The sequence below is a fragment of the Staurois parvus genome, unplaced genomic scaffold, assembly GCF_062004578.1.
Source record: "Staurois parvus isolate SC_StPar_1 unplaced genomic scaffold, SC_StPar_1.0 ptg000299l, whole genome shotgun sequence".
NCBI classification, from domain to species: Eukaryota; Metazoa; Chordata; class Amphibia; order Anura; family Ranidae; genus Staurois; species Staurois parvus.
The window spans coordinates 21,097,693-21,241,871 of NW_028318095.1; the positions used below are offsets into that span (position 1 = coordinate 21,097,693).

The following is a 144,179-nucleotide window of genomic DNA, read 5'->3' on the forward strand; positions in this document are numbered from 1 at the left end:
CCCTGTTCAGACTGCTTGGATCACAAGGAGTAGGCCTCAAAGAATCCTGAGAGAGAGAGAGACTGTTGCCTAGTGTCATGATAGACGGACTGTTCCAGACCTGCTGCCAGGGCTGTGCCTTAGAGGAAGCCCCACTGTGCTAAAGCTGTTGCTATCTTTTGTGCAGCAAACTCTACATTACTTCAGTAACTGCTTCAAGATAGTGTCCTCATTCAAGTTGTTTAGTTCTGGGCATCCAAAAGCTTTACCCAATCCCTATTCCAGTTCAATAAAATAGCAAAAAAGAACACTATCTGCCTGATTACTGTCTGAAGACTAAGTGGGATTTAACGCACTTAATTGAACATACCCTATGCCTGGCTGCTTGCTACATTTAGGTTCAGAACCTGTGTTTACCAGCAGAACTAATCAATAGGTCTGCACTACATTTTTTTTATCCAAAAGAAGCTGTAGTAAAGGTTCTAATTGTTCCTTTACAGGTTCAATTTCTCAGGGGAAACAATTACCGTACTTTTATTTAAATAAACATTACAGCCCAAATGTTATTAACACTACTGTGTAAAGCTAGAGGCTTGTAGAACTACATGCTGTGTATTAATGACTGGCAGCTATGGAGGGCTCACTGTGAACTGATTAAAGGTCCAAAGGGCCCCTTTACCAGCTCACCTAACAAGGGAACCAATTACAATACATTGAATAAACATTATGGTAATAATTGATCAAAAGAACAAGGTGCATTTAACTAAAAAGCCAGCGGCTTTGAAATCTGCTTGATTATTCGCCACTACAGAGGCACAATATTTTTCTGTGAAAGTTTTCAGTTATGCTTTGTAAAATCGTCCTTTACTCTAGGTTCACACCTAAGCGTTTTCTGCTGCGTTTTGCAGAAATGCAGTACAGTCCATTTAATGTGATTTCTTATGGGACAGGTTCACATCTCTGCATTTTCATCCGGTGTGTTTTTTGGAAAGGGTCAGTGACTTTTTTTAACACAAAACGTTGTGTTTTTGGTTCTATAGAATTCAATCGGAATGCTGAGGAAAGCATGTATTGCATTTTTGCTGCATTTTGCATTTAAAATCTGCCTAGCAAAAAAATCCTCAAAATGCATCACAAATGCCGCAAAAATGCATAGCGCAATGCAGAAATGCATCAAAGTCAACCTGCATAGGTGTGAACCTAGACTTAACCTAGGTTCACATTTTAGCATTTTTTAAGGGCATTTTCCAGTTTGCAGAAATGTACTACGGTCCATTTAATATGATTATCTATGGATCTAGTTCACATTTGTGCTTTCTGAGCCGGTGTGTTTTTTGACAGGGTCAGGGAATTTCTTCCCACAGCAGATTGCATTTTTTGTGCAATAGACTTCAATGGAACTGCACCAAAAACGCAAGTGTTGTGCTTTTGTACGATAGATATTATATTATTATTATACAGGATTTATATAGCGCCAACACTTTGCGCAGCGCTTTACAAAATGAAAGTAGACATTACAGTTAGAATCCAATTTGGTATAAAAGGAAACAGAGGGCCCTGCTCGTTAGAGCTTACAATCTAGGAGGAAGGGTTGAGTGATACAAAAGGTAATAGCTGTGGGGGGATGAGCTGATGGAGGAAATAAAAGGCAGTTTACTAGTTAGAAGCAGGATAGACTTCTTTAAAGAGAAAGGTTTCCAGGGATCGTCTAAAGGTGGATAGATTAGGAGACAGCTGGACAGATTGGGGTAGGGAGTTCCATAGGATGAGAGAAGCTTGGGAGAAGTCCTGGAGGCGAGCATGGGAGGAGGTGACACGGGAACTAGGGAGCAGAAGGTCTTGGGGGATCGAAGAGAGCAGTTTGGTTGATATTTTGAGACCAGGTTGGTGATGTAGCTGGGGGCAGAGTTGTGGATGGCTTTGTAAGTTGTTGTTAGTATTTTGAATTTTATCCGTTGGTGGAAGTGGAAGCCAGTGGAGGGATTGGCAGAGAGGGGTAGCAGACACTGAACGGTTAGTAAGGTGGATGAGCCTGGCAGCAGTATTCATGATGGACTAGAGGGGAGGATAGCCTATGTAAAGGTAAGCCAATGAGGAGTCAATAATTCTGTTTGATGCGACTTTACACTTTCTGACACTCAAATAGCATCAAAGTTGTATCAAGGTAATGCAGGAACCATGTGTCCAAAGTCCCATTTTTTTTGTCTACTAGAACATTTTGACAGTTCTGTTCATGTGCAACCTTGATGCGACTAAACATTCTCTGGCACTCAAGTAGCATCACAAATGCACCCATCCAAAGTCACATTAAAGTTTCATCAAACTCACACTCAATACTCTCCTATCGGCAGAAAAAAACCGGCAAAGCGCATCAAAAACGTGGAAAAATGCAAAACACAAAACAAAATGCATTGGAAAAATGCATTAATCACAACACGCAGAGAAGTGAACCTAGCCTTAATCAGTATATTTACATATAATGTCAGCAGTAGCATCTGCAAAGCCATAAACACATGGAGTTAAAGTAAAACAAATGTAATATAATTATCAAAATTAGAAGTTTTATACATTTTTGGGAAACCAATGAAATTTCTGCAGAAAAAAAATCATGCAGAAGCTATTTGAAACCAGCAACTGCATCATACTCTGCCAATAACAAAAAATAAGTTTTGAAAAGGCTTTCCCTGTTGTTTAGTGTCCATAATATACTGAAAAGACATTCATTTGGACTATTGATTCAATTAAATAGCTTTAAATAAGCAGCTGGCATACAAAAAGCTGAAAAATGATGCAACAGAAGTGAAAGGCGTGCAGAGTAATCCAGTGCTGCTTTATTGATGTGTCAGCGGTCAGAATGAACCTTGGTAACAAGACAGCAATGCTGAACATTTGGTGTGTGAGAATCCCTCCTTCTGGTGGAGCTTGCCTGAGGATCTGAGGCCTCCTTCTCCCTTCATACACATTCACAGCGAGGACGCACATAAACATGGCTCTATCCAGCAGCAGAGTCTATGAATGCATTGTGATAGGAGCAGGAATCCAGGGATCTTTTACTGCCTATCACCTAGCTAAAAACCAGAAGAGGACTCTGCTTTTGGAACAGGTACCAGGGGGGCGATTGGGCAATAAACAGTATTTTGTTATTTTCTTCTTACCATGTATGCAATGATATATTCTTAGCTCACAGTGTGTACAGAGATGCATGTGTAGGTTAAAGGAAAGGTAACAAACCTTAAAAATGGCTATTGATTTATAAAAGGTAAACCAAGAGAAATAGTGACCTTTCCTCAGTGTTTCATGTTTGCTCAGAATGTTGAACTTTGGAAGATCAGTACAATCCATTGCACATGTTCTCCTCCGTATTTATATAGTCTCAATACTGTATTTAATATGATATGTAGCCGCTAATTTAAGGGAATAAGGCCCCGTTTACATCTTGCGATTTGGGATCACGAGCAGGATCGCCATGATTCTGCCCACAATCCCAAATCACGTGGCGATCACTGCACAACACACAACGTGAGTTTGGATGATATTATCTCTCAATGGCTCCCCAACCATGATGCGATTCTGCTGCAAATGTCGTGCGACAGGATCGTGCAGCAGTCGTAATATATCACACTTTTCAAAATCCCGGGAAGAATGTTGCCTGAAAAGGGGCAGATCCTTTTTTGTGGGCGACAGACTGCATAGGGTAGCCTATTCAAGTGAATGGGCTGCCCTATGCGATGCCCAAAATTGCGTAGCGGAAAGCGATACACATACTGCTCACATCTGTCCTTCTTTTTAAGGGTTTGCCTAGGGTTGCCACACTTGTGCGGTGTGGCATATCGCATATGATTCACACAAAAACTGCCCCGCATTCCTGTGCAAATCACATGCAAATTCTGTGCGGTGCGATTTGAGCCATACACTGTGTATGGCTCAAATCGCACCGCATCCGCACCAAAAAGTTGCAGGAGCCTTTTTTGGTCCGCAGTAGAATATTCAGACCCATGCGATCCAGTTCTGCACATCACACCGTGTTTTGCGGACTGATTTCGGAGAGTTGTTAACATACACACCCGCAATGGTTCACAGGAAAGGGGTGCGATTGTGATGCGGTACGGAATTCTCACAGAGACCGCTGAGAATTCCACACTGTATCAGTGTGAACCCAGTCTAAAACCAAACACATAATAATTACACAGGTTCTGCGACTGATTAACCACATGCCGCCCAGCCACTGTAGAAATACGGCGGCAGGGCGGCACGGCTGGGCAAAACCACGTTTTAAAACGTGTGTTTTTAAAACAGGTAGGGGGCGCGCCGCCGCCCTACCTTTCCCGCCGATCACGGGCGCGGATGTCAGTCGCCGGGTCACAGCCGGTCGTTACTGGCTGTCAGGGATCCCGGGTCCTCGGCAGTGCGCGCATGCGCAGATGGCTGATCCGTCCCAGCCGGCGAGCACAGAGTCCTCGGCGATCGCAGCGGCGGCCGCGCATGCGCACTAGCGATCGCGGCCGCACCAATGGGAGAACAGGGCGCTCTATTTAAAACTGCCCTGTGCATCTCCAAGTTGCCGCAAGGTCTTGTTCCTGTTCCTGTAAGTACGCTTCCTTGTTGCCAAACTCTGCCTGTACTGATTGATGCTGACCCTCTCCTGCTCTGACCCCGGCTCGTTCCTGACCATCCTGCTGCCTGACCCTCTGTACCACGCTGCCCGCTACCTGCTGAACCTGGCTTGTGACCCCGACCATTCTCCGCTTGCTCCCCCTGTACCACGCTGCCTGCACGATACCGACCCGGCTAGTCTGACCTCGCTGCCCCCTAGCAGTCACCCATCCATCCCGCTCGGATCGGGATCTGTCATCCGTCCAGCCCGCTCGGATTGGGATCTGTCATCCCATCCTTCCGCTCGGATCGGACCTGTCATCCCCTTCACAGCAGGCTCATCCCGGGCACATACCCTCAGCAGGACCCCTCTGGCACCTCTGAGGGTACCCAGGGGCGCGACCTGGTTCCAGTCTTGCACCAAGTCCATCCCCACCATCAGGGGCCCTGGTGAAAAGGCAGACTGGGACTTAGACTCCGCGTCCTGGGGAACCCCGTGCTGTGGACCACTAGAGATCCCGTTGGGCGGAGCCTGACACTGGCTATGTCCCGGCGATTAGCGGCAATCAGTGACAGAGAGCACAGCTGCAGTAGCTGTGCTTTCTGTCAGTTCCCTGACAGCTCCTGACACGCTGATCAGGACAGAAGAGTTTATTTGTCCTGATCAGCGGTGTTCACTGCAGTACACACCCCCGCCCCCTAGTAAAACACTCCCCTCAAACAGTTAACCCTTTCACTGAATAATAAAGTTAACCCCTTCCTCCCCAGTGCCATTAGTACAGTGTCAGTGGGTTTTTTTTTGCACTGATCACTGTATTGGTGTCACTGGGGATGTCAATGACCCCAAGTCAGTTCCCCCCCAGTGTCAGAATGTCTGCCGCAGTCCCGCCATAAGTCGGTGTTTGCCGCCATAAGTCACTGATCGCCGCCATAAGTCGCTGATCGCCACCATTATTAGTATAAAAAAAAATTTAAAATCCCAGTATCTTTCCCACCATTTGTAAACACTATAACTTTCACGTAAACCAATAATTTACACGTATTGGGTTTTTTGTAGCAAAGACATGTCGCAGAATGCATTTTGGCAGAAATTTATGACTAAATTTGATTTTAAAACATGTTTTATAGCAAAAAGTCCAAAATATTGTTTTTTTTCCTCAAAATTTTTTTTTATAGCGCAAAAAATAAAAAACGCACAAGCGATCAAATACCACCGAAAGAAAGCTCAATTTGTGGGAAAAAAAAGGATGTAAATTTCATTTATGTACCGTATTGCATGACCGCGCAAATGTTCGTTAAACTAGCGCAGCGCTGTATAGCAAAAAAATGGCCTAAATTGCAGTATCTATACCAGCAATGGGCAAACTACGGCCCGCGGGCCGTATATGGCCCGGCGGACCTTTTAATCCGGCCCGCGGAGCTAGGCTCCCGCTAGGCTCCTCTCACAGTCCGCCCTGAAGACTGGTGTAGCATGAAAATCTGTCTCCTATGAGGATCTGTCCCCCTCGACGTATCTGCGCATGTGCCGGAGATCGCCGATCGGCTGCTAATGCCTGAAACTGGCACATGCGCAGATACGTCGAGGGGGACAGATCCTCATAGGAGACAGATTTTCATGCTACACCGGAACGGCGCGGGAACACGGCGAGAGGAACGCGCGGAGCAAAGGTAAGTGAATTGACACAGGGGGGACTTAATATGGGGGATGAATTAATATGGGGGATGAATTACTATGGGGGGATGAATTACTATGGGGGATGAATTACTATATGGGGGATGAATTACTATATGGGGGATTAATTACTATATGGGGGATGAATTACTATAGGGGGGATGAATTACTATGGGGGATGAATTACTATATGGGGGATTAATTACTATGGGGGATGAATTACTATATGGGGGATTAATTACTAACGGCGCGGGAACACGGCGAGAGGAACGCGCGGAGCAAAGGTAAGTGAATTGACACAGGGGGGACTTAATATGGGGGATGAATTAATATGGGGGATGAATTACTATAGGGGGGATGAATTACTATGGGGGATGAATTACTATATGGGGGATGAATTACTATATGGGGGATGAATTACTATAGGGGGGATGAATTACTATGGGGGATGAATTACTATATGGGGGATTAATTACTATGGGGGATGAATTACTATGGGGGACGAATTACTATATGGGGGACAAATTACTATATGGGGGACGAATTACTATATGGGGGACGAATTACTATGGGGGACGAATTACTATGGGGGACGAATTACTATATGGGGGAAGAATTACTATGGGGGATGAATTACTATGGGGGATGAATTACTATATGGGGGATGAATTACTATGGGGGATGAATTACTATATGGGGGATGAATTACTATGGGGGATGAATTACTATATGGGGGATGAATTACTATATGGGGGATGAATTACTATGGGGGATGAATTACTATGGGGGATGAATTACTATATGGGGGATGAATTACTATGGGGGATGAATTACTATGGGGGATGAATTACTATGGGGGATGAATTACTATATGGGGGATGAATTACTATGGGGGATGAATTACTATGGGGGATGAATTACTATATGGGGGATGAATTACTATATGGGGGATGAATTACTATGGGGGATGAATTACTATATGGGGGATGAATTACTATGGGGGATGAATTACTATGGGGGATGAATTACTATATGGGGGATTAATTACTATGCTTACTATGGGGGAATATTACTATACTTACTATGGATGACACATACACATCATTCATCTACTCTTGGTCCGGCCCCCGGGTCCAATATATGAACCCATTGCGGCCCTCAAGTCAAAAAGTTTGCCCACCCCTGATCTATACCATAGTTTGTAGATGCTATAACTTCCACACAAAGCAATCAATATACACTTATTGGGATTTTTGTAGCAGAATACATTTTGGCCTAAATTTATAACCACCGCGCAATTATCAGTTGAATTAGTGCAGCGCCGAGTAGCAAAAAGAGGCCTGGTCATTAAGGGGGGTAAATCCTCAGGAGGGCAAGTGGTTAAGGTGGTAATTAAACTCACGTAGTGCCTTGTCTGCATTAAATTAGCCTAAGAACCTGTGTAATTATTATGTATTCTGATTTAATGGGATGAGGTGGCAACCCTAGGTAAGGGATGGTTGTAAAGTTTAGATTAGGGGGACTAGGAAGGCAGGATGAGTGTATTTGAATTACGTTAATCAACTAATTATACCCTATTCTACTTAGTAGCGTGTAATCAGAAACGTCTTACCCAGGGGCGGACTGACAACTCATGAGGCCCCCGGGCAATAGGGGATCATGGGGCCCCTGTGTCCTTGCCCAAACTCAAAAAAGCCTATGAAAAAGGTACCAGTGGAATCTCATGGGGCCCCCTACTGACCCCGGGCACTCGGGCAGTGCCCAAGTTTCCAAATGGTCAGTCCGCCCCTGGCCTTACCCAATGATTGTATTGAATGATTTTATGCAGTCAGTCCCAAGCACAAAGTATCATATACTGTACCATGGCCTTGCTGATTTTTTATTATTATTATTATTATACAGGATTTATATAGCGCCAAGACTTTGCGCAGCGCTTTACAAAATGAAGGGACACATTACAGTTCCAATACAGTTTGGTACAAGAGGAAACAGTGGGCCCTGCTCGTTAGAGCTTACAATCTAGGAGGAAGGGTTGAGTGATTCAAAAGGTAATAGCTGTGGGGGGATGAGCTGATGGAGGAAATAAATGGCAGTTTACTAGTTAGAAGTAGGATAGGCTTCTTTAACCGCTTCCAAACCACCCTATAGCAGAAATACTGCCACAGGGCAGCACAGGTGCACAAAATCACGTATATGTATATGTGATTTTGCATTTCCAAGTAGGGGAAGCATGCAAGCCACGCGTGCCCTACCCGTGCTGCTATTTGCAGCCGTGGCTGTCAATCACTGGGTCCCGGCTGGTGATTACCTGCCAGCGCCCAGTGATTACCGAGAATCTCCGTGGGGGAGGAGAACTGTTTTGTTTACTAACAGTTCTCCTCCCTGTCAGCTCAGGCACACTGCTTTGGATGGCTGTCCAAAGCAGTGTGCTTACAGTGAAGTACACAGACACCTCCCCCTAGTAAAACACTCCCTGCACACAGTTAACTCTTTGATCACCCCTCATGTTAACCCCTTCCTGCCCAGTGCCATTAGTACAGTGTCAGTGCTTGTTTTAGCACTGATCATTGTATTGGTGTCACTGGGGATGTCAGTGACACCAATTCAGTTCCCCCCAGTATTAGAATGTCAGCCGCAGTCCCACAGTCCTGCTATAAGTCGCTGATCGCCGCCATTACTAGTAGAAATTTTAAAAAAATTCCAGTATCTATACTGCCATTTTTAAACACTATAACTTTCACGTAAAACAATTCATTTACATGTATTGGGATTTTTTTAGCAAAGACATGTAGCAGAATACATTTTGGCTTAAATTTATGCTGAAATTTGATTTTTAAATTTTTTTTACTGGACATGTCTAATAACAAAAAGTCAAAAATATAGTTTTTTTCTCAAAATTTTTTCTTTAAATTGTTTTACTAGACATGTTTAATAGTGAAGTCAAAAATACTGTATTGTCTTTTTCTCAAAATTGTCGGTCTTTTCTTTTTATAGCACAAAAAATTAGAAATGCACAGATGATCAAATTCCACCAAAAGAAAGCTCTATTCATGGGAAAAAGGCTGTAATTTCATTTGGCTGCAGAGTTGCAGGACCACGTAATCGTCAATTAAAATAGCGAAGCGCTGTAACGCAAAAAATGGCCTGGTCAGGAAGGGGGGGGGGGGGTAAATCCTCAGGAGGGCAAGTGGTTAAAGAGAAAGGTTTTCAGGGATTACCTAAAGGTGGATAGATTAAGAGATAGCCTGACAGATTGGAGTAGGGAGTTCCGTAGGATGGGAGAAGATCAGGAGAAGTCCTGGAGGCGAGCATGAGAGGAGGTGACATGGGAACTAGAGAGCAGAAGGTATTGGGAGGATCGAAGAGAGCAGTTTGGTTGATATTTTGAGACCAGGTTGGTGATGTAGCTACGAGCAGAGTTGTAGATGGCTTTGTAAGTTGTTGTTAGTATTTTGAAATTTATTCATTGGGCGAGTGGGAGCCAGTGGAGGGATTGGCAGAGAGGGGTAGCAGACACTGAACGGTTAGTAAGGTGGATGAGCCTGGCAGCAGCATTCACAATGGACTGGAGGGGGGATACCCTATGTAATGGTAAGCCAATGAGGAGGGAGGTGCAGTAGTCGAGGTGAGAGATAACCAGGGAGTGAATTAGGACCTTTGTGGTGTCATTGGTTAAAAAGGGGCGTATTCTGGAGATGTTGCGGAGGTTGAAGCAGCATGATTTGGACAGGGATTGGATGTGGGCCTAAAAGGATAGTTCAGAATCCAGGGTTACCCCTAGCACCCTGAAATGCGGGGATGGGTTGATAGTGATTTAGTTATGGAGATTGGTCTTTGAGTCAATTCAGGCAGTAAAATATAATGCAATTCCAGTGCAATACAGTCACATTATTAGCCTGTTATACATTTACTGACAGAGCTAGACTCCATATTTTATATATGTGTATACTGTATACACACACCCTTAGATGCCTTTTAACAGCGCCTTTACTATTGTTATTAATGGTTGAGACCTCACAGTTCTCAGCAGTTCTCAGGTAATTAATGAATATTCTTTAGAATCTGGTTTGACTCTGCAGTGTATTACTGAATTTCAACTTCACCAGGACAGGTGCCTCCCTTTTTCCTTCCCTTTCTATTCTGATGACAGCTCCAGATTGTAAATCTGACCCACAAGCACACAGACAGCAATTAAAACCTAGGGGATCCTATTTTTCCTCACACAAACCAAAATGTAAATAAAAGTTTTAATGCTAGTAACCATTACCAACTATGAGTCGATGAATCTGCTACTGTGGCATTGAACCATGTTGTTTTCCTATTGAAATTGAGCATTTTTATTTGTATTGCATCTAATACTGCATCTGGTAGGCACCTTTGACTTTTCATTAGATGTGAAGCTATATTACAGGGTGAACAAAGTAGAAACTGTACAGCTGTAATAAGTGGTCAGTAATGAACATCCCACCTTATTCTGAAAAATATTTCTGTTTCATATAATGAACATAATTTCTGTCTTTCATTTTAACAGCTTTTTTTTTTTCATTTTTATGGTTTTAAATATTATGTTTCTTTTTTTAACTTGATGTAACAAAGGCATAGAATGCCTTCAGATTTATATTTCCAGCAGATTAATTAGAATAATGCTTGAAGAGAATATAAGTATAAATGAGTAATAATTCTTCAAGGTTAATCTCAGTTAATACACAAAAACGCGTAATATTCCTTGAAGAAAAGATGCACCATGAGATAAAAAAAACAAAATCACTCCTACTCACACTGTCAGCCATTGCACCACTACATAGTATACACTCATCGGCCACTTTATTAGGTACACCTGTTCAATTGCTTGGTAACACAAACTGCTAATCAGCCAATCACATGGCAGCAACTCAATGCATTTAGACATCTAGACATGGTGAAGAAAACCTGCTGAAGTTCAAACCGAGCATTGGAATGGGAGAATGGGGAAGAAAGGGGATTTAAGTGACTTTGAACATGGCATGGTAGTTGGTGCCAGATGGGCTGGTCTGAGTACTCCTGGGCTGATCTACTGGGCTTTTCATGCACAACTATGTCTAGGGTTTACATAGAATGGTCAGAAAAGGAGAAAATATCCAGTGAGCGGCAGATGTTTGGATGAAAATGCCTTGTTGATGTCAGAGGTCAGAGGAGAATGGGCAGACTGGTTCAAGATGATAGAAAAACAACAGTAACTCATGTCAACATGGACCAGTATCTCTGAGGAATATTTCCAACGCTTTGTTGAATCTATGCCATGAAGAATTAAGGCAGTTTTAAAGGCAAAAGGGGGTCCAGCCTGATACTAATAAGGTGTACCTAATGCAGCAGCTGAAAGCTTTTGCTGTGGAATGGGGTAGTCCAGCTTTCTCTCTAAGATGCCTCCAGGCTCTGACTGTGGGAAGCAGAGGGTGAGAGGACACTCCAGTCTCTCTGCAGCAAAGATGCATTGCAGTTACGGGGGTCTGTGTTGAATGGCAAGGGTATCCCTCTCTCTCGTCCTGGGCCTCCACTCAGTTCCTCCAGTTTGGCCTTTCAGTTGTCAGTCAGTGCCAAAAGATGTGTACTATCTGAGCCCCATAGTGCCAGATGAGATGAGAGAGATGTTTTCCCAAGAAGTTGGTAAAAATAATCTCACCCCTCCCATGGCTCCTCAGTGCTTCTTGGAAGTTATAGTGTATATAGTCTATCAGTCCTATTGCATGGCAGCAGTCCCGAACTACAACTCCCATGATTCTCAGTGCTCTGTATAGGAATCCATTGGTTTGTTTGACTATGGCTCTCCCCCTGCTGGCTGGAGGGCATAATACAGCATGACATTAAAGTGCATGACAGTAGAGTGGAGTAACGGGCATTGTTTCCTTCTCCATGTTGTTGCAGCATAGCATCTGGCTATAGCTGTCTACTTGCACATGCACTGGGGCGAAGGTATCAACTTTCATTTTGCATTCTGAACACTATACATTTACTGTGCTTTATGAATGAAAATCAGTACTTAGGGAAACTAGGCTTCAACAGCCCCAGCCAGGCCAAGCAATAATAAATTGCATTTAAAGAATTTCTAAGGCAATTTTTTTTTTTTTTTTGGAGTTGAGCAGGACATTATAAAAAAAGCCCTACCGAGTGGGTAAATCTCTGCCATGGTTACATACACAGTAATAAAAACCTGACAGGGGTTCTACCTATTTTTTACTATATTTAAAATTAACATATGAATATATAACATTTTTGTATGTTTTGATTGTTAATAAGACTGTATTATTATGACTTAACTGAAGATCAGGCAACATTTTAGGAGACATTATTACAGAAATGTAGGTAATCGCAAAGAGTTTACAATTTGTTTCTGGGAAAAGTATAAAAGTAATGTATAAAAATGCTTCAATCAGCCAAGCCCTAAAAGTAAAAAAAAATCCTTAATGCCCTAATGGCCTACCTACTAAAATTTTCATTTACAATATCTAGCTCTGTTAGCCCTCTTGATTCTAAGTGATTACTTTCAAATTTACCAAAATGTCTCTCATAGAGCTTAAATATGGTTATAAATAATTCCACACTTCATAATATGTATGCTTTTAGTTCTATTCACCTGTCAGATGATAATGCACATAGGTTTTCTTTGACTATACAAAGGAAGTATTGGCAAAAGAAATACATATCCACAGTAGGCAATGAAAGGGATTATATGCAGGGAGATGGAATAAGTCCTACGTCCTTTTATTTATTGTTCATTCTGAATACTCACCTTTGTAGCCAACTATTTCTCCATAGGGTTCAATAAAACATGTGTCATGTGAGTTGTGTGCTATTCGCTGAGCACAGCACAATGCTTCGTGTAAATGTATAACTGGTACAATTAAAGTATTCATGTATACAATGTGCAGAAATGAAATAGACTAACACAGTTCATTAAAGGTATGTCCTGGATCCACAAACGCCTGGAAAAGTATTCACTAGGATTTTTCTGGTTTTCTCTCCTATATTTGTATGACCCGATGACACTGATAGGTCTTATTGCTGTCTCTGTCCTCAGTTTACCTACTGATTTCTTTCCTTTATCCATCAGAAGTCTGCAAACCTCTAAACAAAGGGAGCTGATCCATAACTCATCCCATCAATCTCTAGAAGCATTGAAAAACATCTGGGAATTTCACATTCAAACAATACAAGGAGGGTATTAATAGGATTGCACTTTAATTTTCATATACATAACCTTGAACTTTGCTTAGCAGGGAGTTCCATGTTGATAGAGTTTGAAGATTCAGATGCTAAAGAGCATAAAATATAAAACTATGATTTAATATTCTTATACATTGTACACAGTAGTACATGCTGAGAAATAATGAGATTGAAACATAATGAGATAAATTTGCCAGTTGTGAAACTGCCTTCTGCCAAGTATCAAGTTTCTTTTGAGATGTGGAGACATATGGTCACCACGGATGTGAGCACTTACTATATTTGGAAGGAGTGAACATGCATATGGAATATTTCAATTATTCTGGGGGAAAAAAAATGTATATTTTCTTCTAAAGTGAAAATAAATGCATCCCTTTCCACTTGTCTTTCAGTTTCCCCTTCCACACTCCAGAGGAAGCTCTCATGGACAAACAAGACTTATCCGCAGAGCCTACGCAGAAGACTTCTATACCAACATGATGGAAGAGAGTTATCAGCTGTGGGCAGACCTGGAGAGGGAATCAGGCATCAAACTATATAGGTCAGAGCTTCTCAAACTTTCATTACTTGTGCAACACTGTTTCAACCTTTGCTGTGGTCAAGCACTAACATCAGTTGCTGTTCTAAGTTCAGAGCCAGGATGAAAAATTTGCCACCTATGTTTTGTTGAATCTTTCAGCTGTACCTCCCTCCTGTTCGCGTTTGGTCTTTGGTCCACCCCTCTTTGTCATGCTTTCCTTCAAATGACTGCTATGCAATTTTTTGATGTTAGGTGCTAGGGTAAGAACCCTAATCAGAATGTTGCTCTAACCACCATGAATTACATTTCTGCTCATGAATGAACCCACCATTTTTTCTCAAGTGCTTCCTAGGTATCACTATGTTGAGTATATTCCACTGCAGTAACAGGAACACTCAAGGGAGTATTATTATTTGAACTGCAAAGTGTAACCTTTCATGTGTTCTCCCTGTATCACATTTATTTTCTATGACACTGTGCTATCCGCAATGTGGATGTGTACCACTATTAATATGAATCCCACACTTAGGAAAATACTGGAATATGTAAGGTTTTTATATTTGTAGCACAGAAATGGTAGGTTTAAAACACAAAAGCATTGTTCTTTGGCTGAGCCTAAAGTACTTGCCTGCTCTACAGTAGATAATGGATAATAGATCTGTTACATGGTTATGCTGTACATTTTACCCTGAGCCTGTTATATTATTATGAAATAATCATTATAAATTAGAAAGGTGAAGTGAGAAATGTGACACAATATTTCCCCAATATCAGTATTAAACATTATAATTAAGCATAGGTATTACGTTTGCTTATATAAAAATAGAACAATACAATGCAACAAGAGTTGAGTGTTTTCACACACCCCGGGAATGCCATCATAACTTCAAATCAATGTAAAAAGAAAAAATATACATGGATTGGGATTTTTCAGGCATACAGACTGTTAATTCATAAAAATACAAAATGTATTGTCACATATTATAACACATCTAATAAAAATGACAAATGTTAAAATGACAAGTGATCATAGCAACAACTTGGGTATAGTATTCTCACATCTCGGAACATTTCAAGACACTCTCTTCTTCATGGAAACAGAGCAGGTACAGAAGAACCCAAGAGATCACTGAACTTTGATGATAAAAACACATTTCACTACCATTCAGCAAGTCCAGGGATATCTTGCTTGACAGGATCACAGGCGCCATTCTTAACAGATATTGAAGCTTTTCAAACATTAAAAGGTCATAGGCCAGGGTAAGATATGGAAGCCCTAAATTGTGCAGCAAATTTCAAGGATTAATGCCCCTAGATTATAATGCTGCCTCTGTCAGATACCAAGAAGGAGGAGCAGCAGTGAAGGCAGCACTGTTGTTTAATGTTTTCTTCATAATTCACAGCGGTCTCAACCACTTAATTGCTGACTGCATCTAATCAAAGGTCCAGGGATGATGCAGACATTCTCAGAATTGAGAACTCAATAGAACATTGCGGGGTTTATTTACTAAAGCTGGAAAGTCCAAAATCAGACTCCCTTCTGCATAGAAACCAATCAGCTTCCAGGTTTCATTGCCAAAGCTTCATTGAACAAGCTGAGGTTAGAAGCTGATTGGTTTCTAGGCAGAAGGGAGTCTGATTTTGGACTCTCCAGCTTTAGTAAATAAACCCCTGAGTGTCCAGGCTGGGCCACTAACCAGACTTTGCACAGTATGATTTCATGATCAGCCTTCACAGCAGAAAGAGGTTTTGTAATCAGTTCCTGACTCCTCTTCTCGCCTACTTAGGTGCTCTGGCACTGTAAAGGAGCTGCACAATGTTTCTGCAGTTGGACATCAGCTGCCAAATGTCTAATCTTCACTGCAAATAATATCCGGTTTTGCACCTCAAAGTTTACAACATAAAAAGCTTGCATTGTGCCTCAAAGTTTGCGGTCTGCTCCAGAATTCTTGAACTATAAAGGGTAATACAGTGAATTGGCATATGGACCTCAGCTGCCAAATTGCTGCCAAAATGTTTGCTGAGGAGTAAATCCTGAATTGTGACTCAAAGTTTGTGGCCTATGCAGGGAACATTCTAGGTTGCACTTCACAGTTTGCTCCAGCACTGTAAATATGCCACACAATGTTTCGTCAGATAGACCTTACCTGTTAAAGATGTTGTGAAGGTTGAATGGTTTTTTCCTTAATGCATCCTATGCATGAAGGTAAAAAACCTTCTGTGTGCTGCTCCCCTCAATACTTACCTGAGCTAGCTCTCGATCTGGCAATGTGTACGGGAGCCTTGGGTGTCCCAGGTCTCTCTCTTCTCACTGGCTGAGACACAGCAGCGGGATCCATTGGCTGTCAATAACAACCAGTGAGCCAATAAGGAGAGAACGGGGAGCCGGGCCAAGTTGTGGCTCTATGTGTCTTTAAGGGAGCGATCATGCACCAGTACAACCATAACAAGCAGATTGCTATAGGGGCACTGGTCAAGGGAGAGGAGCCAGGAGCACCAGTAGAGGACATAAGAAGAGGATCTGCACTGAAGAAACCTCAAGGTACCCTGGTTGGGAAAGGCAGCTCTAAGGTAATAATAATAATGTGTATATGAAGACAAATCCTGCCGAATTTCTACCTTTTATATTGCAGCCTAATCCAGCTGCTTACATACTGTCCAGCCACTCAACAATATGTGTTGCTTTTATCTCTGATGTTTATTTCAAGATAAAACCTCTTCTCTCATACTAATATTGCAGCCTAACCAAACTTCTTACTTATCGTTCAACCACTGAATGATATTTGTGGCTATTGTCGCTATGATAATAAACTTATTGTTTTTGCAAGATAAAATCTACCCTGTTTATTTCTATTTGCTACCTATCCATACACATATCTAAGTTAATATATCTCAAATATTTAGGGAATAATTGGAGTTACAGGTGTGGGAGGAAGTTTAGGTAATATGGGGTTACTGCTTTAAAGTGTTTTGTACACTTTGTTTTTAAATTTAACCACTTGCCCTCCAGAGGATGTGTCCCCCTTCCTGACAAGGTAATGCCATGCGTGCCCCCTACCCAGATACAAAATCACATATATATATATATATATATATATTTATATATATATATGTGTGATTTCGCACAGCCCTGCTGCCCTGTAGCAGTACTTCTGCTAAGGGCGGTCCAGAAGTGGGTAATAAAGACAATGCGGTGTAGTGCTGTAAACAATAAGCTCACACACTATATTAGCAAATTGTTTTGCCACTGAGCATTTTGTACAACATTTTCACGATTGTGGTGCCAGGGATGCACAATGGTAAGAAGAACCAGTTTTGGGAAGACAGCTTTGGACTCCAGGCACTGCTAAGTACCTGATTTTTAAGTCCTCAGCTACAGTATTTGCAACTGCTTATTTTTAATTTAAGGAAAAGTTTCCTTTTAAGATTGTGTTAGATGAGTGATTATCCTTAGAGCATTTCAAACCAACAGCCAATAGCCATCAAAATGATTTCAGAATTAATGTCACACAAGGGCTAGCACACTCTACAAACATAGATGTCACAGGAGCAATATTAATTTTCTGTAAATGCTGTTAGCCATATTGGTAAAATGTAGTGTATTAAAGCTGGTATGACAGTAATTCTATAACTTCATTGATTACTTTTTGCTCGTAAAATGAAGTGTTAACATGCTTGGCTGTTTTTAAAACACTGACAGGCAAATCTTCCAAGTACTACCCTAAAGCAAGAATATCCTCTTATTGTGTTTCAATAATGCCAGTATTTACAGTATCTCACAGAAGTGAGTACACCCCTCACTTTTTTGTAAATATTTTATTATATCTTTTCACGTGACAACACTGAAGAAATGACACTTTGCTACAATGTAAAGTAGTGAGTGTACAGCTTGTATAACAGTGTAAATTTGCTGTCACCTCAAAATAATTCAACACACAGCCATTAATGTCTAAAACGCTGGCAATAAAATGAGTACACCCCTAAGTGAAAATGTCCAAATTGGGCCCAAAGTGTCAATATTTTGTATGGACACCTTTATTTTCCAGCACTGCCTTAACCCTCTTAAGCATTGAGTTCACCAGAGCTTCACAGGTTGCCACTGGAGTCCTCTTCCACTCATCCATGACAACATCACGGAGCTGATGGATGTTAGAGACCTTGCGCTCCTCCACCTTCCATTTGAGAATGCCCCACAGATGCTCAATAGGGTTTAGGTCTGGAGACATGCTTGACCAGTTCATCACCTTTACCCTCAGCTTCTTTATCAAGGCAGTGGTCATCTTGGAGGTGTGTTTGGGGTCGTTATCACGTTGGAATACTGCCCTGCGGCCCAGTCTCTGAAGGGAGGGGACCATGCTGTGAGGGCTCCAGGTATGACCAGAGGTGTGTGGGCTAACACAGGGAAACGCAGGCTCAAGTATGGTTTAAACAATATAATTTATTAGAGGCTATACAAAAAAATAAATGGACAATATAAACAAAACCAAGCCTCCAACTGATAACGGAAAGTACAAGCACACAGACAAGAGTAGTCAGGGCTGGTGAGGTGGAGTGGTCAGGCAGGCCTGGTCAGGAACCATCGGGCAGGCAAAATACAAAGGAGCAGGCAGAAGAGTGGTCAGGAATAGCCGAGGTCGGTGCAGGCAGAGTTCTATCAATGTCAGGAGTCAGGCACAGGGATCAGGAAGGCAGGCAGATGACAGGATCAGGTTCAGGCACAGGGGCTCATGGGAACAATACACCAAGGCACTGATTGCAGGCCTGGTCCTGCTTAAATACACCTCCTGCAATCAGCCTCAGGTGATGGCTTGACTGCAGCAGTGAGATTCTGGCTGCTGAGAGCACCCTCTGGCCAGCACTGGTACTGCAGCCCACAAGGCAGGTGAGTCCCACCACCAGTGGCGAGTCCATTCCTGACACATGCTCTACTTCAGTATGTCATAGTACAGCTTGGCATTCATGGTTCCCTCAATGAACTGTAGCTCCCCTGTGCCAGCAGCACTCATGCAGCCCCAGACCATGACACTCCCACCACCATGCTTAACTGTAGGAAAGACACACTTGTCTTTATACTCATCATCTGGTTGCCGCCACACACGCTTGACACCATCTGAACTAAATAAGTTTATCTTGGTCTCATCAGACCACAGGATATGGTTCCAGTAATCCATGTCCTTAGTCTGTTTGTCTTCAGCAAACTGTTTGCGGGCTTTCTTGAGCATCATCTTTAGAAGAGGCTTCCTTCTGGGATGACAGCCATGCAGACCAATTTGATGCAGTGTGCAGAGTATGGTCTGAGCACTGACAGGCTGACCCCCCACCCCTTCAACCTCTGCAGCAATGCTGGCAGCACTAATACATCTATTTCCCAAACACAACCTCTGGATATGACGCTGAGCACGTGCACTCAACTGCTTTGGTTGATCATGGCAAGGCCTATTTGGAGTGGAACCTGTCCTGTTAAACCACCGTATGGTCTTGGCCACCATGCTGCAGCTCAGTTTCTGGGTCTTGGCAATCTTCTTATAGCCTAGGCCATCTTTATATAGAGCAACAATTCTTTTTTTCAGATCCTCAGAGAGTTCTTTGTTATGAGGTGCCATGTTGAACTTGCAGTGACCAGTATGAGAGAGTGAGAGCAATAACACCAAATTTAACACAGCTGCTCCCCATTCACACCTGAGACCTTGTAACACTAACAAGTCACATGACACCAGGGAGGGAAAATGGCTAATTGGGACCAATTTGGACATTTTCACTTAGGGGTGTACTCACTTTTGTTGCCAGTGGTTTAGACATTAATGGCTGTGTGTTGAGTTATTTTGAGGGGACAGCAAATTTACACTGTTATACAAACTGTACACTCACTACTTTACATTGTAGCAAAGTGTCATTTCTTCAGTGTTGTCACATGAAAAGATATAATAAAATATTTACAAAAATGTGAGGGGTGTACTCACTTCTTTGAGATACTGTACATAGTCTTGCCGTATTGAACATACATATTGGTGTGCTCATCATTACTAAATCTATGCACAGTGTAAAAATCATTATTATAGACTACAAAACAAAATACAATGCTTGCAAATTACTTCCTGTCTTACCTCATTAAAGTAGCATAGACAATGGGGTTTTTATATAGAAAGGCTACAGTTTGTCTCCTAAATACGTAAACTTCATACTTCTCCAGGGCAATTTGTCCCATTATACTGTATGTAGGAAGAACAATTTGTACTAATAGGCAGTAATGGCGGTAAAGGGACATTAGGATGCAAAAGGATCAGGCTGGTTGTTTGAGGGTGTTAACAAGTTCAAATAATGTTTTTGTTATTTCTAAGAACAAAGCAGAACTAGACATTTTTGGTCTTTATAGGAATATTGACCAGCTTCTCTCCAACCAAAAACAGAGGAAGTCTACATATCTTCATTGTGGTCCATTTCATGCAATGCTGAGCTAGGCTGAACATACTGCTGATTAGGATAAACGTGTACACATTCTATCATTGCTGATAGGATGGACCATTGCAGTGGAAGTTGATCCTGATAAGGTTGCCTACAATTAACCTTGAGTAAATTAATGGTGCTGCTCTAGGCAATGCAGAAGCCCCCTGAATACACCAGCAATGAACGGGCTCCAATACAGCATTGGAAGTCTACCCAAAGCTCACTTACTATTGACAAGCTAAAACAAGAAGTAAAGAAGTACAACAGTACCTGTTTAAAAAAAAAAGGAAGACGTATAATGGGCAGAGTCAATTCCAACTGGTTTTGTACATAAAGCACTTTGTCAGCAGGTTCCTTAATAGGATCCTCTACTTTCATATCTCCTCCAAGATTAAGTTATACAAGGGAGTCTTTTGTCCTAAAGTGCTTTAATCAGGAGACAGGAGTCCATTCATGTTTTGGTTCAAAAAGCAGGTTTCTAAATGTATTATTTGGACATATCTCAAAGAACTCTGTAGCTGTTCTTTACCCTGCACCAGCTGAACTCAGGAGGGATTTTGTGTATGTCTTTTGCTGCTGATTGGTGCATAGGCTAGCCATGTGCATAGGCTATCCCATGGCGGCAATCTTGTGGTGGCAATGTAATTGTGAATTTGAGACCACCTTACCACTTCCCATAACAGTGATGCGGTATGCTATACAGGTGCTTCTACTATTACTTAGGTGTGTGCCATTTGATCACTGTTTGTTTTTTGTTAATGTCAGTCCTTAACCACTTGAGCTCCTGAGGATTTACCCCCCTTAATGACCAGGCCTCTTTTTGCTACTTGGCGCTGCACTAATTCAACTGATAATTGCGCGGTCATGCAATGCTACACCCAAACAAAATTTACGTCCTTTTTTTCACACAAATAGAGCTTTCTTTCAGTGTAATTTGATCACCTGTTTTTATTTTTCACGCTATAAACAAAAAAACGCCAAAAATTTTGAAGAAAAACAATATTTTTTATTTTCAGCTATAAAAAATATATAGTAAACTCAAAGTTGGTTATAAATTTAGGCCAAAATGTATTCTGCTACATGTTTTTGGTAAAAAAAATCCCAATAAGTGTATATTGATTGCTTTGTGTGGAAGTTATAGCGTCTACAAACTATGGTATACATACTGCAATTTACGCCATTTTTCTGCTATACAGCACTGCGCTAGTTTAACGGACAATTGCGCGGTCATGCAATATGGTACATAAATGAAATTTACATCCTTTTTTTTCCCACAAATTGAGATTTCTTTCGGTGGTATTTGATCGCCTGTGCGGTTTTTATTTTTTGCGCTTTAAAAAAAAAAGGCTGACAATTTTGAGGAAAAAAAAAACAATATTTTGGACTTTTTGCTATAAAACATGTCCAGTAAAAAAAAATGCAAAAATCAAATTTAGTCATAAATTTCTGCCAAAATGCATTCTGCGACATGTCTTTGCTAAAAAAAACCCAATACGTGTAAATTAATTGGTTTACGTGAAAGTTATAGCGTTTACAAATGGCGGGAAAGATACTGGGATTTTTAGGGGTTTTTTTATACTAATAATGGCGGTGATCAGCGAATTATGGCGGCGATCAGGGACTTATGGCAGCAACCAGCGACTTATGGCGGGACTGCGGCGGACATTCTGACATTGGGGGGTACTGACTTGGGGTCACATGACATCCCCAAAAACACTAATACAGTGATCAGTGCAAAAAAAAAAAAACTGACACTGTACTAATGGCAATGGGGAGGAAAGGGTTAACTTTATTTAGCAGGGAAGGGTTATAGGAGTGAGGGGAGTGTTTTACTAGGGGGCAGGGGTGTGTACTGGGCGGGACAAGGCTGATCGAGAAAGGGAAACTATTCTTTCTCGATCAGCTCATCCTCGACCTGACAGAGAGGTGACAGACAGCACAGCTACTGCAGCTGTGCTCTCTGTCACCGTATACCGCCGATCGCCAGGACATAGCCGCTAATGAGCGGCTGTGACCCGGCAACTGACATCTGTGGCGGTGATCCACAGGACAAATAGGGTGGCAGCACGCCTCGCGCGCCCCCTATTTGTTTACAAAACGCACGTTTTAAAACATGGTTTTGCCTGTGAGTGCCGCCCTGCCGCCGTATATGTACAGTTACTGGGCGGCATGCGGTTAAAGCAGAACTACACCCATCAATTCAACCATTTCCCTAAAGAGAGAAAGTAGTAAATGTTTAATAAATCCTTAATGGAACATAACAATGTTGTTTTCTGCTGTGTTCTAACCACTTCCTACTGGCGGGTGGGCTTTAACACCGAGCAGCCATATATATGCGCTCCTATTTAAACACTTTCCTGTGCTGGGAGCACACTCCTTGCATGCTCCTAGCACAGTAACCAATGGGTACCAGAAAGCTTGCAATTCACACTTGAAATCGGAAGCTTTTCGATCATGTGACCGGTGTGAATGCCAATCACAGTGGATGTGAGTGAATCACATGATTGCAATGCCCGCCTCTGCCTCTTGGTATTTATAACCTGTTAGAGGGCACTAAGGCGGCGGCAGGAAGGAGTTAATTTATATTTTGCTTAGTAGCACATTTCTGAATAGAATAAATACAAATTGTTCCCTGATTGGATTAGGTGGAGAGCACATTCACAATGCTTCAGGCCAGCCACTCAGCATGGAACCTGGAAGCAAGTTGAGATCACTGAAGCAGAGTCTACTTCAGTGATTTCCAGCTTCCAGGTAAATATTATACTGTATCCAAGTTGGACCAATGTAACTGTGTAAAAATATACCATGACTGGAATTCTTTATTAAGTAATTAAAACAAATAATGTTTCCTTTATCTTGTACAGATCTGTCTCTGGGAAAAGAGAGCCCATTTATGAAACATAACCTGCTGGGTATACCTTTAGTTGAGGGTTTGGAAACCTATTTTGAAGAAATACATATTTAAAATTATATGAACTAAACACGTACCATTTAAAGCTTTCACTTGTCTATGCACATTCACAGTAAAGCTAGCTGTTTTTTTAGGCTGTACTAAAATCTGTGAGAAGGCAGTTGATGAGATGGATGAATTGGGTAGAATTTTGGCAACAGCCTTGCCCTCTGTTGAGTATGTGTAGACTTCATTACACATATTGAGGTAGCATTCGAGAGACCATTAATGGATCAAACTATACAATGTGTATTGCTACTTGTGTCCACAAGCCACAACTAAGCCAAACTGAGCATACAAAGCTTAAGTATTATATATGAGTAAATAATAAATGGGTATATTGGAGCAAGATCTGCTCTATCTCTGCCAGCAACTGAATTCAGAGTGTAAGCCTGGGAGGTTAATATTGCGGGCTTGGGGTGGTGCTGATCTGTTATGGTATTAAAGAAAAGTTTAGAGTTGTATATAGCTTAAGCTGTTTAAGTCTCTGAATCTACTGGTCATTGGACATGTCCTGTAGTTTTCACTTCATGGTAACTTCTGAGTGTGTATTTTTTTCATACTCTTCTAAATTCAAGTTGCCCAAGTGAGGTTCTCCCCTTGGTGACAATCTATCCCCTTGCTAGCTACTGCAGACCATCAGGTGTCCCGCCCCTTGAAAAGTGCAGCTTCAAGGATGCTTAAGTATTTGCAATAGTTTGGCCTTTATCACAGTGATGCAGTTCGCCTATCTATCAAAAGCACCATTGTTATAGAGTATAGATTTTTATTATTATAACGGAAGGACAAAACCCCTAAAATTGTCACATTAAAATAGCTGTATACCTTTTTTATGATAAAACAGAGTTCCAGTTTCTTATATTCTATAATTCTCTATTTTCTTACTTTCTATAATAAAACATTTCCACATCACTCTGGACCCTATTTTTTTAAGTGTATCTCCAGGGATGTATAACACATTTATAATCACCTGTGAAATAATTATTTGTAGCTGCTGAGGATTTCATATGAAGAACAGTGGAGCCTTGCAGTCTATCATTAGGTATTAATTATTCTAATTCTGTCATGCTCTCACATCCAAATTAACTCCTTTTTTAAATTAATTACCCCAGTTCATTTCCACAGTTCTAATAGAAATCACATACTCCTTTGTGTAAATGGTACATAACCCTTCTATCAATACCTCACTCTGTTGCTCAGGCAGTCTCACAGCAGTTTTATCATCTGACTCTATTGAAACTCTGAAAGAGGGCACAAAGCTGTCCTACTGTGCCAATGATTACGGCACAACCCTGACCTTCAACAGCGCTCTCTATACCCATGGCAGTTTGAACAATTGCTGGCAAGAGCTCATAACATTGTCACTCACCTGACTCAAAGCTGATAGAAAATCGTATTGGTGTATTCCCGTTATCTAGTCCTTGAAAAGTTATTGTACAAATTGATTTTAATTTCTTTAGCTCATTCCAATTAAACATTGAGTTCCTGAAAACTCTCCTGGCTTCTGACTTGGGGAAAAATATTGATGGCTTCACCACAAGGCATTTTAAAATGAGTTGTAATAAAATGAGCCATGATCAATGTTACTTGGTAATTGGCAACCTGTGATACCATCAGCCCACTCAGTCATGAACAAGTGAAGATTTTGCAATGTATTGACTGTGGACATAGAAATAGGAAAAGCTAATGACAGTACAGGCATACCAAACTACAACTCAGCTGTTCCCCTTTCTGTGAGAAATCCTTTTACTGTCTGTGTGCCATGACACTGACAAAGACTGTGGCATGACCCAGCAATGCAGGTATTCACTATGCTAATTTTGAAGCCCCCATTCATACCTGAGCAAGTTGTTATGCGTTTCCTGATGCTCAACAATGTTCTCATCTGAGCATCATGCTGCACAAAAAATTACACTTGAACCCCACCCCGCAAAAAAAACCTTCAAAATAACCTGAAACTGTTCACACTTAAGTGTAAATGAGGGCTAAAACAGAACTTCACCTAAAATGGTAAGTTCTGCTCATACTCCATCTCCCCCCTCCTCTCTCACCATTGAATTTTTTAATTTTTTGGGGGGAGTGGGTACCTATTTCTATCTATTTCCCTCCTCGACAAAAAGAGTGGAAGTTCAGCCCCACTCCCAGCCAGCAACTTCTTGGGACACGTCAAACATCCCAGGAGGCTGAAAGCACAGCTCACGCATGTGCAGTGGGAAGCTGGCTGTGAAAAAGCAGGAAGTTAAAGCTGGCATCCCACAAGCAAGATGGTGGTTCCAGGGACCTGAAGACCAAAGAAGAACTTGCCCAGGTGATGACAACCCCAGACTTTTAGACTAGTAAGTGTTTGTTTATTAAACGTCAGCAGCTACAGATACTAAACTATACGCGAAGATCATAGCGACAAGATTGAAGGATCTGATGCCTGAATGGGTTCATTTGGATCAGGCGGGCTCTATACCAGGAAGAGAAGGGAGGGATAATGGTCTGAGATCCTGGATTCTTGTATAAAGAGCTAAAAGAAAAAAAAATACCGTCAATACTCCTGTTGATTAATTATGAAAAGGCCTTGATAGGGTTAATTGGGGATTTATGTTTGATACCTTAGAAATTTTGGGAATAGGGCCTAAAATGCTGACTTGGATAAAAGGATCATATAAATTTCCATCAGCGGCGGTTAAGGTAAATGGATCCCTTTCTCAGTTTTTTAGAATGTATAATGGTTTTATTGTTTGTTTTGTCCCTGGAACTGCTCTTGGAGAGGGTAAGGAAATGTATTGATATAAAGGGGATAAAACTAGGAGAAATAGAGCATAAAGTAGCCGCTTATGCAGATGACATGTTATTTTATATCGCTAATCCCAGAATAACTTTGCCCTATTTAAAGAAAGTATTAAAGCAATATGGGGAGATATCAAACTTGAAAATAAACCCTGTAAAATCAGAAATGTTAAATATTAACCTATCAATATCAGAGAAGACTGGCTTACAAAAGGAATTCCCATTCACTTGGAAGATAAGTGAAATAAGTTATCTTGGAGTAAAACCTACCCCCTCTTTAAAAAGTCTATATCAGGCAAATTATATTCCGTTAATAAATGAAATTAAGGAAGAGTTGTGAAGACTATTAAAAGGAGGAGCCTCGTGGATTGGACGAATAAATCTGGTTAAGATGGTGATACTTCCAAGAATTTTGTATAAATTCCATTAGCTTCCACTCTCCCTTCCAGGGTCCTTTTTTGGGATAATTAAAAAAATGATTACTAAATTTATTTGGGCAAATAAGAAACCAAGAATTAGTTATGAGGTTTTGAGCAGAGCAAAAGGAAATGGAGGCTTGTGATTACCTAATGTGAGGATGTATTACACAGCAGTAATTTTATCACGGGTGGTGGATTGGACATTTAATGCACAGAGGAAGAGATGGGTAAATATGGAAGGGGTATTAAGTAAATCTCTGTTAGAGAAGAGTATATGGATACCACATAGGTTTCGCACATTGGATGTAGATATTAATTCACTGACTAGGATAGTATTGGTCACATGGGATAGAATACACAGTTCAAAAAAATGGAAGTTTAATTCACTGATATTCCCATTAGTGGGAATGGAGTACTTCCCCCCAGTGGGAATTGGATAAAGGATAAGAATGCACGTTTGAAAGATATTTTAAAGGATGGGAAAGTGCACACTTTTCAAAATTTAAAAAAGAATAAAGATTTATTTGTTATATTGGGTCATTGGCAGTATTACCAACTAAACCATTTTGTTGTGAGCCTTCCACAACCGTTGAGGACATCTGAAATTATGTATCCATTTGAAAAACTATTAAATGAATATATGACTCCAAAACATGTTACCTCGAGGATATATAAGATATTTATGGACATGGAAGGAATAGATGCCCCAGGGTTTCTGGGAAAGTGGGAGAAGGAACTGGGAGTAGAAATTAACCCACAGCAAAGGAATATTGTTTTCAAATTACCACATAAGGCAATAAATATGCGTACAGTGGAAATGACTTACAAATGTATAGCTAGATGTTATATAACACCAAAGGTAGCACATAAGCAGCAAGTAGAAATTTCCCCCTTGTGCTGGAGAGGATGCGGAGAAGGAGGCACAATGGCACACATATGCTGGAGTTGCCTGAAAATACAAAACTATTAGACAGAAATAACCCAACTTATTCAGGAAATATGCGAGATAACCGATCAGAGAGACCCATGGAAGTGCCTATTCTATTATTTTGAGCCCTCATTGGAACTACATAAAAAGAAAGCATTATACCATTTAATCAGCGCGGCAAAGGGCTTAATTCCCAAGTAATGGCAGGAGATCGATGCACCAAAAAATGGAGACTGGAGAGATAGAGGGTATCTTTAGAATGGAGGAATTGTACCATATGGAAGAGGATAAAATGGAAAAATGTAGGAAAATATGGTGCAGTTGGACAAAATTCAAAACCTCGGAAATATATACAGAATTGATTAGAGCAAAAGGGGAAGCCTAGAAACTTTGAGAGTTACTATGGTAAATGCCTGTTAGAGAAGAATTTGATGGCGACAGATAGGTATGAGAGAAAAATTAGACAGGGAGCAAGAATGTGGATGGGGGTTGAGTAGAGGGGGAGGGAGAGGAAGGGGGGAGGGATAGGGAAATGTTTGGGGTTATTGGAGAATATATGAAATATTTTTATAACTGATGTTTTTTAAATTTTGTATAATAATCAAATAAAAATGTAAATATAAAAAGTCAGCAGCTAGAGTATTTGTATATGCTAAATTTTTTGAGAAATTACTGTAGTTCCTCCTCAAAGTAGTAGTAAACTCTGCAGAAAAAAACAGGGCTTCAATCTTTACCTGGTCTTCCATCTGAGTTCACGGGCTCTGGCCATTTGAATGGCCGAGCGGTGATGATGTCACTCCTGTACATGAACACTGGAGTCACAGCTGCAGCAAAGAGCTCTGAAGGAACATGCTGTCCCTTCAGTGAGGATGCCCCAGTGACATCACCAGCTGCAAAAACAGTGAATATTTTCTAAACTGTGCACATTTAGGAGATACTCCTTGTAAACATGTGTAGAACAAAAAAAATTGTTTTGTTTCGGATTGATTCCTTAAGTCACTAATTTGGTTTTGTTGCATTTGTAATTAAATCTGTTTCTTTTAGTTTTCAACTGGATTAAAATTTTTTCCACTGGATTTGAAGTATTTGAATCAAAAATCTTAAATCCATTCAAATTCATTGTGAAGAATAGCTGGTTTTTAACCAATTCAATACCGGGCAATTTTACACCTTCCTGCCCAGGCCAGTTTTCAGGTTTCAGCGCTCTCACACTTTGAATGACAATTGCGCGGTCATACAACATTGTACCCAAACTAAAATTTTATCATTTTCTTCACACAACTAGAGCTTTCTTTTGGTGGTATTTAATCACCACTGGGGTTTTTATTTTTTGCTAAATTAACAAAAAAAACAAAAATTTTGAAAAAAAAAAGTTTTTCTTTGTTTCTGTTATAAAAGTTTGCAAATAAATAATTGTTCTTCATAAATTTAGGCCAAGATGTATTCTGCTACATGTCTTTGGTGAAAATAATCCAAATTAGGATGTATTTTTTAGTTTGTAGGAAAGTTATAGAGTTCACAAACTATGGTATAGATCTGAATATTGATCAATCCTGAAGTACTGACAGCCAATCTAATTTCTTGAGGTCCAAGAATGTCAGAACAGTACAGATAAACCTCAAATGACCCCGTTTTGCAAAGTAGACAGTCCAACATACTTCATAAGAGGCATGGCGAGTTTTTAAAGTTGTATTTTGTTTGTCATAATTTTTCGGGAAAAAAAAATTAGTTTCCCTATTTGTTTTTACATATTGTCACCAGTGCAGTACAGTGTCATCATATAACTGGCATGGCGGTGATCAGGGACACTAACTGGTGACAGTATGAAAAAAAAAATTCTATATATTTTTATTATTTTTTATTACATTTCTCTTATTTTTTTTAAGATTTTTTTCATATTTCACTATGACCAAAGTAGTGCAATGTTACCATAGTAACACTGTACTACTTTGGGGAAGTAATCAGTATTTTTTTTTTTTTTTACACAATTTGCTTATAGCAAAGAATTACTTTGCTATAGGCAAGCATTTACCTGAATGACATCGATTCATTCAAGGTTTTTTCTTTTTTTGTGCTTAGCTGTGATTTGGCCACAGCTAATCACATGACATGTGCATGTGATTAGCTGTGACCATTCACAGCTAGGCAGTAGTATACAATGGATGGCATGAATGAAGCCATCCATTGTATACAACTGTCATGTGACCTGCTGTGATTGGTCACAGCAGGTCACATGGTACTGGCAATGGGGCCGATACTCAGATCTGTCATCGGCCGTGTCTGAGGTACACGGCTGATGACAGATCGCGCCGCTGCTCCGCTCTGCAGGAGCGCAATCTGCGCATGTGCAGGAGGACGCCATATGGCGTCCACCCGGAACGCTGATGACATTTGCCGCCCGCCATTCAGTCATAGGGCGGACAGCAAATGGTCAAGGAGTGGGGTGGCCTACTGGCTGCCGCATCCTTAACAACCATGACTCATCTGCTGTCACCAGTCAAGGTGTTTTGGGGGGAATCCCCCCTGCCCCAAAGCACCTCTCCATGTTAAGTGCATGTGGCCTGGTATGGTTCAGGAAAGAGGTGCTTGCTCGTCCCCCCCTTTCTTGATCTGTAGGGCTGCATGCTCGGATAAGGGTCTGGCATGAATTTGGGGGGGGACCCCACATCGTTTTTATTTTTGGCTTTGGGTTTGCGATAAAATCCATACCAGACCCAAAAGGCCTTATAGGGATGCCATTATTTTTACTTTTTGTTTTTATTCTTTTGTTACCATTCTTCTGTCAGCAGAGAATCTCGCTGACAACAGATAAGTCATAGCTGTTAAGGACGCAGCAGCAGGCCGGCCACCCCGCTCCTTAACAACCATCTGTTATCGAATGAATTCAAATCATTTATCGAATTTAGGTTTGGAACTAAATGAACAGTAAACATCTAATTCCTTGTACCTACAGGTAAGCTTTATTATAAGCTTACCTTAAGGTACAAGTGTCCAAGCAGTGTTTACTACCACTTTAAACAAAGTGCTAGTAAAAAAACACAGTAATTACCTGCCCTCTACCTACTGCAGAATCTTCTGCATCTGAAACTTCTGGGTGTAACAGATGCCTGGTATGCCATTGAGTGCTGTGGTTCTATCCATCCACCCCTACATCACTTCTTTAGTGTACTCCTGTAGTGACTCGAAGGCCAGCAGAAGGAACCAGATTGGGTGACAGCAGATAAACCAAAGTTCGGCAGCATAGATAGAGGGAAAGTTAAGCAGTCCATAGATAAGTCAGTTTTTTGTTCAACCAGCAAGTTAACCAGTTCCTGACCACGTTATAGCCAACAGATGGTAGCATAGATAGTGTGGTACAGTGTGGTTGGTTAGTTCTGGGAGGGCGGCCGTGGATTTCCTCCCAGGACCATAGCCCCTCCGCACCCCCTGGGCCTTGCATCGTGCATGAGCTGGGATCGCTGTGTCGTTCAGAAAAGGGCCAATCAGAGCCACCTTTTACCATATGATCAGCCGTGTCCAATCACAGCTGATCACATGTAAATGGAAATGCTGGTTATCGGCAGTTCTTTCCTCACGCTGACAGTGAGCGAGGAGAGGAGAGCTGGTAAGCAGCATTTCTCAGAGAGGGACATCTACATTGATCATCAAGGCACTGATCATCAGTGCCCTGATGATCACTGGAGCCCCATCAGTGCCCATCAGTGCTTTGTATTAGTGCCAATCAGTGCTTATCAGTGCTTTGTGTCAGTGTCCATCAGTACTGGCTATCAGTACCCATCAATGCTGGCTGTCAGTGCCTCCTCAGTGTTGGCTGTCAGTGCCCATCAGTGCTGGCTCTCAGTGCCTGTCAGTGCCCATCAGTACCGCCTATCAGTGCCACACATTAGAGCCAAACAGTGCCTGTGACAATCACGGTGTCAGACCCCAGCCCTTCTCACCAAACTCATGACCGAAGGACTAGCCAATCTAAAGCCGCGCTGACACGTGCGTAACAATGCCATGCCCAGCTGCACCCTGCACACAGATTTTCCAGCTAATGGACCACAATCTGTGTATCTGCGGCCTGAGAGCGATTGTTACTGGGTCAGGTTAATTACGCAATTAACCCTTCACACTGTCACCACCTCCTTTCAGCAGTGTCCATCTTTGTGTGCATGATTGCTACAGTGCCGCCTATCAATGCCCATCAGTGCCGCCTATCAGGGCCGCATATTGTTGCAGCCTCATCAGTGCCTCCTCATCATTGCCCATCAGTGCAGCCTATCAGTGCAGTCTCATCAGCACACATCAGTAAAGGAGAAAAATCACTTATTTACAAAACTTTATAACAGAAACTAAGAATAACCTTTATTTTGTCAACATTTTTTGTCTTTTTTTTGTTTGTTTAGCAAAAAATAAAAACCCCAGTGGTGATTAAATACAACCAAAACAAAGCTCTATTTGTCTCAAAAAAAAGATAAAAATTTAGTTTGGGTACAGTGTTGCATGACCGCGCAATTGTCACTCAATGTGCAACAGCACTGAAAGCTGAAAATTGGCCTGGGCAGGAAGGGGTTAAAAGTACCCAGTAGGCAAGTGGTTAAATGAAGAAAAGTGACCTGATTCACCCATCCACACATTTTGAGGTGGATAGGGAAATCACTCTAGCTGAGCTATTATGTTCTGACGGTGGGTAGATTTCTCTGTCATCAGAACACACTGATCAGACCTGCCAGCTACAGCTGGCAGTGCTGATCAAGTGGCAATTTTCCAATAGGGTGGTTGTACAGAAGTTGATCAGTAGAGGTGCTCACACATGGATCAAAATTTGGCTGGTCCCTGCTGAACCAGCTGAATTTTGATGTATGTATGGCCGGCTTTAAGTTCTTTTACAGGCACTTCTTTGTTTTTATTTATTTGCTACAGTCACTTTAAAAGCAAATTGATTCCTAATCATGAAATATAAAATAGATTGTCATCGCTTCAAAATGTTATTTTTTTCCAGATATTATCTTTTGAGTGTATGTGTTCATTGATATTCTTTTCAAAAAATGCTGGCCACTAGAGGCATTATTCCATTAAAATATGAGCGATCACAAATACTCAGTAAAGAGTTCTTATCCTTACTGACAATAACCTTTAGCAAGCATCCAGTTTACTCTGCTGAAACCACACAAGTACAATGTAAATTTTGTTGGCTTATTTTGGGTTACTGCATTTAAAGTTGTATTAAACACAAAAACAATCATTTTATATATTGCAGCTTACTTATGCTTAAAGCGGCAATAACAACTTGCTCTCCAGAAGATTTACCCCTCTTCCTGACCAGGCCACTTTTCGCTATTCAGCACTGCGCTATTTCAACTGGTAACTGCGGGGTCATGCAATACTGTACTCAAACTAAATCTATGTCCTTTTTTCACACAAATAGAGTTTTCTTTTGGTGGTATTTCATCACCACTGGGTTTTTTTTTTTGTAATATGAATGAAAAAAGACCCCAAAATTTGGGAAAAAAAATATTTTCTACTTTCGGTTACAAAAAATATTCAATAAACTCAAAGTTAGTCATGAATTTAGGCCAAATGTATTCTGCTACATGTCTTTGGTAAAGAAAAAAATCTCAATACATGTATATTATTTGGTTTGTGTGAAAGTTATAGAGTCTACAAACGATGGTATATATGCTGGAATTTACGCAGCTTTTCACATTTCTTGAGGTGCTAAAATGCCAGGGCTGTACAAAGACCCAAGCAATTGACCCCTTTTTGGAAATTAGACACCCTAAGGAATTTGCTGAGAGGCATGTTGAGTCCATGGAAGATTTTATTTTTTGCCACAAAGTTTGGAAAAATTAAAAATAAATTTTATACAGTTGTGACTTAAATTATATATTGCTCATGTATGCCATAGTTATATATGGAAAAACACCCCAAAACACATTCTGCTACTTCTCCCGAGTATGGGGATAACACATGTGAGAGACTTTTTGACAGCCTATCCACATACAGGCCCCCAAATCCAATGACCACTTTCAGGCTTTCAAAGGGCATATTTGCTCATATCACTTCCTCACTATCTATCACAGTTTCAGAGGCCCTAAAATCCCAGGATAGTACAAACACCCCCCTCCCCCTTTTTGGAAAGTAGACAATCCAAGGAATTTGATAAGAGGCATGGTGTCAGGGCTCCCGGGTATGACCAGAGGTATGTGACTGACGCAGGGAAACGCAGACTTCAGATATGTTATAAACAATGTAATTTATTAACACTAACAATACAAACATAAACGCAGTGCAATACTAAAACATAACACAGTGCAAACAAACCAACCAACCACCCACAGATAACAGTACATACAATGCAAGCGTCGTCAGGCAGGCCGGGTCAATATCAGTCGGGCAGGTAGGTACAGGGGGAGCAAGCGGAGAATGGTCGGGGTCACAGGCCAGGTTCAGCAGGTAGCGGGCAGCGTGGTACAGAGGGTCAGGCAGAGGAGAATGGTCAGACAAGCCAGGGATCAGAGCAGGGTCAGCAGAGAATCAGACAGGAACAGAGAGCAGGAACAGGATACAGGGCCCAAGAGAAACACAACACCAAGGCCGAGTCTGCAGGTCTGAATGTCCATTAAATACACCAGTATAATTAGTTCCAGGTGTTTGACTGGCTGCAAGGTTGAGTCTCTGATTGCTGGGAGCACCCGCTGGCCAGCCCTGGTACTGCAGCTCATAAGGCAGCTGAGTCCCACTATTGCTGGCCAGTCCATTCCTGACAGTACCCCCCCTCAAGGAGCGGCCTCAGGACGCTCCAAACAGTCCTAGCTGGGCAAAATGTTCCACCGCCCGGGTCTGGTAACTGGCGGGATATCAAAGACTGGCACATCGGGCAGGACTCCGGGCAGCGGCACACCGGGCAGAGGCACATCGGGCAGGACTCCGGGCAGAGGCACATTGGGCTGGACTCCGGGCAGAGGCACATCGGGCTGGACTCCGGGCAGAGGCACTCCGGGCAGCGGCACACCGGGCAGAGGCACTCCGGGCAGAGGCACACCGGGCAGAGGCACATCGGGCCGGACTCCGGGCAGAGGCACATCGGGCCGGACTCCGGGCAGAGGCACATCGGGCCGGACTCCGGGCAGAGGCACATCGGGCCGGACTCCGGGCAGAGGCACATCGGGCCGGACTCCGGGCAGAGGCACATCGGGCCGGACTCCGGGCAGAGGCGCATCGGGCCGGACTCTGGGCAGAGGCACATCGGATTACCAGGCGAAGCAGCAGGCAGCGGGCCACCAGGTGGAGCAGCAGGCACCGGGCCACCAGGCGGAGCAGCAGGCAGCAGGCCCCCAGGCGGAGCAGCAGGCAGCGGGCCCCCGGGCGGAGCAGCAGGCACCGGGCCCCCGGGCGGGGCGACCGGCATCGGGTCCCCAGGCGGGGCAACCGGCATCGGGCCCCCAGGCAGAGCGGCCGGCATCGGGCCCCCAGGCGGAGCGGCGGGCGTCGGGCCCCCAGGAGGGGCGACAGGCATCGGGCCCCCAGGGCAGGGCGACAGGCGTCGGGCCCCCAGGCGGGGCGACAGGCATCGGGCCCCCAGGCGGGGCGACAGGCATCGGGCCCCCAGGCGGAGCGGCGGGCGCCGGACCCCCAGGCGGAGCGACAGGTTTCGGGCCCTCAGGCGGAGCGGCGGGCGCCGGACCCCCAGGCGGAGCGACAGGTCTCGGGCCCTCAGGCGGAGCGGCGGGCGCCGGACCCCCAGGCGGAGCGACAGGTCTCGGGCCCTCAGGCGGAGCGGCGGGCGCCGGACCCCCAGGCGGAGCGACAGGTCTCGGGCCCTCAGGCGGAGCGGCGGGCGCCGGACCCCCAAGTGGAGCGACAGGTCTCGGGCCCTCAGGCGGAGCGACAGGTCTCAGGCCCCCAGGCGGGGCGGCGGGCGCCGAACCCCCAGGCGGAGCGACAGGTCTCGGGCCCCCAGGCGAAGCGGCGGGCACCGAGTCACCAGGCACGACAGTGGGCTCCGAGTCAACTGGCATGACCGCTGGCACTGGGTCAGACATTGGATCGTCTGGCTGGACAGCGGGCATCGGGTCACCAGGCATCAGGTCATTTGGCTCGACAGCGGGCACCGCGTCATCTGGCAAGGCAGTGGGCTCCGAGTCAACTGGTATGACCGCGGGCACTGGGTCAGACATTGGATCGTCTGACTGGACAGCGGGCATCGGGTCACCAGGCATCAAGTCATTTGGCTCAACAGCGAGCACCGCGTCATCTGGCAAGGCAGTGGGCTCCGAGTCAACTGGCATGACCGCGAGCACTGGGGCAGACATTGAATCGTCTGGCTGGACAGCGGGCATCGGGTCACCAGGCATCAGGTCATTTGGCTCGACAGCGGGCACCGCGTCATCTGGCAAGGCAGTGGGCTCCGAGTCAACAGGCACGACAGTGGGCACCGGGTCATCAGGTACCGGATTGTCTGGCTCGACAGCGGGCATCGGGTCACCAGGTATGACAGCGGGCACTGGGTCACCAGGCATCAGGTCATTTGGCTCGACAGCGGGCACCGCGTCATCTGGCAAGGCAGTGGGCTCCGAGTCAACTGGTATGACCGCGGGCACTGGGTCAGACATTGGATCGTCTGACTGGACAGCGGGCATCGGGTCACCAGGCATCAGGTCATTTGGCTTGCCAGCTGGCACCGCGTCATCTGGCAAGGCAGTGGGCACCGGGTCACCAGGCATTGGATCGTCTGGCTCGACAGCGGGCATCGGGTCACCAGGTATGACAGCGGGCCCTGGGTCACCAGGCATCAGGTCATTTGGCTCGCCAGCGGGCACCGCGTCATCTGGCAAGGCAGTGGGCACCGAGTCACCAGGTACGACAGCGGGCTCTGAGTCAATTGGCACGACAGCGGGCACCGGATCAGGTACCGGATCATCTGGATCAACAGCGGGCATCGAGTCAACTGGCCTAATAGGATCGTCAGGCTGGATCAGTTCATCATGCTGGGTAGAGGCATCAGGCTGAATGCCGGCGTCCGGCTGAGTAGAGGCTTCAGGCCGAGTAGAGGCTTCAGGCCGAGTAGAGGCTTCAGGCCGAGTAGAGGCATCAGGCCGAGTAGAGGCATCAGGCCGAATAGAGGCATCAGGCCGAGTAGAGGCTTCAGGCCGAGTAGAGGCATCAGGCCGAGTAGAGGCTTCAGGCCGAGTAGAGGCATCAGGCCGAGTAGAGGCATCAGGCCGAGTAGAGGCTTCAGGCCGAGTAGAGGCATCAGGCCGAATAGAGGCTTCAGGCCGAGTAGAGGCTTCAGGCCGAGTAGAGGCTTCAGGCTGAAGAGAGGCATCAGGCTGCGTACAGGCATCAGGCCGAGTAGAGGTATCAGGCCGAGTAGAGGCTTCAGGCCGAGTAGAGGCATCAGGCCGAGTAGAGGCATCAGGCCGAGTAGAGGCTTCAGGCCGAATAGAGGCTTCAGGCCAAGTAGAGGCTTCAGGCCGAGTAGAGGCTTCAGGCTGAAGAGAGGCATCAGGCTGCGTACAGGCATCAGGCTGCGTACAGGCATCAGGCTGAGTAGAGGCTTCAGGCTGAGTAGAGGCATCAGGCCGCGTACAGGCATCAGGCCGAGCAGAGGCATCAGGCCGAGCAGAGGCATCAGGCCGAGCAGAGGCATCAGGCCGAGTAGAGGCTTCAGGCCGAGTACAGGCATCAGGCCGAGTAGAGGCTTCAGGCCGAGTACAGGCATCAGGCCGAGTACAGGCATCAGGCCGAGTAGAGGATTCAGGCTGAGTAGAGGCTTCAGGCTGAACCACGGAAGGCAGGTTCACCGGTTTGGATACTGGCAGGATGGTATTGGTTGGAAAGAATTTTCGCTTTTTTCTGGTTTTAACTACTGGAGCACTGCAAGTAAACGCAGGTCTGCAAACGAATGGAGCAGCTGGAGACAGAGAAGAACTGGAAGATGGAACAGGAGAGGGAGCAGTTGCTACAGAGGGCTTTTTTACAGGGTTAAAGGCAGGATAGGTGCAGCGAGTGGGAACAGGGTACTGACATGCGGTAGATAGCAGGGCAGGAGGAGCTGTTGGGAATGCAGGAATAGAGTTTTGAGGAAATAGATTAGAAGCAGGACTGGGTTTTGCAAGCTGACTGAGGCTGGGTGCAACAAGTCTGTCCATGTCTGCAGTATGGGTTGAACAAAGCTCAGCTTACACAAAGCCTGTCTGACCAAAGACTGCACTGCGTTTATACAATCTCTTAGTGTCTGTGGTGAACATGTGGAATAACGCTCCAGAAAGTAACCCACATCATCCTCTAATAACCACACCAGGGACTCTACCTGGTCTGCACTAAATGGTGGCAAAAATTCATCCCTGCATTCGGGGGTACCAGATGAAACCAACTCAGCACAAACCTCAATCAAAGGCTGCACCTCAGAGAACTCTGTGCCCTGATCTACTAGAACATGAGCGAGCCGTATATATTCTAGCAGTTCATCCCGGGTATACTCCTTCAGAGTTTGATAAGCATTCCCTGTCATCAAACACTAGCAGATATAAATACACAACCTCATCCAGATCCATCCTTCCCATCAACAAGCCAAGATGGCTTCCCTGTGCAGCCACTTCTGGTCAGGATTGGCCTTGGTGTAATGTCAGGGCTCCCGGGTATGACCAGAGGTATGTGACTGACGCAGGGAAACGCAGACTTCAGATATGTTATAAACAATGTAATTTATTAACACTAACAATACAAACATAAACGCAGTGCAATACTAAAACATAACACAGTGCAAACAAACCAACCAACCACCCACAGATAACAGTACATACAATGCAAGCGTCGTCAGGCAGGCCGGGTCAATATCAGTCGGGCAGGTAGGTACAGGGGGAGCAAGCGGAGAATGGTCGGGGTCACAGGCCAGGTTCAGCAGGTAGCGGGCAGCATGGTACAGAGGGTCAGGCAGAGGAGAATGGTCAGACAAGCCAGGGATCAGAGCAGGGTCAGCAGAGAATCAGACAGGAACAGAGAGCAGGAACAGGATACAGGGCCCAAGAGAAACACAACACCAAGGCCGAGTCTGCAGGTCTGAATGTCCCTTAAATACACCAGTATAATTAGTTCCAGGTGTTTGACTGGCTGCAAGGTTGAGTCTCTGATTGCTGGGAGCACCCGCTGGCCAGCCCTGGTACTGCAGCTCATAAGGCAGCTGAGTCCCACTATTGCTGGCCAGTCCATTCCTGACACATGGTGAGTATTTTGCAGATATCATTTTTGTCACATGGTTTTGAAAAAGAAGAAAAAAAATATATTTTTGTATTCTGAAAAAACATTTTTGGATTTTTGAATCCCAAAACATTATATATTTTTTTAAACAATGGCCCTAGAGAATACAATGGTGGGTGTTGCAATTTTTTATGTCACACAGCATTTGCGCAGCGATTTTTCAAATGTTACTTTTATGTAAAAAATACACTTTTTTTAATCTTAATGCACAAAAACACAATATATTGCCCAATTGTTTGATAAAATATAAAAGATAATGTTACGCTGAATAAATAGATACCAAACATGACTTGCTTTAAAATTGCATATGCCTACGCAACGGCGACAAATTACGTACATTTTTATTATCGATAGGTGACACTTTAAAAGCCTTTACAGGTCACCACTTTATATTTACACAGGGGGTCTAGTGCTAGAATTACTGCCCTCAATCTGATATTTGCGGTGGTACCTCACATGCATGGTGAAATCTCTGTTTACATACCGACACGGAACCGATGCTAGGGTTCACCTTTGCGTATGAGCATGGTAAGAGGGGCGGGGGTGATTTTTTTTTTATCACTTTTATTGTTATCAGTTCAGTATAATAGTGATCTGTGATTGGCTAGAGCTGGTCACATAGCACAGCGTGCTGTTATTGGCCCCATGTATCATGTGAGATCTGTTGGCCAATCACAGCTCTCCTGGAAGAGAAGCAGAGCTGTTATGAATCATATTGATTCATAACAGCTTTGCTAACATTGTGATCATGTGATCGCATAGTGAGCACAGGGTCCCGTTTAGTGGGATCTTCATTCCGCTGTGTCCGGTGAACACAGCGGTCATGGGTGGGGAGCACTGTGTGCCCCCCCTGTGTTAGTACAGCCAGAGCGACGTAACCATACGTCGCTTTGCCTGTATCTGCTACCCCTGCATAGTACATTAAACACCAAACCAAAAATGTAACATATTGCAACTTAACAATCATTTGATGTGATAGCTGCATTAGTTTTCTCTTTTAGGCTTTTTTTCCCCTCTGTCTTCTTGTCTGGTGATTTGGCCAGTTACACCTTTCCTACCTTAGGGTCCCTGCACTCTGGATGAAAGAGCAAAAGAAACACCTTTGGGCAGCAGCATTTTAATCCTTGGGAAGGGAAGTGTTAAGTGTCTTTTGTTAGGGCTTTTGTGAACAGATGGGATTTCCCATCCAGTAATCTAATCAAAGTAATTGGGAACAGAACAACTGCAACCAGCATATAACAATAACCATAAGTATATAGATGCACAGCAGTATAGAAATAATACAAGCTTTATATAAGAAAAGATTATTAATAGTACATACTGTACATCCAAAGTACAAACGGGTATTATCAGAAAGGGCTCAGCAAGATTTCTGGTGAATTTGTGCACATACACCTGGGTATATATAGTTATTAATAGAGATACATCCAGGTGAATGTTTCAGCAAAGTTCAGTTGCAGGGGCCCCTGAAGATGATCTCGCTGCAGCATCCATCTATGTGTTGAAGAACAAAAGACAAGACCAGCGGTGATGGGGAGATCCACTAGCTGCTGTCCAACCAGCCTGGAACGCAGCTTCTCACATGCAGAAACTGTGGTGTTATAGTGGAACTCAGAGTCAGTCTGTCCACTCTGTATGTTTGACCCTTCCTAGTAGTTTCTAATCTGACATGCAACTGGACCTCTAATCGAATTGGATGCCTAACTTGGCTCTAGCCTATCCTTGTTATTAAGCCATAAGCTAAAAGTAGCTATAGAATTGCAGACTAGAAGGGCCAAGGTTAACTAAAACAACAGAAGCTGCGTATAACTACAATAACAGGAGCTGCATATAAACTCTATTGCCATAAATAGGATCACCTACTATCATACTAGAAGATGACAACTACACACATACAGTAACACAGACCTAGCTATCTAGCGTTGTGCATGGGAGATAATAACAATAGGATAGAGACTTGTCTGTCACTAGGATTCAAATCAAGAAGTTATGGTAAGCTACAGTTAAACAGAAAGAAGACAGGAACAATTATTTAATAGTTTCTTCTTCTGGTCTGGATAAACTACAGTACAGCAGTAATGCCGCTACTGTATGTGAACATGTGGTGTCATCTCCTCTCTCTTTCTCTCCACTTCTGCTTTCTGGGGTTTCTCATCCAGCCTCTCAGAGGCAGGAAGTGCTAACACATAATTATACATAGCATTATAATATTAGCAGATAAAGGTAGAGGACAGCAGATCCCTGCAAAAGCATATTTGAGGACTGGTAAGCTGCAATATATAACATTTCTATTCTTTGGTTTAGATACATTTAACATGGATTTTATTTCATTAGTTGCTTGAGGTGATTGTAGCCGTATTAGTGCATTTGCGACAGGAACAATTGAATACTGTCCGTGATACTTTTTTTATTTGCACTAACATACAATTTTGAGGACAAGCTTTCGGGGAATGTCCCCTTCTTCAGGTCTAAGCAGTACTGAAACAAAGATTTAGCAGAATGTTGGAAGAGATGTAGGGGATGGGAAGAAAAAAAAAAAACAGAGATAAGATACAGCAAAAGCAAAGTCTGGAGGGGGGAGACAACACTAGCAGAGGCAGTCATGCTTGACCTGATAGTCATAAAACTGTTGGATAATGATTGAGGAATCCCATGTCCAAATTCAGGCCATTATCTCTTGTGTCAAATAGAATTATCATTCTTAGTTCAAAAGTTTTTCTTTCCTGAATGGATTTGAAATTCCCTTTAAGAACTAAAACATTGAGGTATTCCATAATGTGGTCTGGTTGTGCGAAATGGTGTCCCACAGGTGTGCAAAGGTCATCTTCTTTATGTTCCTTGATGGTATGTCTGTGCAGATTCATCCTTGTTTGCAACTTCTGTCCTGTTTCGCCAACATAAGATCCTTTGCTACACTTTCTGCACTGGATAAGGTACACAACATTACTAGAGGTGCAGCTGTATGAGCCGGAGATATTGAAGATCCCTTTTGAACGTCTGACACTTTTTGATGGATTGATTTGGTTGCACAGTTTGCAGTGTTTCTTATTGCAGGGTTTGCTTCCATTATTTGTGACATCATAATCAGAAGGAAGTTTTCTACTGATTAGTTTATTTCTGAGGTTGGGGGGTTGTCTGAAGGCCAGTATTGGTGGTTGCTGGAATATTTCTTTCAGAGTTCCATCCTCTGTTATGATGGGTTGTAAATCTTTGATTATTTTTCTTATTCCTTCTAGTGCTGGGTTGTATGTGGTTACTAGAGGTACACGGTTGTTTGTTTTTTTCTCCTTGTACTGAAGTAGATTTTCCCTTCGGGTTCTCAAGGCTGTGTTTATGCTGGTGTTGATAGTTTTGTCCTTATAACCTTTCTTATGGAAGGCGTCTGCTAGTGTCCCGAGATGTTTATCTCTGTCTCTTGGGTCAGAACATATTCGGTGGTATCTAATGGCCTGACTGTGTATGATGGCATGTTTCGTGTGTTGGGGGTGGAAGCTAGAACTGTGGAGGTAGTTGCATCTCTCAGTGGGTTTCCTGTATATTGAGGTGTGAAGTGTATCATCCCTGATGTATACTGTGGTGTCTAGGAAGTTGACGTATGTGTTTGAGTATTCAATTTTTAGTTTGATTGATGGATGAAAAGTGTTGATCAATGAGTAAAATTGTTTTAGGTTTTCTTCACCTTCTGTCCATATGATGAAAATATCATCAATATAGGGCTAGTATCTGTATGGTTTTTATTCCATGCTGTTCAGGAATTTTTCCTCCAGGTCAGCTATAAATAAATTGGCATATTGGGGTGCCATTTTACTTCCCATCGCAGTACCCATACATTGAAGATAGATGTCTTTATTGAAGGTAAAGTAGTTGTGTGTAAATATGAATTCAATGAGCTGTGTAACATCCTCAGCAGTGTATTTGTGGTTTGGTGAGGATGATAAGGATCTGTGACATGCAGCTAATCCATCCTTGTGAGGGATAATACTATACAGGGATACTACATCCATAGTCACTAGAAGTGTATGCTGTTACACAGTTAATATTTATGTTAATGTACATGAGAATTCATATAGTTTATTTTTTTGTACCATTTCCTATGGACATTTCTATAGTTAGTTATGCTGCCATCCAGTGGCCTTATTTGGTAATGCATTTGTTTTATATTACCTCCCTGAGATCTATGACACAATGTCTTTGTATATGAAGCTCCTCCCTTCTTCTTGAGTTCAGCACTTCCTGTGTCATGGAGGCAGCTAACAGTCCACATGTAACAGGGACACATGTATTCTGCATAGTACGCTACAGAAAGTATCATCTTTTGACCTCATAATACTGGAAACCATTCATTCTGCTGTATCCTGTTGTCACATGTACAGAATAAAGCAACTTCTGGATGAACACGGTATTGGTGAGTTCAGCTATCTGATAAGGATTGTCCACAGTGATTATATCTGCTTATGCAGGCTAGGCATAGAGGTCTCACAAGGGATAAATCGCTATCACAACAATCTGAGTCAGAATAATGTGTATTAGATGGTAATTGCTGTATGTTGTTGATCTTGTTCAGAAAGTCAGTTGTGTCTTGCAGGAAACTAGCAGTATTCTTGACTAATGGTTTTAAAACTTTTTCTACAAAGCCTGAGATTTGTTCAGTGAGTGTATTCATACCTGTTATGATGGCTCTGCCTGGATTTCCTGGCTTGTGGATTTTGGGCAGCATGTAGAAGTACTTCAGTACTGCTTAGACCTGAAGAAGGGGACATTCCCTGAAAGCTTGTCCTCAAAATTGTATGTTAGTGCAAATAAAAAAAGTATCACGGACAGTACTCAATTGTTCCTATTGCATTAGTTGGAATGACACAGGTTTTATTCCTTCATTTATTCTTCTATGCTGTCTGAGAGCCGATCAATTTTAGGCTCCCATCATTCTATAGTAAGCAAGCCACTATTTACAGTATTTGATCTTTTAAAATGGTAATGGTAAATCTCATGTTAAACATTTGTATACTTCTTAATAAGTGGAATGTTGATGTGTTTTCCATGTGGCTCTTGTGATACGGATTTCATATTTAAATACCTCTTGCATTGCTGATGGAAGCCTTGAGGCTCAGCTATGCAGTATGGTCAATTTCCATATTTTTATTACAATATATGTTTCTCAGTGGGGCATTGAGCAGAAAAGCTAAAATAGCTTTTGGCTCCAGCAGCTGTAGTGTGTTCATAATTAACAAGTTGTACACCTTTGGATTGCAACTCTTTAAAAACATGTGTAAGATGCACAGATACATATACCTGTATGTAGATCTGTTCACATTGAATTTGGACTAAGAAAATTTTATTCTTCCAGCATGGACATGAATATTTAATACATAGTGTTTCCATACAGCTGAAGAACTATTCCATTATTAAAAATATAAGGTTATTCGTTACCAGCCTGGCAGATCCCAAGAGATTTTGACTCACAGTTGTATCATAAATACGGGCATTATGCTGGGATTCACTTTAAATGAACTTTAATGTTTTGGTTCCCTAAAGGACTGTCAACAGTTCAAGCACCTTAAAAATGTGAATTATGGGCAAGAAAGAAAAGATGGCAGAAAGTTTAGCACAACTCAGAGCAGTCTTGATTTTAGAATACTTTTGCCAAAAGTACTTTTGGATGGCAGCGTAGTGTTCCTGTCAATGAAAGCCCTTGTTCGGGCAGTCCCTGCTCAGCATGGCTGTATATAGGCTGTATATTGCACTGATCCTATGTTTTTAATGTTTTTCTTATGTCTTTTAAACTGTCATCTCATGTATACAATTCCTTCTGCCAGTGTTAGACTAGTATCTCCCGGTCAAAAACAGCTTCTCGCTGCTCTGTGACAGATTCTTCCTGTGTTTCCCCACCCCCAGACCTGTCCATCATCCTCCATTGCTCTACATAAGGCTCTCCCACTCCTTTGCTCCTCCTTGCCCGATGAAAGAGCGCGTCGACAGATGCTGGTCCCACGCATGCTCTGAAATGCTTCACACACTGATCATGTCATGCAACGAACGTGACCAACCCCAGGCATCTTGGAGGCCCTGTCAGGCTTCACCACCCATGCTTCACCTGACATAGCACCATCTGCTGGTGGACCTAGGCTATCTCCTCTCTGGATCAGTCACCTTACATCTGGCTACAGACGTTGTACATCACCTCCCTATGAGCCTGTTTTTAAAATCCAAGATGTGAGTTGCTACTTACCTTCTTATTGAATATAATCGCAGTATACACTTAGAGGCGCTGTGTTCTTTGTTTCTTCCCCTGCTAGGCATGACAACTGTCTTCAAGTTGTTCTCCTGTGTTGCCGTATTCACCCTTGTAACAGCCATGGCTAACCACATTGCACACACATGGCTCAATATTGTCACTATCAGAAGCTAGTCAAAAACAGTGATGTGCTGCTGACACTGGAGTGAATGTATATTGACAGAAAGTGGCTGAAAAATGGGCTGGAGATGATCAGCAGGGAGCAGGAGCTTTGCTGATTGGAGAGCTCTATGTTTGACTCAGCAGGGGGGGGTGTTAGACCTCTGCAGGGAGACCACAGCTTTCACACAGAGGACAGGGATCCTTCTCTACAGTATGCAGGCAGTGGACATGTTTTTTACTTAGTTTGTGGTTGCTTTCTAAAGAAAACAGTTTGTAAGATTATTATTATTATTATTATTATACAGGATTTATATAATGCCAACAGTTTACACAGCACTTTACAACATAAGGGTAGACAGTACAATTACAATACAAATTAATACAGCAGGATTCAGAGGGCCCTGCTCATTAGAGATTACAATCTAAGAGGGAGGATTGGGAGATACAAAAGGTAATAACTGTGGGAGATGGGCTTATGGACAAAATACATGTACAGTTGTTAGGTTGGGGCAGGATAGGCCTCTCTGATGAGATCAGTTTTCAGGGTTTGTATAAAAGTGGACAGAGATGAAGACAGTCTGACACACTGGAGAATCGAGTTCCAGAGGGTGGGAGCAGCTCTGGAGAAGTCCTGGAGGCGAGCATGGGAGGAGGTGACAATATGGGAGGAAATATTATGAGCTCAGTTTTGGATAGATTAAATTTCAGGAAGTGGTGTGACATCCAGGCTGATATGTCTGTTAGTAGATTAGTGATGCATGAGGAGATGGATTGAGCTGAGGGATAGAGAGATAGATTTGGGTGTCATCAGCATAGAAATGGTGTTAAAAGCCATAGGAGGCAATCAACTGACTCAGAGAGCCGATGTAGATTGAGACTAGGAGGGGTCCTAGAACAGAGCCTTGGGGAACCCCAACTAAGAAAGGAAGAGGAGAAGAGGAAGTAGAATTGTAAATGACACTGAAGGTGCTGTGGGATAAGTAGGATGAGAACCAACAAATATCACAGTCCACTGTGTCAAAGGCAGCAGAGAGGTCCAGGAGTAGGAGTACAGAATAATGTCTATTGCTTTTAGCTGTTAGTAGATCATTTATACATTTGAGGAGAGCTTTTTCCGTGGAGTGCTGAGAGCAAATCCATACTGAAGGCGATCAAGAAGGTTATTCTTAGTGAGGTGATTGCTCATCTGGTTGTAGACCAGGCGTTCATGGAATATGGAGGAAAAGGGGAGTAAGGAGATGGGTCGCAGGTTGTTAAGTGAGTTGGGGAAGATGCTGGAAGACAGGGATAGATTGAAGATGTGAGTTAAAGAGTGTATGGTAGAGCCAGAGGGTGACCGTAGCATCTGCGAGCAGGGTCCAGGGGGCACGTAGTTAGAAAAAAGTTTAGCAACCTCGTCTATAGTAGTGGGGTTGAATGCGGGAAGTAGTAATTGTCCCTGTGGATGTGGACTATTAAGTAGGGGAGGTATCTACACATAGATCTCCTCACAAATTGTATTGATTTTCTTTTTGAAGTGATTGGCGATCTCCTGGGCAGTGAGTGAGTTAGTGGGTGGAGGCAGTGGAGGATAAAGAAGAGAGTTGAAGGTACAGAAGAGTTGACAGGGACTGGATAAGAAGGTGTAATGAGAGTAATGAAATAGGTCTGCTTGGCAGTGTGGAAGCAGGAATAGTATTTCTGAAGGGCAGATTTACTGTATATGGGTTGAAGTCTTTCTGAGACTTAGTCTTACGCCACAGTTGTTGAAGAGCTTGGTTGCGAAAGGGAAGCAGTGTCAGAATAATAAAGCTAGGTTTTGGTAATGGCAATATCACGTACCTTGTGAAGGAGGCCAATGGAGAGAGGGCTTCCCTTGCGGCTAAGTTCCGGACTCCCCTGAGAGTGGGACAGTGGGAGTCTGGCCCAAAGTTGCACAGGTCGCCTGTAGGAGTGCTGGTTGGTGGTCCACTCAGAAGCACAGCTGGTGCACGGAGATAGGTCTGCAGACAGGAGGTGCCTGTGCGTGGTATGCAAGCCCTTCTGGGATTTGGATGTTTACTGGATAGTCGGTTCAAGCCAAGGTCAGGTACCAGGTGGGAATCAGAACAGACGCAGTCAGATGGGATAACCAAGGTCATTCACAGAGGAGCGAGAGAGAGAGAGAGTATCCGTAAGCCAAACCAAGGTCAGATTAGGGGTAAATCAGAGTAGACAGGTCCAGGAGCAAGCCGAGTCGGTAACAGGAAATCACAAGTCAGAATCACAGGAAACAGGAACAGGGCACAGGGAGCTAGAGATCATCCAGCAACCAGAGGAAGAGATGAGCCTCCTTATAAAGGCCGTCTGGCACCGGACTGAGGCTGATGTGTACCTCTGCGGCCATGTAGAGTACTGGCAGAAATGCCAGATCTTCCAGAACTTCTGCCGTGGACAGGGCCCTGACAGGCAAGTAGGTTACCCACCTGCCCTCCTAAGGATTTACCCCCCTTCCTGACCTGGCCAATTTTTGCGTTACAGTGTTTTTCCCACAAATTGAGCTTTCCTTCGGTGGTATTTGATCACCTGTGTGTTTTGTATTTTTTGTGCTATAAAAAAAAAGACCAACAATTTTGAGAAAAAAACAATACTTTGGACATTTTGCTATTAAACATGTCTAGTAAAAAAATAAAAAAAATAAAATTTCATCATAAATTTAGGCCAAAATGTATTCTGCTACATGTCTTTGCTAAAAATAAATCCCGATATGTGTAAATTAATTGGTTTACGTGAAAGCATATAGCATTTACAAATGGCGGTATAGATACTGGGATTTTTAAAAAATTTTTTACTAGTAATCAGCAACTTATAGCAGGACTGCGGCGGACATTCTAAGATTGGGGGGAACTGTACTAATGGTACTGGGAAGGAAGGGGTTAACATGAGAGGCGATCAAAGGGTTAACTGTGTACTGTTTTACTTGTGTCTCTGTCGGTGTGCTTCACTGTAAGCACACTGCTTTGGATGACTGTGCTGTGCCATCCAAAGCAGTGTGCATGAGCGGAAACTGTTTTGTTCACAAACAGTTTTCCTCCCCGTCGGAGATGCTTGGCAATCACCAGGCGCCAGTGAGTAATCACCGGCCGGGACCCGGTGACTGACAGCCGCAGCCACGAATGGCAGTGCGGGTAGGTCGCGTGCGCCCCCCCACCTGATAAGGTGGAAAAAGTTCTGAAATTATTTTTCTTTGTCTCATTTTTTTACATCACAGAAAATTGACATTTTAACCACTTGCCCTCCAGAGGATTTACTCCACTTCCTGACCAAGCTATGTTTTGCATTACAGTGCTGCGTTACTTTAATTGACAATTGCGCGGTCATGCAACGCTGCACCCAAATTAATTTTTTTCCCACAAATTGATATTTCTTTTGGTGGCATTTGATCACCTGTGTGTTTTTTACTTTTTGCGCTATAAGCAAAAAAAAAACAATTTTGAAAAAAAAACAATACTTTGGACATTTTGGACATTTTGCTATTAAACATGTCCAGTAAAAAAAGTAAAAAAAAATTGCCATAAATGTAGACCAAAATGTAAATAATAAATACAGGTGAAACTCAAAAATTAGAATATCGTGCAAAAGTTCATTTATTTCAGTAATGCAACTTAAAAGGTGAAACTAATATATGAGATAGACTCATTACATGCAAAGCAAGATAGTTCGAGCCGTGATTTGTCATAATTGTGATGATTATGGCTTACAGCTCATGAAAACCCCAAATCAACGATCTCAGAAAATTAGAATATTAAATGCAATCAATAAAACAAGGATTGTACATAGAACAATATCGGACCTCTGAAAAGTATAAGCATGCATCTGTACTCAGTACTTGGTTTGGGCCCCTTTTGCAGCAATTACTGCCTCAGTGCGGCGTGGCATGGAAGCTATCAGCATGTGGCACTGCTGAGGTGTTATGGAAGACCAGGATGCATCAATAGCGGCCTTCAGCTCTTCTGCATTGTTCAGTCTCATATCTCTCATCTTTCTCTTGGCAATGCCCCATAGATTCTCTATGGGGTTCAGGTCAGGTGAGTTTGCTGGCCAATCAAGCACAGTAATCCCACAGTCATTGAACCAGGTTTTGGTGCTTTTGGCAGTGTGGGCAGGTGCCAAGTCCTTCTGGAAAATGAAGTCAGCATCCCCATAAAGCTCGTCTGCGGAAAGAAGCATGAAGTACTCCAAAATCTCCTGGTAGTCGGCTGCGTTGACCCTGGACTTAATGAAGCACAGTGGACCAACACCAGCAGATGACATGGCTCCCCAAATCAACACAGACTGTGGAAACTTCACACTGGACTTCAAGCATCTTGCAGTGTGTGCCTCTCCATTCTTCCTCCATACTCTGTGTCCTTGGTTTCCAAATGAGATGCAAAAGTTGCTTTCATCAGAAAAGAGGACTTTGGACCACAGAGCAACAGACCAGGTCTGTTTTTCTTTAGCTCAGGTAAGACGCTTCTGATGTTGTTTGTTGTGCAGGAGCGGCTTGACAAGAGGAATATGACATTTGAAGCCCATGTCCAGGATCCATCTGTGTGTGGTGGCTCTTGATGCACTGACTCCAGCCTCAGTCCACTCCTTGTGAAAGTCCCCAACACTTTTGAATGGCCTTTTCCTGAAAATCCTCTCCAGACTGCAGTCATCCCTGCTGCTTGTGCACATTTTTCTTCCACACTTTTCCCTTCCACATAACTTTCTATTAATGTGCTTTGATACAGCACTTTGGGAACATCCAACTTCTTTTGCAATTATCTTTTGAGGCTTTCCCTCCTTATGGAGGGTGTCAATGATGGTTTTCTGTACAACTGTCAGGTCAGCAATCTTTCCCATGATTGTGATTCCTACTGAACCAGACTGAGAGACCAGGTGTTATGGCTTAATTAGCTGATTAGAGTGGGACACTTTGAGCCTAGAATATTGCACTGTTTCACAATATTCTAATTTTCTGAGATTGTGGATTTGGGGTTTTCATGAGCTGTAAGCCATAATCATCACAATTATGACAAATCATGGCTTGAACTATCTTGCTTTGCATGTAATGAGTCTATCTCATATATTAGTTTCACCTTTTAAGTTGCATTACTGAAATAAATGAACTTTTGCACGATATTCTAATTTTTCAAGTTTCACCTGTAATGTCTTTGCTAAAAAAAAAATCCCAATACGTGTAATTTAATTGGTTTACGTGAAAGTTATAGCGTTTACAAATGATGGTATACAGTAGATACTGGGATTTATTTTTCTCCTACTAGTAATTGCGATTAGCGGCTTTTAGCAGGACTGCGGCGGGCATTCTGATACTGGGGGGAACTGACTTGGTATCACTGACATCCCTAGTGACACCAATACAGTGATCAGTGATAAAAAAAAACAGCACTGACACTGTACTAAAGACACTGGGCAGGAAGGGGTTAATGTGAGGGCTATCAAAGGGTTAACTGTGTGTAGCGAGTGTTTTACTAGGGGGCAGGGGGTGTGTGCTTCACTGTAAGCACACTGATTGGGATGGTTGTGCTGTGCACAGCCATCCTGAGCAGTGTGCCTGAGCTGACGGGGAGGAAGACTGTTTGTAAACAAATGATGACAGCCTCTGACTGCTGTCACAGGCAGTCAGACAATGAGGAAAAATAGGGGGTGGGGCCAAGCCACTGCTCCACGTGTGAATGGACACACGGAGCAGCGGGAGCCCCCATAGCAAGCTGCTTGCTGTGGGTGCACCTGACAGGAGGAACCAAGAGAGCCTTTGGGGACCCCAAGAAGAGGATCCAGGCTGCTCTTTGCAAAACTACTACACAGAGCAGATAAGTATAATATGTTTGTTATTTTACAAAAAAAGGAAATGTATCTTACCAGTAGGTACACCAAACTGAAATATCAGCACATCCCACTGCTTTTATAAGGCCAGGTCACAGCTGAGATGGCTGTAGCCACTTCTAATCCACAGAATATTGGTAATACAATAAAGTTGCTTAATCTGAATAAGAGTTGAGTTGGGTGAAGCCAGCTTTAACTTATTATGCACATTTTATTAAGTAATCAGTAAACTGTCCATGTGGTAGGATGTTCTTGAGCGTGTTAATCATTCTAGCTGGCCTGCTATGAGAGAATCATGGTGTCATTTGTAAATTATTAATAATGCTCTTGTGCTATATTAGCTGCCAAAGACTGAATGCCAGACAAACAATTAAATACACACACACATATATATATATATATATATATATATATATATATATATATATATATATATCTGAAAGCTGTTTTACTTGGCAAAAGATTTGTATTTCTTTCCATCCAGTCTTGACATTTAAACAGCTTTGTCTCAGATGAATGCCCTGTCTAGCAGATCCTCTTCCTACCCCCCCCCCCTTCACTTATAACTGTACACAGTGAAACGAGATGCAGCAGACCCATAAGCTTATCTCTCTTCCAGTGTCTGCCACTCTGATCTCTTCTTCTTTCAGCATGCTTCTTGCACTGGAGCACAACTGACTGGCTCATTGTGCTGCTTCTCCTCCTCCTGTGTGAGCTCTGATGTACAGACTGTATGGTAGACTGCAAGAGGTTGATCTCAAGTCAGAGTCAGGTATTTACCTTGCTTGTGTTTCAAAATACATTTAAAGGAGAAGTATATCCAAAGCTCTTATGGCTGTATTTCTCCTGTGGATCACAGGAGTGCAGTTCATTCTGCACTTCTGTGACCCGTTTTCAGCCAATAGCAGGCTGAAGCCCACTGTCGGTTGATGTCACTCAGCCGGTCCAGGCTGGGGAAATATTCTGACTCTATAGTTGTGATCCACCGCAGAGTCTGGAGCAGCACCTGGCTCGGCCTCTCAGTGAGCCACAAAGAGCCTGAGCAAGCCGCTCCCTCCATAGAGCACCGAGGGGGGGCATAGCAGAGCAGAGAGCAGTGACTGACAGTCCCGCTCTCTGCTCAGAATGGCTGAATTCAGCAATCAGTGGTCATGTGATCGCTGAGTTCTCATCCTTAGAGCCGGCAGGGGACAGATGCAGCATCGGACCGATGCTGCATCCACCTAGGTAGGAATGATTTAAAAGAAAAAATGACCATACTTTTTTTCAAAGTATATCTAAAGGCAAAATAGTTTTTTATAGATTTGGACAGAGTGAGGAGGATCTCACTGTCAGGTTTTTATTTCTGTTTTGTCCCTATTAGTGGGATTCACTGTTTCTAATTGTCTTGATGACCAATGTTTTGGAGAATAAAAGTTATAGATCCAAATCTTTGAGTTGCCTCCTGAACAAGAATCAAAGGGAAATCTTCCTAATGAGACACAGATGGCAAAAAAATGGACAGCAGTTTTACCTGTTTCGATGTAGCGGGTGCTCCCTATACTGCTGTGAAATCCCCTGTAGGATCTGTATGAATCCCTAGCTCCACGGTCTACAGCCCAAGTTTACCAGAACCTGAATCTCCAAACATCCTAACAAATATGAGATGCTACATTGAAACTTTGATAGGCTACAGAGTGGGCTGGCAGTACCTAAAATGACATGGACTCAGAAGCTGGTGAGAGCATGCATTTGTGCCAAATATCATTTGCACAAGAATTTTAGGTGGAATGGTGAGGTTTACAGAGTGCCTTTTTTATTTTAAGAGGAAGTATTTATATGGAATATGGATGGGTAAATATTAGAAAAAAATTCAGGGCTTCAGTAGTTTAGCCAATACTTAGTCACAACTAATGGCTGGCTAGGTCCATAGCTTACATAGACTAGGATACTTCATCCTTAGAAAGGAGGTCCCCAAGTGTGAACATACTGTTGTGGCTCATACATGCCACTTTCTGTTATTTTGTAACCCAAAAAGTGTGTTTTTTTTAAAGGACATAACCATTTTTAATGGTTTGGAAACCCAAAAAGGTTGGTTGGTTGACTGTTTTTTTGGTTTCTCATACACAGATGCATCCCACTGGTGCTAACGTTGCTGATTGTTGATATTTTATAAGTAGCACTGTGGAGGAGGATGCAGAGCATGAAAAGCAGATTGCTGTATAGCTTTGTACAGTAATGATACAACACCACAAATTAAAACACTGGTAGATTAATTGGCTTGTGACTACAGTGTCCCTTGTGTGTGCAGATCTTCTATGCCTGCGGAACAAAAATTGAACTGGGGAAAATTGATTTGAATGAATAAACATACTTTGTACAGTTCTGCATAAGTTGTTTAAGCTTTATAGAAAAAAAAATGTAAAAAGCTTTGTAATAATGATGTATAATACTGCATGACCACTTCCTTTCATACAAAAGAATGTTGTCCTCTCTTGTTTCTTGACAGTTAACCTATAGTTCAGGGGGGCTCAATCTTTTGAAGAGCGAGGGCCACTTAAATGATTTGGTAACCAGTGAGAGGGGCCACAGTGAAATGAAATGGTTCATGAAATGAAAGTGAAATAAAATGGTTCAGAATTTAAAATTTTTTCTTTTGAATAGCATAATGAGCATTTTTATCCTGCAGTAGCTAAATGCCAGCAAGGAGAGGAGGAGAAGTTGGATTTCAGCTGTTGCAGAAAGAAAATGGAGAAGATCGGTTTCTTTATATGCAGCTCCCGGAAATCCTCCTGTCCAAATGTAAAACAGAATGTGACAGGGAGGCCACAATAAGCCATATTGTGGAGTGTATGAACTTTTTGCACTATAATTCCCAGGAGACACTAGGGCAGGCAGAAGTGGTAGAGCTGCTTTTCTGAGACTGTCCAGCTAGGTTCCTCCTTTTGGCGCAGAGGGAACCGATGATGTCCCATCTGATGCATACTGACCAGACTGCTGAGAGGACAGACCAGTGGAGACATCTGAGGTAGCGCAGCACAGACCACAGGGATTGCATCTGCACCGGTGTCTTAGGGAGACCAGAGCATCCTCTCACCGTCTACTTCTCACTGCTGAATCTCTGGAGGCATTGTTTGGAGGGACTGAGGAGGCCTCCCTTTCTATAGAGAGAGATGACAGCTGCACCATAGGGATTGGTAAGAGGACACTGCTCATTGTTAACGCTACTAGCAAGGACTGAGTTATTGGAGGCAGGACACTGAGTATACCACATCTATATAACACCTATACTGCACCTTTGCTGCATTTTTATTGCACCTATACTGCATGCTGTTTTATTGAAACTGTCATTAAGTGCACCAATGCTTCCTAAAGGGACCCCTGGTAGCTGACAAAAGAACAGCATGAAGAACTGCCCCTCCCATAAAACCATTCTTCAAGTCCCCTTCCTGTATTACTAATCACCCTATATGCTAATATGCGTTATTACCATTGGAAAACTATTTCTATGCTTACTTATTTGCCAACCATATCATGTGACAATTTATTAAGTATGGCTTTTCTAATGGTTCTGTGCCTGTGTCTTTCATATTTTTATGTTGAAAGAAACAGGCAAAAAAGGGCAGAAAATAATTACAAATATTCAGCAGCTGTAAACTGACGAGGGAGGCACTTTCGTCTCTTTAACTCCCTACAAACCACAAGGGGCTCATCCAAGACCTGATAGTTGAATTACCCCCCGCCTTAAGCCACAGTTCAGTTCTCAACACAAAAAATAGAACATATCAGCAGCTGTAGAGTAGGCCTGTAGCGCATATACAGATGAAGTAGGGTCACAAGCCAGCTAATCTGTGAAAACAGGGATCTGTACCCTACAGTCGCCTGGACCCCAGATGTTAGCAGCCCAAATCTGATCCCTGTGTCCAGCCTTTTTGATGACCATGCGGTCCTTATAAATGAAAGCCCCTTGCTCCAATCACCCTTTATATTTTGGAACCTCTCCCAAAACTGTGGAAACTGGGGGCAGAAACTCCCAGATATGATTGTCACACCTCTACTGATGGTTCTGTTCAACTTCTTCCATAACATGTTTGGGCACATAGGGGTATTTGTACCCCTACTTCAATGCCACTTTTTTCTGAATCACCCGCTGGGCGCAAGATTGGGGTGACTTCCTGATCAGCTCCTTGTAAGCTAAGTTTTGTGCAGTGCCCTGCACTCAGGAGCAAGGGGGCGACAGGTCAGTTTGATACTCTCTGTAGGGGTCTTCCAAGCATAACCTCCTGGCCCCTTCCAACAACTGGGTGACTGCTTCTCTTTCCTCTGATGACTCAAGGTCAGTGGCAGTTTCTAGGACCATCTTTGACTCAGCCAGGTTCCTTGCTTTTAGTTTAGATGCATCTTGCGAACCCGTCTCTGACCTCCTCCTATACAGACTTGTATTCAGCCCCATATTTAGGTGAACTTGTTGCACTAGGATATTTGAAGTACTAGAGTAAAGGTTTTTATAATATTTTTCAGATGTTTTTTAATCATTGTGTATATGTTGTTTTATATCATATACATGTAATATTGATGGGTCTGCAATAGCTCTGCAGATTTACATTTATTATCAGTCAATACCTAGGAAGATATTGGGTATTCAGCTGCTGAAGGGGTTAATATTAGACCATAAGCACAGGAAGAATATTGCTGTTCCTTCAGATTGTATATTGTAGGTTCCTGCAGTCTCCCCCTGATATGTTTTATCCCTCAGACCTTTAACCATTTTGTTGCCCCTCTCTGGGTTCAATCTATCCTATTAATATCCTTTCATAACTGAGGTATCCAGAACTGGATACAGTATTCTAAATGAGGTCTAATTAAAGATATATGTAGACAGGGGTACTGAATTAAAATTCACAAAGGTCCGGTCAGTAGCATTTCTTTTTCTGCTGAGGTCCGATTTTTATTTTAGTTCTCTGACTCAGGTTCCTATCACAGCCCCCCCCCTCCTTCACAGCACAGCCCCCCATGGCACAGCTCCCTCCTCTAACATCATCACAATCTCCCCCAGATCACAGCTTCTCCCTCTTACCTCTCATATCACAGCCTCCCCACAGTACAGTTCCCCCTCTCATATCACAGACCCCCCATATCACAGCTCTCCCCTCTGACATAACAGACCCCCATATCAGTAGGAAAGGAGTCCACTAAGGTTGCCACTGTAACTCTATGGCCTGAGACTATGTACCAAAGTGCCAGTAACCTGTGACTGGAGTTGCCCAGGTGCGGAGCCAGCAGCTGAGGACAAAGGTTAAGGTGTGCTTTATTGCATGGATTGGTGAGAGTCCGCTGCTGCAATTGATTTACTGCTGCTAGCAGAGAATGAGACTATAGAGAGACTGTCCATCTGCTTAATGGCTTCAATCACTGTACGCAGAGCAAAAAAGAGACTGTACTTACATGCACCACCTTGAACACTGGGCCCCACCATTGAAGAACTACCTACCAACTATCTGCTTCAGAGACCTTGCCCTAACCACACATAGCTAGAGGTACCTCTCTAGGAACATTCAGAGGTATATAGTATAGTTATGCATATAGATTGCACTTTGAGTTAATTAATGGCCACTGTTTGCAGGAGAGTTACTGTAGGATTAATCATTATTGTTAATACTGCTTGCCACTGATACTGTTTTTGCTGATGATGATTATTGTTGGGTTAACTGCTCAGTTGGTACAGTGTACTAATCTAAGACTCCATAGTCTAGTGATTGCATTGTTTAGCTCACTGTGAACAAGCTGATTTTTTTCCTCCCCACCTGCTCATTTATGTATATATTACTGTTTACCCTTATCTGTGATAATATGCAGTATTTACTTTACTTCAATTGACCAGTCTGGTGTTTATTACTTGGTGCTATAGGTTAGTGTTATGCAGAGTGCTTTTTGTGATAATTTTCACTCAACAAGGTGTGTAAGAGGGTCTGCGGTGGTACCCAGAGGGTAAGCCAAAGAACAGACAACCCAGTATCCCAAGCAGCTCCTGCAAGGGTAGCGCTACACCAGGATCCACCAAAATGTTCTCTTCATTTAGGCCAGAATGTGCAGAGGATACTTTAGAAATGTGGTATGTTTGTTTTTCTTCATTGAAAAGGCCTCGCTCACACTCTTTCGTACTCCTACCAAGCCTAATAGTTGTCAGTCATCACAAGCAATTACTAAAGCATGGCCACCCATAATCTCTTTTTGTTTCTCCATGCACATTTTCTGTAAATACATATATTTAATAGTCAATAAGCACAAAAAAAGACATTAATTTCAAATATTTCCTTCCACATGAGCAGCACAGGCTCTAAGCACTTTACTTTGTGTATGGTAAGGAGGCTTAGTGCAGGGGAAATGTTAAATCTGTTCATTTAAATGGAGCGCATATCTTCTGCAGCGACAGAGAGGAACTTCAGTGAATGCAGAGCAGAGAAAGAACAGAGCAAGATTAGGGCACGTAGCTCCTGTATGAATAAAATATATTCCTCTAAATCCTGTCAGAAACACAAATGTGTTCCAGTGTTTCCAATATTTTATAGTCACAATTATTTAGGTTGAAAATTGATAAACGCCCATCAGGTTAAAGCAGTTTTCCTCAGAGTTCCATGGAATGCTAAGGTTCTTCTAGCATTTGCAAACGGTTCCTTAAACAATGAGCAATTTTTGCATCTCAGATAACAATTAACCAGTAATCTAAGGGGGCCTTTCTCCACTAACCACCAATATGGAGGAGCATTCCACTGACCACCAATGTAAGGCTTGCCGTATATGATCCATTTAAAAAAAAAAAAACTGATTCCCTCATCCACATGAGAGGTTGATGGAAGAATGCTCCCTGCTGTGCTATTCTATTCTGACAGTGGGGACTGTCAGAATAACTTGATCAAGCTCTGTAGCCAATTAAATGCAGTTGCTTATCAAATTAAAGTTTTCCAACAGTTCCATTGATTGTTCTTTTGAGCGGAACAGCCATAGATGGATTAAAATGCATCTGGTCCCCGCTGCACTGATTTAATTTCAATCCGTCTATGGAACACTTTGGGTCCCTTTGCTGACCACCAATATAAGAGGACACTTTCATATCTCAATGTAAACATACATTATTCAACTAACCACCAATGTGAGGAAAAACTATGATTGTCACTGTTTGTTTCTTTTCTTTTAATTTCATTTTTATTACTGAAAATTATTTTGTCATATAGAGCAGCCTGGGATTACAAATATGCTAAGTATGCCCCATTCCTTATTCCTTTATATGTTCTTATATCTCAACTTGAAGTAAAGTAAAGTAACATGAGCTGAGTAATTATTAGCTAATATTCCTGAGACTTAAAATATATTTCAAGAGCGTTTAGGAGGGCGAGATTAAATCCTTCACAAATTCACGTTTAGTTTTGGACAGATGTTAGGTGTCTATTGCTCTGTGTGCCCCCACTGGGGATGTTTTTATTCCATTCCTGTTCCTGGGGATCCTCAAAACCTCAGCGATCTAATGATAACCTGCAGGCAGCTGAGCACAAGTTGAAACATATATAAACCCCTAATACCTTTTTAACCTAGTGATTCTGCCACACCTACTCTCTGTCCCGGGGTGACAACGTTCACTTACTGTACTGCACCTATGGAGAAGCAGAAATGTAACCGTAGGTTTTTCAATTTTGATTTGTTCTACAGAATTAGTTAGCATTGTCTCCAGTTTTAACTGTGGACTACAGAACACCTCCCCGTGTTATGGAGCTGAGGAAAGGAAATGTGTTCTGTATTTTGAAGATAGAACTGGGAATAATGTCATCTAATAACAGCACAGCACACATAGAGAGAACAGAAACTTAGAAGGTCACTGGATTTTTGACTGGATCAACAGCTACACTTAACAAACCAAAAGGGACACTTTAAATAATCTCCAGACTCAGTAGGATAACTATTGCAACTAATACAATAAAGGTATGCTCTTTAAATTTGCAGAGAATGATATTAAAAAATATATATTTTCTCAATGAGCAATCAGTGGAAAAAACTAATGTTAACAGAATCCAAATTAAAAGGTATGCGCTAATAACAAACGTATACAAAAGTGTATATCATCATCCAAAAAACATTAGCGTTTTAAATAAATTATAGTGTCCAAACATAAATTAGTGTCCAAAAAAATATATATATCTTCAGTGACTTGAACCAATTGTGAGAAATCCACCACCAAAGGAGATTAAATGAACTCACCAGAGCTAATGGCTGGTCAGATAATAAACCAGCAACAGCGCTTGTGCTCTGGGAGCAATGAACCCGATGTCCAAATAGATATGGTGATGTTTCAGATACTTCCAGATAATAATAATCACAGCCAAACAACTTTGCAGCCCAAGCTCTTATGATGAACTTCTCCACTCTCTCATACCTCCATGAGAGCATGCAGTACACTCAGGGACAAAAAAGAGAACATAATGGTGCAATACGTTTTTTTTCATTTATCTCTTTAATAAAAAAGGTATAAGGAAACTCACAAACAAGGTGTCCAACAGACACCAGCTTCAATCGCAAAAAAGGGTTGAGATACAGTTAACGCTCACCGCAGATCTCTCCCATACAGCACAGACCAGCAAGGCTCTCTAACGTCCACATCAAGTAGGCTACGCCCAACCGGTTTCGTCACACCGACGTCATCAAGGGGCGGACCTTGTTTGTGAGTTTCCTTATACCTTTTTTATTAAAGAGATACATTAAAAAAAACGTATTGCACCATTATGTTCTCTTTTTTGTCCCTGAATGTACTGCATGCTCTCATGGAGGTATGAGAGAGTGGAGAAGTTCATCATAAGAGCTTGGGCTGCAAAGTTGTTTGGCTGTGATTATTATTATCTGGAAGTATCTGAAACATCACCATATCTATTTGGACATCGGGTTCATTGCTCCCAGAGCACAAGCGCTGTTGCTGGTTTATTATCTGACCAGCCATTAGCTCTGGTGAGTTCATTTAATCTCCTTTGGTGGTGGATTTCTCACAATTGGTTCAAGTCACTGAAGATATATATTTTTTTTTGGACACTAATTTATGTTTGGACACTATAATTTATTTAAAACACTAATGTTTTTTGGATGATGATATACACTTTTGTATAAGTTTGTTATTAGCGCCTACCTTTTAATTTGGATTATTGTTGCCAAAATTTATTTTGGGTGGGATATGCTGCTGACACTTTGGTGTTTTTTGTAAGTGGCGCTTTTTTCTTTTTTAATTTGGTAATGTTAACAGAATGCCTATGCTCCAAAGATACCAAGTTTAAATAGTGATGTAAAATGCAGGTGTGTGTAACAACCAATGAGATCAGAGGCGTAACTAGAACCTTCAGGGCTCCGGTGCAAGAAACCATAAAGGGCCCCCCTGACCCTCGGCCTGGGCCTTTACCATTGATCCCACGGTCCTTTACTCTCATCATGGGTTCCTTTACTATGGTTCTGCAGTGGGCCCCTTTCACATGTTCTGCAGTGGGCCCCCTTTCTGCCATCTTGGGCCCCCCCCCTACAGTGGCAGAATGCCAGGACCCGACCGCAAGTGCAACCTTTGTGACTCTGGTAGTTTCGCCACTGGTGTTATTAATTTTGTTTTTTTTTTTTACTATTTTTTAATTATCTTTTAATCTTTTTTAAGAGCCCCATTTTGGGGGGGTATGGTGAAATATCAGGGTCTAAACAGACCTCTGATGTTTCACCTTTGAGACAGAGAAAGGAGAGTGAGGATACAGCCCTCACTCTCCATCTCTGCAGCCTCAGCTGCACAGAATGAATGGATAGGAATAGCTCTGTACAGGGCTTCCTGTTCATTCACAAACTGAAGCATAGTAAACAGAGTTTACTATGCGTTAGTTATGAAAGAACAGAGTCAGTGATAGGTACCGGTCAATTACTCTATTCTTTAAGACAAGTAAGGGGCCAGTACAGGGCCATCTTTAATATTGATTGGACCCTGGGCAAACATTTTTTGGGGACCCCATAGCCCCCCCCCAGTAAATAGCAGATAGACTCAAAATCAGTTTACTGCAGCAGATTAGGCAGCAATTGGTTACCAGAGGTTACAGCATATCATTACTACTCACTGATTCCTAGAGGTTAAAGCACGCATTAGGGCTCACTGATCAGTTGCTAGAGCTTACAACACATCATTTCTGCTTGCTGATTGGTTGTTAGAGGTTACTGCCATCATTACTGCTCACTGATTAATTGCTAGAGGGTACTGCACATCCTTACCACTCACCAATTGGTTCTTAGAGGTTACTGCACATCATTATCACTCACTGATTGGTTGCTAGAGGTTACTGCACATTATTACTGCTCACTGATTGATTGCTATAGGTTACAGCACACAATCTCCTCCCTTTCTGCACACCACAGACTATGGAGTGGACAAGACCCAACAATAGAAAGAACATTCTAAAACTTGTTATTAGCAATCAGCATAGCAGAGAATACACAACTATGAAGGTTGACTGAGTGCAGGTAGGAACAGAACCCAATGTGAGCAGCATCTCCGAGGATGGGCTGCCAGGGTACATAAAGAGTGCAGGGTTGAAGGGAGTACTACATACAAACTGCAGGGTTGAGGGGTGCCCTTTGTACAAAGTGAAGGGTTGAGGGTTGCGTTGTGTACAGAGTTCAGGGTTGCGCTGTGTATGGAGTTTAGGTTTGCGCTGTGTATGCAGTCCAGGATTGAGGGGTGTGCTATGTATGCAGCGCAGGGTTGAGGGGTGCGCTATGTACAAAGTTCAGGATTGAGGGGTGCGCTATGCATGAAGTGGAGGGTTGAGGGGTGCATTATGTACGGAGTGCAGCATGGAGGGGTGCACTATATATGGAGTTCAGGGTTACACTGTGTATGGAGTGAAGGATTGAGGGGTGCACAGAGTACGGAGTACAGGGTTGAAGGGTGCGCTATGTACGACATGCAGGGTTGAGGGGTGCACTATGTATGGAGTGCAGGGTTGAGGGGTGCACTATATGGAGTGCAGGGTTGAGGGGTGCACTGTGTACGGAGCTCGGGTTACACTGTGTATGGAGTGCAGGATTGAGGGGTGCGTTATGTACATCCAAGTACAAAGCTCCCTTCCTAACAGATTGAATTTCAGAGCTCACTCACCAAAAACACACACACAGAGACACACAGATGCACACAGACACACACGTACATACACACACATATACACAGACAAACACACTCAGACATACACACACACACACAGACATACACACACACTCTCAGATACATACACACACACACATACTCAGACACATATACACACACATATATATATATATACACACACTCAGAGACACACACACACACTCAGACACATACACACATACATAGACACACACACTCAAACACATACACAGACACTCAGACACACACACACTCAAACACGTACACACACACATCCAGACACATACATACATACACACACACACTCAGACACATACACACACTAAAACACATACACACACACTCAGACACACACACACACACACACACACACTCAGACACATACATACATACATACACACACACTCAGACACATACATACATACATACACACACACTCAGACACATACACACACTAAAACACATACACACACACTCAGGCACACACACACACACACACTCAGACACATACATACATACACACACACTCAGACACATACACACACACACTCAGACACATACACACATACATACACACACACTCAGACACATACACACACTAAAACACATACACTCAGACACACACACTCTCAGATACACAGACACGCACGCACAATTTCACAGTGGGGCTGCAGAGGAATACTTACAGTGTGTCCATGCAGGCTGCCAGTGAGGAGGAGCTTCTGCCTGTGTGGAGTCCCCGCCCCTCCCCCCTCTGTTCTCCTATACAGATCAATGTGTAGAGCAGGGAGGGTTCTGAGTGGCCGCCGGGAGAGCTCTGTACAAGCTGTCACTTATAAATACAGAAGTGAGCAGTGCAGGAGGTGGCGGAAGGCTGAAAAAAAAAACCTAGATGGGCAGCGTGGGCTCAGGGGGCAGCTGCTTTGGGCCCCACAACAATAACTGGGCCCCTTTTGCACCGCGGTAAAGACAGCCCTTGGCCAGTAAATTACACCCCTCCTACCATGGTGTACAGGGGAGCCAAACAGGGTCCCTGGAGTATGGAGCTGGGTCGCAATTGCAACCCCCTGTATGTACACCCCTAAATCAGATCCCTTTTTTATTTCACCATTGCAATGCACACCATGAAAGGTGAAGGGTGTGCACTTATTCTTCCTTTCTCCAGGTTTCATGACTCAGCCCCTCGTAGGCTATCATGGGTAAGATACGGGGTCCACATTTGGAAGAGAGCAGATATATTACACTGGGTGGCTGGAGACAGAATGAAATTCTGGGAAGTTTATAATTATCCTCACATACAGTATGTAACACAATGGGGATGGACTATTGATGATCAGACGTTTGGGCTTTTATGTATTATTGTACTTTTTACATATTTTTTGTTTATTTTGTTTGCGCTACATCGTTGTTGTATTTTGACTATCATCGGTAAGGCCCAGCTCACACAGGTGTTAGCCCTAGTCTGAGGAGCTTTTTGCAAAGCATTTCTGCATTTAATGATTTTGATGATTCAAAAAAGCTGTTATTATACTTTTTATATTTATTCTTTACACATTGCTCTTCAGACTACAGTATACAAACTAATGATTGTGATCTGGGCCAACAGTCACATTTTCATCAGAATTTGATCCCTTTTGGCCAACATAAGAGAATGAGACTCATGAGAATCAAGCCAAGTCCGAAGACCACTGAACCCCAAATTTGTGTAGCACCTTCCTAGTTAGGTGCTAGGATGTATATAGTTGGGTTAAGCATAGATGTGTTTCTCTGCTTACCAAAGAGTCTGTCGGGTAAGTTCAGTGTGTATTCTGCCTAACAAAGTGCTGTGATTGATTAGTTAGGTCTGCTTATGCTGTTCTGGTGCTGTTGGAGTTTGTCTGAATTCTGCCCACCATCAAGAATCTATGAGAGCCTTCCAGAACATGGGTATGGGCTAGGCAAATGTACAGAATGAATATGGATACAGCCCTGCACAATTGCAGAGGAGGGTTGTCCCATTGAATGCTGGGAGTGTTGTTTATATTTTGGGAGCACATGTGTTCTGTACCAGGAGTAGATTGCACTAAGCAAGGTTGGAGGCAGGCTGTCTCGTCAACCTGTGGGACTGGGTCAACCTGAGGGCCTGGTTCTTCTGTAAGCTGACTGACGGGAGCTGTCTCCCAAAGATCTGTCTGGTATCACTGAAGAGAGTGTCAGGGAGCAAGGAGCCAGACACACAAGGAGGTGCAATTAAAGATAGGTTTATTTACACAGAAACAAGGCAAGAGTCTATGCAAGTCCGACAGCAACAGCGGATGACTTAGTAGGACAGAAGTTCCCCTGCTGAGGTCGTCTTCCAGGATAATCAAGTCGAGAACCAGCGGGAATCGTAGCCAAAGCTGGGGTCAGAAGCCAGGAAGAATGGTCGCCAGAGCCAGGGTCAGAGGCCAGGAAGAATGGTCGCCAGAGCCGGGGTCAGAAGCCAGGAAGAATGGTCGCCAGAGCAGGGGTCAGAAGCCAGGAGGAGTCTTAGCCAAAGCCGAGTCGGTATCCAGGAGAGCAAAGAGTTAACTAAACAGGAGCTTGCTTCTGTGCAACAGACAGGACACGAATGCAATGGACAGCTGCAAACAGCAGACTTAAATGAGATAAGCCGTCACCTCCTGGGGGGAGCCACAGAGGGCTGAAAGCATAAAGGATCCCACAATGCTTTGCAGACCTAAGATGGATGCCAGCACATGGAGCAGCACAAGCCCCAGGAAAGATAGGACCTTGATAGAGAGTCTCTTGGAAGATTGAAAGGAGCAACCATTCTGTCCTTGGACTTGTGAGTACAGACTCTGAGAGATCTTGGGGACGCTATGTAATTGCTACCCCTCTGGTGCTTGATAGTCAGTTAGGTCTAAAAAGGAAAGGGAACACTGACTTGTGTTCTGAAGAGCTTGTCCAATTGTTGCATCTGCAAAGAACTTTGCTCAGCTACTTTACCATTGGGCTGTCACAGTCTGTCGTAACTGACTTATACCTGAGGAGCTCAGCCCTGCAACTACTGCTACTGCAAAAAGGGACTTTGCTCACTCCTAAAACTTCTTGCTGCTATATGTTACAAGAGAAGTCTGCTATCTACTGTCAGCCAAGACTTCATAAGTGTTCAACTAAGAGATCTGCCAGACGTCCTCATTGTGAATAGTTCTGATTTTGGAGTATCCTACTACAATTCCCTATCCATATCCCCAGTTCTACAATATACTCCAAATCAAAACATCCTGTAGACTGGTTATTGAAGACAACAAGCAGAAGAGTGTGTGAGTGTATTTGGCTGTGGAAATACACTGTGCCTGGCTGTGAGGCGAAGCAAGGGGAGCCCGTGTAAAACATACAAATGGCTCCTTCAGGGGTAGCGCTACATTTGCAAATATGAGAAGGAAGCCTTTACTGTCTATTACAAACAGTCACATTCCCCCAATTCATGTACCAGAAACCTAAAGAGGAATGATTTGTTGAAGTGGACATCACAGGCATGTCCATACAGGAGATGTAATGGAATATTCTTGTATCCTTCAATAAATACAACTCCACAAATCTGTTTGACCTCCTATGCCCCCCACACACCCCAGCCTTTCCATTAGCTCTCATTATTTTCATTATGCTATAGGCTATGTCTCCAGTTCTCATGTACTGTACCTAATAGCTATTTCTGCTATCTTCGGATGTATTCCACTATTAAAATGAAAATCACTACGTACCCTGCACGTTCTTTGTCTCTTGTGTGCACATTGCTATTTCTGGCTGAGACTCCCCGTCAAGGGCAATTTCACCTCTATGATAAAATTGTTTGGAAAAAAAATCCCCCAGACCCCACCTTACATATTTCATTTCCAAGCTGCCAGTCACCAGTCTCTGTATGTACTAATGTAGCCCCCCACTCTTCTTCTAAGCAGGGCTGATGCTGTGCTTCTTCCACTGTGTTTCATCTAACAATACATCTATTTTAAGCCACTTCATGGACATCACAGAATGCTGCAGAAAATGTCTCTAGAGATCACACTGAGCAATTTCCCAGGAAAGACAAACCATTAACTCTTTACCAACCATCAGTTTTTTTATATGGCTCCCTTAGGAATGGAAACAAATAAGAAATATTATAGAATCCATGAACATTACATCACATGGGCTAATGCTTTTCGCCTCCATATTATTTGAGAGATGACCCTCAAAATATGTCCATGTAAAATACACGTGGCAACACGTGGCCTTACTGAGATTCTCATTATATTAAAAGATCGTGAATGAATCTTTTCTTTAAATGAACACATAGTAATTTTTCTTGTACACATAATAATTTCATAATTTTATTTTCTTGTATTGCTTCTTATTACATATGCCAACAACAGACATAGGTGGTCTCCATGGCACCAACAGGATGCTTGCGGGAACCCATTTTTGAACCTTGGTCAAAATCTGAACACATTTTTCAAAAAAGCAAAGAAAACAACTTAGGTATACGTTCACACATGAATACTTTGGGAAGCAAACACTGTTGCTTTACCACACATCATATAATTCTGTTCGTAGAGGTTGGTTTATCATAGCTGTTTTTAGTTGGTTTCCTCTTTTACACCATGACACCATCAATCACTTCACCACTGTTGGGTTTATTCAATAAGGACAAAAGCAAAGTGCAGTAGTAATTCCTAACAGCTTTTCAGAATTCATCTTTTAGTGGTGTTAAACCCAAAACCAAAAATGTATTATGTTGGAGCTTACGGATCATTAGATGTGGTGGCTGCATTCATTTTCTTTTCTTTTTTCCCTCTGTTTTCACCTGGCGATCTGGCCAGTAAGACCTCCTCTGTATTAGTAAGACACAACTCTGGATGAATGAGCACAGGAGGCACAGCAACATTGTAAGTCTGGGGGGAGGAAAATGTTAAAGGTATTAGCTGATTAAACACAGTAAACAAACTAAAGCCAAACTCCAGTTCACACTTTATAATCAGCCACAGCAGTTTTTCCTTTTAGACAAAGATTTTTTTTGTTATAAATAAATAAAAGCAGATCATTGTAGTCACCCCTGTCAGTGTTAAATGGTTTGTCTCATCCATGTAAACTGATTCATTCTGTTGAAGAGCTTGAGCTTCTGAAAAACAACAGACTTTTTGGCTGGACTGTCAGATGAAAATAGAAGAAAGCCTAAAAAGGTAAATTAATACAGCAATCACTTCTAAGTGCTGATTCACACATGTGCAATGTGTATTGAAGTTCAGGTTTCACAGCTAATCGATACAGTAGTTGTTCAGCAGTACAGGTCAGGTTTACAATAGGTTCAGGACAGGTTTAGATCAGGTTCAGGTCAGGATTTTATCCTGTTCACAATTGATGACATGTGCAGTTTAGAAACTATTCCCATAGAAGTCAATAGCCTGTAATCCACACTTGAACCAGACTGCACTGCTCAGAAATCGGACATGACTCTTTTTTCAATCTTCACTGCATCCACACTGCCAGTGCACCGGACATATGTGAAAAGGCACCATAGGAAGCAATGTTTTTTCACATTTCATGCCAATTGGATGTGGTTCAAACCACATCCAATCTGCATAAATGTGAACAGGCACCAAGAATTGATAAGCTGCAAAATAATACAAGTTGGCATTTGGGTTGAATAGTGCTTTAAGTATATAGTGAGTGTTCTTTACTAGGGATGCACTGATACCATTTTTTTACAGCAAGTACGAGTACCAATACTTTTTTTTTGTACTCGCCGATACCAATTACCAATACCTGCCAGCAACTGTTCTGTTTACACTTCAGCTGTCATCAGGAGAAACCCTCTGACAGTTGCATGAGTGATCAGTTGTTAAGGACATGGTGGCCCCACTCCCTAACCACTACGGCTCTTACTCCTGTTCACCACTTATGGACCAGAGCAAATTTTACATTTCTGCTATGCAGGGCCAGTGCTAGACCATTTTGCGCCCCCCCCCAAAAAAAAATAAATAAATAAACATTTTTAAGAACAGTTGATTAAATTAACAAAACATGAAACTGCTCAATTTTTTTTTAACTTGCAAAAATAAGTGCCATAAGATACCATCAGCACCAATATTAAAGACAAAATATATATTAACCAAATATAAATTAACTGTATTAACCAATCAGAGAAACAAAAAAAATAAAGAGAGACAGAGTTAAAAAAAACTCTGTAGCGTTTAGCAGCCACCAGGAGGTTTGCAGTAAGGGACTGAGTCTGAGAGGAACACTGGAAGGAGTGGCAGCTCAGCTGCTACACTGGACCAGACAATGGGCATCTTCCTCTTTTCTTTCTCCCCCCCCTCTGCTGCCCCTTCCCTCAGCTGAAGGATCATTTATGACGTGGTGGCATCCCACACATTCAATCAGCATTTGCTCCCCTCACTTCAACCATTGTCTGCCCCTCTCTTCCTCTTGTTACCTCTATGACTCACCATCCTCCTAGACTTGGTTCGCCTCCTGCCAGGGTGCGGAGTCCAGGCTGTGGCTCTCAGTGAGGATAGGTGGCCTCCCAGCACTACACAGCTTCCCTCTCATACACATCGAGCCTGATCATCCTACTCACATAGGGTTAACCCTGCAACCAGAGCACACCCCCTCCTATTGATTGGCTCCGGCTGTGTAGAAGGTGGAGCCAGTGCTGGACATGCCCCATTCAGTCACTAGGCAGCTCCCTGGAGGATCGTGTGTGACAGTGTGTGTACCGGAGAGGTACACACCAATCCTGTACATTGGGACACGCCTCCAAATCATTGGATTCAGGTGTTCGAATCACCTCCATGGCCACAGTTGTATAAAATCAAGCACCTAGCCATGCAGACTTCTTCTATAAACATTTGTGAAAGAATGGCTCGCTCTCAGGAGCTCAGTGAAATCAAGCGTGGTCCCGTGATAGGTTGCCACCTGTGCAATAAGTCCATTCGTGACATTTCCTTGCTGTTAAATATTCCATATTATTACTGTTATTATTCCATAAATATTACTGTTAGTGATATTGTATTAAAGTGGAAGCAAATGAGAACAACAGTAACTCAGCCACAAAGTGGTAGGCCACGTAAAATGACAGAGCAGGGTCAGCGCAAGCTGAAGCGCACAGTGCGCATTAGTCCCCAACTGTCTGCAGAGTCAATAGTTAAAGACCTCCAAACTTTGTGTGGCCTTCAGATTAGCACAACAGTGTGTAGAGAGCTTCATAGAATGGGTTTCCATGGCTAAGTAGTTGCATCCAAGCCTTACATCACCAAGTGCAATGCAAAGCGTCAAATGCCGTGGTGTAAAGCACGCCACCACTGGACTCTAGAGCAGTGGAGACGTGTTCTCTGGAGTGACGAATCGCGCTTCTCTGTATGGAAATCTAATGGACATGTCTGGGTTTGGCAGTTGCCAGGAGAACAGTACTTGCCTGACTGCATTGTGCCAAGTGTAATGGTTGGTGGTAGGGGGAATTTATGTATGTGTGTATAAATATATATATATATATATATATATATATATATATATATATATATGTACTAAATGGTCATGTGTGTGGACAGACTGTGAGACAATTGTGCAGAATAAAGATACTATAATTCCGTCATCATTCCCTGTGTATGAGGAGAGAGGGACTCTGCAGAGAAATGAAGAATTCATACAAGAGGTCCATAGACCACACAGAGAGAGTGTGCCAGCCTGTGCACCCTAGGTGGCTGCCTAGTTTGCCTAGGGATAGCACCAGCCCTGCTGCTATGGACCTGTTTATTCCTGTCATTACTTAGGATATATTGTTTGTTAAAATGTTACTAAACTCACAACAGTAAAATCAGTCTGTATATGCAGTAAAGCATGTTCGTTATACTCACTGTGGAACCTAAGGGGTTAATCCTCTGCATTATGAAAAAAGGTCATTTGATCCTGACTTCTCTGATCCTCCTCTTGTTCAAATGTCCACGTCTTATCTCCTAATAAGACAGACTGAACCATAGCCATTCTGCACATGATCAGTTTGGTGTGTATTGCTAGAGAGGTTGTTGCACATTTTATTCTGTAATTTGTCCTGTTTAAAATGACACAAAAATTATGATTATGAAGCATTGAAAAGTTATTTGCAAATTAAATAAATTTTGTTCTTTAAATGTTGTGCTTTATTTAAATGTGAAACGTGTAAATACATGTCAGTGGTGTAACAATATTACCAAACAAAGCAAACCAAAAAAAAAAAGTTTTAATTATTAATAGTTTATAAAATAAAAAAAATCAGCCGGACAATAATAATTAAATGGAGCAGGAGAGTAAGGAGGTAATTAGGGCTGATTAGAGTAAATGAAGGGTTAATAAGGGGTTAAATAGAGGAACATTTAATAACTTTAGATTGTACACCTCTTGAAGGTTAGGGACTGATGTGACAATATATATACAGCGCTGAGCAAATCCTTTGGCGCTATATAAACTCGATGTAATAATAATAATAATATATGTTAAGCGCTGCGTAAATTGACGGCGCTATATAAGTATCTGTAATAAATAAATAAAAATAAATTTAATTATAAAAAAAAGTGACAGTGTGCCTTTAACTGACTTCTGCAGATTAAAGTTCATCCCTTTGCTTTGATCTGTAGATGAATAAACAGAAACATACAAAATGAAACAATGCTTCTTTTTATCTTTCTGTTTTTGACTAAGCAAAGTTGTTGATAAACATTGTCAGGCTGCTGTTGATTTTCCAGTTCCAGTTGCCTGGACTTGTTTACACTTTAGCTGTCAGCATGGGAACCCCACTGACAGCTGAATGAGTCATTGGTTGTTAGGATGCAACAGCCCCGCTCCTTAACATCCGGTAAATGCCTTTTTTTTTTACAGTTCAGCTGTCAGCGGTGCAATCCCCCTGACAGCTGAAAGGACGAAACTTGAAGGTACCAGTTACGGGTATCAGAGCATTTGCACAAGTACTAATACTCGTGCAAGTACTTAGTATCGGCTCCGGTACCGCTATCAGTATCGGTGCAACCCTACTTTTACTCTGCATTAAATTACCGAATCATGGCAGGAAAGTAGAGTGCGTACTTTGACTGCAAGTAGAGGAGCTATTGATTTTGGTTGCCCTGCTCCTTTTAATACTCTTTTTCAATCACTTGGATGGTGTAATCTCCCTCACTGACTGACACCTGTGCTCACTGTTAGTTTTTTGACCAGTGGTCGGTTAACCCCCGTTCTCACTGATGCAACTTGTCATGCAATTTAAAAGCAGAAAGTCCAAGTGCTAAAAGCCCAGATAGTTGAAAGCCACTTGTCCTCGGCTGCTAGTGCCACACTGAATGAAGTGATGAAGACGTGATAAAGCGCATGCATATGAAATGCGTTGTCGTGGCAACAAGCATAGCTTTTCATCCAGCCTGGTACGGTGGCTGATTTACTCTTCCTCCCGGGACCTGTGACGTCAGTTCCGGAGTGCCACGGTCCCTGGTCGGGACAGCTGCACGATTGTTATCACCCTGTTTCACCATTCATCCCGGTACACGGGCTCAGGTGAGTGGATATTCCATCAAAGCCAGGTACTGGATCCACCACTGTCTTTGGAGGATTTCTTTGCTTTTAATTATTTACTTACAGAATAAATCTACACCCCTTTTGAAGTACTTTGCAAGGTCATTATTGACTATAAGCCTAAGTTTCCTAAGCACTGGTCTTTTTGGAATCAGTTGTCATGCAATTTGACTATTCAAATCGCATGCAATGATCGGCAATGGAACTGTTATAATCCTCGTCAGAGTCGCACCAATTAGAAAAGTAGTTCCTGCACTACTTTTCCCAATTTGGGGTGTGACTTGCATAGACGTCTGTGTATGAAATCACACAGATGTCTATGAGGTTGCACCCAAAGTCACACTGCCATCCGACTTTGAAATCGTGCAACTTCAAGTGAAGTCACACAATTTCAAAGTCGGATCCAGTGTGAACCAAGGCTATAGTTCCTGATTGTGTTTATTATCATCACAGGCTGGAGGTTTGTTTACAAACAAACATCTCCAGCCTGTAGAAGGCCACCCTACAGTATGTGTAGTTGCACAAAGGCAGAAGCACATTCATAGAAAAAATAATTACAGCTTTAAAACATAGTTTTAAAAAAAATAAAACTGACATTCCATTTTTAAGATAGGATAGGATGCTTTATTTATCAGTGTGCTAAAACACAGCAAAATATTAGTCTGATGGTACTGTGCACTGAACAGCAGCATACAATCATAATAAAGAATTCAAATAAAAACACTGTATTCTAAAACCAACAATCAGTACATCTCTTCACAGTTCTCCATAGATAACAAGTTTTTGGTTTTTTTTTTTCATTTAGCCAGCAGGTTGAACAAAATAAAAGCAAGCAGATTTCTCCATCCACGCGAATCAGGTGAATGCAGGAATCAGCCCCACTGATACATTGTATTCTCACAGCTGGACTCGGTGTTGTCAGAACATACTGATCAGCAGCTGCAGACAACAAAGTTGTTAATTTAATAGAATTCAATATGGCCACCCACTGATTTGAAATTTAGCTGGTCCCTGCTAATCAAGCCGCCTTTCAATCCATGTATGGCTATTACATTAAAAGTCCCACTTAAAGTTAACCTTTTATCCATTTGTCAGTTTATAATAAAAACATGAACATTGTATTTCCTAAAACAGTGTACTGAATAAAAGCTTTCTATGTCCTTAGACATTAATGTCAAAATTATTCAGGTAGGCAAATTTGGAATACTGAAGCTACTAAATGTGGCCTGGACATCTAAGCTTTAATAACCTTTAGCCATTAAAGGAGTAAGGAAATTGGAATTATGTTTAGCACTACTATAACTGTATTTAAAGTCAGTTACAATAACATTCTAAAATTATGTCCACAGGAAAACAGGACTTCTGGTCATTGCCCCATCTGGCAATGAAGAGTTTGAATTGATATGCAAAAATATGGAGCAAAACAAAATATCCTGGGAAAAGTTCACCAAGGAACAGCTAATGGCTAAATATCCTGAATTTATTCTGAATCCCGGAGAGGTTGCTTGTTGCGACAATAATGGCGGAGTGCTGTGCGCAGACAAGGCCCTGAGAGCTGTACAGGTACTATGTCCTTCCCCAATTGTGCAGAAATATCAATTAGTTACTTGAAATAGCTCTGCATGTATAGATAATTATACCCATTTTTACAGTTTCATAAACAAAGCTTTTCATGTTTCCATTTGGGTACAAGCTTGGAAGTTTCTGATAATTAGATTAGATAATGATTAAAATGTATTTACTCACTAGAAAAAAAAATCTAATTTCTGTGTAGACATGTCTTCATTCTACAGAGAGCCTGCATCCAAAGTGTGAAATTGCTTTGTTCATAAATAGTTCTTTGTTTTTACGGTGGAAGAAACACCATAACTCTTTAGGGGCTGCAGGAAACAGTGTGCTTCTTCAGCCAGCAAAAATATGGAGCTGTTTAAGCATGTTTACATTTTAATTGGTTTATATCCAAGCCTCCATGCAAATAATAGGTGATGCTCAACACAATTTCACTGAAGTATACACTACCAATTATCAGTAATTTAATCAAAGTGGAGCTTCACCCATTTTTATCTTTCAGATACGTAAGTAAGAAACTCTCTGTTGTACTGTCGCCTGCATCCCTATTACAGAGATTTTTCCTTATTTCTTGTACTGGTGGCAAGTGGTACAAAAATATGACAGAAGCCCTAACCCAGCTGGTGCCACCCCAACTGTTGCCAGAGTTCCCTCCATCCAAGTTTCAGGTGCAGGTTTTGACTTTCTCATGTTGGAAACCTGCACAGGGCTCAGTAAACAATTCCCAGCTCTTATGTGACAGCTTTTAACCAATTGGTCACCAAATTTTGGAAAGTCAGAGGGAAAAAGTAAGTCTTTAAAAGACTCACATTGTCTCTTAAAAAATACCTTGGGGTGTTTACTCTCCAATGTGTAGTCATTTTATCGGTGTTTCTACTGTCCTGGTGCTCCAGGGCCTCCAAAAATGTGATAGGTAGTCAGGAAATTAGATGTGTAATTTATGCCCGATAGAAAGCCTGGTAGTGCCCCTCAGATTTTGGGTCCCTCTGTGTGGCTAGGCTCTCCAACACCAAGATAAGCAAATACCAGGCATTTTTTAGGAATACTAATGCCACCAAAGTGATGTTATTAAAATAATCAAATAAACCATACCAATTTATATATGAATAGTAAATGCAGAGTAACAAAGTCATGTATACCTATTCATGAATACTTACTATGGTTGTTCAGGACTAAAAGTATAACGTAGCAAATGAGGCTGTTAGTTTTAATTTTGTTTTAGACAAGTTACGGCTCTAAAAAAAAATGGGAATACATAGGTGCCTTTATTGATTAATTACTCAATGAATGGTTGTCCACATTAGATTACATCTTTACTGCTTCCATGACAGAACTTAAATATGCTCTGTCTTTAACATAGGATGTCCTAAATGTTAAAGTGATTCCAAAGGCAAAAGGTTTTTTAGTCAATGCATTCTTTGCATTAAGGTGAAAAAAAAATCAATTCCCCCCAGCACTCCATTAAACACTTACCTGACTCCATTCTCGATTCAGCACTGTGCCTGTCTGTTGCAGCTTTTCTCTCCTCTTCCTGGGCACACTACAGGCTCTGATAGTAGTGGGAGCAATTGGCAACTGCTGCTGTCAGTCAAAACTAGTGAGGAGAGAGCAGGTAAGTACAATCTTGCTTCTTATTTTAGGAAAAAAACCTGTTGACAAGTACTTTAAGTCCTTCTAATACTGATATTTTTATAATATGTAGTACTAAAATATCTTTCTATCTCAGTAGATCACAATCACCAAGCCACAGATTCTGCATTCTCCTTTTATTGTATGAGTATAAACTTTTTCTTAATTGTTGGGGCATGGATGATTTTTGAAGAATTTACTGGGCCCTAGTCTAACTGAGGTTGAGAACCACTGGTATAGAAGCCATATAAAAACAAAAATAATAACAAAACATAAAGTTAATCTTCATACACCTATTTTTTAATTTAAGACATCAGGACAGAAAAATGTACATTGCATGCAAACACTGTGATCACACCTACACTGGTAATCATGGATTTAAGTTGGATTGACTAACAATGTCACATTTATGCCTGCAATAGACACTCACCAGCCAACCTTTTTTTGGAAACTTTGTATTCCAGTGTTTCTCTTTTGTTTTTTCACAGGAGCAATTTCAGCGAATGGGTGGGGTGATCCAAGATGCGCAAAAGGTAAAGCATATTCAGCCTGGGCAAGTGGTTAGAGTGACAACTACCTCTGAGATCTATGAAGCTAAAAATATAGTGATTACAGCAGGGCCATGGGCCCAGAAGGTCCTGTCTCCCCTTGGACTTGAGCTACCATTAAAGGTAAGAATTGCTTATAGGACAATAATTGGCAGTGGTTAATAACTATTTGTAAATGCAGATGAGGAACCGCATCCAGTTCTCATGACATGTGAAATAACATTGCTTCCTATGGTGCCTGTTCACATATGTACGGTGCACGACCAGTGCGGATTCAGTGTGGATTGAAAAAGTGTCCTGTCCAATTTCTGAGCAATGCGGTCCAATTCAGGTGCAGATTACAGACTATTGACTTCTATTTGAACCGTTTCTAAACTGCACATGTGTGAACAGGATAAAATTCTGACCTGATCCTGTCCTGAACCTGATGTAAACCTGACCTGAACTCCTGTACAACTTCTGTGTTAGTTAGCTGTGAAACTTGAGCTTCAATCCGCAATGCACATGTGTGAATCAGCTCTAAAAGAAATTACTGAAAACAATCAACAGTCACTAGTGTCAAATCCCGAGGAAAACAACATATGATCCAAAGGACCTTCAAACTCTGTTATTGAGATCTGTTACCTTAGCTTCCTAGAGCCGAAAGCCTGCGATAGTCAGGCAATATGCTGAAAAGATACCAGTGGGTGTCATAATGCTGGCGGGCAATTTTATAAGCCAGTGAATAATCAACGTATCCATTATTCACTCCTTCAGTGCTCTTTATTTCAATCGCTGCACTTACTACATTCACTACTTATAATAGATTGATCACCCAAGATTTTTGTTTGTATTGGCCTGCATTGCTACTGCTGGAAATTTGCAGGGGAAAATGGGGCAGAATGGTTAATGAATGCAGGTATAATGTATACATAACTGTCACTATAGTTAAACTATTAATACATTAATGAAATGTTCTCCCGAAGCCAGCAGGCAGTGGAATTTTGTCCTTCCTTTCTATTTAATATACTAGATGATTCTTTGAAAGAGAAATGCAGTTAAAAGATTTCTGGAATTGTCATCCTCCCTAGGGCGATATATATCATTGCAATGTTAGAATCTCCTCCACTAACAAACAGCTCATATTTCTCGCCAAGTCCTTTTTCAGCAGCCCTGAATTTCTTTCTAACTAACCATACAGAACCCAAGTGGTGTGTGCCTGTCAATTTCCATCTACCTTTAGGGATTACTTTTCCCTTTCTATGAACATTCTTGATATAAAAACAACAGGGTCATTTATCTAAAGCTGTGCTGGATGACGCTTTAGCAACCAGTAAAATACTGTGGACATGCTGCAGTTAGAAAGTTTTGCTGTGACAGTTGATTTCATACAGTGCAATATGGTCCTATCACACTATAAAAGCTGTTCTTCCACTTTTCCACTAGCCATTGTCATTATGTCATGCATTCATCCTCTCCCCTGGTAAATAACCTGCCTTATAACAATTTAATGTCTTTTGTCTTTTGCAAACCAATATATTGGACACATACTAATGGGTATATACGGTGTAGGACAGTGAATGCAGACTATGGCACATGAATCCAACACAACAAACACTTTACTCCTGCGCTAGGAAAGGACTCAGTAGACCCAATAGGAATGTTCTGGAATTTTCTGGAATATGCACTGCTTGCTGCCCTCAACAGACCGGGGTGGTCCAAATACACTGGATACAAATGGAGAAACAGAAAAAGGGCGCATCGACCTAGTGCATTATCGTTTAAAATAATTTATTAAAGAAACAAAAATAGGCATCATACTCACAATGGACATAATAACACAGGCATGTCAAACTGAACAAGACATATGATCCAAACAACATCTGAGTCCATACGATGGAACCCTGGATGACCAACTGGCTAACATGTTTCGAGGACATAACCTCTTCCTCAGAGCCAATGTTGGCTCTGAGGAAGAGGTTATGTCCTCGAAATGCGTTAGCCAGTTGGTCATCCAGGGTTCCATCGTATGGACTCAGATGTTGTTTGGATCATATGTCTTGTTGTGTCGGTGCGCCCTTTTTCTGTTTCTCCATTTGTATCTATGGCACATGAATGTATGAGCTAAGGGGATTAGACAGATGAAAGATTACATCTGATTAATAAATATAGATTGCTGCACAAAAGTGATCCTTGCACAAGGGGGCACATGATTGAACTCCATCATAGTAATGCCCTTCTTCCGACCCATATACAGTATATTTTGCAATGGATCCCTTTTCTGCGCACACTATGGCATGATTGGAATTGGTGTGAGGTTATATAAGGGGATGGAGTTTCCAAATCATCAGGAAAGGAGCATATGCGTGGGAACAGTTTAAGTATAAACTATTATCAATGCCAGGACAAGGTCTTTTGCATCCAAAGCAAAGATGCCAAATATACAGTGGCTAAGCCAGCACAAGGTGCCAAAATGACAGCTGCTGTCCACAGACCCTAAGGCTACAGCTGAACGGGATGGAACTGGGGGTCCTGTGACGTAGTTAAACCAGTGGTGTTTAGCCGCAACAGGCATGGTTAAAAAGAATCAGAATTTCATTAACACTATGATTAACAAAATATTTGCTTCCATCTTAGAACTAAGGTAGCCCATAGCTCATCAACAGATCAAACTTTATCTTATGATTTTTCCTTTTTATAAAGAACAAAAGTTATATTTCTGGTACAAAAAATGTTTTATAGTACCACAAAAACTAAGTGTACTGTAAACAAAATGTTTAAGAGTAAGGAGATGAAGAAGTTAACAAATGATTTATTGATAACCAAGAGTTAATAACTGATAAATTTCATTTTTTTTTTACTTTTTCTTCCTTTTAAATACAACGTACACATAACACTCATTTTATGACTTATGAATTAGAGGTAAGTCTCAGCTCCACTGATTACACTGGTAGAGCTATTTTGACAGCCTGGTCCTGTAAAGTACAAGAGATGGCCCAAGAGATGAAGAGGCAAAAAAGGCTCTGGCCCCAGTTTAGCCTCCTCCAAGGGTTGTTTGTTTCTAAAACTGCTTCAGGGCTATTTTATGTGGATGTACTGTACATTATATAAATGTGACAAGATATCTCAAAATATTCTAGACTGTAATTCAGATATTTGAGTGTTATTTTCTGTATCTTATCATGCTTTTCTTAAAGCCCAAGTGAGGCGCATACCCTTGTTGCTTTTTTAGAGACGCTTTTTTTTTTGCTTGATGTTTTTTACCATGGAATTCCATGAAATACTTTTTCTTCTTTAAATGAAAATGCTGTCCCTGCTCTCACACTCCAGAACTCTGTGTTTGTATAAATGAGGGACTACAGCCTCCAACACAATTATCCTCACATAGTGGCTGGGGACAGTGAGGGAAAGTGTTTGTTAGATTATGTAGTGTACTGGGTAGCATGGTACTCTAGTAATTGCATCATGCTTTTTGCTGGGTTGTGTTGCTTTCCTCTGGATCAACTGTGGGTATAGAATTATAAATTTTTTTTTTAATGGTTGAACTGGATGGACTTTTGTCTTTTTTCAGCCAGACTAACTATGTAACTACCTATTGGATTGCACAGTCATTAAGACACACATCACAACTACTATAAGAAAAAAGTAGAGGTAAGGCTAATGAAAATTGAGGCTGTTAGTAAATCTTCTATCTAACTGACTTCAATTGGATTTTAAATATGATCTTGTTAAACATATGTAAGACAAGGTAAAATGATACATTTTATTTCACTTTTTGGCAATTAAAAAAAATATATATAGTATTTTACTAACTTGTCTTTGTGGCCCTGTTAAGCTGTTAAGCATCCTGGAAATTCTAGGTTCACATCTGTGCAGGTTTGAATGGGCTGCTGTGCCTGCGTTTCCTACAAAAAAGGTGCTTGCATCTTTTTCAAAACACAGCCATGGGGAAATCACATGGTGCTTTTGCACCATGCGATTTCTCTGCGATTTCCACACCTGCAAACATGTTGCCGGTTGAGATGTGTGGGGGTGCCATTAAGAATGAATGGCAGCTTCATGCTTCTTTAAGAGCAGCGCAGTTTGGCTGCTGGTGGTTTTGGGTGCGGGAACAGCTGCGATTCCAGCACCTCCAACCAGCCGCTTAAGTGTGATTGTAGCTTTATTAGCATAGCACAGCAGTCTGCACCAGCTTCTATTTTAGCACATACATATCCAGTAAACATTAACCTAGCTGGCTTTCTTCAATATTGAATTGACATAACAAATTGTTTTACTCTTTGTGAGCTTCCAGCATATATGTGAAGGACGTGCCCTGCTGGCATCTGTGTTTGCTGTGACTAGCGAGTCTGACTAGTAATACTTGCTAACCGTTGACCTTTGGTAACTATCAGTTTCAAGCTCCAACACTCCAGCAAATACGCCTCTTCACAAGAGATAATAAAAAAAGTCGGAGTTCAATAATGAATTGTGAAATTATTGTTGACCTCTTAATTGTAAAGCAGAATCTTCAAACTCTGGTTTGGAAGTTTTCATAGAATGCTTCTGAATGTATTTGTGCTACATAATGCATTTTGTCTTCTAGTCCATAGCAAATCTCTGTTCTTTGCAAAGACGTGTCAATGGGATACAAATGGAATGGGTCTTTTGGGTAAATAGGAGAGAGTTTAGTAAATTCAATGTAAAATCTGGACAAATGAGCTTTTGGATCATGTGTATTTTACAGTGTCGCTGAGCTCCATTGTGGCAACATTAGAGTACTGTACCACGTTAATCATCAAATACTGCAGAAAGTGTGCAGTTTAACCACATCCCCACCACCCTATAGGAGATAAACGTGATTTTGCATTTCCGGTGATTACCTGCCGGCACCTAGTGATTATCAAGGATCTTTGACGGGGAGGAGGGCTGCTTTGTTTACTAACAGCCCTCCTGCCTGTCGGCCCGGGCACACTGCTCTGGATGGCTGTGCACAGCACATCCATCCAGAGCAGTGTCCTTACAGTGAAGCACCAACACACCACCCCCCCAGTAAAACACTCCCAGCACACAGTTAACCCTTTGATCGCCCCTCATGTTAACCCCTTCCTGCCCAGTGCCATTAGTACAGTGTCAGTGCTTTTTTTTAGCACTGATCACTGTATTGGTGTCACTGGGAATGTCAGTGACACCAAGTCATTTCCCCCCAGTGTCAGAATGCCTGCTATAAGTTGCTGATCATGCCATTATTAGTAAAGAACAATAAATTCCAGTATCTATACCGCCATTTGTAAACGCTATAACTTTCACATAAACCAATGGATTTACACGTATTGGGATTTATTTTTAGCAAAGACATGTAGCAGAATACATTTTGGTGTTAGTTTATAATAAAATTAGATTTTTAAATTTTTTTACTGGACATGTTTCATAGCAAAAAGTAAAAAATATAGTTTTTTTTTCTCACAATTGTCAGCCTTTTTTTTTATAGTGCAAAAAATAAAAAAAACACAGGATATCAAATACCACCAAAAGAAAGCTCAATTTGTGAAAAAAAAGGATGTAAAGTTAATTTGGACGCAACATTGCATGACCGCGCAATTGTCAGTTAAAGTAACTCAGCGCAGTAACACAAAAACTGGCCTGGTCAGAAAGGGGGGAAAATCCCCTGGAGGGTACGTGGTTAAATTATACATTTAGGTGTCCGTTTATGACACAGAGAATAGCTGCGATTCAACAGATCTCAGCTATTCTCTGGTCATTCACAGTTTATGACACTCAGGAGATTATGTCAGCCCTTCTCTGGAGATCTGTGTTCTCCCTCCAGATTCTCCAGCCCAGAGCTGGAGAATCAGAGGGACCGAAAACTAAGCAGAGATAATTTACCTCGGCTTAGTAAACTGATCTTTTACTGTAATCTCGCGAGATTATAGTAAAATGAGCCGTTTTCCAAAGTTTGTAGACCGTTCTTCAGCGTTTGGAGACCGTTCTCCCTTCATTTGGAGAACTGCTTCATAAACTGCATTCACAGGAGAACTGTGTTCTCCAAGAATGCCGGAGAACTGAGCAGCGATCTATTACCGCTGGTTCATAAATGGACACCACAATTGGCTATCTTAAGGAAGAAGGAAAGTATATCTACTAAGTAAATGTTTCCTGCCCTCTGCATTTATGACTGCCACACACCATTTGTAATAGCAAGCAGAGTAAATACCTTCTTAGTTTTTTACCCTAGCGGTCACATAACTGCACAGCTTCAGGTCCTCATCAGTGCCTCTTAATCAGTGCCCATCAGTGCTGCCTCATCAGCGCATATCAATGAAAAAGGAAATATTACTTATTTGCAAAGTTTTAAAACAGAAACTCAGAAAAACTTTTTTTCCCCAAAATTTTCTGTCTTTTTTCATTTCTCTATCTGTTTATTAAAATGATAAAAATTTAATTTGGGTACAGTGTTGCGTGACCGCGCAATTGTCATTCAAAATGTGACAGCACTGGAAGATCAAAACTGTCCTCAGCAAGAAGGGGATGAAAGTGCCCAGTATTGAAGTGGTTAAAATTTGCAAATTTCCTTGATGTCTTCTTCAGACTGTACATGCATAAAGTCTGAAGACACGATCTTATACATCCCAAAAGTTTGCATCTTTAAAAACTTAAGGTACCCAATGAAGGGTATGACTTAGTGATATTAGGAGTCTTGTTTTTTTTTGGGGGGGGGGCGGGGGTTTAATAACAAACATGTTATACTTACCTGCTCTGTGCAATATTTTTGCACAGAGCAGCCCAGATCCTCCTCTTCTCAGGTCCCCTGCCAGTGCTCCTGGCCCCTACCTCCTGTTGGGTGCCCTCACAGCAAGCAATTTGGTGTGTTAATAAACCCTGCTAATGCTGCTAACCTCAGCACATACCTTGTTTAACACGGGCCTTCCATGCCCAGCCTGCCATTGCTTAAGTTCCACATTCTCTCCCTTTGTTTCTTGTTTTATGGTGGCTCCACTGTCTTGCAGAGCTCCATGGAGCCACTCTTGCATGTACACTACAGGCTGGAACTACAGCCATATATCTACTCAGTGCTCCAGAAGCCCTAACCCTACTTCTACTCTAGTATAAAATAATAACTGTGGCTCTTGAGGCAGTATCTAGGAGGTGTTGGGGATGATAAGACATGTAGTCCAAAAGAGAAAGATAAAGCGACGTGCTCATTGTGCGTTTCCTAAATTGATGTTCGAGGAAGTGCTACTGAGCAATGCAGAGCCAGCGACTATAGTAACTTATGGTAGGGATTGCACAAGCAGAGATAGTAGTATATTTGTTTAGCTCTGCATTGCTGGATTATTTATATCTCTGTAAGTGCTTTAACGCATAGATTAAGAAAATGCTTTATTGAGGAGTGCTTATTTGCTTGAAAATAGTAGAATCAAGTAAAAAAAAAGTGTTTAAAAAAGACTTTAATTATACCTTAAACTCTACATTTTTCATCTTTGGTTTCTCTTTTACTTGTTTTAGCAATATTTTGTGTCCAAATGTACAGTAAATAACCCCTATGACTAATACTAAAATATAAAACTATTCAGTTAGAGTGTGTGTGGGTTGCAGTATAATTACATTGCAGATTCTTGGATTTATGGACAATTAGCGATGATTATAAAGTTGCTTGACATTTAACATTGGGAATAGAGGCCATTGTGCGCCGTCTCAGTAGCAGGCATAAGGCGTAGACATAATGCTTGTTATAGTAATTAGATAATCACTTTGTGAGCAATGCTGATATTATGCTAATGTTTGTGTAGATGAGGGCACTCAGAGACAAATACAAACATATTGCTGCTCAGTTTATCTCACCCTATGAACAATGCTTCAAGTAGTTCCATCTGCAGAACCTCATACATATGCTAGTAGACTGGCAATGCAAGTCAGTGGTGATGTACACAGTAAACAGAATTTAATTCATATTTAAACAGAATTGTTCCTGCCATGAGGGAAGGTGAGGACAGTTTTTAGGTGTCAACGGGCAGCATATTGAGCGCCTTTGTAAAATGTGAAGAAATTTCCATATAGTGCCTCCTACACAAAACATAACTCCAAAGTGGCGAGGAAGGAAACCTATTAACTGAATTTATTTAAAGGAAGCAAACACCGATAAAGTACACAAACTGACATAGGTAAACTCACATTTGATAATGCTGATTGCCTGGCTGTCATGTTGAGCCAAAGGATTTAAAGTGGTTGTAAAGGCTCAAGGTGATATAGAATGCATGAAGGTAAAAAACTTTCTGTGTGCAGCAGCCCCCCCCCCCTCAGCCTCCCAATACTTACCTGATCCAGCATTGTGCACAAGACCCTTGGCTCTCCATGGACTCTCCCTCCTCATTGGCTGAGACAGCAGCCAAAGTCATTGGCTCCATCTGATGTCAATTACAGCCTGTGAGCAAATATGAGGAGAGAAAGGGAGCGGGGCAAAGCCACCACTCTGTGAATGAACATGCAAAGCAGTGGCTCGGGAGTGAGCCTGCTTGGGCTCCCCCATAGCAAGCTGCTTGCTGTGTGGGCTCTCGGAAGGAGGGAGGGGCCAGGATTCCTGGTGGTGTACATGTAAGTAATTTTGCCTACTCAGGCTAAGGGGGCAGCGGAATGTGGTTCCCAGTACTCAGGGCTCAGTGATCATGTGATCACAATGTCAACAAATCTGTTATAAATTAATTTATTCATAACAGCTGTGTTGACTGTGCTGTGCTTGACGCACAGGTATCACATGGTACATGGGCCAATCCCAGCATCCTGTACCATGTGATTAGCTGTAGACAATCGTAGATCACTAGTGATCACAGCTGTCATGAATGGTTAACCCATTCATGACAGTTGAAAACTTTGTTGTTACAATGATCTTCATTGTAACAGCAAACAAAGTCTAAGAAAAAAAAATTCCTGATCATCCCACCAGAGTAGTAGTGTTACCATGGTGACACTAAAAAAATCTGATGACAGTGAATGTTAAAAAAATAGTAAACCATTATAATAAATGTTTAAAAATAAACTCAAAGTATTTTAAAGAAATTGAATAAAACATTTACATATTTTTTCTTTTTGTTTGGGGGAATTTGTACTATTCTGGAATTTTAGGGCCCCAAGATATGAGATAGGTCATTAGTACATCAGGATTAAATATATATACCATAGTTTCTCATATACACGTATTGGGATTTTTTTTTTTACCAAAGACATGTAGCAGAATACATTTTGACCTAAATTTATGACAAAATATGATGTTATTGGATACGTTTTATGAAACAAATTAGAAAATATATTTTTTTTAGATATTCAGTCTTTCATTTATATTGCAACAAATTAAAAAAAAACAGAGGTAATCAAATACCACCAAAAGAAAGCTCTATTTGTTTGGAAAAAAAAAGATAACAATTTAATTTGCGTCTAGTACAGTATGTGCAACTGCCAGTTAAGGTAGCTGAATAGCAAAAAAAATGCCCTGGTTATGAAGAAGTTAAAACCTTCTGGAGCTCAAGTAGTTAATATGACTTTAATACTTCTTGATTCATATCCCTAGAAAAAACATAACCATGAGAAGCTCTGATTCTTCCTCAACTACCTGCATGCTTGTCCCAGGTCAGTGATGCACAGTACTTAGGCTAGAGTCTGGCAGGCAGCTCGCAGTTTTGGGAAAGTTACAATGGCAGCCTCCGTATTTCTGTTAGTGTTGGTATCCTTTAGTAGAGAAGCTCAAAATTAAATGTATTATTCTATTAATATTACACTCACAAAGAAAAATTCTCAAACATTTAAAGTGGTTGTAAAGGCTCAAGGTGTTTTACCTTTATACATTCTAAGTATGAAGGTAAAAACCTTCTGTGTGCAGCATCCCCCCCATCCCCCTCAAGGGAGGAATTCTATCCTCTCTGTAATTCTATTCCGACAGTGGGACTCCTCCACTGTCAGAATACACTGATCAGTGGTTGAAGCTGATTGGCTGTAGGCACTGATTGACAATAGTTTTCCATCAGTCCCATTTAGCAGAAGTCAATTGTTCAACTTCTGTCAAGAGGGAAACAGCCATAGATGGATCGAAATTGGCCTAGTCCCTGCTGAAACGACCACATTTCAATCAATTTATGGACAGCCTAAAGCGGAACTTCATTCTCTCAATCTACATGAACTATTTTCTAATCCTTATGCTGCTAACATTAGTAAATAGGTAAGAAAGTATATTGTATTTGATTGTTTTAAAAAAAAATTTTCACATTTCTTCAGTTACTTCTTGGTTCCCAGGCCTAGGCAAATGATGTCATACATCCCAGGAGTCTTCATGAGGGGAGGAGGGTTTTCTCAAAGCACACCCTCCTGCCCAGGGGCGGACTGACCATTTGGAAACTCGGGCAGTGCCCAAGGGCCCGGGGTCAGTAGGGGGTCCATGAGATGCCCCTGGTACCTTTTTCATAGGCTTTTTTTAGTTTGGGCAAGGACACAAGGGCCCCATGATCCCCTATTGCCCGGGGGCTCCATGAGTTGTCAGTCTGCCCCTGCTCCTGCCTGCATGCCTGAGCTTAGGGCAGATGGATTCCAGAAAGTAAATGCTGCATCTGCCCTTACTTAAGATGGCTGCGTCCAGAAATGCTACGGGTGTTTTCAAAGTGATTTTTAAGCAGAATAAAGCATGGAGACATAGATGGATGGAAGAGTTTTCTTTGCATAATAAAAATGAATTAAATAGCTTTTTTTATTGTGGTGCCCAGATGCAGTGTAGATCAGCTTTAACCAGTTCCCGACTGTGCTATAGTCAAAAGACGGCTACAGCACGGTCAGCTGGTTCTGGGAGGGTGTCCATGGACGTTCTCCCAGAACCACATCCCCCCCGCACCCCCTGGGGAGCACACTGCGTGAGATCTGTGATCACTGAGTTCTTTGGACACAGCTGATCACATGACTAAGGAACAGGCCAATCACAGCCACTTTTGCCATGTGACCAGCTGTGTCCAATCACAGCTGATCACCAGGTAAATAGGAAATTCCAGTCATCGGCAGTCTTCTCCTCATGCTGACAGTGTGTGAGGAGAGGAGAGCCGGTAAGCGGCATTTCGCAGGTGGACATCTACACTGATCATCAGGGCACTGATCATCAGTGTCCTGGTGATCAGTGTAGCCCCATCAGTGCAGCCAATAGTGCCCACCAGTGCCCACCTGTGCTGGCAATCAGTGTCCATCAGTTGAATCAGTACCCATCAGTGCTGCCTATCAGTGCCCATCAGTGCCGCCCATCAGTGCCACCTAATAGTGCCCATAAGTGCCACCTATCAATGCCCATCAGTGCCGCCTAACAGTGCCCATCAGTGCCGCCTAACAGTGCCCATCACTGATGCCCATCAGTGCTGACTAACAGTGCCCATCAGTGCCGACTAACAGTGCAGCCTCATCAGTGCCCATCAGTGCAGCCTATCAGTGCCCATCAGTGAAGGAGAAAAATTACTTATTTACAAAACTTTATTACAAAAACTAAGAAAAACTTTTTTTTCTTCAAAATTTTTGGTTTGTTTTAGTTTGTTTAGCAACAAATAAAAACCCCAGTGGTGATCAAATACCACCAAAAGAAAAATCTATTTGTGTAAAATAAATGATAACAATTTAGTTTGGGTACAGTGTTGCATGACCGCGCAATTGTCATTCAAATTATGAGAGCGCTGAAAATTGAAAATTGGTCTGGGCAGGAATGGGGTAAAAGTGCCCAGTAGGCAAGTGGTTAAGTTGGCCTTGTGTATGTGTCTACTGTATATAATGTGAAGATACAAAAATATACAAGAGGCGTTCAAGTCAAACTGGGACTTTTGCATGCATATAATAAAAGAAAAAGTTTCAAGCAGTGTAAACTGCATTTTTTTTCTCCCCTGCTACATTTATAGACTCATCCCAGCATTTAACTAATGCCTGGAAAGCTTTTGTATAGAAAGATTTGTCAGTACGCCTGAATCATCCCAGGACAGCCTGCTTCACTTCGTCATTATTGTGTTCACTGTTCCCACAGAAAGATTAGTCTCTTGTGCAATTTCACGACAGGTTATGTGTTGATTATCCAGGATCAGTCTTTCCAAGCACTGAATGTTCACAGGAATGACTGCTGTGGGTTGGGAACCACCATGGTCAGGATTTTCACTGACGGGCGTACGACCATCTTTAGAACGTTTATGCCGTTCAAATGTCCTAATGTAGTTGAGCGTCTCATCGCCATACTGTGCTTGAAGTCTTCTGTAGATATCTGCGGGTTTTACGCCTTTCTTCACAAGAAACATCATCACCACCTACTGTTCCATGCACGCACTAACACTGTTGTCTGCCATCTTGATTAACAGTCTCTGGACTGGCCCACGACATGTGTTCCGCCTACCAGTAATAGGACACACTTGCCACATACTGCTGCGTGCAGTACGTCCATGCTAGCATGCCTTCTTATACCTGTAAAATGAAAAGTCCCGGTTTGACTTGAACGCCCCTCGTAATAGAAAATAGAAAAAAGTGATTTATAGTCTATGAGCGATTTCAGCTAGTGGTGCTTCTTGCAGTCTCCGTGTTTCTGTTTTGAGCTGATTAACTGATTTTATGTATTAACACCCTGCATACACTGAGGACAAGCACTGTATACAGAATATTAAGTGGGGTAAAAGTAGGGGAATTTACTACATTTATAAAAGTCATTCATGTCAAGTCTGGTTGCATTACGCCTTTTACATTAAAACTATTGCGGAATAATTTGCCTTACATCTCACTTACCGTAATTTAAGATGAGTGAAATGAAAAAAGCACATTTTATGGAATTTTCACACATGACTGATTTTCAATACATCTCCTGCATTATCTATTTAAAAGTCTGCCTGGTAGGACAAATGCTGTGAAACATTTGAAGTCTTGCAAGTTGTACGATGTCCTACTGCAGTGACTTCTCAATTTTTACCAAGCACACAAAACAATACTTCACAGAGGAACATACTGAAAATCTAATGATTTTGTACATAATTTAGTATGGTGAGAAGTAAAAAAAAATATAAACAGTATATTTTAAATGTATTTGTTCCTTTTTTTGCTAGGTGTATACAGTAATATTGGATATATTATGTAAACTTCAAAATGCATAGCACCGCAGATCACCAATGCCTGTAAAGTGTGTCATCACTCATTACTGCAAAGCATAGGTGTAAAACCAGTGTAAAAGTCTTTCTGCATTAAGGCTGCATGCATAGTAGCATTTTTTAAGCTCCTAGAAGCTATCAGCATTTTTTTTTCTGCTCCTAGAAGCTCTGTGAAGTATTGTTTTGTGTGCTTGGTAAAAATTGTTATAATACTGTGGGTCCCACATGTAACTATTTTTTTTTTTAAGATTCTGGAAATAACTTGATGTACTCATTCCAGAAAGAGTGGATTCAGGGCACTAATGGCATATCACTCTTCTATATTATCTCAAAAGTTGGCCAAAGGCTAACAATAAATTACAATATGTAGCCAACAACCATTTTGTGGGCAAAGCACATGCTTTCTAAAGGCACTTGGATCAAAATTTTTAATGATAAAGTAAGTCCAATACTTACAGACGAGTTCCGTTCTGGGAGTTTGTTCGTAAGTCCAATTTGTTTGTAAGTCCAACAAAGTAAGGTTTAGAATACGTTTCACACAAATAATGCGTAAAAACAACACAAGAAATACTGTAAAGAAAGGATGTTTAATCTTACAATACCTTGAAAGGTAAAGTAGTACAGTACAACAGCTGACATACAGGGGCTGGCATGGAATGACCAGACAAGACTGCTGCTTTTATGTTTGCTTCCAGACATCCTAGGCTTGAAATCCACACTGTACTACTGTACACTATTGTACTATAGAGTAAAGTACACAGCACAACAACCGCTTGTGGCAGAGGGTGCACACAGCTGACAATGTCTGGCAGACACATGAGCTACTTTTGTGATTTGGCATGTGAATGCATGTTCACATCTTTGTAAGTTTGCAACTTGGAGGTTGTTTGTATCTTTGAAAGTTCGCAACTCGAATAGTAGAAGACTTACTGTATTGGTATTCACCTAGCAGTCTTTTTATAAATGTTCCTGCACTTAAATGGATGAAAACTCTTGGATTGTATTATTCTGATGTTTTACAGTATGATCTCTTACATTTTACATACAACTGATGATATGGTCTGGATCTCCTGTTTAATCCTACATCTTATGATGCTTTAAAATGAAAGGATGAACCACTTATTATATTTTCTATAGAATTCCATACATAAAACAATCTCCTTTCCAATAAAAATAGAAGCTTTCAGGAAGACACTCAAAGTATAACCTTGTGCTTGGCAGTTTCTGTGAATCGGAAATACGCTCCTGCCTTCCGTCTTCCAGTCATTTGTTATATGTGTTTTAATTTCTTCCACAGCCTTCTCTGCTGTGTCCTCCAAGCCATACATATGACTTTGGTGTTGCCTAGAAAGCCTCAGGTACAGAAATCAGATAGCTAATGATATAATTATGCATCATATTGCAATCTAGTCTAACAAAAGCTGTCTCATTGCAGTACGCTTTCATGACTGTATATTATAATCCACACGAAGCAGGAATATATTTGAAAGTTTTCCATCATTTCACTCTCATCTTCTCCTGTCCTTTGTTCTTATTAATGTGCACAAATCATCTGATTATTATGGAGAACATCACAGACTATCTATAGGATTCAATGGCTTTGTAATAATAAAACAATTACAGCATACTGAATGATGTGAGGCAGTGGGAAAGCAGTAAAATATTATGTTGATTTAGTTCAGTTTAAACCTCAGCATTAGGACAGGAGGGAGGTTTCACAAGAATCAACTGGCATGGTAGAAGCAGATAAAATCACATACTGAGTAAAGAATTCGCCAAACCCATGGTTTATTTTAAATAATAAATGTAGGTATAGACCAAACTTTTTTTCGACTTGGTAAAAAGGAAGGGAGAAGAGAAGGGTTAAAACCCCTGCAGGGTTATAGTTACATAGTTAGTCTGGCTGAAAAAAGACAAAAGTCCATCCAGTTCAACCATAGAAAAAAAAAAAAAAGTTATAATCCTATACCCACAGTTGATCCAGAGGAAGGCAAAAAAACCCCCAGCAAAGCATGATCCAATTTGCTCCTGCTGTGCAAAAATTCCTTCCTGATCCCCCGAGAGGCAATCGGATTATCCTTGGATCAACTTTACCTATAAATGTTAGTATCCAGTTATATTCTGTGTATCTAAGAAAGAATCCAGGCCTTTTTGAAGCAATCCACTGAGCTGGCCAGAACCAACTCTTGAGGGAGTCTATTCCACATTTTCACAGCTCTCACTGTGAAGAAACCTTTCCGTGTTTGGAGATTAAATTTCTTTTCCTCCAGACGTAAAGAGTGCCCCCTTGTCCTCTGTGATGACCTCAGGGTGAATAACTCTACGCCGAGTTCACTATATGAACCACTGATGTATTTATACATGGAGATCATATCCCCCCTTAATCTCCGCTTCTCAAGAGAGAATAAATTCAGTTCCTCTAATCTTTCCTCATAGCTGAGCTCCTCCATGCCTCTTATCAGTTTGGTTGCCCTTCTCTGTACTTTCTCCAGTTCCCCAATGTTCTTTTTGTGAATTGGTGCCCAAAACTGAACTGCATATTCCAGATGAGGTATTACTAATGATCTGTACGGGGTAATATGATATCTCTCTCTGGAGTCTACACCTCTTTTAATACAAGAGAGGATTTTGCTCGCTTTAGAAACTGCAGCTTGGCATTACATGCCATTATTAAGCTTGTGATCTACCAGAACTCCGAGATCTTTCTCCACCATTGATTCCCCCAGTTGTACTCCCCCTAGTATGTATGATGCATGCATATTCTTAGCCCCCAAGTGCATAACCTTACATTTGTCAACATTAAACCTCATTTGCCACATAGTTGCCCAATTAAACAGAGCATTGAGGTTGGCTTGTAAGTTGAAGACATCCTGTAAGGACGTTATTCCACTGCACAGCTTGGTTATGTTTTGATGTCTGTGTACCACTGGAGATATTTCATTTCCTATCCCAGAGACGCAACAAGAAATGAGAGGAATTTTTCAGAGTGAGGGGAATTACAGTCATAGAACATTTGGCCCATTGGTAGATCTTGTTTTGTGGGCAGCTCTAAAGTGTTGCAATTCCCCTCACTTTCTCGGTGACAATGATCAACTGTATTTGTACTGGAGGGGTGAATCTCCCTAATTGGGCACAAAAACTTGGAGAGCAAGTCTACCCTTCCACCATGAGAAAGTAGTGCAGCGCTATACGTGCATCTTATAATAACATGAAAATACAGGAAATAAATATATAAATGAATAGTAGGTGATGGGCCCACATAAATGCCAGCCCACACTTAATAAACTAGCAACAAGGCCTATGCATACAATTTCCTCCTGATCCTCACCTGAGGGATCATTAATAGGTGCAGAAGAGTGCGTGTATCCCTACAGGGGATAAATACTCAGCTCAGTGAACCGTGAAAAACACTGCAAACCAATATTAACGCACTCTACTCATTATTGCACATAAATGCTGAACTGTGAAAAATGTCCATGATTATTCAATAACTTGTGCTCAAAACAAATTCATTACACACAAGCAGGTGGTATTCAGGTGCTTGTGCTGATATGTGCAAATCCTCAAATAGCTGAAGTGCCCCCTCACCTTTCTGGCAAGGCCCAACAGGACCAATAAGCTTTTTAAGTCACTTAGACGATCCTCCCAAGGCAAGGTAATCTTCTTGGTAATTATGGTGGTACTCTCTCCTCTCTCAATAGGTTTTCCTCCAGCCACTAACACCACTGATGTTTAATACTTTCCATGAACGGCCCCAGATCTACCCTGCCAGATTTTAAAGGCGGGCAAAAAGGATATGGAGTCATCTCTTCATGAAAGGGATTACTGCTGAGAAAGGAGATCTCCTTTACGGTGACATCTCCATAAACTCCCAGAGTATCCACATCTGTCAGAGGAAGTCGATAGGTGAAATCCAGAAAATGCTGTCCACCAATGCTCACCTTGACCTTATTTGTAAGGAAGAAAAAGAGGAGCACAAATGAATTTCCTTTTTTAAATGGGGCTCCTGAAAACTTTAACTCATCTAACCAATGGTCTTTGTGCAGAGTGTTGCATATTATGTGTGCATCTGAAGAAGAAAAGGGGGGGTTGAAATGAAAAGCTATATCAGACCGTGGATGTGTGCTGCAACCACACTGGAAATCAATCTGAAATCTTGTTGCACTGCTGTCAACGCCTCCTTGTATGAGGATCATACGCCCAGGAAAAAGACCCCCAAATATCTTACATGCGTAGGGGATGATCGGATAGAAGACAGGCAGCTGCAACAAGAAGGAAAGGGGGTTGAACCTTTAAATACCAAGCCCAACCAAAACTTTTTGTTTTAAAAACTTTTAATTGTGGTGTTCCCACTTCTTGTGGTGCCTGATACCTGGACAAGAAGTGAAATCTTCATAATTAAGCAGCCCATAGATTGATTCCCCCATCAACACAGTCATTGTTGATGGAGGAATGCCTCTCACAGCACTATTGTGTTCTGCAGGAGGGGAGCCAAACAGAACATGATGATTACCGATAGCGGCTATAGCCACCGGAAGTAATCAAATGTAAAAAATCCAACAAATGGTTGTACCTAAGTTGATCGATGGGTCAGATTGGGTACAATCAGTCAACCCATACATGGATCAAATCTTGGACTGTCCCTGCTGAACTGGCCAAATTTCAATCCATGTGTGGCCAGTTTTTGGATAGTTACAAATTATGACTAAGGTCATAAGCCCCTCCATAAACAGCTATTTTTTCAGTGAGGGCTCTCATTTGACAGCTTTCTCCCATATTGCTGTTTGTGTGTCACCCATGAAATAGACAGAAAAGGATGGTAACTCTCTTCAAAAGGAACAAAGTGGACACATAAAACTTGAATGAACTTTTAATTCTTTATTTTCTAGCTGTATACAAAAATATAGAAAAAACTGAACTTCAAAACATTTCTATATGTGAATTTGAGAGTTCCAAAAAATTGAGTTGTTTCCCACCCTAAAATGTATTGGTGATTTTGTTCAACTGCAGCCAGATTAACACTTACAATTACACTTGCAGTTGGGGGGGTGCGGTAAGCACGCGAATGAACACCATTTTTATTGACCCCCCCCAACAACTCCCCCTTAAGCTGCAAAGGTTGCGCATGGGGATGTACACATGCCATTGCCCTTATGCACTGCTTCACAGCCTCAACCCTTTGAACCTTACTTATTCAAGTGACTGGTGCCACACCGTAACTGCCCCTTTCACTTAAAAGGTTCATGTTCTGCGCTTCGTGGTGGTGCTGTGCAGGTTAAAACTGGTGATAAAGAGGCAACAGAACGCCTCCCCACCTCCTGTCAATTACCCTCTGAAAATTGATCTACCTACTTTCTGCAGTAATAGCTTCTTTAAAAAAAATGCAAATTATTAAGCATTGTTTTAATGGGTACTCCAAAGCAAATAAAGCCCCATTCATTTCACAAATACCATATGCTAAGTTCATGTGACCGGCCTCTCTTCCTATCACGGAGTGCTCTTGGCAGTGGTATGCAGTGAGGATTTCAACTGTAGCATTCATTTTATGACTGCTTTATAAATACTGCATGTCTAGCGAAGAGGTAGTGAGATCAATCTCTATTTTGATTAAAGTTCATAGAGTCTTATCCATCAAATTGTGATATAAATATTGCATGCTAAAACTGATATATCAGTTGATATACAATAGCTGTATTATATACAATATATTATAAAATTGCTTTATTCTTCAAGGGTGGTAAGTTATTTATCAGGTCAAAGAGTTGTAATCGGGCATTTAATTCATTCTAGCTTTTCACCTACTCAATCAAATACCCAGGCTGTTATTCTCATGGTAAAAGGGCAGCAAACACATGTTCCCTGCTACGTCAATTGTAGTCCTATGTACCCTTCATTGCTTGAAGGGTGCTTTTAGAGGGGTTCCCAAAAATGCTTATAAAGATGTCCCAACATAGAAAGTATTCATGGGTTTCAGTTACCACCCAAAGGGGGTAAAGAAGGGCAAAGCACCCTTCCCTAGTAAACAGTAAAAGGATCTTTCAAACTCCTTTTACCTTCACCTGTAGTGAAACAATATACAATAAAACACCACATTCATTTAAAAAATATTTATTACTTTCCATTTCACAAGAAAATCATACAGAGTTGTCTGTGTCTGGTATTTGGTCTTCACTGAGATCTCTCCCTGGGGGATGGTTTTGAGGGCATAATACGCTGCACCATATACCTGTTCAGATATTCCTGCAAATTATGTCAGCATGTCTGGTGTGCCAAACTGATATCTTGGAACGCAGTTTTAAAATACACAAATGAATGCAGATTTGTGATTTTAATGCATATTTAAATGTATTTTTTTTAACATACAAGCAGTGTAAGTACCTAAACTTCAGCCTCTTGCCATCCCTTGTACAACAGCATTCAGACTCAGGAACAGAAAAGCAGCACATCAAGTAGAGAAACAAGCTCGCCAGTCTGCTGTTTCTAATTTGACTGTCCAGTCAAAAGGTGGGGGACAGATAAAGTCAGCCATACATTTGAAATTTGGCTGGTTCAGCAGGGGCCGGCTGAATTTCAATCCATGCATGGGTAGACTGGTTGTACACAAGTTGATCTACTGATCAACTTGTGTACAAGATTGGTGGAAATTTTTTGCACGATCAGCACTATAACTGATCAGTGTACTCTGGCGGCAAAGAAGTCTTCCCACTGTCAGAATACAATAACACAGAGGGAGGATTCCCCCAGCTACATTGAAGGTGTGCATGGAGGAAACAGGTCTTTTTTTTTTTTTTTCATTCAACCCAGTAGTTGAACAAAAAGAAAATGATTCATGTATGGGCTGCCTAAGACTTGTAAGTGTTACTTATCGTATTTTTCGCTCCATAAGATGCACTTTTTTCCCCCAAAAAATGGGGAAAACATGTCAGTGCGTCTTATGGAGCAAATATGGAGCGGCTGGTCCGGTATTTCCGCCGCCGCCACCATGTCAGAATACCGGGCCGGCTGCTCGGCTCTTCTCTCCTGCAGGACCTTACCTGTTCCTCTGTCCAGTGCTGTAAAGTGTTCCCGCGCCGGCTTCTTCCCGTGCCAGCTTCTGTAACAGCTGGGTGCCCACTACGCATGCGCTGCGCTTTGTGAATGGTCCGGCGACTTCTGGGACACATGACAGGTTCCAGAAGGCGCCGGGCCATTCACAAAGTGCAGCGCTTCTCGCGCATGCGCAGTGGGCACCCGGCTGTCACAGAAACCGACGTGGGAAGGAGCCAGCGTGCCCACACTAAAGAAAGGACAACTTCAGGTAACCGCTCCCCCTCCCTCCCCAAAGGTCCGCAGTCTCTTGGTCATCCCCTGTACTGTCTGCAGTCTCTGGTCATCCCCTGTACTGCCTGCAGTCTCTGGTCATCCCCTGTACTGTCCGCAGTCTCTGGTCATCCCCTGTACTGTCCACAGTCTCTGGTCATCCCCTGTACTGTCTGCAGTCTATGGTCATCTGTACTATGTCCGCAGTCCCTGGCATTTTCCCTGTACTATGTTCACAGTCTCTGGTCATCTGTACTATGTCCGCAGTCTCTGGTCATTCCCTGTACTATGTCTGCAGTCTCTGGTCATCTCCTGTACTGTGTCCGCAGACTCTGGTCATCTCCTGTACTGTGTCCGCAGTCTCTGGTCATCTCCTGTACTGTGTCCGCAGTCTCTGGTCATCCCCTGTACTGTGTCCGCAGTCTCTGGTCATCTCCTGTACTGTGTCCTCAGTCTCTGGTCATCTCCTGTACTGTGTCTGCAGTCCGTTGGTTCAAAATATTTTTTTTCTTGTTTTTCACCTCTAAAACCTAGGTGCGTCTTATGGTCAGGTGCGTCTTATGGAGCGCGAAATATGGTAACTGCAGCAGAGAAAACTCAGGTCAAAAGCCTAGTACACACAATCAGAAAATCATTTGAATAAAAGTGACCATACAATAATCTGATCGTTAGTTCATATCTTTCGTCTTAAATTGATCAAAGGGACAAGCACAAAAATTTTCTTGTGTGATACCAGATCGTACAATTTTCGTTTACAATACAAACACATTACATCAATTTAGAATTTGTATTCTGTCATGCAAGAATTGTTGGAACTTCAGTAACCTCTTCACTTTCGATATGAGACTAGCATGCAAAAAAAACAGGACAATCAATATTCTCATCGTGTATGTGGGACTTTATGCTTTACTGCATTGGACTGTACTGTGTAGAAGAGCTATGTGTATCTCAGGGCTGGATAGACAGAAATAAGAATCCTTTGGCAGGTAAAACTGCTGCCTTTTATTTAATGTGTGTATTTAGCTGTTTCCCTGGGGTCCAGCGTTAGGAATATATTTTAAAAATTAACCCTCATGAAGCTAATCTTTTTAAATGCAAAATCATTATTATAGAAAGCACAAGAGATGCCAATTCTTAACATTCATTTTAATCTAGAATTTGCTTAATATGGATGCTAAAATTTGCTTGCGGTATTACTCATCTTCATACGTTTTCTCTGGAAAAAAATTGCAAGAAAATGATGAATAATCTGAAAATTAAGAAGCAATCCCAAGGGAAATGTATTTGCATGGAACTGCTTCACATATCCATCTTAAATGAAGTCCTAAATATTCAATAGAAGCTTCTCTTGTTAAACCATATGTCATAACAGATCCACTACCTGTGTTAGTTGCATGACAATTATTCTGTACAAGGCAATGAGTGCACAATGTTTAATGTAGTTACATGACAATGGTGTACACATGATGTTGCTATAATGCAGTTATGTACTTGATTATATTAACTCATATATATATAGTGCATTAGGTATAATGTTTTGTGACAGTCCAATTAGTGCATACTGCTGCTTCGTGTTCTCTATTTCATTAGAAGTGTACGTGTCTTGCAGACCCTGAGAATTAATGTCTGTTACTGGAAAGAGAAGAATCCTGGGAGACATGGTCTGCTGCAAAACTTTCCAGCATTCCTTGGTGTACATCTAAATGGAGAAGAGCATGAAGTCTATGGCCTACCTTGCCAAGAATATCCAGAGCTAGTTAAGGTAAAGAAGCATCACAAGGACAACTGGTTCTGGAGCCTAAAATATGTGAAAGAAGACATTTTCTTTTTTTTCCTGTAGCCATACATCGTCCCATACAGCAAAATATTATATATCACAGATGGAAAAGGATCACTTGTTTCTGGTCATGATTAATGGAAGACTCTTTCCATCCCCCAGCCTCACTCTGGTCTGTGCCTTACTCCTCGCTCTCTCTCTCTCTTTTTCTCTTCCAACCCCTATGCACAGGTGTTGACACCATTATAGACACAAGCACATGACTAAGTCTACTACTAGACTTCATTGTAAGAGCCTCTGTACATCTGGTGTATGTAAAACCAGATTCCTGAGCACAGGTCTGAATTTTGTATACCTGCCTAGCTAAAGCTGGTCATATACTAGTAGATTTTCAAACGTGCGAATGAATATTCATGCAAATCTTCCTATAAAAATTCTTTATGCATTTGATGACAAAATCCACGTACATTGTTAGAAATAAAAAAAAAATGCAAAGTTCCATCCTGCTCCTTAAGCAGGCCATAGATTATACAGTTTTCTTTCCTTCCAACATGTGGGAAGGGAAGAAAATCGCTCAATTTCTCCATCAGCACAGTCAGTATTTATGGGGGAATCCCTCTTGCAGAGCTACTGTTTTCTGCCAGCAGGGAGCATTCCTGGTCAGCAGAACACGATTACTGCTAACGGCTTTAGCAGTAATCGCATGTAAAAAAATCTGACAGGCTGTTTGTACCCAATCAATTGATGGATCCACTTGGGTACATCCAGCCTACCAATAAATTGATCAAACCTTGGCTGGTTCCTGCTGAACTGACTAAAATTTGATCCGTCTATGGACGGGTTTAGAATTTTCTCATCACTGGGTTGAAAACCAAAGTCAGTTTGACCCCATTAATGATTAGAAAATGTAATTAACTTTTTTAAAATAAAAATTTCAAATGAAATTAGATGAGCAAATGATCAGCTTAAGACTTGTCCTGCTTTTTCTCACCCCTTCCTGATCACAATCTGATTTTGCTTCCTCTTTCTACCTCTTCGTGGCTTCATTCTTCTCCTTTACGCCATGCTGTCAATGATCTGCTCCCACTTCTTTTTAGTCTACCCTTACTTTATATATTTTATCAACAAATAAAATGAGTTACTAAATATGACAGTTTTCTATCAATTGTTAGTCTATTTGTTTCTTTTATATTCACATTTGATAATTTATGCTGTTCCAGATTTGTTTTCATGGAGGAAATGAGGCTGACCCTGAGGAACGTGAGCTTCAAACTAAACCACCCCAAATTCCAGACATCCAGATACTTTGCAACTTCATCAGTAAATACCTTCCTGGATTGCACCCCAAGCCTGCTGTGATAGAACAATGCATGTACACGGTATGCCTATTCTTAAAATAAGTATACAAGTTTCCATAGCAAACTGTGGTTGCAAACTGTGGCCTTTGGTAAAACATATTCTTAGGAATTAAATTGCAAACCTCAGTTTGCTAGTTTTGGAAATGTGCAAAACAAAAACCCAGATCACATAGCCTAAAATCTAGCAATGCTTTCAAAGCCAAGATTGCATTTGAAAACATACAGTTTACAAGTGTGCAAATAAGTTAGAGTATTAGATACACACAAGGAAACATTCATTTTAAGAAATGTTATTAATCACACTAATGCATAATAAATTCAGCAAATTTCACTTACCTCCAACATCTGGAACAACCTCTTTCTACAACATTAAAGAGGATATATTCTATGGAAGCCATGCTGTCTGCAGTTGGTCTTTGCCCAACTCACAATGCTTCATTCCATGCTGGGTCTTGGAGAAACCATGTCAGACCTCCCACCTCATCCCCAATGACCGGCTGGTGGGGGAAGCACAGAAACTTCAAATGAATGGAGCAGGATTATGGAGAGCCTTGCACTACAAGTCATCAGGAACTTCCTCACTAGCAGGCTCCCAGAAGGACAGTGTGTAGCACAGTAGTGACATCTCACTCCAAATCTTTTAAGAAACACCACAGTCATCAGAGACAGGAGTGAGTGAGATACTGTATGTCTTAGATGATCTCACACTGCAGATATGCAGCCATTAGGCTTATAGAACAGTAATGTGTAGGCACAGCCACATGTCAGGAAGTGCACTGTTACTTCTCATGAAGAGTTCAAGGCAAATGGTAGATCTCAAGGTACCTGTTTAGCCACAATACATATTTAGTCTTGGATAAAATGGGGAAATGAAGGGTAAATGCTATATAATGACAACAGTGAGGTACTACTGTATTTCTTCATCTGACACCAACAGTGGGGCATAATTCCCCCTACTGATATAAACAATGGAACACTATTTCTCTCACTGACACCAAAGATGGGGCTCTATTCCTCCCACTGACACCAATGAAGAGTCACTATTCCTTCCACTGACACCACTGATGGGGCACTATTCCTTCCACTGACTCCCAGCAATGAAACACTATTCCTTCCATTGACACAAACAGTGGAATACCATTCCTTCCACTGACATCAACAATGGGACACTATTCCTTCTAATGACACCCACAATGGAACACTATTCCTGATACTGACACCAACAACTGACCACAATTCTATCTACTGACACCAGCAATGAGACTCTATTCCTCCCACTGACACCAACGATGGAGCACTATTCCTTCCACTAATGGCAACAGTGAAACACTGTTCCTTATACTGACACCAACAATTGAACATTATGTCTTCCACTGTCACCAGCAATGGTGCTCTCTTCCTACCACCGATACAAACAATGGGGCATTCTTCCTCCCACTGACACCAACACTGGGGTACTATTCCTCCTCCTCCTACTGACCACAGGTGCTAAGTAATTTTTTTACTTCCATTGACCAGCAAGCCCAATACATTGTTTATTGCCACAACATTTTCTACCCCTGATGGCCATAGTCTGTCCCCCCTAAAGTCTGAAGACAATAACCTGACCTTCTGTTTCGAAAGTTAGGTGACCCCCTGTTCTAGATCTTTCCTCTCCATCCTTACTGTATTTAGCCAACCCCATTAATGTGGAATTTAGCTTTCAGTCATGTCAGCTCCACATCACATGTGAGAGATACCTAAGGGTGGTCTGCATGCTAATACAGTCTGCCTAGGAACACCAATTACTCTAAATTGACCTCTATCCATCAAAGTATTTTGATATTTGCATAACTCCTGCCAAGAGCCTACCCACTGCTTGCATTAGTGCTGATGTCTCTTGAGAGGAGTATTGAGGAAGGGAGCTGTGATAATTTCAGGAAGCTATGTACATGAATGCAAACGCATGCGTAGATGCCACACATATGAGATACTGCAGCGTTTGTCAGAGTGAGACTCTACACTGATGACCTGTAAAGGCTTTTAAAGTGTCACCTATGCAAAATTTCAAGTACTGCAGTTTTTCACAATTTTAAGACTTGACATTTTTGGTATCTATTTACTCTTTTATATTTTACCAAAATGTAGGTGTTATATTTTGTTTGCGTACACTAAAATTAATTTTAATGTATTTTTGCTCTGAAAATTTGCATTTGGTAAACAGCTGCACAAATATCGTGAAACAAAAAAATTGCAACTGATACTATTTTGTTTTCCAAGGCCTCTGATTTTAATAAATATATAATGTCTGGGGGTTTCAAGTATGGCAATTTTTGTTTAGCAAAAAATGCTTATTTTAACGTGTGTGAAGCATTACAAAAATTGCCCAGAAACAAAGTGGTTTAAAAAAGTATTTTTAATTCAGATAATAGGAAATAAAGTATGGTAACATTGTGCATAAGTCCTTCCATAATGGTTTCAATAATATGTCTTTATTAGATGTAGCATTGTACATCTTTATTCATTATGGTCAGGATTAAAAATTACATTTTCAAAAGTATTTTTAATTCAAGTAATATATGTAATATGCATGTTTTGGTTTTTTTTTTTTAAGAGTTTTAAATAGTAGTTTTTATCACAATGTTTTTCATTTCCTTTTTAGAATACTCCTGACAGAAATTCCATCTTGGATTACCATCCTCTTTACAAGAATATTGTCATAGGCTCTGGATTCTCAGGTGAGCTGGGAAAGTGGAAGATGGTATGTTATCCTGGAAAGTTTAGCTTGCAGAGTACTGTTAATTCTTCAACATTTGTTCTTCTTCTATAGGTCATGGCTTCAAGCTTTCCCCAATAGTCGGGAAGATATTGAGTGAGCTCAGTATGGGGAAGGAACCTGTATATGATCTTACACCATTCAGTATCGCTCGTTTCAAAACCCCAAGTGCAACTTTGTGAGATGAAGAACAATTTTAAAAAAAAAAGTTTTTTTATGGATACTTTATGGATTTTTAGTATCTGGTCACTATTCCACCAGTACAAGTTGAAGAATGCAGTACAGGCAGTAAGGGTCTTACTTGTGAGTTTTGGTGCATTGCAGTTGCTCTTTGGTGGGGTTGCAATACAACACATGTTCAATAGGGATGAATGGTGCCTAAAATGAACAGGCGGGAATAAAGCCTTAAATGATATGGAAACCATAAGAACAATCTGTTCTTATTTGATTTGTTAAATATACAATTAATAGTGTTTTTTATGTCTGTTTGATAAATACAAACGGATATCCATTGGTGTTGCCAGAAATCCTATGAGCACGTCCTGTGTCCTCTGCCTCTACTAACTGCTATTAGTTACATTGTTCCTATATATCTCATAGTACTGCAAAACGGTGGCTTGCTTTGTTATAGAGAATATAAAAGGGGTAGAGTTCTGTAGTCTTCTCCTTTCTCTGTTTCCCTGATACAGTACAGTGAGTGTGTATTGTCACCACATGAATTTAATTACTGGCAGAATCAACTGGTGAAAATGAGTAAGAAAAGTTTTAAAAATAGAAAGCTAGTGTAGCCACCACAACTAAGGACTTGTTTGGGGATTTAGGTATGTTTTTTATTATAGACACCTAAATAAGGAAACGTATAATCATCAGATATGAACTGTATAGTTTGTGTGGCTAACATTAGTAACTGCATAATAGGCAGAAGCACACTTTCAAGCTGTTATATATTAAATCCCTCCAATACCAAACAGCTTTGTGCCGGTATAACAACTGTGGAGCTAGGTTCTATTGGATTCAATACAACTTGTATTTTTTTGTATAGCAACCATTACCAGATAATTGGCTGGATGCAGTGAATGAAAAGGAGCTTTGAATCATTAATTTAGTCCAATCTTTGTAACACCAAAACCTCACTAATTTAGTTTTAATGTTATACTTGTCAAATACAGTACTTCATTGAATTTTGTAGTCTTTTTTTGTGGAAAATCTTGAAAATATACAATTATTTCTTCGAGTACTTTACACTTTTATTTTATTATGATATCAAACAGTCTTGGGTATAAAAGAGCGGCAATGCAAGTTATACAAATACATGAATCCAGATTTAAAGAGGGCGTATCATTAAAAATGTTCACCTAATGTGAATCAACAGGACATTATCACCAAATCACAATTATTCATTTAAATCGAGCTATTTCGTAGCATAATTAGACACATTTTAAAACAGGTTATCTACATGTCTAACGCACATCACACATCACATACAGTAAATAAGGGATTTAAAGTGTTACTAAACCCAGGACCCTGCATTCAGTATTTGGTCTCCCAGCGTACACAGAACATGGAAATGCAATTATTTTAGTAAATATAAACTGCTAAATATAAAACAAAAAAGTGCAGCGCTAAAATCAAATAGATAAAAATGCAAAGTTCGTGTCACTAATAGCGACAATGAAAATTTCCAAAGATGACAGAGAGTCCACATGAAGATCAGATATGATCGTGAAACATATACATGGGGGACTTGATCCGAAGTAGTGATAAAAAGTGAATAAATTGCGCACTCACCAGAGGTGCGTAAATGATACGCCTTATAGATATATCTGTCTCATCAGGTGTGTGCGGGGTCATCAGTAAGGTCAGGATCCTCTATGCCTACGGGTCACGTCTCAGATATGGCACTCAGGTGTATAGCACGTTGGAAGGTCCCTTAAAGGTGCAGCTTCTGCAGGTGTAGGCTCTCAGTGAAGAGAGCACAATAAGGGACACCACATAGCGATATACCGTAGGAACAGTTTTATTCGCAAATAGGTGCATACAGATGTGTGCATAAGAAAGAAAAATCACTGACCATATAAAATTCAGGATGGCCTGCACCCTTTGATGATGAGCTTTGCTCGAAACGCGTCAGCGGGGCTACAGTAGCTGGACATTCTACCACCGCTGGTGGCCATCATGAATTTTCTTCATGTGGAATCTCTGTCATCTTTGGAATTATTTCATTGTCGCTATTAGTGACAGGAACTTTGCATTTTTATCTATTTGATTTTAGCGCTGCACTTTTTTGTTTTATATGTTATATTGAAGGTGTTGTTTGGTTACCTTTTGTGTTCTAGCCGCTACTATACATTCTTGATAGCGCTCATATGCTTACTCTTTTATAAACTGCTAAATACCTTTTCTCATCAGCAGTTAGAGCAGGCTTGTGACTTCTATCAGTGTTCAGCAGAGCAATGGTTAAAGGTTAGAGGAGGAGTTTTCATTCTGCTCTAGGAGGATGCAGAACCCATGACCTCTGTCTGGACAGTGCTGATTGACCCTGTGCTGATCACATGCACTCTCCCAAGAAAAAAAAAACTCTCTAGCAATGCACACCAAACTGGGTATGTGCAGAGTGACTCCACACGCTATATCTTATCCGGAGATAAGAGGGAGGCACTGGAAGAAGGGGAGGATCAGAGAAGTCAGGATCAAACAGCCTTTTTACACAATGCAGAGGATTAACCCCTTAGGTTCCACAGTGAGTATAACAAGCATGCTTTAGTGTATATACATAGTGATTTTACTGTTGTGGGTTTAGTAACACTTTAAGGACAGTGTGTGAAGCCATGCAGATCATTCCTTTATGACGACTTTTGATACATCCAGAACCACTGGATTACAGCACAGATACAGCCTGATATTATAGAGGCATTTACTCTAAACTGCATATGAAGCAACTAAATGAATAAACCTACCAGTAATACTATTAATTATGATGCAGCTAGTAAAAGCTCTATTAATTTGTAGTGTGACTTCAGGAGACTTATACCAACAAGCTTACATTTAACTCGTTGTGCAAGTGAGTAACATGTGTTTTCTATCTCCTACAGGTTAATTACACTTTGTTTAAGCTATATTTCTTCAGTTTTGTGCTTGTTCTGACATTCACTTTCTCTGTTTAGTATCCTATATGTTAGTAATAGTAATTCTCTAATACAAACTGATGAGCTTTTCCATGTGGCCTGCACTGCCACTATAAAGAAAGTAATTATCTGTATAATGTGATTGATTTCTGTTTAACACATTAAACTCAGAATGCAAGTAAGCAACATGTGTTTTCTGTCTCCTCTTTAAATACTGTATAGATACTGCAGGCTGCATCTGTCATACCTCGCACTGAGCTCACTGATAATCCTGTAACATTTACAGTTGTTTCAGGCTTGTTGGCTATCATCAGTGATGTCATTGACGTGCATGGAAACCAATCTATGGAGTAGGGCTTAGGAAGGAACAAGAATGTAGGATAGACAGTTTATGGTGTGGTGGGTTAATAGGAATTAAAAAGCCCCTCAATGACCCAGTGTGAGGAAAAGCAGAACATAAATTATCTACATGTTGCAAATCCTTCACAAATCCTTTTGAGACTTTGCTATAATATGCAAAGCTGCACCATAGACATACCTCTAGATGCGGATGTTAGAGAAACCAAAGCTAAGTACACATGGGCCAAATATCAGGCAGTATCAGGCAGTTCAACAAAAACCATCCGACATTCAGTCCATGTGTATGGCAGCTTGTTCGGCTTCTGTCGAAAGGGCATGACCGAAAAAGATCTGCCGATCGGCTTCCAATCAGCACTCTCAGCCAATGACTGAGAGTGCTGACCAGTGTGTTCTGGTGGGGGGAGGGGGGATGGGGGTAGTACACAATAGCACAGCAGGGGAGATCACTGTACTAACACTGCTTTTGTTAGTATAGCAATCTGAGCTGAACTAAAAAAGGCTTTAACCATAAATTAAAAGCGACTATTGCAGAGGATGCCTAAAATGTGACTTGTATCTTAATGTGGATATCTTGGGAAAAAGTGAACCAGCCATAGAAGCAAGAAACAAGCAGTGTAAACTCACAGTGTAGGCAAAGCCCCACTGAAAGGGAGGACTTCTGGGGTTATTTACTAAAGGCAACTAGACTGTGCACTTTGCAAAGTGCAGTTGCAAGTGCAATGGATCCAGAGCTTAGTAAATGAGATAAAGCTTCATTTTGCAAAGAATACCCAATCACATGCAAGGAAAATACAAAACAGCATTTTTGCTTTCATATGATTGGATGATGGAAGTCAGCAGAGCTTCTGCTCATTTACTAAGCTCTGGAACAACTGCTCTTGCAGAGTGCAACTGCACTTTGCAAAGTGCACAGTCAATTTGCCTTTTGTAAATCAACCCCTTAGTTTCCCTGGAGTTCAGTTTAAAGTGTAGGTCAATCCTAAGAATACATTTCTCATATTTGAATCCTTTTGGTCTGCTAAATATACCATAGAAAATGTTTTGTTAAGTGCAAAACAATTACCTGTTGACCTTGCCAGAAATCCTGTCATATTTCTGATAGTTGTCAGTTAAGGTTGATACTACAATTGAACTAGGACTACAGAACACTGTTCCCTATCTTATGGAGATAAAGAGAGGGGAAATGTTCTCTAGTCCTAAAACACATCCTCCCCTAAAGTGACAATGCTGTTGCTCCGTATTGCAGTACAGTAAGTGTTATCACTGTAGGAGAAAAATTGTGTCTGGAATTACTGACAGTATTACTGGGTGGAACTAATGCAGCCAGCACATCTAAGAACTGGTAAGCTGTAATATATTACATTTTGGTTCTTGGGTTTAGATACACTTTAGAGGCAAGTTGCTGACCGTAGCTCTAAAATTTGCTGCACCAATACAACAATTATCATGCTACAGCACTCCATGCTAGCATAATTAAATACAACTAGCACATGAAAATGGAATTTCTGACGCTATCTAATTTTCTGTTTTGACTTTTGATTCATTGGCTTAATCCTGTAAACTTGACCAGTTCGGGGGGGGTAATTTAGATTGAAAATACATCTCCGTTCTCTGGTCATTTGTAATGCCTATTAATGAATAAATCCGGCAAATGATTTCACCATTAGCATAAAGCCGCTTAGACAATTTCAGCCGGCAAGCCCTTTTTTGTGTGCCATTCCCCCGACATGTTCTGTTTTTTACCACTGAGAATGAACGTTGACATTAAATCCACATCTTCCAGCTCAGATTCATGAATTTTATTTATAAGACATAGAGCAAGCTCTGATGATAAACCTATATCTCACAGCTTAGCAAAACAGATAGTGTTTAAAGCACATGTAAAGAATTCCCTTTGCTGCCTATTAATTATACATAACAGCTGTGTAGGAACGATGAAAGCAAAATGCAAGTTTACTAGGAGAGGTTATTTTCCTGATACATGCAGATTTTTCTTCCAGTTTCCTATCCCCATTTCTGTTGCTCTTTTTTTTACTATTCATCCTCTCCACCCTGCCATCCATTATTTGATTCCAAACCTGGATTCATTATTAGTGGTATCCTGAGGTCTCCCATTCTGGGAATTGATCGTACTAATAGCCCCACTCTAAACCATAACTCTCGCTTGCTGATTTCACGGCCTAGTCACACTGCAAATGTTCTGATTTCACGCATTGTAGGAAGATGAAAACAAGCAAGTTCCTAATGAAAACTCTCTACTGTGCCCCCATACAAACCAAGACAGGTTATTTTCTTTAACGTTTGGAATCAGACGATACAATACACTGGATAAAATCACACAGACCCTGGAGGCTAGAAGGATAAAGCTAGCATTGACAGTATTGCATGTGTAATATTCAGTGGTGATTTGACTCATTCTCATGAGTGCTTTTAAAACATATTTTAAAAGACAACTACAGAACATAAAATTCAGCTACTTTTTAATGCAAAAAAGCTTACAATGTACATCAGATTTTAGGCTTGAATAATTCCAAGGCCTGTGTACAATATAAGGATTTCTATTATTGTCCTGAGTGAACAAGACGTCGTGGATGCTACAATAGCAGTCAGTAAAATAGGAAAGTCACTGACTTGTCATCTGACAATATATAATATATGATCAACACTTTAAAAACCCATCTTTGGACAAGTCTTTCTTTGCTTAGACTTTACCCACCGCTTTACAGCACCAAGAGGAGAAGGCTTATAGGACATTCAACATGATGCAGGCACTTCCTGCACAGCTATTGGGCTGGGGGGTAGACCAGTCATCTATCAGTGTGCTGAGTGATTTGTCTCAACAGGAAGATCTGACTCAAAAACATGAAACAAAGAAACTGTGGGCATCTTAAAGGGGAAGCCTAATCCTTCCTCCTGGAAGAGTGGATGTCAATGCCCCCCTTCTTGTCTCTCGGTTTGAGGTATCAAAAAGCTCACAATCTACCCTAGTGTCTGCTCCATCCCTCTGTACCTTCCAGGGCTCCCTATTTGTGTAATTTCCCTAATCTGATCCAATTGTTTACAATATTCTACGACCTAGATAGTACCATATTCTTATTTCAATGTAAATGTCCTCTACTGACTACGGCAGTCGTGTCACTCTTATCTATATGATGTTCACTTTTTTTATGTAGACTACTGATGATCTGCACCTACTTGTTACCTGTTTGCTTAAATTTGTATTAAATAAAGGAATTGCAAAAAAGAGTATAACTATAGCAAAGTTGGGAAACATTCTTCCTTGAAGAGAGTGGCCTATTTGAAGTCAGCACTCTGGTTCATAAGTTACTGGATGATCGTCAGCCCCCTGTTTCCCTGTGCTTCTGTGTTGCTGAATTCTTGGATGTCCCGTTGCTGACTCGGCTTGCCCTTGGATCTGTTTTGGCTTCTATCCTGGATCTGGCCCCACCTTATTCTAACAGACTACGCTTACTGCCTGCTCCCTGTGTATGACCTCAGCTACTACTTGACCATGCTTCTGTTTCTGATTGACCTACTGTGGCTTCTGACTCTGCCTCCTATTCAATTAACCTGTCATGATATGCCTGTGCATCTAGAGTTCCACCTGTCCTGCTGGTACCCTGGCACGGTCAAGGTTTCACCTGCTCATTTAGAGTGTCTTCTGCTCTGATGACAACGCTGCAAAGTCAAGTCCCTTTCAGGTGCCTCTTCCACTCTGTTCTTCAGGAAACTCCACAACTGGCAACCTAGGCTTGTTTGAGTGCAACTGTCAGGGACCCCAGATCTGGCCGCGATCTCGCATGGGTTTGTGCATGCGCGGTGTGCCTGGCAGCACTAGCGTGCAAGCATTGGGACCTGGGCACCCGCAAAGGCAGCGGCGCTCGCGCATGCACACTCGCAATTGCGGACGCGCACCTGGCACCAATCAGGGCGCAGGGCGCCCTATTTAAAACAGGTCAGGTCTGGCTCTAATTGCCATTTGGTCTTACCTGTATCCTGTGTTCCTGAAGATTAGTTAGATTGCTTTGTTGCTGACCCTGCCTGACCTTTGATGTGCTGATTGTCTCCTGCTCTGAACCTTGGCTTGCCTGACCATTCTCCTGTCTTATCCCACATGTTTTGATCTTCTGTTATCAAACCTGGCTTGTGACCGTTTATCCTTCTGTCTACTGTTTTGTACCGTGCTGCCTCCACCGCTACTGACCCGGCCTGCCCGACTCTGCTCTTTCTATCTCCTCACATCAGGCTCTCACCTGCTATACACTTCCGGCAAGCGCTTCTACCACAGCTGGGTGCACCCAGGGGCCACGACCTGGTTCCGGCCTGCTCCAAGTCCATCCCCACCATCAGGGGCCTTGGTGAACAAGCAGGTCGGGGCTTAGACTCCGCGCCGTGGGGAATTCCGGTCTGTGGAACGCTAGAGGCTACCGCCGGCAGGTCCCTAAAAAAAACACTCCCTGTCTCCAACTTCGGGGTGTTCTGCACTCACCCACAAGGGAAGCCCTGTTGTCATTTTAGCTCATGACAGTATCCCTTAGTTAGGCCTTTTTTGCTAAATGGATAGGTTGTTCAAAGGTTATTCATATATATGGTTGCATCACTTTTTACAGTATTGTATGGTTTCATTGTATTATTGTCCTCCAGGGCTTTTATATTTCTATTGAAGTCCACAAGGTGTGTCGATGTGTCTTGGACCATCACAGGCGCAAGACATAAAATCTCAATCAACACAATGGCTCCTTTGGGGGTGACCACTACACTGGAAAAAAAAGGTTTGGCTTTAGATACACTTTGACTTCCCTGTGCATTTTTCTTTCTGCTCCTGTTATTTAAAATAAAAATTGTTGCTGCAATAAAAGTATAGTACTGCTATAGCAGCAACTTATTACAAAATGACACTTGTGGTTTGAACATAGGGGTAAGGAGAGTAAGAAAATGTTTCCTTTTGCTTGCGGTGGGCTGATGACATCATATTAGCCTACACAAAGTCACTTTACTGAAATTTAAACCAACTCTGCCATTATTAAAAAAGTAAGAAGAAACCAAGCCTGAAAAGAACAGTAACCCTCCTGCTGCTGTACTCTGCTGTCTTCAAGAGATAAGCTTGCTAAATAAAACATTCTTGCTAAATAAAACTGCATCAGATTTCCAGGAGTGTTACATGCCTGCAGGGGACTTGCCTGATGCTGAAATTTCTTTAGCAAGCTGATTTCTTGAAGCCAGTAGAGTTGGGGGTGTGGGGTTTAAGGGGGGTTATTATTAATGCCTTTCTTTGCAGGTTGAACTTCTTTTCAACTTTTAAATAGCAGCAGAGCCACTTTATGGACTGCTTTCTAATGATAAAAGGGTCAACTTTTTGAAAAATGTATACTGTTGGTATACAATATATTGTGACATCTCAGGAATTCTTTCATCCTGACATACAAGGTTACTGAAAGGTTCACTTTAGAGCCTACAGCATGCATCAATTTATTGTCTAGAGATGGATCCATACACATATAAATAGATACAGAAAGACACTGCTTAAAAAAAGCAAACATAAAAAGAATATAGAAAGGCAAATTAGCAAATAAATTTGATTTATTATTTATTTCTCCTGTATGGCTTGTACATCTTGAAGGTATAAGTGAGATTATTATTTTAAAGTCTCCATCCATTCCATAGTGTATGAACATAACTTTCTTTAGCGATGTTATTGATTGAGAGTCACAGTGTTCCCAAGAGTCTAATTATCTGTCAATGCTCACAAAGGGCTCTCTGACGTTTTTCACCCTTTCAGCCAAATTCAGTACTTCAGTACTTTGTCCCAGAATGTTTTGTTTTTAGCCTCTTCAATATTCATGCCTTGCTCTCCGCGCTCTCTCTTCCTAGTACTTTCCCCTCTGCTGCAGATTGTATGCTATTAGCTCTAGCAGACAGTGTTAGATTAGCATGTTAGCTCAGTTAGTGAATACAACACTTACTGTACTCCAGAGAACAATGCTGACACAATGGTTGGTCGTACAAAGCTTATAATTAAGCAGAACATCAAATTATTGCAATTTCTCTATATTTTCCAACTCCTACTGCAGGCCATTTAAAAAGTGTACAGTTCTGCAGTATTAGATGGGGTGAAACGTCTGTAAATGACTGAATAATCAGAAAAGATTGTTTACAGAGCTAAAAATATTGGTAGATGCAAATAGTGTTAATTATGTCTCCAAATCATGAGATGCTGAATCTCATGAATCACAATCTTAACTCAGTATACAAGGGTGTCTTTTGGGGTAAATACAAAGATTTCTCTTCAGCTTTTCTTTGTGTCACGTACCTTACTTGTGAGCCTGACGTCAGAGGATCAGTGCCGGGTCAGTCCTGTAGTCTGTGTGGCACTTTGCTGGCAGATGGGATGGCTGGACCGGCTGGCAGCAGAGCAGGCTGGTAGCAGGCAGACGTCACGTCTGGACTGGCTGGTAGCAGAGTAGGCAGGCAATGAAGCAGGCTGGTAGCAGACTGTATGCAGGGTCAGACAAGCCGGGTTGGTAACAGATAAGCAGATCAGGCATGAACGGCAGGCAGAAGACTGGTCGGGTCACAAACCAAGGTCGGTGATGGTGGGAGCAGATCAGGTAGATACAGAAGGCAGAAGCAGAGTCCAAGAAGCAAGCCGGGGTCAACACAGGTATCAGCCACAGGATCAGGCACAGGAATACGGGGGGGGGGAGCTGCAGATCAGACAGCAATTCACTAGTGTAGCTGCTGCACCTATATAGGCCAGTGGGCACCAGAATTAGCCAATGCGCATTTCCGTGTGTGTACTCCCATGCATGCGCACATATGCGCATGACCAGGCACAACAGTACGAACACCTGCAGGCCCGCACCTGCTCATTCGCGTGCAGCTACGAGCCTCAGCTATGTCATGGCCAACATGTCCCTGACACTTAGGTATGAGAATTAGTGCATATGTTGAACTTAAGGTAAAAGAGCTCACTGTTAGCAGCAGCCAGGTATTTTGAAAATAAAGCTTTTGTCTATTGACATATTTAAAGGAGAAGTACAGCCAAAGCTCTTTTGGCTGTATTTCTCATGTGGATCACAGGAGTGCAGTTCATTCTGCACTCCTGTGATCTATTTTCAGCTGACAGTGGGCTGAAGTCCACTGTTGGCTGACGTCACTGAGCTGATCCAGGCTGGGGAAAGATCCTGGCTTTAAAGTTGGGATCTACCCCAGAGTCTGGAGCGGTACCTGGCTCAGCCTTACAGCGATCTGCTGAGAACCTGAGCCAGCCGCCCCCTCCCCCTCCACAGCCCAGAGCTCCATTGAGAGCAGGGGGGCAGAGCAGACAATGGTGACAGTTAGTCGCCGCTCTCTGCTCACAGCAGATGTGAGAACTTAACGATCAATGGTCATGTCATCACTGAATTCTCACCTTTAGAGCCAGTGGGGGACCGATGCAGCATTAGATCGACACTGCATTCACCTAAGTATGATTTCTAAAAAAAAAAAAAATATATCATACTTCTCTTTTAAGGGCAGATGTGACTAAAAGTCACTAGGCCCTACTACAGAGTTCTAACTAGGGTGTCTTCACAGTTCATACAAACACATTTTGAGTAATTACGTTTCCTGCATCAGTATACTACAAAAGACACTGTGCTGCAGCTGCGCTGCATGCTTATACAGGACATGTTGACATAGTCATTAGTTTTTCACCTCCACCCACATGGAGGAGGTGAAGGGACTAAAAAGACCATGCTAGACTATGGGAGATTTAGTTTGCAGAAGGGACTCTGTGGTGGAAGCTGACGAAGTTACAAACTACATTTCTTGTGCATGCACCACTTTTTGCTAACTTACCCCACATGACTGTACCATGCATACCCCAAAGTGCTAACTTTAAATAAAGTGGCAAAATCATGCTTTTGTGAAGGCCTCTAAGCCTACCAGAGTCAAAAACTACAAACTTCAGGCTCGAAAAAGGGGAAACAGTTAAGCTGGCCATACACTAGTAGATTTTCGTAAAAGCATGAGCAAAGATTCTCATAAGTACATGGCACCACAAATGTCATTACATATGATTTTGGAGTGAATGGACTTTCTCAAACAAGACTTGATTCACTGTTAGAAATTTGTTAGTGATAAATCTCTATCCTGCTTCTTCAAATTTTTTTATCACTGTACTTGAAAATTAAAGCGGTAGAAAACAGCAAAAAACAAAAATCTAACAAAACTTCTCCCTGCAAGATAAGAGCATAATGTGCTAGTATGCATCGCATACTAGCACATTATGAAAGACTTACCTGAAAACGAAGCCCTTCAGCTGAGTGCTGTCACGGCTCCCTGATGCTTCCACCTTCACCCGGTCTTCTTTCCGGGTTTGTGAGCAGTGGCCATTTGACTGGCTGCGCTACCAATGACGTCACTCCTACGCATGCACACGGGAGTTTCGACCATGGCATGGCTCTCTCAGTGGACAGCATGTCGTCCATTGAGGGCACAGTGCACATGTGCCAGTAACATCACCGGCACTGCCACAGTAAATACCTCCTAAATGGTGCATGTTTAGGAGATATGTACAGTACCTACAGGTAAGCCTTATTAAAGGCTTACCTGTAGGTAAACCATGAAAACCATGGTTTACTTCCACTTTAACATTGATTAGACCACACTATCAATTAGAAAATCAAATGAATGTTCTTAAAATTAACATTTCTGAAAAACATTCTACTGATGTATGGAAAGCTTTATAATTAGCAATGGGTGTACAAAGTCTGGCTAGAGGTTAGGTTAATGTTGGGTAAAGTTTTAGAGGGTTAAAGTAGAATTATTTTTTATTTTGGATAGAGTAATGGAGGATTATAACCCCTGTCAGGTTTTGGGGAGATTTCCCTTCACTTTCTGTTTCATAGCAACAACAGGAAGTGAGGGAAATCCCTCGTAGTCACCAGGGTCACCAGAGATAGTTTCCCCATTGGAAGATTTGCCTTCATTTTCTGTTCTGGTGACCACTCAGAATGTGGGATTTTATTTCTCTTTCACTTTTGGTGATAAATCACTAGGACAAATAGAGAGGCAGCAATAAAAACCTGGCATGTGTTGGAATCCCTCTTCATTTTATCTAAAACTAAAAAAAGTTTTGTCTTCATTAATACATTAAGGAGTCTACTTATGAAAAAAAATTGTTGTGCAAAAATAATTTGTGCAATATGTTTCCTTCCCGTGATTGTCAGCTCCACTTAGGGGCCATATTGTTATATTTTACTAAAATACCCCAATGAGGGAAATACCATAATATGGCCAATAGCTGGAGCTGACAATCACAGAAAGCACAGAAATCACAGAAAGCAAACATCTTCCCAAATTGTACAGCAAATATTTTGTAATAAAAATATAACTTTTAATTTTAAGATTAGGAAAAAGTGTTAAACTTTTTTTCCAGCATTGGATAGAGTAGGGAATTTTTAAAACATCTTTAAGGCTATTTCTGCAGTTTGTGTCCTGCTAAGTCCTGGCCTGATGGAGAAGATATTTACTTTACTCCCCTCTGTGTTGAAAACTACAGATGGAGTCAGACTCTAAGTTTTAGAAATAGGTAAAGGGCTATGGGGGTTATTTACTAAAACCGAAGAGTGCAAAATCTTTTATTGTCAAAGCTAAATTGAACAAGCTGAAGCTAGAAGCTGATTGGCTACCATGCACAGCTGCAGCAGATTCTGAGTGCTCTAGTTTTAGTAAATCTATCAAGTTGTATTCGGGTGAATTCTGGGCACTGAAATCTTATAACAGTGGAAAAGGGGTGTTAAGAAAGAATAATACACCTTTATTTTTTACAGAATACAATATGAACACACAGCTAGTGATTAAGAGGCAGTCAGAATCGGGCTCCCTAACATTATGACCTAAGTGCTGTTGACTTATCTGCACAGCCTGTATTTATAGGCTAGTGTACACTAAGTAAAGACTTGTAGGGGAATGTCCACATGGCCGTATTGATGTTCTCCATCAGACATAGAATTAAGTCTCTTATCTCAATCACTGCAAGAATACAGTATTTTGTAGCTGCCACCCACAAAAACTGTAATCTTTCATCTATGTTCAATCTCAGGGTATAAGATGGGTTCTCAGCTACCCAAACTGCTGTCAGCCTCAGGGCAGATAATAGCTAAAATCCGTAAAAGTATTAGTTTTTCCACTGACTCAAGATGCATAATGATTTATCCAGGCATCAATAACTTTGGAAAATCGATAACCTTATTTTCCTTCTGCCTCCAAACACTTTTCATATACAGTATGAGGACAATGATCAAGGGAAAAAGAAAGATCTACTTACTTCTCCTTAAATCTGTGTAAAATCGAACATTTCATTTTGTAAACCTGTCCTTGATAAAAGGATCCCAATTAGTTAATATGAGAATACATAGAATATCTTCTTGCAGTTGCAACAGAAAATGAATCACTGAGGCCTCATGCACATTTGGAAAAGGTTAAAAAAAACCTGCTTTAAAGGTGTTTGAGGGTTTTTTGCAACTTCATCTAATGTCCTTCCATGTTAGCCTATGTGCCCATGCACACATAAGTGTTTATGGGAGTTTAGAGATGCACTCAAGAGAGAAGCATTTTGGCAGAAAAAAATGACAAAACGCATCTAAATACAAGGCACTTTTAGCGCTTGATTTTTTTTTTTTCATTTTATTGTCCATAATAAATTAATATTCTGGCCAATTAAATAAATAATGTGTGTATCACCATCCTGCTAGGCTGCTAGATTTTTTTTAAATTTAGTGTAGCACCCTTCTATTTAGCTAGGGGGAGCTAAATCCTTAGTGAGAGAAGGAGGGCTGAGTAGCAGCCGGGGTGTAATTGCCAGAAGGTCAAATTGTGGTCAGGAGCTGAGAGGCTCTGCAGGCCAGCTCCTCTGGAATTTCTCCCTGCTCTGGGGCTTTGGAGGAAGGCCTAGAGGCAGTGCATTTATCTGAGGAGTGGCAACCTTGCACTTTAAAGGGATCCTAGCCAATCCCCAACAGAATGCTTTGCAAGGGGTTGGGACACCCTTAAAAGTGTTGGAATCTGTTCAAGTGCAGGAGAGCTCGGGTGGAAGACAGTGAGGAAGATGTGAAGCTGAAGGCAGGAGGCTACAAGGAGTCCCCATGGGATGGGGCCTACCTGCAGGCCTGGAACTGGAAAGGAAGAAAGATCAGAACTTCACTGTGGGCGAGGACCACCTGTATGGCAGGGAAGGAGCGGCCCAGCTAAAACGCCTGGTAGCAGCCACCAACCGACCTGTAGTAGAGGAGAGAATCTGAGTGAGTACCCCTGCACCCCCTGGGCAGATAGGGGAAGGGGTACTCTGGTGGGAAACCAGATTCGCTACCTATTTGTGAAAACGAATAAACAGACAATCTGCTGCCGCTATGTCCTCATATGATCACGCCGCATATATAAATATCAATATTGCTTACAGGACAGCACTGCAAATAGCACAATATACAATACTCTAAAGAGTCCAGGGCAAATACTGAAACCTTGCAAACCCTCTACGTATACTAGGGTTCTTACATAGTGAATGTTATAGAATACAGTTCTAATAAAGGTATGTCCAATAATCAGATAAGATGAAAGTCTTTGTCAACTTGCATAAAGGAGATCCCTTACATCCGTGTGCTCAAAGTAACATTGAATGGAATCACCACTAGTGAGGAACCACCACCTTCAAGTCCTCACCTGATGAATGGACCTACTAAATTTCGGTCAAATCGCGCCTTTAACCCTATTATCCCTGGGTTATAGGAGTATCCTTCATCTTTTAAATCCTCTGATACTCCAATGTAGACAAATCATCAGTTTATATAAAACAAAATGCTGACATAGTGTGTACCCATATATGCAATTTATTAAAGTAAGTTAAAAACAACACTCAAAAATTAAGTGCACTTTCCTGGTGCACTACAGGCAATAGTGGTATCCTGTAAGCAATATTGTGGATTCTTACTGCTGTTCATCCTTTGCCTTTATCCATAGACATTTATGCCAATTGTTGCTATTTACTATGTAAAGCTCAATTCATGGTTCCAAATCTTAAAGGAAACCTTGCACTAATTCTTTACCATCAGTCAGGAAAGTGTTAAATCATCTCCTTTTTCCTCACCATCTTTTATGTGAATACCCTAAGGAACTGCCATCCACTCCTTGATACAACTTCACTTTAACTGGGCCCCAACAAGCACGCAGAAGACATTACAGAGCTCTTAAAGGGAACACTGCCAATTATAACTGAGAATTCTCTTCATTTCATATCTTGCCATATAGCTCTGATGACCGACAGTGAGCTTATCTGTTGTTGATAGTCACTCCTACACACTGGGGATTCAACAGTCCCCTCAGACTGGAGGCAATGGATTATTTCTGAAAGTGGGCCTGCTAATAGTCACTGTTGCTTCATTGTGAATGTTGTTTCTTTTGATCACAATTGCCAAGAGTGATCATATTTTGCTGTCTATATCAGTGTTATTTAGTTTTTCTTGACTCATTTACCTCTAATTCCAATATAAACTTCAATTTGGTTTATACTACTCTGTGTGTGAGTCCATTTTACAGGTGTAATTTATTTGGGTCACCAGAGCACCTATCCCAGTTCAAATCCCCTAAATAAAACAACAAAACCAAAGCTCAAAGACTGATCTCTGACTCTGGATGAAAGTCTGTGTGAGGATGCGTGTTGCCTGGCTGTGCAGGACTATAGGGGGACCCAAATCGTCTAGCAACTCCTAAGGGGGTAGAACTACATTCATTTTTCAGCTCTCCTGTAACCAGCAGAGCAGGATTGATTGCTTTGGGCTCCTCTGGGATCTGCAAGCTGCATGTCTGATTGCTTCCAGAATATAGAATGGGAGAGTCAGATAGGTAGCCTGAATATTCATGCAGCCCCAGCCAAGGAGCCTGGAGAGGTGTGTCTAGATGGTGGTTTGGGAGTGTATAAGCAGTCTGGTACGCCAGAGGTTCCCAGCCAGGGAGGGCTGTCTGCCCTCCTGGCTGTCCTGCTGAAGGTTCAACCTGCTCAGGATCCCAGCCATGCTGAGTGGGCCTGCTCACCAACAGACGCTTTTTGGGACTAAAGATGAGTGCCAATGAAGACCTTCCTTGGGAGTTCACAGAGAAGCCTGTCTGCTGGAATCAGAGAGTAATATTAAAAGTTGGAAAGACACTGAGTGCTTACCCAAAGGGGAGGAAATTCAGTGACTGTTGTATTTATCACCCCTGCTGCACAAAGACTTGGGTCATTGCTATTAGTGCCCCAGTGCTGTCCACTTATTGTCCCAATGCTTACGGGACTGTTTTGAAGAACTACTACAAGGAAGAGTGTTGTTCCTGTTAGTAATGTGGAGTATCCCACAGCTCCCTGAACCCTATCAAAGTTATTGCTGCAATAAACTTTAAAAAGGCAATCCTTATGGCTTGTGAATTCAGGAGACAAAGTGTGAAGTTGCTATTTGCCTAGCTAGTTGCACTAGTGGGAACAAAACCTGGGACTTTAAATCAGTGGCCCTAGTAGCAAAGGGTACCGCTACATATGTGTGTGTATAAAGATTTTTTTTTGTCAGAGAGCAGCCTCAGTATGAGTAGAAAAGCCTGTCCCCTGCAAGCCTGCTTTAAATAAGGACTTTTTTTCTCTGTGTGAAAGCAGTGGTCTTATCTCTTTTTTTGTTTTCCCTACAGATGGAGCCAAACTTTAAGTTTTAGGAATAGGTAGAGGGCTAGGGGGGTTATTTGATTAAACTGGAGAGTGCAAAACCTAGTGCAACTCTGCATAGAAACCAATCAGCTTCCAGGTTGTATTGCTTAATTGAATAAACTAAAGCTAGAAGCTGATTGTCTACCATGCATAGCTGCACCAGATTCTGAGTGCTCCAGTTTTAGTAAATTTACCAAAATGTATTGGGGGCAGTTCCGGGAGCTGAAATCGTACAATAGCTGGAAAAGGGTGTTATGAAAGAACAATGCACTTTTATCTTTTACTGAATACAATATGAACACACAGCTAGTGATTAACAGGCAGTCAGAATTGGGCTCCATAGCATTATGACCTAAATGCTGTTATATATACAGCCTGTGTTTATAAGCTAGTGTACAGTAAGTAAAGACTTGTAGGGGAATATCCACATGGCCTTACTGATGTTCTCCATCAGACATAGAATCAAATCACAGCAGCCAATCAACATGGGAGAATAAAATGGGCTCTCCATTATATAATGTAACCTGAATGCCTGAGGGAGGGAGAGGAGAAGAGGGCATTCAGCAGCTGCAGGAGGAAAATGGAGAGATCAATTCCTGTATATGCAGTCTACCCCTCCTATCCAGTTTCCTTCTGCTGCTCCCCCTGTGCTCTCCAGTCCCCCTTTATTTATTGAGCGGGGGTATATAGCACCGCAAATTTCTCTTTCATTTGAATTTAGTCACCACAGTGTCAATGAATTTGCAACATTGCTAAAGACTATATTTTTTTAATGTGTGGAAGCAAAGCTGGCATATGGTAATACAATTGCCAGATGTAAGAGGCCATCTTGCCTTTTATTGGCTGAATAAATGAAATTTGATAAACGTTATCACTTTTTCCACATTGAGCAAATATCAGTGGTTTTCTAAAAAGTTCTAGACCCTTATAATTGATTCCACTCTTTTCCTCTACTATTACACAGGGCTGTATTCCCATATGACCTGTAGGGCTGTTCCTGTTTAGAGCCTTCTCCTAATTCATACCTACCTTATCTTATTCTGTCAAGCAATACTATCTCTATACTTCTATCTAATGGTAACCCTGAATATTACTTAAAGCGGAGCTCCACCCAAAAGGGGAAGTTCTGCTTTAAGTCATTGTCCCCCGCTCCCCATTAAGGATTGGCACCTTTGGGGAGCGGGGGGGAGCGGGTACACAAATTTGACAGGTAACCGCTCCCACTTCCGCTGTGTTAGAAGCTTTCCTTAACCCAATACCTAATATCTTCTTATTAACAGTACTAACATAAGTATGAATGAGTTGGATCTTAATAGAATAATTGAGTTATTATATTTATATTTGTTCTAGATTGGGAAAAGTGAGTAATTAGACTTCAGAGTCTGTGAACATATATCTTGGGTTTTTCCTTTACATTCAAGCCACATATGAGAGCAATTAGCTATACCTTCCCCCATCCTCCCCCATCTATGTAAGAGATAAAGTTACACTCAGACTTTGAGAGAAGTACATTGGAGGTTTTGTTTTAATACCTCCTGTTGGTGTCAATTATCTTAGTGGGACTACAAGAGTATACCAACCCACTTTTAGGTTGGTGGGGGCTGGATTGCTCTTTTAACAGCTGAACAAAGACTTTTTAGACTCACATTGCTTGAAGCCTTGAGAGACACACACACACATACACACATATACATATATACAATCTTATTATCAAGAACTTAACTATATTTTTTGGACATTATTTAAACATTCTGTATGCCAATATTTTATTTCTAATTTTATGCAACGTTATTATTAAATCATCTTTTTGAGTTTTATACAAGCAGTGGAAGGACTTTCTATCTAAACATTTCTCATCAATACAAGTTAATAAAATATCGAGACAATACGATATTTTACAGTGGCGAGCCTCCAGTTCGATTCGTTTCCGCCGATCGCTTATTTTTGACTTTTTTTTCTCTTTCATCTTGCTGAGAGGGAAGCTGTTTGTAAGTCAACAAAATATGAAGTCCAGCTTTCAGGAGAAGTAAAAGTCTGCAACAGATGAAACGTCGGCATAATCGAGAACCTAAATGCAGAATTGGTGAGAATTTTGCGCAATTGCAAGAAACGCTGTTCCTTGGTGATGTCATTTCCCGCCAAGAGAGAAAAGACGCATTATGTAAAGAAAGACCTTCTTAATCGGTAAGTAATGGATTTTATTGATGAATTATCTAGAGAGAGTAAGTTAGAATTCAAGAATCTGTCTACATTTGTTAAAGATGATGAACTTTGGCGGTACATGTATAATGAGTGCTTACAGGCTAATAGTAAGATAGAAAAATCTAAGTTTTCCTTTAAGAAACTGAGCAAACAAGTTAGAAATGTAATGAAGTTAGTTAATGTTTTTAACGCCATGATTTTTGATGTTCCTAAGACTGCTGTTTGTGTAATGCAGCAAGATCAGAGCAGTGTATGTGCTAATTGCCAGACTTTGATTGAGCAAATTGATGATCTGCAAAGTGTAATTCAAACAAAAGACATTCAGTTATCTGACCTGCAGAATGATGTAAAAAGAATTTGTGTGAATACTAAGGCAGAGAAACAAAAATCTTTTGTACCAGAGATCCAATCTATAGAAGGAGATCCTACCAATCAGGAAGAAATGTGTAAGAGAAAATTAAGGGATACAGCTGCAAAACTTAATCTTAAAATCCTTGATCAGCTCATGAAAATTTTGAAGGATATGCCAGCCTATGATATGGACGCCGATGCTTTCTATAACATGGAGGTTTATGAAAATTTTTGTAATAATTTTTGTTTAAATCAGGAGCAAAGAAATTTTCTATTCTGTTTATGGCTCCCCAGTGTTATGGCATGTAGATTAATCAAAACGCCATATATTGAGGATGATGAGGAAATGCATAGCAATGCATCAGACCGACTACGTCAATTATTGAAATTTACTACTGGACAGGAAATTCCTTCTTTGGAAATCTTAGACTCCTTAAGAGCTACGATTAATGATGATCCTTTTGAATTTAAAAATAGATTTTCTAAAGTATACAAAATGATATTTAATTTAGACAATGAGACTCCTTCTATGGTAAATGCTTTTGTTAAAAAATTCAAGTATCTTGATTCAGCATCTTTTATTATTGCTACTGGAAAAAATTATTTAGATCAAGCAGCCAAAGTTATTGATACAGTTAGGAGACAACTTAAATTAAACAATCAGAAGAAGGAAAGTTTAATTGTTCAAAATGGAGAACAGAGAGAGACCATGTGCTTAGCCACACCCAGTTATGATGATGAATACGTCACAGGCAGGACGAGAGTCTCAGAGCAGACAGGAAATATTATTTGTTTCTATTGTAAACGATTTGGTCATTTGAAAAGAGATTGTATTCATTATAAATTAGATTTACAAAGAAAAGCTTTGGAATTAGAAGATGAAAATATAATTTCTGAACAATCTGCTCCTCCATGTTCCAACAATAGTCTGTCTGAGTTGCCTTATGCCTCAGAAGTTAAAAAGATCAGTTCACTGAGAGTCAACAACAGCTTAAACAATATGGTAAACAGTGCTGTTGTCATTAACAGGAATGGTTTACTGCCATTGCCGAAATTAGGATCAGGATCAAATCGAGATTCTTCTTCTTTACCGTTGGAATATGTTGCTCCACATTTATTGGATGAAAGTGGAAGGCCCAAATCAACATCAATTGATTCTTCCATGTACTGTAATGTTGGAAGTATTTGTACAGCAACTGCTGACATGTCTTCAGATCATAAATGGCCACATACAGGAACCAATCTTGAATTGGAACAATTGGTTATATCACATAAGGATCTTTGGAGTCAAAGCAAAAATGATGTAGGTTTGTTTACAGATTTTGAAGTTGACATTGAAGGTAGAGACCCTAAGCCTCAATCTCAATACAAATTGCCATTAGAATCAATTAATCCAATCTCTTCCATTGTAGATGAGTTTTTACAGCAAGGTATTTTAAAGAAAGTACAATCAGTGGTGAATAATTGTATTTGGCCTATCAAAGCTGATAATTCATATTCTTTATCAGTTGACTTCAGGACATTGAACAAATGCATCACAAATAACAGATCTATTGTTCCTGATTGTAACATAATGTCACATCTGGATGCCAAGGCCAAAATATTCTCAGTACTTGAACTTGCCAATAGCCATTTGTCAGTACCCTTAGCTAAGAGTTGTCAATATAAACTTGCTTTTAGCTTCAACAAAGAAACTTATACATTCACAAGATTAGCCCCAGGCTTAGATTTAAGTGATGGCATTGTTCATGAGTATTTGGGGAAAATATTATCTAAATTCTCTAGGCCAGAATGTATTGTCCAGCATGTAGACAAGCTTCTCTTGTCTACACAAAATATAACTGAACATATCACTCTTTTGTCTGAAATATTTACGTTGTTACAAACAGCAGGATTGAAATTGAATACAGAGAAAGTTCAGTTGATGAAAAGACAGGTGGAATTCCTTCATATGCAAATTAGTCATGGACAGAGACAGTTGTTGCAAGAAAAAGTTAGAATTATTTCTGCTTATCCAATTCCAACAAATCGCAAGGCTTTGCGTCAGTTTTTGAGTGAAGTAAATCATTGTAAAGATTTTATACCCAATTTTGCAGAGAAGTCTAGATCATTATTTGATCGTTTGAGACAAAAAGATGGTGTATTGGAACAATGGGATCAAACTGAGAAAGAAGCTTTTGAACTATTGAAATGGGATTTGCAGAATGCTACTACATTAAATACTGTTGAGTTTTGTAGTAAAATTCCTTTTGTTTTAGAAACCAATGTTTCCAATAATGCAATCTCAGCAACTTTGTCACAATTAAAAGACGGTAATAAGAAAATAATAGGTTTCTTCTCAAGAACTTTGACAAATATGGAGAAAAACTTTGATGCACATATGAAAAAATTGTTAAGTGTTTTCTTTGCAGTCAAGGTAACTGAAAACATTGTGAGATTCAGTAATATCATATTACAGACACCTGATTCATCACTGAAACTCCTAGAGGAAGATGGTTCAACAGACAATTATCGTGAAAATTATCCTATATGGTACAAAACACTGTCTTCCAAACACATTCAGATAGAAGTAACAAAAAGACATTTTCAGGAAAACATACCAACACATGTTTGTACAGCTGTAGATGAGAAGTTTGTACCTCATGTTTTCAACATAGGAACTGAGAAAAGTTTGAAACCAGTATGTATTACTGCAGATCAGTCTTACACTACAAGAAGTAAGCCAACACAAAAAACAGCTACGCATATTTCCAATTTTATAGAGATAAGATCAAAGGCATGATCCTTTGTCATCTCTGGGTTGATACAAAACCTTTCTTTGGTTTTGAAACCAAGGTTTTGAATCATGACCAATAATGGAGATGTAGCGTCCTGTTATATTTATTTTTGTTTATTTCAGGTACTTATATAGCGTTGTCAATTTTACTATTTTATATGTAGTGCTTTTTACATATATAGTACATTCACATAAGTCCCTAACCCTCAAGAGGTGTACAATCTAAGGTCCCTAATTCACAGTCATACATACACATACTAGGGCCAATTTAGATAGGAGCCAATTCTCCTACCAACATGTCTTTGGAGTGTGGGAGGAAACCGGAGTACCTGGAGAAAACCCACACAAGCACAGGGAGAACATACAAACTCCAGGCAGGTGATGCCATGGTTGGGATTTGCATCAGCAACCCTAGTGTTGTTAGGCGGAAGTGCCTGCATTCTAAAATAGAACACTACAAGTCAATAAGAAGTGTTATAATCAAAATATGTCTTCCATGTCATGACTAGAAATGTTTGTGATTGTGATATGTAATGTTAACAGATTAAATGTAAGAGGATTAATCCATGTAAAATTATCAATGCCAAAATAATGATACTGCATTTCTGTTACAGGAAATGACCTAAGAGTAACTGTTAAAGGAAGAAAGTTCAAATATTTCTAAACCTTTCAGATGATAATACATTTTCCAAGAAGGAAATTTATTCTGGAAGAAGCTTTGCAACAAGAATTTCATTCATCATAGTTTTGTTGTTCTTTTTATGTTCAATAAAGTTATTTTAACTTTACAGAGCGCTAGAAGAAGACAAGACATCTCAAGGCATCTCATAGAGGAAGAACTTATAAAACAATTAACTTTTGACTACTGATGAAATAATTCATTCATCATCAGATATATTGGTTTTTTGTGTGTACATTTTATTTTGACATAATATGTTTACCATATCAAGATGAGATCCGTTTTCACATGAACATTTGCAATCACACACTATGTATTTTCAGAAATGAAAGGGTTAAACTTTTGTTATAACAGAGTCACTCTACTTAGTTAGAACATCTGTTGTTAATTAAGCTAAAGATACGTTTTTCTAAGGTACATATAGAAAAACTTAGGCAAACTTTACATTGTTATATGTATGTTTTAAAAAAAAAAAAAAAAAAAAAAAAAATAATCATTTGATATACATGTATGGATTGAAGTTAGAGAACATATGTTATGTTTAAATGTTGATAAGGTAATTTGAAAAATGTATGGATTATAGAACTGTGTGCTACACACATTTTGGAGGGAAAATATGAAACATCTATTTTTTAAGTGACATATTTTAAAGTATTGTACTATAATGTTACAGTTATACATTTATTAAGGGGATGAATTATTTGGTAAAAGGAAAATAATAAGGGTAAAAATATTTTCATGTGATACATAACAAAAGGTTTATCAAAGAATTTGTTTTCCCATTATAGAATCAAATTAAAGATATGTTCAGATCAATTATCTTAAGATCCAAAAACGCATGAATGGATACGAAAGTGACGAGAATGTGTATAAATGGATTAAGATAAGGAAAATGATTAAGATTCGATAAAATCGATCATTTTGAGAGGGAAATGTTAGAAGCTTTCCTTAACCCAATACCTAATATCTTCTTATTAACAGTACTAACATAAGTATGAATGAGTTGGATCTTAATAGAATAATTGAGTTATTATATTTATATTTGTTCTAGATTGGGAAAAGTGAGTAATTAGACTTCAGAGTCTGTGAACATATATCTTGGGTTTTTCCTTTACATTCAAGCCACATATGAGAGCAATTAGCTATACCTTCCCCCATCCTCCCCCATCTATGTAAGAGATAAAGTTACACTCAGACTTTGAGAGAAGTACATTGGAGGTTTTGTTTTAATACCTCCTGTTGGTGTCAATTATCTTAGTGGGACTACAAGAGTATACCAACCCACTTTTAGGTTGGTGGGGGCTGGATTGCTCTTTTAACAGCTGAACAAAGACTTTTTAGACTCACATTGCTTGAAGCCTTGAGAGACACACACACACATACACACATATACATATATACAATCTTATTATCAAGAACTTAACTATATTTTTTGGACATTATTTAAACATTCTGTATGCCAATATTTTATTTCTAATTTTATGCAACGTTATTATTAAATCATCTTTTTGAGTTTTATACAAGCAGTGGAAGGACTTTCTATCTAAACATTTCTCATCAATACAAGTTAATAAAATATCGAGACAATACGATATTTTACACGCTGAGATCACCTAAGGCAGTGGTCGGCAAGCCGCGGCTCGCGAGCCACATGCGGCTCTTTACGCGCTTTAATGCGGCTCTTGTGTGCCGGGCGCCTGCTCCCCTCCCTCCTCTCGGGCGGTAAGGACTCTGCAGCGTGATCCAAAAAAAAAACAGCCAGGGCAGCGCGCTCAAATGCAATGATTGGCCAGTCTCGCTGCCACTCACATCCTGATTGGCTGTCAGGATGTGTGTAGGCGGAGCAGCGTGACAAACGTTAGAGGAGCTAGGCTCCTCTCACAGTCCGCCCTGAAGACCGGAACGGTGCGGGAACACGGCGAGAAGAACGCGCGGAGCAAAGGTAAGTGAATTGACACAGGGGGGACTTGGCTTACTACTTGCTACTTACTTACTACTACTATATGAGGGATGAATTAATATGGGGGATGAATTACTATAGGGGGGATGAATTACTATAGGGGGGGATTAATTACTATGGGGGATGAATTACCATATGGGTGATTAATTACTATATGGGGGATGAATTACTATATGGGGGATTAATTACTATGGGGGATGAATTACTATATGGGGGATGAATTACTATGGGGGATGAATTACTATGGGGGATGAATTACTATATGGGGGATGAATTACTATGGGGGATGAATTACTATATGGGGGATGAATTACTATATGGGGGATTAATTACTATATGGAGGATGAATTACTATGGGGGATGAATTACTATATGGGGGATGAATTACTTTATGGGGGATGAATTACTATGGGGGATGAATTACTATAAAAACTTATTGAAACTAAAAACAGTGTACCATCCTATGTATTTTCAGTTTTAAAAATGTGGCTCTCAAAATAAATTTCAATTGTGGTTTTGCGAGATTTGGCTCAGTTGAAAAAAAAGGTTGCCCACCACTGACCTAAGCCAATCGGAAGTAGAAGTTGTCCTCCAGCCCTCCCTCCACGTAGTCTTCTAGGACACATGACAGGTCCCAGAAGACTATGGGGCCATTCACAAAGTGCAGCGCTTCTCGCGCATGCGCAGTGGGCACCCCGCTGTGACTGCCAGGTGCCCACACTGATAATGCTGGTGCCAGGGAGAGAAGACATCCGGTGAAACCAGCCGTGGTGAGGACACTGCTGGACCGAGGGACAGGTAACTTACAGCTGGGACAGAGGGATAGCTGGAACTCCGCTTCAAAGACAGGAGATTGAATTTGAGCTGATAGGAATATATTAACCAACCAAATTGTGGTGTAGAAGAATATATTTTGTTAGCAAAATAAAAACATGACATGACATTGTAGCATTGTTTGCATCCTGAATTAGCGATGTTAGCCTTATTGGCCTTATTTTACTCATTTTCATTTGGTTACTACTATTTATGCATCGCCCGCCACTGTCTTGGACTCTTTTTGAGATTGACCGATTTAACTTGTAATGAACTCTGTCTCAAGCTCTGTATATTTAGATGTATCACTTATCAACTTGGCACTCTTTAATCTTGAGTTACTTTATTAAAGTGCAACTGCACTGCATCTGAGCAACACAAACCAAAAATGCTATGCAATTCATTTTTAATGTTCAAAGCAAACTCCCTCATCCATCCATGTCTCCATGCTTTATTTAGCTGAGAATTCATTTTGAAAAACACCCCCTGGTATTTCTGGCAGTGGCCATCTTGAGTAAGGGCAGATGATTCATGTAAATTTATTTCCTGGAATCCATCTGCCCTTAGGTCAGGCATTGGCTGAGCTGAGATCCCTCTCTCTCCTCCTGAAGGCTACTAGGATGTTTGACATCATTTGCTTAGGCATGGAAACCAGGAAGTAACTGAAGAAATGTAAAAAAAAAAGTTTAAAACAAGTAAATATGATATACTTTATTATCTATTTAATAATGCTAGCAGCATAAGGATTAAAAATAGTCAATGCTGATTGAGAGAGTGAAGTTCCACTTTAAAGAAAAAAAAAAGCAGTTATTAACACTTCAAAAAAATTGTAGCTGACCCTCTTGTCTTTTGTGTAATATTTGTCTTTTCTTGGTGCACGTTTGTACTTGCCAGCATAGCTAAGGCTGCTTTTACACTGTTCTGTTGTAAAAACACAGTAAAAAAGCTTATGGGTTTTTGCTGCAGTTTTTTGTGCATTTCCAGTACATTTTCTGGTTGCCTGCAATGGTAAAAAATGGAAAAAAAGGCACCAAAACTCTAGACTCGATGCAATTTTTATGCACTTTCCATTCATTTCAATGAGGATATTTTTGTTGCTTTTTTCCATGCACCAAAAGGCAGCAAGCAGGACTTTTAACAACCCAACTGAAACGCAACTGACTCATGTGAAGCGTTTCATTGGATTTGAAGAGTTCCATAGCATTTTTCTTCCGCCTTTTTAACTGAAAAAAAACGGATCAAAAACTGATCAGTATGAAAGAGCACTAACATGTTGTTTATTTTGTTACTAGACTAGACTGTGCATGCATGTGCCAGACTGCACACAGAGGAGACTGGCGGGCTATCTTTTTCTGTTCCCTTCAACAGAACTAATAGTTATTAAAGCTGAACTTTGCTATTAGCAAATTTTGTCTTCATACAAAAGGCACGTGTATTCTTCTTTGAATCGTGGTGTGCTTTTTAACCACTTCCGCGCTGCCCTATAGCAGAAATGCTGCTACAGGTCGACACGTGTGCGCAAAATAATGTATATATACATGGTTTTGCAGTTCTGAGTAGGGGGCGGCTATTTGCGACCTTGGCTGTCAGTCACCGGGTCCCGGCCGGTGATTCACTGCCGACACCCACCTATCTCCAAGGATTTCTGATGGGGGCGAGCCCTGTATGTAAACAATACAGATCTCTACTGTCAGCTCCTGCACACTGATTTGTATGGCTCTGTATTCATCTGCGTATCCACTGAGAAGATTTACACATATTTCTGTTTCAGTGACACAGTGTTGTAGTCAGACAACACAGTTAGACACTTTGTGGATACTTATTAGCACATCTTCCCAAACATCCTCCTCAAAAGGGCCCACCTTGGTTTTCCACTTAGTGCTTGTCTTAAAAGGGCAGTGACACAATATTAGGAACTATAGTTCCTGCTGATGGCATGGTGCTCCTTGGACCAGAAGGATGTAGTTCCAGTATCCACCAGTGGGTGCCTCCCAGCAGTTAGCAGGTTCCAGAAATCAGTCTCCATCTGATGCTGGCTGCAGGGAAGATATTTAACCTCACCATTAGAGGCTCACAGTGTTTCAGTAATAACCTGTGTGTCATACTCTCTGTTTACTTTTTTTCTAAATCTCTGATCTTTTTTCCTGCCACCTGTAACTACTCCTTATGCACAACCGAATCCTGCCACCTGTAGCTGCTCCCCATGAACAACCTGACCCTATGACCTGTATCTGCTCCTCATGAACCTCCTAATCCTGCCACCTGTATTCATTCACATAAACAACCTAGCCCTATCACCTGTACCTGCTCCTCATGAAACTCCTAATCCTGCCACCTGTATTCATTCACCTAAACAACCTAGCCCTATCAGCTGTACCTGTTCCTCATGAACCTCCTAATCCTGCTGCCTGTTCCTACTCCACTTGAACATTCTGATCCTACTGCTCCTTGTGAACCCCCTAATCCTGTTGCCATAGCAGCTCCCTGTGAACCTGACCCCAATACAGGTCCTGTTCCTGACCAATTTTTGTAACCGCTGTTTCTACCACATGTCCCTGCTTTACTTGATTAGCTCAAATCCCCAATTTCTATATACTTAGATAATTAGGTGGTTCATAATTTGCACATATGTTCACTGATTTATAGATTGTTGTGTATGTGTTTTTTACCTGTGTACTCAATAAACCTTAATGGCTTTTAATTTTGTTTTAAACTTTCTGTGAAGAAACTATATATCCCACAATCTCTGGACCTCTCCATTCAGTGCTCTGCAGGTGAGAGCTACAAAATTATTAGATCTGACACAGACACATACAGGCAAAGCAATTAACAGAGAGATCATTACACCTGGAAGAGATATGTTGGTTTCATCACATTAGAACCCCCAAGTTACCTGTCCCTTTAGCTAATAGGGACAAGCTAGGTGAATGAATACACGGAAATACGGGGACTGATCAGTCATAACACTAGAAACTGGAGCTGCAACATGTGAGCTTATCATTACAAGGTAAGGCAAACAAACGAAATAGGGAATACTGTATAACTGTCAGGGCTCCCAGGTGTGACCAGAGGTGTGTGACTGACGCAGGGAAACACAGACTTCAGATATGTGATAAACAATATAATTTATTAACACTAACCATACAAACATAAACGCAGTGCAATACTAAAACATAATACAGTGCAAACAAACCAAACCAACCACCCACAGATAACAGTACATACAAGCAAGCGTCGTCAGGCAGGCCGGGTCAATATCAATAGGGCAGGTAGGTACAGGGGGAGCAAGCGGAGATGGGTCGGGGTCACAGGCCAGGTTCAGCAGGTAGCTAGCAGCGTGGTACAGAGGGTCAGGCAGAGGGATGGTCAGGGTCACAAGCCAGGGATCAGAACAGGTAGCAAGCAGCGTGGTACAGAGGGTCAGGCAGAGGGATGGTCAGGAGCGAGCCAGGATCAGAGCAGGAGAAGTCAGCAGCGGTTCAGATCAGGCAGGGTCAGCAAAGGAACAGAAACAGGATGCAGGACAGATACAGGGCCCAGGACAAACACAACACCAAGGCAGAGTCTGCAAGTCTGGCCATCCCTTAAATACACCAGTATCATCAGTTCCAGGTGTTAGCTGGCTGAAAGGTTGAGTCTCTGATTGCTGGGAGCACCCGCTGGCCAGCCCTGGTACTGCAGATCAAAAGGCAGGTGAGTCCCACCATTGCTGGCCAGTCCATTCCTGACAATAACTATTCTAATACCTAGTTAAAACAACAAAAACATTTGAAAGTGTTCAATGCCTTTAAATATCGATCTTACTCTCTTAAACTTTTCACATTTTGAAGTTGATTTAATTCTTACTACTTACTATTTTTTTTTAAATCTATTTGACATACATTTTTATTCACCCATCAGTGTCATGGACATTGAAAAAAAAATGCAATCTTGGATGGCAAGCCGTACTGAATTAAATGTTTTAATATATTTTTGTTCTGCAAAGCGCAGACAGCCTTGAGCTGTACAACCACTTAAACTCAGGCATGATATTTAAGTGTGTAAATAAAGATGCCCTTTGCAAGTCTCTAGAGTCTGGAAAATAAAACAACTGTTCACCACCAACTGCTCAGGCCTATCTCTATCCCAGTGACCCCTATGTCTGAAGCGTCACCCAGACTCTGCTGATTTAAATTTGTAGCGCTTCGTACATTTATATTTAATAAGCAACCGAAAGCACTGACCTGTTAATAAGCTGCAAGCATAAATTGTAAGACAACTGGGAGAGAGATGGAGAGCAGTTAAAAGCAGCAAAACTCGGAAGCGGCTGCTCTTACTGCAGGAGGCCTGCACACTCGGCGGCTTCCTCTTGACCTTGGCAGATAGTCAGATTAAAGCTAGTGGAGGGCACGTGGGGCAGGGCGTGATGTTCCTAGACTTGCAGTGCTAGCAGCATCTGCCTGAACTTACAGTAGCCCCCCATTAAGCAAACGGCAGGCGTCTCAGAATTAGCAAGGTTTTAATAATTAACATGACAGTGCATCGGGCCGCTCCTCCTGTACAGATCCCGATTAGCATATTTATTAAGCTTTATAAATGATTCACACAGTAGCCATGCTCGCCTCCCTTCAGCCCCCCCACCCGCTGGAAAAGTATGCCTAGGAAATCTGCAGGGGAAATGTTTCTACTGGCCTAGAAACTGGGCACGGGAGCTGAAAGGGAGCAAATTAGGATGGATTCTATTTAATGTATATATGGAAAGTGCTCTGTCGCCAGTCATGGAGAAATCTCATTAGCACTTTATTCCAATGTCATATTTCTAATAGAATAGATTGTTACATTTTAAGGAAAACAGCATTATAACAAAACTCGATTACTCTGCTTAACACTCACAGTCATGTATGTGAAACGTGCTAAAAGGATTGTTGCATTCATTTATATTTAGCATATCATTTGTTCTCCCAATGGCAGATGGTGGGATAAAATAAGAAAAACCTGGTAATGGGTTTTACCTTATTGCTTAATTAACCTTATGCTTACCTTATGTTATGTGTAATGTTAATTAGCCTGATGTTTAATTGCACAGCTCATTTATAAATTGACCTGATCCTTTGTGATCAATTTGGAACTTTTGCTTTTTGATGAGTTTAGAGTTATCTGTTAAGATATGAGGAGTTCTATATTTCAATTAATCTTTTACTAAAGCTGTCAATGTGGTTCCAATAATGTCTTAATGATGCTTTTTTTAATTTTCAATCCAGACTACTGAAAGTGGACTTTGCATTGAAACTCTAGGTCCACATATATTGTCATGGCTCCTCCAACATTCCAAAATGCTGCATGACAGTTGAAAAAAAAAAAAAAGAAAAATTTCCAAGGCATTGCCAGAAAGGATGTGAAGTCATGGTATGGAAGGTAAGTACAGTTGTGCTCAAAAGTTTGCATACCCTGGCAGAAATTGTGACATTTTTGCATTCATATTGAAAATATGACTGATTATTCAAACTGTCCTTTTTTTAAGGAAAATGACCACATGAAGCCATTTATTATCACATAGTTGTTTGGCTCCTTTTTAAATCATAATGATAACAGAAATCACCCAAATGGCCATGATCAAAGGTTGCATATCCTGGAATGTTTGACCTTGGCACAAACACACAAGGTGACCTGCACAGATTAAAATGGCAATGTAAGGTTAATTTCTAACATCTGTTGTTTTTAAATTGTGATTAGTGTCAGTATATACAGTGCTCAGTATAAGTGAGTACACCCTTTTGAAAAGTAAGACGTTATTCAATATCTCAATGACACAAGAACAATTTCCAAACGTTTGACAAAACTGAGTTTTATGGAACATTTGTTTAGCTCGTTACATGAAATTAAGGTTAATAATACAACGTAGATTCCAAAATCTTCAGTTTTACTCAAATTAGTTGATGCAAAAATGAATACACCACACAACAAAAACTACTACATCTAGTATTTTGTATGACCTCCATGATTTGTAAGAACAGCACCAAGTCTTCTAGGCATGGAATGAACAAGTTGGCGATATATTGCAACATCTATCTTTTTCCATTCTTCAAGAATTATCTCTTTTAGAGCCTGGATGCTGGATGGAGAGTGATACTCAACTTGTCTCTTCAGAATTCCCCATAGGTGTTCGATTGAGTTCAGATCAGGAGACATACTTGGCCACTGAATTACTTTCACCCTGTTCTTCTTCAGAAATGCAACAGTGGCCTTACATGTGTGTTTTGGATCATTGTCATGTTGGAAAAGTGCACAACGACCAAGGGCACAAAATGATGGTAGTGTAGCAAGCGTGCACATTTAGATGGACGTGGTTCAACCATTTTGCTCCAACCCTCCATTTTGTTAAGAATTCTCCCTCCCCCTTCCTCTCTGAGAGTCACAGCGACATTTGGCCAGTGTGTGTGTGTGTTAAAAGTGTCACAGGACAGAGCCCAGCAGGGAGCCACGAAGTGCCTCGCTGTCCAAAGAAACTGTGCAATTTAACTCCTCGTAAAAAGATAACGCAGCCTTCCCAGCAGTTCAAAAGACATTGAACCAGCTAACCTTTTTTAAAAATCCATTTTTCCCCTATGTCTCCTATCTTGGAATATGAGAGAATTACATAAAAACCAGGCATATCGTCAGATTAGCCAAGAGGAGAAGAACATTTTGATAGGTCACTCTCCAAGGTTGGAATACATAGGAAAGCAAAAAAGTCAATCTTGTGAACCATGCAGTGTAGAATTTCATAATTCATATCTAATCAATCCTCAGAAGTGTCTGCATAATAATCTACCTGCGGGTGGAGTGTCACTTATGCATATGGAAAGTTATGAGCCAAAGTATGAACTAAAAGAGATTTTGGCTCTAGTTTAGGCCTACGCCCAGACGATCCCTCCCTAAATGGGGTATTGGTCCTTGACTTTAGAGACACCCCCTGTTGGGGAACTACAAAATGGGATGTCAGGCCTAAGAGAAAAGTTGAAGAATTCCCCCTTTTAACATCAGGACCACCTGGGGAGACCCGTGCCCTTTTGCTCTGAAACTTGATCTGCTAACCCAGGACTTTGGCAAGTACTTTAACCCTTTAACCTCCTTTCTATTATCTCTTTGCTGTGCTATTGTGCTCTGTATATTTATATATATATTGGTTACATCTTTTTTCTGTGTATATTTTTATTGCACCCTTTTTGACCTTTCAGTAATAAATCTTTCCTTCTGAAAGTGTTGAACTGTTTCTATAGCTCTTTATTGCAATTTACGAATTCCTGCCTCTAAAAGAGCGCTACTGTGTTTGCTTAACCCTCTGTATAACCGGCCTGTGGTGAGCATGTAATACAGATGATTATCTCAACCATTATAGTGTTATAGCTGATATCGCCGAGTTTCCTCTTTCTCTGTACAAAAAGGAGGTGGTGGCAGTGTAAAGGGTTAATTGCGTAATTAACCTGACCCAGTAACAATCGCTCAGGCTGCCGGTACATAGATTGTGGTCCAATTAGCTGGAAAATCGTTGTGCAGGGTGCAGCTGGGTGTGGCATTGTTACGCACGTGGCATCACGGTTTTAGATTGGCTAGTCCTTTGGTCATGAGTTTGGTGAGAAGGGCTGGGGTCTGACACCGCGTTCGTCACAGGTAGCATCTTCTCTTTCAATATAGAGCAGTACATCTGTGAATTAATGATACTATCAATGAAATGCAGCTCCCCGACACCAGCAGCACTCATGCAGCCCCACAGAAGAACACTGCTACCACCATGTTTCACTGTAGGCACCATGTATTTTTCTTTGTATTCCTCACCTTTGCAACACAATACAGTCTTGAAGACTTCAGTTCCAAAACATTTATCTTGGTCTCATCACTCCAGAGTACAGAGTCCCAGTAGTCTTCTTTTTCAGCATGGGCCCTGGCAAACTCTAGGAGAGTTTTTGTTGTGCATGGGCTTTAGGAGAGGATTCCTTTGTGGACGACACCCATGCATGCCATTTCTCTGTAGTGTATGCCGTATTTTGTCATGGGAAACAATCACCCCAGTTTGGCTTTGAACTTGTTTAGTTAGCTGCAGTGAACTTCCATGGCTGTCAGGGCTCCAGGGTATGTCCAGAGGTATGTGAACTGACGCAGGGAAACGCAGGCTTCAGATATGTTATAAACAATATAATTTATTATTACTAACAATACATAAACGCAGTGTAATACTAAAACATAACACAGTGCAAACGAACCAAACCAAACCACCCACAGATAACAATACATACAATGCAAGCGTCGTCAGGCAGGCCAGGTCAATAACAATCGGGCAGGTAGGAACAGGAGGAGCAGGCAGAGAGTAGTCAGGTCACGAGCCGGGTACAGCAACTAACGGGCAGGTAGGTGCAGGGGGTCAGGCAGAGAATGGTCGGGGTCACAAGCCAGGGATCAAACAGGAGAAGTCAGCAGAGGTCCGGATCAGGCAGGGTCGGCAACGAATCAGTCAGACAGGAACAGGAACAGGAATGCAGGTAACAAGATACAGGGGCCCATAGAAAAACACACACCAAGGCACAGACTGCAGGTCTGGCCATCCCTTAAATACACCTGCAATCAGCCTCAGGTGTTTTGGCTGACTGCAGGGTTGAGTCTCTGATTGCTGAGAGCACCCGCTGGCCAGCCCCTGTACTGCAGCCCACAAGGCAGGTGAGTCCCACCATTACTGGCAAGTCCATTCCTGACAATGGCAATTTTCTTCAACCCTTCTCATCAGAAGACACTCCTGTCAAGGTGTTAACTTGCGTGGATGGCCCGGACATCTCTGTGAGATGGTTGCAGTTCCAACTTTATTAAATTTTTGTATTACTTTTGGTACAGTATTCTGACTGATAAATAAAGCTTTGCTGACCTTCTTGTAGCCTTCACCTTTCTTGTGTAAAGAAATTATTTTCTTTCTCAGGCCTTGTTACATTTCTCTTCCATGTGGTGCCATTGCTGACAGCATGAAATGGGAAGGGGTTTTCTTTGTTAAGTAATACCCTTTTATAATCAACTGTCTGCTGGACACCTATTTAGTGAATAATTAGACTCACATATAGTTGAATTCTTGTTAATTAGGATTTTGTTGTCTAAAATTTAGATTTTGCTTTTAAGACTTTCATTGAGGTGTATTCACTTTTCTAACATGGTCTTGAATGAATTTGCATGCAAATTAACAAATCTTGTTTGCAATCAATGGCCTGTATTTGTGTGAGTATTTTGTAGTATAGTGTCCCATAGAAAATGTTGATTCTGAAAGGAAAGTAAAGGTTTTCTGCCAAATCTGTTGGGGTGTACTCATTTATGCTGAGCACTGTAAATAGTCAATGAGTTTGTTAGCTCTCTCATGGATGCACTGAGCAGGCTAGATACTGAGCCATGAGGAGCAGAAAAGAACTGTCAAAAGACCTGCATAACAAGGTAATGTAACTTTATAAAGATGGAAAAGGATATAAGAAGATATCCGAAGCCTTGAATATGCCAGTACTGTTCACTGACTTATTAAGAAGTGGATAGTTTGTGGATCTTTTGATATCAAACCAAGGTCAGGTAGACAAAGAAAGCTTACAGCCACAACTGCCAGAAGAATTATTTGCAATACATAGAAAAACCCACAGGTAACATTACGAGAAATACAGGCTGCTCTGGAAAAGACGGTGTGGTTGTTTCAAAGAGCACAATGCAATGATACTTGAACAAAAATAAGATGCATGGTCGAGTTTTCAGAAAGAAGCCTTTACTGAGCCAATGCCACAAAAAAGCCCAGTGAGACATGTCAAGGTGTTGTTAGGCATATTGTAACTGGGCTTTTTTAGTGGCATTGACGCAGTAAAGGCTTTTGTCTGGCCCCTTGACTATACAGGTCATTTTTGTTCAAGTATTGCTGTATTGTGCTGTAAAGCAATCAGTTTCCAGTTTTTTTTTGTCAAAGCTTAATTGAACAGGCTGAAGTTAGAAGCTGATTGGCTACCAAGCACAGCTGTGCCAGATTTTGCACTCTCCAGTCTTACTATATCAACCTCATCATATTTCAAAAATAAAATAAACTTAAAGTACATGTTAACCTTAACTGAATCAAATTTAGTTTGATAAAGCACGTACACAATTACTTTTTTTTGTAACAATACTGTTTTCACCTTTTTGTTTTTCAGTTTAATTTTTTCCTTGCATATCACCACTGCAGATCCCCTACAGCCTTTTTTGGTCTACATGCATGTCCCCCAGAAACTGCTGAATGTTATTTATCAAAGTAGGTTTCCTGATAGAACAACAACTGTGCAACATATTTTGGTACAGTTGCTTGCACTATTAATTAATATAGCATGTAACAGGGTGACAATGCAGAAGCACAGTTGGGAAACAGGGGCAGAGCATTGTCACCATTTAATAGGAAGAGCCTAAACATGGCCATCATGGTAGGATCACCAGGTATTATTTTAAAAGAAGCTGCAGACTTGAAAATATAAAAATATCTTTACCTAGCTTATATTAGATTTTAGCGAATAGGTTACATTAAGCTGCCAATACTTAGCAGGTAGCATAAGGTGGTAAAATCCTTAATTTAGTGTGCCATTTTGCTCAAATTTTAGGTAGTAAGTAAAAACCCATTTCTTACCCCACAATTCGGTTTTTGAGTAACCTATTGCCAGGATTGCCAGGTTGGGGGTGTGCCAATGCTTATACAAATATTGACTTTAGAACTTTGAGGGTGCTCTGGTTTTGTGATGGATATACCAGTCAGTTTAAAGTATAATGTGACAGCTCAGTGTCTGCAATACCAGTTTTAACTTATAATGCTTAATGAGTAATACATGCTCCAAGAGTTGTATCAAAAGTTTTTGCCACCATCTGTCCATGAATATTTAACCATTTAACTATGTATAGTCAGTGTCTTTATGACCTTTTCATTTTTTGACTGTGGTTTTTTTCTTGTAGAAAAAAAATTAATAAAATGTATTCATCAGAATAGCAAGAGAGGTATTACAGGTTCCACTTTCAAATACGTTTGATCATACATTGATGTAAGCTCTAACGAGCAGGGCCCTCTGTTTCCTCTTGTACCAATGTGAATTGTAACTGCAATGTCTATTTCATTTTGTAAAGCGCTGCGCAAACTGTTGCCGCTATATAAATCCTGTATAATAATTATAGTTTTAACAAAAACCTTGATTTCTAAAAGCATGTTGATATTATCGGATATACTCTATAATGAAAAGTGTCAGTAAAACAATTTTATTATGTTTATAAGTGTTAGGACTATTGTGTACTATGGCTGGTTATACACTGGTGGATTTTCAAACATTTCAAATTTTCATACAAACATCCATATGAAAATCTTTTCATTTCATTTGATGACTTAACAAATGTCATTCAAAAGTACTTCTTTTGCATTTAACACTCGATTTTGGAGTAAATGGACATTGCTGAATGAAAACCACATACACTGTTAGAAATCCATTCATTTAAAAAAAATTGCCATCCTGCCCCCTTGAGTTTTCTTATCTACCATTAGAAAATTGAATGAACATTCTTAAACCAAAAATTGCATGAACATGTCATCTGTCTAGACCCTTGTCATTTCCCTTACCATCTAAAATGGTAGTGTAGTAGTAGTACAGTAATTAGGAGGTGAAGGGGAGTCAAGGTGTGTAGATGGGAGGGTTAGGGAAGGGAAGAAGTTAAAAGGAAGATGAATAAGTATAGAATGGTCGGTGCAATATAAAAAAAGTAGTAAAAGAAAAATAAAGGAAACAAATTGTGTGTGGGGAGGGTGGGGTTCAGGATTGAGAAGCCGGATTAGTGAGATACAGAGGAGCTGAATAACATGCAAGTCAGGTGCAGAGTAGCCTGCAGGTGGGAGAATATGCTTGTTACTGAATGTCTCCCGTTGGATGAGGATAGCCCTTGTATGTTGCCATATCAGTGAACTTTAACCAGGCAGTGTAACCAGGCCTTGGGGAATTTCAGTCAGTCCTCTTTATTGAACTAGTAAAGTCCTTCATCTACCTCTACGAATAAACCCAACTGGGGTAACAAGTGTCAGAAGGGTGTGTCCAGCAGGTGGGGACTGTCTTAGGAAGCCAGCCTGGCTGAGTAAAGACTTAATGAGTGATATCATCAGTGTGCAGTTCTGATTTATATTTATGGTGTTTCAATACGTGAGAACGAGCACTTTTGAGATTGGTACCTGACCATCTTCTGGACCAGCACACAAGCACTGGAGCTTTGAGTGACATTGATTCTTTGAATCATCCAAAGATCCTTTCTTCAGTTTGATATCAATTATTCTATGAAACCATGTTGATATGATTGGTGGGAATACATGAGTGGCTGCATTCACCAATTGTACCAAGACTGAGCAATTATATGAACTTTTTAAAGCAAAAAACTGCTAGGAAAATATTTTGGCCAATGTTAACCTCCAAGGCCAGACTCGGAGAAATTCTGAAGAATGTTCAGCGGTTCCTGTCCTATCCTTGCAACCGTCACAGGCAATTATCACTCTCTGAAAGAGTAGGAATAGGATTGTTCCTTAACCACCACATAAGTGGTTTGACTGTGTGTCTGGTATAACTTAGGCAACACTTTATTCCCAGAGAAGTTGGATTTCTGACAATAGCAGGGAGATGACCTTACCTATTACAGGAGAGGCACGGATGGTGCTGGGTGTGCATTTTATCCTGATTCCCAGCTTGCCTTTTGTAAATTACCTATTTAATCATGTGCATCCTCGAGCAAGAAGATGGAGAACCTGCTTTCCTATGTTCAATAGAAACATGCACAATACTGTCTGTGCCCTTGCCAGAAATATCATCCACCTGACAACGTACCGTAGCCTCCTACATCAGCTACAACATTAGCAACTGATGTCATTCACCTTCAACCATTGCTCTGTGATCTATATGTCATGCTGACAGGCCCCCCCCCCTTGACACTTCAGCAAAGGACAAAACAAACGCATTTCATCAACTTTCAAACTAGTGCAGATGCTTTCTACAATACACATTCTTTTAGATGAGGCTACAGGGCTTGACATGCTAAATATCTGATTAACAGTTTTCACTTTGTAGGTGGAAACAAATTTAGCAATATCAGAGCAAATATATTTCTGGCGAATGAAGCTTTTTACATTAAAAAGGTAAAACTCTTTGCAAAAAGGTAGATTTGACTATTTTTTTGGATTAGTGTAATTAGATTGTTATCATCTGATGTGTGTTTGTAACCTCATTAAAGCGGAAATCCAGGCAGATAGAAAGCATACAAATGAATTTAGCTTCATATTCATTAATATTTATTTAAATGCAAGCAGGGTAAGCACCTGAATCTGTTTTGGCATCAGCCTCTCACAGCCTCTTGTACAGCAGAATTAAGACTGGGAGAGAGAGAAGCTGCATAAGGAGCCAGTTGTGCTGCAGTGTTCATGCACTAACCAGAAGCATGCTGATGGGAGGAGAATGGGGAATGATAAAGAGATGAGTTTATCAATGTGCTGCTTCGTCTTTGATCATTCTGTATTTGCAATAGACAAACATCTGGTAGCTTGCACTATCAAATAGGACTGTGGTGTGTGGCAAGGCTGTGTGAATCTTAGAGTCCAGCTTTAAAACCTGCCAAAATGAAGCATCTGTAAGAAATGTTAAAGCTATAACTGAAACAGATTAGTTATCTCTTAGATGTCTCTTAGTAAGTACAACTTTGCATTGTATTTATTAATAGTGGAATAATGTGTTTTATCCAACAAAAATCAGGGGCCTTAGGACATCTACTTATCATTAGTAGCACTCAGGACCAAAATCTTTTACTACAAACAGTAATGTATTACTGGCAACCTGCGAAGTAATGTGGATACATGCCACATGCCACTTTGACAGTCCTGCTGCCCTAGGCCAGGACCTATGTTGGTTATGCAGAAATCTAACCAAGCATCTAAAACACAAGCAGGTACTTGAAATAGTTAAACACACCAAAGTGATATTTTTATCATGCAAAAAGCAGGAAAGAAGCAAGTATTCCTGAAACAAAGTCAGAACTAAATCCATACCAGCTTAGACTTCATAATCTGACAGAGGAACTTCACTTTCTCCCATTCCACTTCCTATCCTCCTTGCTTTTTTCACTGAGTAATCCACAAAAAACATCCTCCTACACACGCAATCCAGCCATCTTCTTCTATGATGTTCTATGGAGTTTGCATATTCTCCCTGTGCTTATGTGGGTTTCCTCTGGTTACTCCGGTTTCCTCCCACGCCCCAAAGACATGCTGGTAGGTTAATTGGATCCTGTCTAAATTGGCCCTAGTATGTGTATGAATGTAAGTTAGAGACTTTAGATCTTTGCTGCTCCTAATACCTCAGGACATTCTGTCCTCCAATCAGGTTAGCAAATCATAGACATGTGTAATGCTTCACCCCACAATCAATGATGATTTGCTGTGTTCTAAGAGGCCTGCATCAATGCAGTTGTAGATCGCAGTGTGACAGATCACCAGCCATTTCTAGGTAGCCCATCTATTCAAACTATTTAAAAAAAGGATAGAATATAAAATTATTACAGCAGAAGTATTTCAAAATTATTACAGTGTCAGCCATGTATGGCTTTTCAAAGTGCTGCATTCACACTGAGGGTAGCCACGTAGCCCCCTTGCTGTTATAGCTTTGTTTTCCTGTAACAATGAGGTGTGATTACCCTACATTAAAGCACTTGCTAGACAGCCTGCCATGCATTGTAGAACAAATGTGTTTATCTTTCTGCCTGCCTCACATATCACTCTCATTTCCATACACCACAGCACTTCAAGGGATTTGTCATTATTTGTTATGTATGTTGCAGATGCATGTAATTTAGTTATGTTTGGACTTGTAGGGATGATCTTGCTATACCACATGGCAATAATAGATAATAATGAACAGCTTCTAATTTTTAGTTTTGGATTTTGTAGAAATATGTATCCCATTTTCTCTTTTGACAAATTGCACAGGTAAAGCCTTTTTTATGTATTTTTTTTGTTATTTTCAGTAAATACTGTATATTTGATTATTAGCCCATAAAACAAAATAAATAAATAGGATGAAATAATTAACTCTCATAAGCGTGCATTTCTGGGGAATAGAATGTTCACTGGTCTTCCAAGACAACTGGATTGACTTACTAAAACTGGAGAGTGCAAAATCTGGTGCAGCTCTGCATAGAAACCAATCAGCTTCCAGTTTTTTTGACAAAGCTTAATTGAACAAACTGAAGTTGGAAGCTGATTGGCTACCATGCACAGCTGCACCAACTTTCACACTCTCCTGTTTTAGTAAATCATCCCCAGTATATAATGAGCTAATACAGCCCATTATAAACTGGGGCTCCACCAGCACTGCAAGGATTAAATGACTGCTTTGTTCAGGGTGGACAGAAAATGCAATTAGACTTACATTATTCCTTGCATCCCTGGGGGGGGCGGTGCTCTTCTCCTCTGGGTTGTGGGTGGACCCTCAGTAACCTCCTTTACAATGCAGAACTGCTGGTGATGACATCTGAATGCTTGTAATCAGTTGAGCAGCAAAGGGAAGTGGCCTCAGGGGACTGCCCATGTAGTTGGGAGGAAGCCAGTGGATTCAAGGGATAAGGTTAGTAGATTTACTTTTTATGTGCCCCCTTGACAAAACAAGCATTTAACCCTTACAGTGCTGGGGGAACCCCATTGCAGAGGTCATTTTTGCCCAGAGCTCAGTTTTGAATTGTATCCCTATCTACCTAATTTCTACTGTAACTGTCTAACTTCTTTTTGTTTAGTTCCAGTGTATTAAGAGTTGTCACTAGAACAGTGGATGACAATCTGTCATTGCTGACACCTGTTCCAGTGACTGCTAAGAAGGGATTTCCACTCACCGTGGAGACATTTCCTGGCATGGGACTTTTTTGCATTCTTACATTGGTTTATTTTGGACCAGTGTAAGTATGTATGTGCTATACCTGACCAACCTCGTGGAAGATGGAAATCCCTGCAGTAAGACCTGCTACTACAGTGGTCACCACTAGCTTCTGGGTCCCATGCCAAGCTGCTGACCTGCTGCATAGTGAATACAGGAGTTTCCTTGCTTCGTACATGCACTATTCAGAGAACACTTTGCATCTTCTTAATGGATGCAAAGCATTCTCTGATTGGACAAGGTGGAGAATGTGATGTCGTCAACTGGCCTCTCTTGTCTCTGAAAAGAAGTCTCTGGATTTTCTCAATGAAAGCAAAGTGTTCTCTGATTGGACAAGGTGAAGAATGTGATGTTGTCAACTGGCCTCTCTTCCTTGTCCAATCAGAGAACACTTTGCTTTCATTGAGAAAATCCAGAGACTTCCTTAAATGGTACCTGTACCTAGCAAGCAACTTCCTTTCTTCACTATGCAGCAGGACAGCCATGCTGGGAACCAGAAGCCAGTGGTAATCACTGGAGTAGCATAGCCTACTACAATGATTTCAAGCTTCCACAAGGATCCCACAGCTATGGAACATGCATACGTACATTGTTCCAAGCTGGAAATAGTCTGTACA

The 144,179-nt window shown here is 41.2% G+C and overlaps 1 protein-coding gene and 1 pseudogene across 1 annotated transcript; one reads left to right on the top strand and one right to left on the bottom strand.

Moving 5' to 3' along the window:
- Positions 1-2,851: 2,851 nt before the first annotated feature.
- PIPOX (pipecolic acid and sarcosine oxidase) lies at positions 2,852-104,972 on the top strand. The gene is made up of 8 exons (XM_089682997.1): positions 2,852-3,082; positions 13,837-13,985; positions 72,995-73,208; positions 75,332-75,514; positions 97,385-97,537; positions 98,773-98,931; positions 101,552-101,627; positions 101,720-104,972. The coding sequence occupies exons 1-8, from the start codon at positions 2,966-2,968 to the stop codon at positions 101,845-101,847; spliced, it is 1,179 nt and encodes a 392-aa protein (XP_089539123.1). The 5' UTR covers positions 2,852-2,965; the 3' UTR covers positions 101,848-104,972.
- On the bottom strand, positions 92,193-93,252 carry LOC149457953 (galectin-12 pseudogene; annotated as a pseudogene).
- Positions 104,973-144,179: the final 39,207 nt, after the last annotated feature.

Excerpts from the sequence above, each read along its gene's own strand:
- PIPOX (XM_089682997.1), top strand. The coding sequence starts at position 2,966 with ATGGCTCTATCCAGCAGCAGAGTCTATGAATGCATTGTGATAGGAGCA. Across the intron at positions 73,209-75,331 it reads AGGCCCTGAGAGCTGTACAG|GAGCAATTTCAGCGAATGGG; the intron begins GTACTATGTCCT and ends GTTTTTTCACAG. Across the intron at positions 97,538-98,772 it reads AATATCCAGAGCTAGTTAAG|ATTTGTTTTCATGGAGGAAA; the intron begins GTAAAGAAGCAT and ends ATGCTGTTCCAG.